Genomic DNA, 144179 nt, shown 5'->3' on the forward strand with positions numbered 1-144179 from the left:
GGATTTTTGAATTTATATTTATCAGGGACATTGGCCTGTAGTTTTCTTGCAGCTTTGATATCAGAACAGTATTGGCTTCATAAAATGAGTTTTGGAAATGTTCCCTTCTTTTTAATGTTTTGGAAGAGTTTGAGAATGTTTGGTGTTAATTCTTTAAATATTTGGTAAGTATAACTTGTGTAGTCATCTGGTCCTGGACTTTTTTTTGTTGGGAGGCTTTTTGATTACTTACTCAATAGTCATTGTAGCTGTAGATCTCTTTTTGAACTTTCTATTTCTTCATGATTTGTTATTCTTAGGTTGTATATTTCTAGGAACCTCATTTCTTCTACACTATCCAGTTTGTTGGCATGGAATTTTTCAGAGTAGACTTTTATCATCTTTTTACTTCTGTGGCATCAGTTCTAACATCTCTTTTTCCATTTATCATTTTATTTGAGTCTCTTTTTTTCCCTTAGTCTAGCTAAATGTTTGCCAATTTCACCTTTTCAAAAAACCAACTTAGTTTTATTGATCTTTTCTATTGTCTTTCTAGTCTCTATTTCATTTATTTATTCTCTGATCTTTGTAATTTCCTCCTATCTACTAATTTTGGGCTTAGATTGTTCTTGTTTTTCTAGTTTTTCAAGGTGTAAAGTTGTTCATTTAAGAGCTTTATTTTTTTAAAGATTTATTTATTTATGATAGACAGAGAGAGAGAGAGAGAGAGAGAGAGAGAGAGAGGCAGAGACACAGGAGGAGGGAGAAGCAGGCTCCATGCCAGGAGCCCAACATGGCACTTGATCCCGGGACTCTAGGATTGCGCCCTGGGCCAAAGGCAGGCACTAAACCGCTGAGCCACCCAGGGATCCCCAAGATCTTTATTTTTTAATTCACGTAAGCATTCATTGCTATAAACTTTCTTCTTAGCATCATTTTTCATGAATCCTATACGTTTTGGAATCCTGTGTTTCCATTTGTCTCAAAATATTTTCTGATTTTCATTTCTTCTTTTACTACTGGTTGTTCAAGAGTGTTTTCCAATCTCCAAGTATTTGTAAATTTTCCAGATTTTTTTCTTGTTATTGATTTCTAGTCATACCCCTGTGGTCAAAAAAGACACTTGATATGATTTCATTCTTCTTAAATTTGTTAAGACTTGTTTTGTGGCCTAACGTGTGATCTATCCTAAAGAATGCTCCATGAGCCCCTGAGAAGGATTTTATTCTCTTCCCATTGCATGGAATGTTCTGTATATGTCTGTTAGGTCCATTTGACCTAATGTGTAGTTCAGGTTCAAAGTTTGGTTAATGATTTTCTATCTGGATTATCTATCAATTGTTGAAAGTGGGGTACTGAAGTCCACTACTACTATTGTATTACTACTTCCCCCTTTAGATATGCTAATAATTATATATTTATTGCTCTGATGTTGAGTGCATATATATTTACTATTGTGATTTCCTCTTGATTTATTAAACCCTTTATTATTATATAACAACGTCTCTTATTACATTTTTTACTTATATAATATTTTGTCTGACATAAATATAGTTATCACTATTATTTTTTGGTTTCCATTTTCATGGAGTACCTTTTTTTCTGTCACTATATTTTTTGCCTACATGTGTCCTTAATTGAAGTGAGTCTCCTATAGGCAGCATATTGTTGGGTCTTTTTCATTTGTTTGTTGTTTTTTATTGATTCAGCCACTCTGTCTTTTAAGAATTTAGTCTATTTACATTTAAAGTAATTATTGATAGGTAAGGACTTACTATTATCATTTTGGCCATTGTTTCTGGTAGTTTTATAGATCCTTTGCTCCTTCCTTTCTTGCATTCTTCCTTTGTGATTTGATGATTTTCTATCGTGATATGCTTTGGCTTATCCACCTCTGCATCTTTTTCTGTATCTACTATAAGTGTTTGCTTTTGGGTTACCATGAGGCTTACACAAAACATAATAGTCTGTTTAAAGCTTATAACAACTTACCTTTGCATACAAAAGCTCAACACTTTTTACTACCTCCCTCTCAATTTATATTTTTGGTGTCACAATTTACATATTTTTATATTTTGTATCCTATAACAAATTATTGTAGCTATAGTTATTTTTAATACTTTTGTCCATTAACCTTTTTTTAAGATTTTATTTATTCATGAGAGACAGAGAGAGAGAAAGGCAGAGACACAGGGAGAGGGAGAAGCAGGCTCCATGCAGGGAGCCTGATGTAGGACTCGATCCTGGACTCCAGGATCACATCCTGAACCGAAGGCAAATACTCAACCACTGAGCCACCCAGGCGTCCCCCTTGTCCATTAACCTTTACACTAAAATTATAAGTGATTCATACACCACTCCTAAAATATTAGTGCATTCTGAATTTGACTATACTACTTTTACCAGTAAGTTTTACACTTTCATATGATTTCATGCTATTGGTTAGCAACCTTTCCTTTCAACTTGAAAGGCTCCCTTTAGCATTTCTTATAAGGTAGGTTTTTTGTTTGTCTAGGAATGTAATGATCTCTCCTTCATGTCTGAAGGATAACTGTGCTGGGTAAAGTATTCTGGTTTTTTTTTTTCCTTTCAGCAATTTGAATGTATCATCCCATTCTCCTGATCTGCAGAGTTGCTGCTGAGAAATCTGCTGATAGCCTTATAAGGAGGCTCCCTTGAACTTGGGGCCAGGGTTTGTATGTGACAAATTTCTTTTGCTGCTCTCAAAATGCTGTCTTTGATTTTTGACAGTTCTATTATAATGTGTCTCAGTGAAGTCTTCATTAGACTAACCCTAATTGGGAACTTTGAGCTTCATCTACTTGTATGTCTGTATTTTAACCCAGGTCTGGGAAGTTTTCAACCTATGATTTCTTTTTGCTCCTTTTTAAATTCTTTCTAGGATTCCTATACTGTGAATATTATTTCACTTAACGTTGCTCTGTAGTCCCACAGGCTTTCTTCATTCTTTTTTCTCCTCTGGTTAATTTCAAATGGCCTATCTTCTGATTCACTGATTTTTTTTCTTTTGCTTAACTGAGTGTGCTATTGAAGCTCTCTTTTGCATCTTTAAAATCCCAGTCATTTTTCATTCCTCAGCTCCAAAATTTGGTCTTTTTAGTGCTTTCTCTCTCTGTTGAACTTCCCATTTTCTTTATTGTTTTCCTGACTTTGTTAAAATTTCTATCTATGTTCTTCTGTAACTCTCTGAGCTTCTTTAGAATAATTATTTAGAATTCTTTTGGTAATTTGTAGATCTCCATTTCTTTGGGGTCAGTTACTGAAAGCTTATTGTGTACTTTGGTGTTATCATGTTTCCCTGACTCATAGTGATCCATATAGCCTTGTGGTAAGTGTCTGCACATTTGAAACAATCACTTCTTCCAGACTTTATGGACTGACTTTAGTTAAGAAAAACCTTCGCCTGTGGGTCAGGACATGTTGAAGCATGCTGTGGCTCTTGGTCTAGTGGTGTGGGGCTCCAAGTGTGGGGCAAGGGGTCTCATAAGCTCAAGCAGCTGTTTTCTACTGACAATTGTATGATTCTTTGCAGTGGTACCTTTAAGGTGTCTGTGGTGGCTGCAATGGATGTTGGGGCTCTTAGTAGAACCTCCAGGTCCAGAGGCAAGGGACCAGAACTGGTGGTGTGCATGTGTTCAGCTGTGAGAAATGGCTACAGGTGTCTGTGTGATGGCAGGGGCTGGCTTCAAGCATATAAGCAGTGGCAAGGACCAAGACCAATTTCAGAGGCCAGGACCCACTATGGACACATATGTATCTGTAGGGTCCGAATGTTTAACCTGCCCTTATAATTGCAGGGGCTAGCCAAACGTATATGTATGGCAGCAGGGTCCAACGAGAGGAATCAGGGCCAATGATGTGCACATATGCATCTATAGGGGCTAGCTGCAAACATGTGTTGATATAGGCCTGTGACAGGGTCAGAGCCAGCTCTAGGCACCCAAGTAGCTGTGAGGCATTTAATGTGCATTCATACTACTATACAGGCTAGTCCCAGACATGCACCCCCCCCACACACACACACAGAGCAGTGAGGATCCACAATGGGAGTTGAAGCAAGTAACATATAGGTGCACAAATACAGGGGCTAGCCACTAGTGCACGGAGTGGTAGGGGCCTGTGACAAGGGTCAAAACCAGCTTCTGGCACACAAGCAGCTGTTGCTGTGCACTCATACAGCTGCAGGGGTTAGCTATGGGCATGTAAACTGTGAGCAATGAGCAGTAAAAAGTGGTGACGAAAGTCAGGCTGGCAGCATGCGGGTGCAGGGCAGTTGTATTGCTAAAGTTGTTGCTGTTGCTGCTGCTGCTTCTTCTTCTTTTGGATTGCTAAAGCTTCTGAAATGGACTCCTGAGCTCCTCCAGAGATATTTTCACTTGTGGATTTCACTGTCTAAATGTTGTTCTTTGTGGAGAGATGGAGACTTGAGTCTCCTGCTCCATCATCTTGGTGATGTCACTCCCCTGTTGTCATGCATTTAAGTTCTACAAATGATTTCAACTCAAGACATGACAATTATTGTTTTATACAATATTTATTCATGTAAATTTACTATGTATCTTTTCATATGTTCTTCATTCCCTCCCACATTTTTGTTTCCATATAGTTTCATTTTGGTCCTGCCTGAAGAAATCCTTTTAATATTTCTTTTAGAGCAGGCCTGCTATCAATAAATTATGTCTTTATCTTCATTTTTGAAGCACATTTTGACACACGTAGAATTCTAGGCTTTTTTTAGAAGCAGCTTAAAAATGAAATTCCATTGCTTTCTGATTTCAGTTGTTTCAGTTGGCTGTCAGCTATACTGTTGTTCTTTTGAAGGTAACATATCTTTCTTCTCTTGACTACTTTTAAGATTTTTCTAATTGACTTTGTCTTTGCTTATCAGCTGGTACTCCACAATTCACCATGTGATTTCCTACTTTTATTTCCTAGCTGGTGTTCTTTGAGTTTCTTGAATCTTTTGGCTGCTATCTTTCATCAGTTTGGAACAAATTCTCAGCTCTTTAAATAATGCTTTTGCCTCAATCTCTCCTTTTCCTCTTGGACTTCAATTACATGAATGTTAAACCATTTGAGTATGTCTCATTTCTCTTATACTCTATTCTTTTTTCTCTGCTTCAGGCTGAGTATTTTCTATTGGCCCATATCCCAGTTCACTTGTTCTACATTCCGCTATGTCCCCTCTATTGCTAAACTACTTCTTAAAATTTCAGATACTACACTTTTCAGTTCTAATCTTTCTATTTGATTACAAAGATTCCAATTATTTTACATTTTCCAGCCTCTCATATATTTTGTCCTTTCCCTCTACTTTGAATATAACATATTTTAGAGTTCTTATCGATTAACTTCAATATCAGCAACACCTGTGGATTCTGCATCTTTTTTTTCTCTTACCATTCAGTCTTGTCTCTTGCTTATGTAAAAATTATTGTGTGCCAGATAGTAGGTACAGAAGAACCACAGAGATTCCATGGAAAAAGGAACCTTTTATTTCATTAGACAATTAGGTTAAGTAGCTAATCAGTTCAATCCAATCAGAAATTGAGCTTGATCAGGGATCTACTGCAAGTTTATTAAGATTCAATCTACTACTGGTCTGTTCCTGTTCCTAGATTCTGGAAGTACAGATCTCAGCCCTAGAAGCTAACAGAGAGAGTTCTGACCTTCAAAAGTTTATAGCTTAGCCCTTCAAGCCTCCTACTTCATTGAGCTTCAAAACTTGGCAAATGTCTTAAAGGGGAAACCAGCCATGTGTTTGAAGCAAACCTCCTCCCTGGCAGCAGTGTACAACTGAGAGATTTCAGTCTTCCTTTTAGAAGTTTTTGTGCTAGCTGCCCCATTTCTTGTGCAGCCACAGAACTATGAAAATATCACATAATAGAAATTATGTGCATCTAAGCCTCCTTAATGTTTCAATTCATCACTACAGCACTATGCAACTCCTAAAAGATGCAGACTTCTCAGTCCCCAAGCAGAAGCCCTTTGCCTAGACCAAGCCTGATCCACAGTCTGCCCTCAGATAAACAAAAGGCTGGAATTATCAATTCACTTTGGAACAATTTTCCTTGTTCTGTATTTTTGATCTATCCAGTCCTTGTTTCCACAGCTTTCTAAATCCTTTAAAATGTGATCTTTGTAATGTATCCAGTTTCACCTATGGGAGAGTGGGCCTGTGGCAACCTATTTCATTACACTGTTGTATGAAAGTCCAGTTTTTTCAATGCGGTTTTGTGTTTTCCTATTGTGTGAAGTTACACGTGTTGTTAAATGTTTATTTGCATTTCCTTTTCCATTAATTTCAAAGTTTCTTTGCCCCCTTTTCTTTATCATTTTCAAGACATTTTCTCTATATTATGGATATTCGTCTTTATTTTGAGAAATGTCCAAATAATGTTTTTCCAGTGTTGTCTTTTTTTTTCAGTGTTGTCTTTTGACTTTTTTTTTTTTTTACAAAAATGTTTTGACTTTATTTTAATGTGAATGGATTTCATGGCTTCTGGATTTTGTGAAATAGATTGGTAAGTCTTCCCCATTCCAAGTTAACATGGAAAGAATCCCTTGTTTTCATCTAATCTGCTTTTTTTCTTTTTTTATGTTTGAAACTTTGATCTATATCAAACTAATCCTGGTAATAAGCACATTCTCCCCTTTCTCCTCCAGGTGGCTACTTGGATTTCCTAAGATAATATTTTCCTAACTGAAGTGGAATGTCATTATTACATCCTTATGTGGCAAAACAAAAAGTTGTCAAATCTATGCTAGTCACTGCAATTTCTAAAATTATACCTGCTTCCATGATTAAAGTCCAAAAACCACTGATTGAAGAATTAAATACAAGCTTCTCAATGTGACACGTGAACATGGAAATCCTCCCCTCTACCACACACATAAACACACCAACGTTGGCTCTTTACTTGAATTTCTTAAAACTACATTTCATTTATTAATGTTTTCTTTTTTAAAAAAAATCACACTAATACTAAATATCAATTATGTGTATTATGCTAGATGGGATATAAAGTTGATCAACACAGAAAACGGACTTTGCCCATAAGGAACTTAAGAATATGAGGTTTTACATTTTCGAGTTTTTAGCCCTGGTTTCAAGTTGGAGTTAACCACAGTACCTGCCTATAATTACTCACCAATTAAATTGTAATTACAGTCACTGGGAAGTAGTATACTACAAAAGCATATACCACAGGGACTTGACCTGGTCTTGGAGGGTCAGAGGTTTCCATAAGGAAGTAAATTAAGAACCGAGATTTGAAGGAGGACTGAGCATGAAATCAGGTGAAGGACAGTAGGATTGGAGAGACTGCAACATAGATAACAGGAATAGCACATGCAGAGTTTGAGTAGAAAGCAAAATGTTGTGCTTGAAGAAATGATGGGATGTCAATGACTAGTGTCCACAGGGACAGAAGTAGAATCCTAGCTAAGTTCATGAGGCAGGCTAGATGACACCATATACCTAACATGCCACATAGAGATTCTGATCTTTATTCTAAAAGTAATATAGGAAGCTAGTGAACAAACACTGAAAGAATGGAAAGATGATGAGTGGCTATTCTGATGATATTTGTGCTTTGACCATTGTCTGTTGTTTGGAGAACAGGACTGGAAGGAAGCAAGAGTAAAAATGGGCAGACAAGTTTGAAAGCTGCTGAAATAGTCCAGGTGAGAAATAATGGTAGCATGATATAGGGAGGCAGCAATGAAAATGGGGGAAAAAACTTGATAAAATTAAGAGATTTAGGAGTATGGACTGACAGAATCTTTAACACTAACAACCATTTGCCTTCAGTCCTATGCAAACATCTTGCTATTTTTTCATGGCCTTCACAATGATCTACCCCTCTTCTCCAAAATACTCTTGATTTTTTTAATTTTTAAAACTAATGTAATGGATAGTAAGTCTTGTCTAGTCTAAGTCTAGTCTCATTTTCTAGAGCTGCCAAAACAAGATGCCACAGAGTGGCTGAGAACAACAGAAATGTATTGTTTCATAATTCTAGAGGTTAGAAGTCTGAAATCAAGAAGCAGGCAGGCTCACACTCCCTTTGAAATCTGTAGGAGTCCCTCCTAGTTTATGGCGGTTTATTGGCAATCTTTGGCATTCTTTGGCTTGTAGCTACGTTACTCCAGTCTCTGCCAACATTGTCACACTGCATTGTTCTGGACGCCAGAACACATCTTCTAAGTTATGGACGCCAGTCATATTGGATTAGGGACCGACCCTACTCCAGTATGATCTCATCTCAATTAATCACATCTGCAATGACTCCATTTCCAAAGAAAGGCACATTCAATGGTACTGGGGAGGGGGGTGGTTAGGACGTCAATGTATCTTTTTGGGGGAACACAATTCAACCTGTAACAGATGCTTACATAAAAACATTTAAGTAGTAGTAAACAGTGAAAAGTCTCCCTCTCACAACCCAGGCCTAAGCCAATCCATATAGGGGATTCAAATGGCCATAGACAATTTCAGGAGTGAATGTGTGACTAAATGTGGGCAGTACGACATGAGGCAAGATTTTCCTTTGGAAAAGAAGGTTCCTCGATCTTCTGTAAGCTCTTTCTGAATGGAGTGATGTGCAGATGTATACTCTGCAAGTGTTGCAGCCTTTTTGCACTGTGTGGGGAGCCAACCTTAGAATGAAGATGAAAACATCCTTGATATCCTGCTGAGCTGCTGAGTCAAACTGACTCAAGCTTGCATACCACCCACCAGTTATAATAACCGGGACACCTCTTTCACCAGTAAATTTGAGTATTCTTTCACTCTAAGTTCTAATGGATAAAGGGTATCATTAGGAAGTGTATAATCATCTTCCATTGTTTCAGTGTTCAGAGTAATTTTTCATTGTTAGGAATTAAAGAAAAGATATCCTTCCACAATGATTATGGATATTAGGCATGGAAGATAACCTAAATTGGAAAATGTCAAAGAAGAAATAAGAGTTTTATGTATCCTTTGGTTTTCCTTTCATCGCCAAAGATGTTGGAACACAGATAATATATGCAATACTTCTGTGCAGAATTTGTATCAACAGAAGCACAATGCCAGCAGAGATGGATTACTTTGTATTTATCCATTCAAAAAACCCCATCAGACTGTGAGAATATATGGGCAATATGTTGTCAATATATATGTCAATATATTAACAACAAAACTATTTGAAAACTTGAATTTTCCCCAACATAAAATCCTTGACTTTGACAATGCTATCGAGTGGCTTATCACCCTTGACTATGAGTTGAGTCCATGAACCAGCAGCATCAACATCATCTGTGAGCTTGTTAGACCTGCTGAATCAGAATGCAGAGTTGAACAAGGTCCCCAGGTGATTTATATGTACATTAAAGCTTGAGAAACAATGGGTTATTAAATTGTCAAGAGAAAGATGCATTGACAAAGAAAAATCTGTGAAGCTCTGCCCCCTGAAACAGTTAAGTTAATTTGCTGCTTCTAGTAAAGTGGTAGCGCTCAACCTTGGATGGTAGAATCACCTGGAGCTTTCACACCTTTGCCAAGGCCCAAGGCAGAACCTAGAACTCGATCAGAATCTTTGGGGTGGGGCGTAGGATCGGCAAATCATTCTATGAAGTCCTCAAGTGATTCCTATGTACAATCAGTGCTGAGTTTTATTAGTGTAGAGCAAGGGCAGAGAAGAGAAGGAAGAATTATGTTTAATGGGTACAGAGTTTCAGTTTTGCAATATTAAAAAGTCCCAGCGGCCTGTTGCACAACAATGTACATCCACTTAACACTACTGAACTGTACAATTAAAAATGAATAGGATGGTAAATTTGATGTTATGTGTTAACTGCAATAATATAGGCAAAATCATTCAGATAGTCAATTTAAGGAAATTATTTGCTTTAACATAGATGGATATGTTATTTTAATTTTCAGAACAAGTTTGTTTTGTTTTTTTTATTCTAAAAGGGTTTTGGAGGGATGCCTGGGTGGCTCAGTCAGTTAAAGGTCCAACTCTTGATTTTGGTTCAAGTCATGATCTCTGGGTTATGGGATCGAACCCTGCATCAGGCTCTGCACATCAGGGAGTCAGCTTGAGATTCCCTCTCCCTCTTCCTCTTCCTCTGCCCTTTCCCGCCCTCCCACCCCACTAGTGCTCTCTCTCTCTCTAAAATTAATAAATAAAATTAATAAATAAACCTTTAAAAAGTAAAAATTAAAAAATTCAAAGGGTTTTGGGTATAATTATGGGTTCACCAATATAATAAAGACAGTTTTTCAATCAATAAGTATTTCAAAATTGCATGATTTAAAGTATTTTAGACTGCTTTTTACTGAGCCAAGTGTTCTGGTTTAATCTTCGTTGTGTATACATTTCTCTCTGCACCTTTCTTTATGTGGCATGAACAGGTCAGATGATCCCTGAATCAGGCAAAATTCTGTTATAACACCACTTTAAACCACTGCTACCTCCAGCATGAATACCCTTAGTTTTCATCAGATTCCCAGAAAGTCCTGTTTCCCTAAATTAAGACCTCTTGTTCTCAGATGGTGCCCCTAATGGGCACAGTGCCCTATAAGGGTATTCCCATGGAATATGAATTATCTCAGTATAGCATGCAACTCTTTGTCACTGTCTTTCCAATTAAGACTTCAAGATTTTTAAAACCTAAAAATGTTTCATATTCATCTTTATATCCCCAGCACCTGCTTATATACCTGAGCATGACAATGTATTCAATGAAACATCAATAAACACATGACTGAATGAAAGATCTCCATAACCCCTTCCACTTTATATACCATTGATATTTTGAAAGAGGTGAAATGTTTTCTATTGGCACATCATCTGGAAGGATTAGAGCATGGCAACAGTTAAAAAAGAAAATAGAATTCCATTCCCTTTCTTCTCAGGTGATGTAGTACTCAAATGGAATAAAGATCTAAGTTTTCTAGGCTAGACAGCTTACAACTTTTCCTGGAATTCCACTCTCCACTACAGTGATTCCCTACCAACAACAAACATTTCAGAGAATTTTAGAGTGGGAAGCTAAGCTAAGGAACAGAGAAAAAAGAATTGTTTAAATTAAAGCTTATCTCAGATATAAACTACTATCAGTTACAAACTAAATTGAGTTTAAACTAAAAAAAATCAAAAACAAAAACCAGGAAAGCCAGGGAGCCACTGCCCAGAAAGGAAAGGTGTATGCAGGATAAGGAGTAGGTACCTCTTCCCCACTCTTCTTTCAGGGCAGGCCGAGTAATAAGTACAAGCGTCCTGTTTCTGTAGTAAAGTGTTCCTGTCCTGGGAACTCACATGTCCAACAGTCACTTTTTTCCTCTGGGATTCTTTTTCCCATGTCTAGCAGTGAGCAATGTTTTCAGGTGCAATTAATGAAAACCTTGATTTCTGTTAGAGGGAATTTTTTTTCCGGATGTAATAAGTAGTGCCAGGAAAGGGTGGGACTTAGGTTTGATATAGCTGCACAATAAAACAATTCTGTAGGCTATAATGTCAGATTCATTCTAAAGCCTAATTTCCCATGATTTTTAAATTAGGGCCACCTACTTCCAGCAGGACAGGAAGAGCCTCTTCCTCACCAAAATCTGAAGTTGTTTTAGGTCCTCAGTCCCATTAGGCCCAACTTAGGTCTGGCGCTCACCCCAGACCAGTAATAGATGCCAGCAAATGTGTTACTGTAACTGGCTCATCCTGTTCAGGACTAAGCTCTGGAACTGAGGATAGGCTCTACTTTCCCAATCATGTGAGCTGTAGAAAGAAGTTTCTTGAACAAAATGAGAGTTCGGGTACAAGAAAAGAAAGAAATCAATGTGGAAAAGGCAATCAACAGAATGCATCACACTTCTTTCCCACTTCTGACTGGCTATGTAGCGCTAAATGTTTTAGCTGATTACTAATGGCACGCTTTTCTGGCCCATAACACTCCTTGTACGTTTGGGGTAAGTGACGGCTGCTGTGAGGACATAGAGAAGCAAAGATAAAGTTTAAGATGCTAAATAACTTTCCTAGCTGAACTCAGGACCATTATGTTGACCTCAGTTGTGCACAGAAGCACTTCTATCCAGTGTAGCTATTCACAAGCATAGCTCAGGAAAAATGGGAACAGCGAGGGCACAGCAGGTCTCTGACTTCCTGTCCTTATGACCCTCACTATCTGACAGTGCCTGCTACCCTACTGAAGAAAAAGGCAAGACAGGATTATTGAAATAAGAACCCAGAAAGTGGCCAGACCAATGGCACAGCAAAGATACTCAACACGGTAAGGGTTTATAGAACAGGGCTATTTTGCTGAGGCAGAAAGCAATTCAAGTAACAGATCCAGGGAACTCAAAAAGGGAAAACAGAACAAACCAAAGGATTCAATTAGGTACACAGTTTATGGATCAGCATTCTTTCCATTACACCATACTAGCTTTGGCAGTAAAAGCCTAACTTTCTCCAGATGGGGTTACCTAAGAAATAGTTTTCATTTTCAAATTCTTAGAATGGATAGTAATGTTTCCACAAGTTTGAATATAAGGAAGAGAAAGGATACCTCTCAGTATCTGGTGCTGTTCAAGTTTTAGGAGAGAGAGAGGGAGAGAGAGGGAGAGAGGGAGAGAGGGAGAGAGGGAGAAAGTTTTACATAGCTTTCTAGCCTGGACAGCTGACTTTTTTTTGCCTTTATTGGGAAGGACAGGCAGAGAAATACGTTAATTAGACCTCTTCTAAGACTGGGAAAAACTGAGTGTTCAGTTTTATATTGTATAAAGAGATGTTACCAGGACAAAAAAAGATTGACTTATATATTATTAGAATTCTAAAAGGATCTGCACATTTTGAAAATATTTGTAACAAGGGTATATAGTATTAACTTGCTTGTGTGCACCCCCTTAAATTGTCTAACATTTTTTTCATACCGGGGACAATACTAATAATTATACTTTATGGGTTGCTGTGAAGGATGTCACCATACATATGTATTGATATGGATATTTGTGTGTATATGTGTTTCAAGCTGTTTGGCAGAGAGCTGGCAATCAGTAAATGGTACATATATACTACACCTAAGCTGACTTGCACACATTCCTTAGTTAAGGGATTAGGAGGACAACAGAAAGTTTTGTGCCTGAAAACTGTGGTATGCTCTGTTCTAAAACAAAACTCATTTTCACTTCAGTGTGGATTTGAGAGAAGCATGTTTTTGAGGGTAAGCTCTGATTTATAACGAGGAAAGTGGTCAGAGGAATGTGCTTATGGGCAAACATTACTGAATCATGAGAGAGTAGCAAGGCCATCATTCCCTCCAACTTTGGCTTTTCTTGTTTGTAGTAAGTAGAAAAAATATACTGGAGTACAAAACTCACTTGCAAAGAGGTTACTTGGTGTATATAGATTAATACTTTTTGGTTGCCTTTATAGGTAAAAAAAATATGCAAGAGTTTGTATTATCCTAACTTTCCTACAGATAAACTATTACAATTAAATTCTATTTACTTTTTGATTGCCCTTGTTTTTCAATTTAGTTCCTGTAGGAACTAAAATGTATTTTACACATGGTTGTTCTTTCAGAACATGTCACAAGCAGTTTCAATGCACCTAGTGAGTGACACATACTGCTTCCAGATCTCTATAATTAATCCTGAAATGATACCATTTCCATTTCCAGAAAGTCTGAAATCTTTTCTATTGACATTTCAAGGAAATAGAGTTCTATCTCCATTTGTAATGGATTACTAAAACAGGAGGTAGCATAGTATATGGACAATCATGAAAAGCAAGATAAGAAAATAATAACCTGTATTTTCTAAACCCCATCTGCATCACCAGATCATTAGGTACGAGCATTTTGAAGGCATGGAAGGAATTAGCACTTCAGAGCTGCAAGCATGAAATGCCACTTTCTATAATCATCTCTTTCTTTCAACTCAGATCAAAACTTCCATCTCACTTAAGGATTTTAAAGCAAAAAGAATCAGAAACATTCCTTTTGGCCTATATCCTTTTGTGTCTTCCCCTCTCCTGACATTCTCCTATTACTCCAGAATTCTTATTTTTCCAAAAAAAGAATAGGTTAAATTTTTACCCCTTTGAAATGTCTCATTGGACCCCTTAAAAATCACTTTTTAACTGTTAAGTGAATTTTCACTTATTTTTAAATTTCTCAGTCCCTAAGGAGCATCATATGCCTTAAGTTATTTTAGTTAGAATTCTATATTTTAGCTTTGCCTAGGGTTAGAATTACAAATAGCTTAAAGGCATTTTCAATTTTTTTCAACTACTGGCCTATGTAGCATGCCTAGCTTTTTGAAAGAAATATGCTTTTCAGAGAAATGCCCTAAAATTTTTCATATTCCTATAGACTTACACAATTTCAGAGAAGTTCTCTAATAAAATTTAAATTAAAATTGGGCTCAAAGACTTTCATTTTAATGGTCTCACCCAGATGCTCTGCAATTAATTTCCACAGGAGCTGCATGTTTACAGAGACTTGTGAATCCTGACAACCTTGTTTATCTGTTTGAAGCTAATTTTTTTATACTAGGTTTTACTAAATACGATACAATAAAAAGACTATTTAAGTTTTTTGAAAATTTAGACCAAAATAATGTTAGATCAATTCTGCCTTCACTCAAGTGGTAACTCTAAGGCAGGATTTCTCAACCTCCGCATTACTGACATCTTGGGCAGGATCATTCTTTGCTGTGGGAACTGTCTTGCACACAGCAGAATGTTTAGCAGCATTCCTGGGCTCCACCCACTAGATACAAATAGCACCCTACCTTACCCTCCTCAACCCCAATTACTTCTCACAACCAAAAAAAAAAAAAAGTCTCCAGATACAGTCAAATGCCCCCAGGTAGGGGTGGAGGCAGAAGGAAAGCAAAATGTCCCCAGCGGAGAACTGCTGCTCTAAGGCATGCTATTTTGGGCATTGCTACCTATAATTCTACAAGCCTCGATCTTTATTTTTGCCAAGGAGGCATATAAAATAAAGTGAAAACAAATGTGGAACCAAAATGTCCTGGCAGAGAAAACATATTTTAAAATATAATCAAATTAAGATTATAATTATAAACCAGCCAGTTTCTGTGCAGCAAGGTCTGATCTCAGCTGAACCTCAGCTAATTTCAAAGTCATTTCTCTATAAAGGGCACCACTCACTTTTAGGTTCGTCCCCAACGTTTGCTTCTTTTCTCTCTGAAGTTCTTTTCTGTAGGGATGGATGTTTTCCTTTCTGTCTGATAAAGCCGCCACACCACTACTCTTTTCTTTGCTTGCTTCACAACTTTGCACCAAGTTGTTTCCAACCTTAACTAAGGCAGAAGAAAGAGAACCAAGGGTAACCAATTCCTTCTCCAAAGTTAATGCCAAACGATCAATTAGGAAATCGACACTTCCTAATTTTAGGTTTTTGAAGAAACAGTTTATAGGGAGAGCTATGATGAGATTATGAAGGCACTGGAACAAAGCTGTTTGATTCCTGAAAAAAAAAAAAAAACAAACACAATATTATAAAACTTAGGACAGCACAAAGCATTTGTATACAACTTACTGCAATAATTAATACTCACTTATAAACCCTCTCATGATGAATAAAAGCAATAATGCATCCATGTGATCTCTGATATTATTCAGACTACAGCAATCAAATGTACATATCCTATACCAAGTCAGTTAACATTCATCACTTGCTTCCTGATTAAATTTTTTCTGAGTAATAAGATTAATATTATATTTTTTAAAAGTGTCATTGTAGGGGAAAGGTGAGTGGAAATCGTAAAATAATTATTAGACCCTAATTAACAACAACAAAAAAGTCAAAAACAAACAACAAGTTAAAACAGCTCTAGTTTCCACATGAGGCCACCTGTTCACTGATGCCATACCAGGCAATGACCTGGACATGTCCCACAGTGACACAGATCTCTACTGTGGAGATGGTTCTTGGACCAAACACATATGCACTAAGTTCTCCGAACATATTCCAATTTGATATGCATTACCTGGAATAGACTATTAAATTCCCTTCAAATGGTGTTCTTTGTTTCCACTTGAAGAGTGTCCCATAGAAACTTCCTGGCCTTTTGCAAAAGCAAATTTCTGGAAATTCTTTGATTACTTCACATTTCATGTGTTCTAGAAGCCACATCTTCATTGAAGTCAGGGAATAGCTGGATGATGTGATTTGAAAACAAGTTCTGTTAAATGCTGTGAGAAGTGCAAAGAGATCTTCCACGTGTTCTATAAAAAAAAAAAATGTCACAAGCTCTGTCATTTAACTGTTCATTATCAAAAAGTGTTCTTAAAATTTTCTAATTCAATTAGGTATATTAAAAAGTACCAACAAAAATTACCTATAGGTTTCTTCTTTGGAAATATCAGCAGGTATTGCCTACTTGAAAGATCTTCTAGACTTAAAAAAAGTCTGCCACACTGAATATAATGATCTTCAGAAGAATTACCATTTTCCCTCTCCCTAATTTGTAGCAGCACGGTGCAACAAAAATTACTGAACGCTATAAGTGGTGAAAGAGATGTGACAGCAGTAATGACCTGTCCACACTCTTTCTTAGATGACTGTTCACAAACAAAGCTTTCCTCTTCCTTTTCCTCTTCCTTTCCCTCTTCCTCACTATCAACAGTCAACTTGATCCTTTTGGATTCTGATCCTATTTCACATGGCACTGAGCATGGTGCTGGGAAAAATTCTCTACTCAACTTGATCACCCTATTTTGACATTTAATAAGCCGACAGCTGGAGCTATGAGCTTGATCCATTAACAGTGATAAAGTCACATGATTCAGGGACCTGTAAAAAATTCAGAGTTGAGTTGAGTCTAAAACCTCATTCTTTAAAATCAAAGGGATGATTAAATGCTACACAAACAACATTTTATTCTCTTTTCCTAATAAACATCGTTTCAAGCAGAGTATAGCAGAGAATCAAGTGTATAAGCCAAACACATTTTTAAAGATCCTGTAATAGCACTTTTCTTGAAATAGGAAAGCAAAAACACTAAATGCACTCAACTTCAGGAAAATAATTTTCTTAAGAGAAAGGAATGGTAAAATAATGCTAGGTTTTATTTTTAAGATAGGTTTTTACCCCTTCTTTTTTAAACAAGAAAAAAAGAGTTAAAGAGTTAAACTTTTTTTAAAAGATTTTATTTATTCATGAGAGACAGAGAGAGAGAGAGAGAGAGAGAGAGAGGCAAAGACACAGGCAGAGGGAGAAGCAGGCTCCATGCAGGAAGCCCAATGTGGGACTCGATCCCGGGACTCCAGGATCAATGCCCAGGGCCAAAGGCAGGTGCTAAACTGCTGAGCCACCCAGAGATCCCCAAGAGTTAAACTTTTAATGAGTTTATTTTGGGTCATAGTTTAGAACGCAAATGACTCTAAAGTAAAAACTGCATTTTATACTCCCCTAAATGATTTGAATAAAATCTGCTTTTTAATACAAAACATTGTTTATCCCTCAGCAATGATAATGTTTGAGATAAAACTGTAAAAATTAATTTCATCTGTTTCTATTTATATTTTTTAACATGGCTAATTAGAACATTTAAAATTATTTATGTAGCTTACATTATATTTTTGTTGGACAGTGCTGTTCTAGACCATCAAGATAATGCTATCATGATACTTACGGCTTCAAAGATGTGGTTTTCACTCCAACAACCAAACTGTCATCTATTACATGATACCATATCTTCTCTACTAGCTGTTCTGAATCTTGAAAACAGTCTGCTATCTTTTCATCAAAGGTACAGACAGGATTTTCTTCTTTACCACAAAGAGTAACAAGATGTGCCTTATAGAAAAAAACATGTTTAATAACTGATTAACAAAAAAACTACCAAATGTGGCAAAATGACAAAAATAATGTAAGTTAGCTTTTAGGTTTCAGAGCTTACAAATCTTAAAATAAATTGTCCTCTATAATATTTTACATTACAGATTATATATAAATCACTAAAACAAAATTTATAGCACTTATATGTAATAACTATCTACTCAGCTTAAGAAGCACGACCTAATTGGAAACAAGATGGGGTATCCAGCACAGAGCCAGCCAGCACATAAGCTTGGAATCCATCTTGAAGAATAATCTGACATGTGTCCCAGGCATGCTGAAAATAATCCAATCATTATTAAAGTGACTTATACTAAGCCTATAACTGTAAAATTTTGTATGAATAAAACTGATTATCTTTGGACTGCTGACCAATTATGGGTAAAACTGTATTTCTTTTAAAGATTTTATTTATTTATTCTTGAGAGACAGAGAGAGAGAGAGGCAGAGGCAGGCAGAGGGAGGAGCAGGCTCCATGCAGAGAGCCTGATGTGGGACTTGATCCTGGGACTCCAGGCCCACGCCCTGGGCCGAAGGTAGGTGCTCAACTGCTGAGCCACCAGGGCTGCCCTAAAACTGTATTCTTAAAAGTCCAGGCCATACTCATTCATTTCTACACACATATGGATTTATAATAACAAACAATAGACATGGTAGAAGGAGGAGGAACAATGATCATAATTCACAACACTTACTGAATGCTTACTATGTATCAGGCACTGTTCTTAATGCTGCTTGTGATTCAATTAGCTTAACCTTCATAAAAAAACCCTAGTACCCTAGGTCAGTAGTATTGTCTACATTTTCCAGATAAGGAAAACGAAATACAAGGAAGCTAAGAACATTATATGGTCTCATTCATTTGGGGAATATAAAAAAATAGTGAAAGGGAATAAAGGGGAAAGGAGAAAAAATGAGTGGGAAATATTAGAAAGGGAGACAGAACATGAGAGACTCCTAACTCTGGGAAACGAACAAGGGGTAGTAGAAAGGGAGGTAGGCGGGGGGTGGGGATGACTGGGTGACGGGCACTGAGGGGGGCACTTGATGGGATGAGCACTGGGTGTTATGCTATGTGTTGGCAAATTGAACTCCAATAAAAAAAATTTAAAAAAAAGATTCTCTCTCTCCCTCTCCCTATGCCCCTCTTTTCCCTCCTTCCTTCTCTCTCCAGGTCTAAAAATAATAATAATAGTAATAATAATAACAATAATAATAATAATACTGGCAAAATAGTTGGGGTGAGTGGAGAAGGGAAACGGGAGACTTTTAACAATGACTTTCATGAGCATTCCCAAGACACTGGAACTGTAATATAGAAATGTAACATGATGTACCTTTGTCATGCTTCTTACATTAACGGAATCATATTTTGGATCCAAGTCCTCATATTGCTAAGACTAAAATATAGACACAAAGACATAGACTGCTATAAGAACAATCAATCTACAAGGAATACAGAGCTAGGCACTAAGATGACTTGAGGGAAAAAAATGTAGTATCAAGTTTCTCTATGCCAGCTTTTCTTGATTTATTTGTGACTTTGCTATGTTGCCTTTCTCTGTATGAAATTAATGTGCCTAAACACTACTTTTTATGAAGTCGAGGGAGGCTTTGCTAACTTTCTACATTACTGTACTGACATAAGCAACTGCAAGGTACTTGCAAGGTACTTGCAGGGTACCTAAAGAGTTCTTATTCTGGTCAACCACAAGGAAAATAAGCATAAAATTATAAAAAGCAGATATAAACACTAAAAAAGCATAGCAATTCAACTAGAGGAATAAATACCCTTAGAAATGAACACTGCAACAGACAAAAAGAACAATTATAATACGGGTGAAATTATGTATTCATTAATAAAAGGCTGAATAACGTTCTGCATATTCTGTTTAAGAAGAAAATACATAATTCACTTAGGGATAATTGCTATGCAAACTATACAAATGAAAAAGTTTAATAGTTAAATCTTTTGAACAAGACGACTTGTTCCCCCAAGGTTCCCGATAACTGAGATTTTAATATCCTATAGCATAATTTGCAAATTGGTAAAACATTGGCTCCTTAATCCAATATTTTCAAGTCATAAAAGTCCAGCATTACAATCCCTGCCACTTTGCTTCTTGGATCCACTGAGTAGCATTTTCTAAAATATCCAAATATTCCAATTTAAGTAAATCTAATAGCTTGTAGATTTCCAATTCATAAAAATGATAAAATGGTCACATGATTAATTTTACCTTCTCTGCACTTGTAGATGATGTACTATCATCTTTCCCTTGAACCAGGTTTATTAAAGTTTTGTAGGATTTTGAAATAATTTTTTCCTTAACCAAGAGATGCTGCTGCAATTCCTGAACAGAAGCCAAACCAACCTGTAAAGTAGAAAGAAAAACCATTGCCAGAGACGTTTTAAATGAAACCTGACAATATTGTTAATTCAGAACATATTTTCACCAAATTTGCTTATTAATTAATTTTTCCATAGAAAAGCAGAAAATACTTCTCAGAGCAAAACTACTTTATTTATAAATTTTAAGTAATTATAAAGGAAAATAATACAGCAAGTAACTACAATAGTTTATGTATCAAACCCGAGAATGCCAATGTATGAGCACGCATTTCACTATTGAATTAAGTAATTAATTGATACAAATATGGATGTCTAATCACTATGAATAAAAATCAAGGCCAACCAACACTCCTACCTCCACAGGAAAACTATTTTTTTGCTGTTGAAATAATTTCTGCTTCCAAAAGCAAAGAAATCACTATGAGTAGAAATGGTCACTTTTAACTTGATACTATTTGAAATCCTGTTCATATAACATCTGTAGCAAATGTTAAAGATAACACATAGCCCCCAAACCCAAACTGTCACAAGTTTATTTTTATGCTAATAAAGTCAGTGCCTGGGTGGACTCTTAACTATAAGAAACAAACAAAATTTTGCTCTAAACTGGGCAGAGAGTAATCCATTCCTTTTATTATACCAGATAAACAGATTTCACTATTAAGGATGAAACATTCATGAAATGTATTTTGCTACTGAAAATATAAAGCCATGTCATTGAACTGACAGAAGCAGTTCATTTCAGATGGATATCTGAGACTGTTTAAGTATTAATCCAGCTCTTAATCTAACATCTTTTCTAGATTGAAAACACAAAATGCATCCTATTTTTCAATCCCTTTCTTTCAAATTACAGTTTAAGTCAGGCAAATTCCTTTGTATTGGTGAACAGAAGTTGGAAAGTGAAGACTAAATTATACCTTACTTCAATTGCACAAAATATGTAAAATGTCTAGCTAATATTTTCAAACTTCATCTGTTGACCTATTTCTGTGGGCTCCACATTATTCCCACTCATTTGCTGAGTAATTTGTGAAAGGGAGCTGTACACATGAGAGGGGGGGAGCCCAATGGGAGAATGCTGGAGGGGTAGGGAGTAGAAGGAGGGATATGTGGGCACACTGTCAATGAAGGCACCCTCAAAAATTATCTGTGTTCTCTCTTTCCTACTCTCCTCAAAACGCTCCTCACCCCACTCCAGGACTAAATGGTGAATCACTAGACTACTTAAATGTTCCATGTTGTGAAGTTTTGTTATACAACGTTAAAAATAACCACATGGCAAAATATTTAAACAGCATGAAAATACTCCTCAACTTCTCTTTCTAGACCTTCAATCCCATTTGCAGAGCCAATAGATTGTTTACCTTTCCAGAAATTTTATATTAAGGAATGCTTTCTTTCTCTACAAATAAAACCTATCCCAAACCAAATACAGGAGCATACTGCACTGCAGGACACCAAATCTTACTTTGTTGGTCTTTTTACTGGGATCTCTCTCATATATACAGAAGAGGGCATAATACAAAAACAGTCTATAAACTAGTAATGAAGTCAACACCCAAGTAACCATACGCAGTCTACTGTCTATGGGTGCTGCTCGGTCACGAACCTCTCTTTTTCTAATGGAGGCAACACTACTCCGGCCTTTTAAGGTAACTTCCTTGTTCGTCTTCATAATATTGCTATCATTGTATGTCCTAAAGAATATTTTTAGTTTTTTGTGTTTTGTTCTTGAACCTTTTATGAATAGAGTCATTCTGTATGTGCTAGGTTTTAGAGTCATCTCATTTGTCGCTAGTAGCTGTCAGCTGTGACTTTCATTGCTCTGTAGTATTCCATCATACGACCATACCAGCTCGCTTCTCCATTTTCCTACTAAGAAGCATCTGGGGTATGTCCAGACGTGCATGGACTATTACAAACATTGCTGCTGTGAATATTCTGTACATATGTACAAGTTTCTCCAAGATCCTGGTTTCCTCTTTTCCCCTCCAACTGGTTCCAACCAGTTGGAAAATAAATTCCGTTGGGGAAAGAATAGTGAAACAGACACTGGTTCTAGCTCTGCCTGTCACTTAACCTTTCTGGCTATTTGTTTCCTCATATGTAAAATGGGGGAGAGAGTGTAGACTTGTTCATCTCTAAACGGCCTTCCAGGGGCACCTGAATGCCTCAGTTGGTTAAGCATCGGCCTTTGGCCCAGGTCATGATCCAGGGCTCCTAGGATCAAGCCCCATGTCAGGCTCCCTGCTCAGTGGAGAGTCTGCTTATACCTCTTCCCCTGCCCCTCCCACCCGGCTCAAGCTCCCTCTCTCTAAAGTAAATAAATAAAATCTTAAAAAATGAAATAAAAATAAAACAAAAGGCCTTCTAACATTTGGAAGTATTTTTATCTAAAATGAGAACTAGTGATAACATGTGGATACGTGAAACAAAATGGACATCCAACTATCCCTTATTCACCACTTCCATATGCTCCTGCCCTCTCTGTGTGTTTATTTTCATTCTATGTCTATGCTAACTTCTGAGTAATTTTTTCTAACACAGTTTGGTTTGCTTCTTTGCTCTGCATCTCTTTGAGTCAACTCTTAAACTCCTCTGATGAGACTTTTTATTTCAATGTATTTTTAGTTCATAGACATGCTATTTGGTTATTTCCTGTGAATAATTGCTTATGATGCCCTATTTCTTTATGTGCTTAATCTGTGAGTGGTTCATTTTCTCTGAAAAATTGCTTGTGAGATTTATAAGAAGCCTAGGATAAAATATGTATTTTGAGAGAGGAATTTATGTTTCTTTCTGTCAGCTGTCTAGAGTACTACTGCTTTAGGTTAAACACAAATGCTCCCAAGGCAAAAGTAGCATCAGTTTCTCTGGGTTCTCTCTCGGTTCCAGCCTTTACAGTTTGGCCTGATAATTTATTTTTATATTTTCAGCTTTTTTAAGCTGTTAGGGAGACTTTCCCTTTAAGATTTTATTTATTTATTTGACAAAGAATGAGACAGAACACAAGCAGCGGGGGAGGCAGGCAGAGAGAGAGGCAGGAGCAGGCTCCCAGTAGAGCAGGGAGCCTGATGCGAGGCTTGATCTCAGTACTCTGAGATCATGATCTGAGCCAAAGAAAGACATTTACCTGGCCGAGCCACCCAGGTGCCCCGAAGCTTTTAGGGAGATTTTAAGAACATATTTCAAATATGATTTTAACTTGTTTTTATCAGACGAGCTGGTCCAAATAAATGAGGTGATATTTCTAAAAATCATGCTCTCATAAATTATTTTGGCATCATTTCTAAATTAGTATAAAGACCTACCTTAAAAAAAAGACCTACCTTATTTTTGACAGCTACATAGTATTCCATAGTTCAAGTATATTATAACTGATCTACCAAACTCCTAATGATATATATTTAGAATGACTGAATTTTATTGTCTATAAATACTATATAAACATTCCCATAAAATCATCTTTGTTTACTCTACAAGTATATCCTTAGAATAGATTCCTAGAAGTAAAACTGTGAGAGTGAAAAGATATGTCCAATTCACATTTTAATAGCAATAATAATTTTCCTTCTGAAGAGGTTGGGAGACTTTACATTCTCAAGAATACTGTTTCAGAATGAATATTCACATTAAGAAAAATCATGTTTTGTCACTTTTTACAATTTCTATCTAAATAATCTGTCTCTATATATTTTACTTTGTTCAGAGCACAAAAATTTTTAATCAATCTTTTCCTTTATGGTTCTATGCCCACTACGATATTTTATTCTCTATTGCCCACATTCATATCCGCATTCAATAAGCATTTAGTAAATTTACTTTAATAATTAATATAGTTGCAAAAAAATTTTAAAGAGCCTACAAAGTACAAATATTTACTATCTGGCTCTTTACAAAAAAAGTTTGCCAGTGGTAGAGGAAAAAGCTAAATGACAACACAAGGAAACAGACAAATCCAAAAGGGAGAAAAACTGGCCTGGCCTCCTCATTAGTATCATTATAAGAAAGTGGGGAGGGGCATTACTCTAGATAAAAAGACCAATAACATATATAATAATCAAGTGCAAATGTAAACTTTGACCATATCCTGAAAAAAAACACCTATAAAAAATATTTTATGGCAATTAAAGAGATCTGAGGGGTGTCTGGGTGGCTCCGTCGGTTAGGCAGATGCCTTTGGCTCAGGTCATGATCCCAGGGTCCTGGGGTTGGGCCCTGCATTGGGCTCCTTGCTCAGTGGGGAGCCTGCTTCTCCCTCTCCCTCCACCTGCCACTCCCCCGGAGTGCGCTCTCTTTCTCTGTCAAATAAATGAATGGAATCTTTTAAAAAAAAGATATCTGAATATGGAATGAATAGTAAATAAGATTAAGAGATTACTATTAATTTTCTAACTGTAATAATAGTATGATATGTTTACATAGGAGAATATCCTTATTTTAGGCAATCCCTGCTGAAAGACATAGAAGTTATAGTATTTGCAAGTTTCAAATGGTCCTACAAAAATGTACATACACATATGCAAACACACTCACAAGTACAGATGAGGGAAATAGAATTTTTTTAAAAGTACAAATAGTTGCATGCACATAAGGACTAGAAATAACTACAGTACTATTCTCTGAACTTTCTGGAATATTTAAAAATTTTATGAACGAAAAAAGGTAGGTTACAAAAGAATATGCATCCTATAATCACATTTCTACATAAATTTGCATATATTCATTTAAAAAAATCTACAAGAATACACATGCCAAAGTATGTACTCAGTATACTGAGTATATCTCAGTAGTGGACTCCTAGGTAATTATTAGTCTCTTTTTAATATTTCTTTGTATAGTCCAAGTATTTTAGAGGGAATATGCATTACCTTTAAACATTTGGAAAAAAAACAAACACTATTTTTCAGAGAGCTTTATAAGGAAAATTTGAGGGCTAATTGTTCATTTTTGGAACATGTTATGAATCATCATATTTGATGCTCCTTTAAAAGAGATATTGTGGTATACTGATCCCTAAGACCAGAAAGAATGTGTTTTCAAAAGTGAACTTCATATATTTTATCTTATGACTCACTAAATTTACAGTCCTATTGTAAAAAGTATCATTTTTAGATAATACATTTATAAGTAATGTCACAATAATTTTTAGAGGTACTAAAAAGGCAAAGATACTTTGAAATATCATTTTCCCAATCACTGAGTTGCTTACACATTAAGATCCTTTCTTTCAATGTTCTTTCCTTCACTTAGAATAGCACTAACACAAAAAAGCAAAAACAAAAAGCAAACATAGACACTAACTTTCAATCTTCTTTCCAGAGGTGGAATCATCAAATAACAATTCTGTTCTTTGTCTTCAAATAAGTCATCTTCATTGCAATCCAATGTTTTACTCTAAGAAAAAAATATACTAAAACTGAGATTTTGAAATAAACGGAAAATTCATAAGATTAACAAAATACAATTAAAGTTTATCCAAAGGGCAGTTTTCCATGTTACACACTATTATATAAGAGACAAAAAATATGTATTTTCCCCATCATTTCTCGTAACTACAAAAAATTACTGAGACTCAGATATCTTATGGAGATCTGAAGCTTCAGGGGTATTATTTCCCTTCTGCCCAAGATCTTAAGATATTATGAACTGTTACTTCTTTTAATAAAGCAGGTTCATTTTATTTTATTCCTTAATTAGCCCAAAGTTATCATGTTTACTAGTATAAAACGTGATTTTCAGAAGCAACAATAAAGTTAAAGTGTTACTATCACTACACTCCAAATTTACATCAAAAAGCATAGTCAATTTGTGTAATATTTATTGAAAGGAGATTCAATGTATAATTTCAAAAATTCAATCTATGTATTTTAAGAGTTTAAAACGTTTACAAATACTGAAACAGTGGGTCAATAGCTTTAAAGTGTTCCAACTTCCTAAGATGGTTCTTAAAGTAATATATAAAAAGTATACAGAACTTACTGAATAGTTTATGTCTCCAAGATCTGTTATTATAAATGAACTCAGGCAACCTGAATTCAAGGAGTCCTGAAAAAGTAGCAGTACTTGTTCACTTCCAAGTCCTAGAAAGTCATCTATCAGTACTGAGCTAATTTTTTCCCACTTAGCAGCAACCTGAAAGAAAGAGGGTGGAAATGGAGGAATAGTATGATAGTATATTTCCATGCAGTTGTAAGATCTGCTATATTTGCTTTCTTTGTCCTAACTACTAAACTAAGTATAATTGTTCAAATGCAATCACTTCCCTTAACCCAGGTTTTCTGACACGGTCATCGCTCCTCCCTCTTTATTTGTATATTCTTAGCCTTTATTCCTGTTTTTAAAGTAATTGCATATTTTACCCTAAGATATATTTTTTTAAAAGCAGGTGAATATAAATATAACACCAAGGTAAAGCAAAGGCAAGAGCTACAAAATTCCCAGAGTGGCATGATTACCAAAGCAATTTATGAGCACTTAATTTGTGGATATCAGGGCATAATTCCAGAGTTTTCAATACAGGGCATTTGAAAACTGCTTAGACATACAGAAATCTTGAAGAAGTAGCTTAAGACGTAAGCCAGTAGGGACTTAGGTAAGCAACTTGTGCAAAGGATTATGGTCCTTTGTAGAGAAAGAACCCTAGAACACAATTTCAAGGCAGGAAGGCCAGCCAACAGTTTACATGCTCACTCAGAGTGGCATAGTCTCCCTCTTTGGGTAATGTGTTATTGGCAGAGTTCTACAGGGTCCAAACAGGGGACCCACTTAAAGTGTATGAGGACTATATTACACTGAATTAATGAGGCACAAGAGAATGGTTTTTCCTTATCCAGGTGAATAAGGGACCTCAGGTAGGTGCAAGTCCGTGATGATAGCCTTAGTCCTCGTATAACATAATAACTACTTACTGAGCTTTCCCTGTGTGCCAAGCACTGTGCAAGACACTTTACAATGTCATTTTCTTTCATTCTCTCGTCTCAGAGGTAGGATGATCCCAATTTCATAAAGACAGAAAATGAGTTCACAAAATTAAACATATTCCTTAAGGTAAGACTAGTAAGTGGCTCAGTTGGGAGTCAAACCCAGGCTTAGTGTGCTCTTTCCATTACCCTGACCCCAATAACAATTATAGGCTATACTAGATGTTTCCCTGCTACCACTTCTGGAAAGGAAAAGAGAGTAGAGAAAGGCAGAAAATGTTACCTTCCAAATAACCTTCAAATAAAAGCACAATATGTTTTTAAAAGATTGCTTTCAAAACAAAATAGGGTACTTTCAAATTACTTTTCTTTGGAAATTTTAAATTTATTTATTTGAGAGAGCGAGCGAGCATGAGTGCACACAGGGAGCGGCAGTGGGAGGAAGAGAGAGAATCTTAAGCGGGCTCTGCACACAGTGCAGAGTTAGACGCAGAACTCAATCTCATGACTCTGAGATAAAACACAATTTCAACCTGACATTTTCACACACACAAACAGAAATACACAAACACAAAGTAACAATCCACCTAAAAAAATGGGTGGCTCACTCAGCTAAGGGCCCAGCTCTTGATTTAGGCTCAGGTCATGATTTCAGGGTCAGAGAGATTGAGCCCAGCATCAGACTCCATGCTCAGTGCAGAGTCGGCTTGAGATTCCCTCTCGCCCTCCCTCTCCTCTTCCCCCTGCTCACACTCTAACTAAATAAAATACTTAAAAAATTAGAAATAGTTATATTAAAAGACAAATATATAATAATTGTAGCTATATATTTATATATTTCCAAACAACCCAAAGGTTTTATGACTCAAAACGGCAAGGCAAAACCTTTATCAGGTAGTATTCAGATAACTTTAAGAAATAAGAATGATGCAATATATGATTTTAAGTGCAGCACTAAAAATTGATTTGGATAATAAGACTCCAGGATAAACTCTCTGAAACATATAAATCCTAAATAGGTCTAAGGCTACATCATTTGAATGATTATAAGTACTATACCTGGAAGTTCTTTTTCCAAATGGCACAAGCATCACTGGACCTAAAGGATACGATGAAAAGGTCTCCTCCTCTGCCTGAATTCATAAGTTGAACTGCACAAGGATCTCCAAATGGAAGCTGACAAATACTTTTAGGAGTCCCATCTTGAAATGAAATCAGCTGATTCTTCCGAGTAAGGGCAATCACAGACATTCTTAACTGGTTGTTGACAATCTTAGTTGCACAGACATGCACATAAGTTACTACACTGCTATAAGCAGGAGGGATAATGTATGTATCACTTATTATTTCTTCATTTTCAAGGGAGTATACACAAAATTTAGTATTCCAAATTTCATAATCTGATTTTGAAAGCTTTTTGGTGCAGTCCTCCTCAGATAAAAAACTTGCCTTTGCTCCTAATAAAACCATACCTAGATTTTCAATCTCCCCTGCCCACTCAACAGAGGCAATATTAACAGACACAGTAATAATTCTGCTGGTTTGGGAAGAGATACAGTAGAATGTCTTCACATGTCTCCATAAAACTAAAGGGCCATCAAGGACTCTTACACCATCCTTCAACTCATGCCTTAGTTTAAAACTCAATCGCTTTTCAAATTTATTGGTTCTGTGAAGAAATAGAATAAAATATTTGAAGACGTTATTCTTCTTATTGCATTGTATCATAATACAAGGGAGATTGATTCCAGTTCTGTAATCTGCCACACAGTTGCAACACATAATTTTTAAATGAGAGTTTTCTTCTTTTAGCATAAGGAATCCAGTAGACTTCTGAACAAATGTTCTTGTTCCTCTGTCAAATACCATTCTCCTGACATGTAATACGGGTATTTTTGCAGGCCCTTTACTTGCAAAATCTCCTTTAGACAATCGAAAAATAAGGACTTCCCCATTATAACACATGAGCATTTCTTGTCTGTCAAATGACATTGCTTGTTTGCTAGTCATTCCACAATATCAAGTTTTTGTGTTGGTCCAATTTTCTTTGTTGTTTTGTTTTGTTTTGTTTTTTTGGTGCAATTTTCAAATGCAAACTGATTGCAGTTGATGCTTTTTTTTAAAGATTTTTTAAAATTTATTCATGAGAGAGAGAGAGAGGCAGAGACATAGGCAGAGGGAGAAGCAGGGTCCAAGCAGGAAGCCCGATGTGGGACTCGATCTTGTGACTCCGGACCATGCCCTGAGCCAAAGGCAGACCCTCAATCACTGAGCCACTAAGGCATCCCACAGTTGATGCTTTTAAACCTAAAAATGTAATGAAGAGAATTACCATCAAGTAGGCAGTTGAAAAGAAAACACATTTCTCTTTGAGAACTATCACATAAATCATAAATTTTATGAACATTTTTAAGTTTTTTATGCTATCTTAACAATGTTACACTCATCAAAAAAAAACCACATCCCAAATATCATTTCTGTACAGTTAAAAGACACAGTTTGCAAACAATGCAAATAACCATATCACATAAGATAACCGAATGTGTTAACAGCATCTATTAAAAGCTGTGGGTGGTCTATTGAAAGTGCCTAAAGACGTTCTTTCTGGTTCAGGGGATTACTTAAGGCTTCTAATTATGTCTCTCTCTCAAACCTACCAACTTAATCTGGTTTTCCCATTTTCTCTTTTCCCCCCAATTTTCTACCCTGTTGACTCAACCCTGGTTTTTTCCTCTCAGCCTTACCCCCTCTATAGTGACAATTCAGTAATCAGTCAGTGACTCAAATTGACTGCTACCACAGCCAGGCACTTGAGATCATGCTTCCCTGAAACAGGAACTCATACAGACTCTATAGCCAAAATAAAAGCCCAGAAAGAAAAATAAGAGATTCTATACCATGGCTTAAAAAAATCTCCATAGGAGTAATAGAAATAAATTTTAAATCTTACTTTGTAAAAACAGTGTAGCGTTAGGACCTTAAGGAAGTCACTATTCCTATTCCAAATACAAAAAACGAGAGAATTAGCATTATAATGAACACAAGTAAATAATAGCTATCAGTTTTTCAGGCTTATAGGCCAGGCACAGGACATAATTTCATTTAATCTTTACAATTGTTCTTTTAAAGTAAGCACTTTTATTATCACATCTTCCAACTGAGAAAACTTTCTTATTTTAACAAAGGCCATATATTTTACAAGGTTATTAACACTAATTGACAGGGGCACTAGATTTGGAAGAGGGGCCCTTTGATTCCTAAGCCTACACTTTTAACTACCACACTGTCCAGGCATATATCCCCTTACACTGAACTCTCAGCAAGGCAAACTGAGAGAAATAGTAAAGTAGAATGAAAAACAAAGGAACACCCATGGCATCAAAAATGGCAAGATCTCATTCTTTTTTGTCTCAGTAATATTCCATTTTAAATATTCACATACATCCATACACACACACACACACCCCTCATCTTCTTTATCCATTCATCTATTGATAGACACCTGGGACCTATAAGACATTATATAAAGTGAAATAAGAAAAAAATAAATGTTATAGGTTTCCACTTACACATGGAATCTAAAAGACAAAATGAACAAACAAAAAAACCCAACTCTTAAATACAGAGCACAATCCGTCAGAGAAGAGGTTAGTGGGGAAACGGGCAAAATAGATGAAGGATATTAAGAAGTACATACTTCCACTTATAAATAAGTCATGGAGATGAAAAGTACAGTGTGAGGAATGTAGTCCATAATATTATAATAAAGGTGTATGGTAACTATACTTACCATGGTGAGCACTGAATAATGTATAGAATTGTTGAATCAATATGCTGCACACCTGAAACATGTAACATGTCAATTATACTTCAATAGTAAAAATAAAGTTTAAAAAAGAATACAGGCCAAATCTAACTGCAAAATAAAATTACAACAACAAAGGAACACCCCTTACAGTGAACACACATATAAGAGAAAGAGGCTGATTTCTACTCAGTGGCTATACATGCAGAGTCACTCTTTTAACAGCTACCGAAATCTCAGCATATGCTATGAACCGCACATGGTTGGAGAGCCTAAGGAACCATGTGAATGGTGAGCCTTCTCTGCCTTTTAATAGAAAAATGATTTCGGGCAAGTTATTTAATCCCTCTGTGCCTCATACCCACATATAATGGGATATAATAACAGTATAACCCCACAAGGCATTGAAATTAACTAACATAAACCACTTAAAATAGAACCTGGCACACAGAAAGTGCCAGATAAAGGTTAGCTACTACCCTTGTCATTATCATCATGATCATCATGGCCAGCTCTGGTTTATGTAGTACCTAACCTTTGAAACCTCAGAATAGTCACATACTTAGCAGTTTGTGAATGCTGAAAGGTCCCTTTCCACTATAAGTAACTAACTCATACTCTTTCTTTTCTCCTACTTGTGGATCATTTACACCAGGAAATTCAACTACTTCAGAAATAAAACTAGGTCATTTGCAATTAGGTAATAATGCTTTCCTCTGTTGAATGAAAAACAAACTGCAAAGGCTTAGGTCTTGTTCTTTTCTTATAAAAATCTACCAAGAGTCCAATTAGAAAAAATTATCACTGAATCATCTACAAATTTAACTTAATGTAGCATTTCGTAGAAATGACTTTAATTTAGAGGCAATTCAATTAAAATGCAGACTCGATTAGTCAGCATCTACTTTCAAATTGGAGATGCTGTGGCTTATTGCCTGATTTCCAAATACATCATTTGTTGTAGTTTTAAATGATGTTAACAAATTCTTTGAAATCCTTCCATCAAGAAGTGGCACTTAATTCTCCTGTCTTTGGGTGAGGGCTGGTCATTATGATTCACTTCTAACCAACAGAATATGGCAGAAGGGACGTGAGACTTCTGAGACTGGGTCACAGAGTATTATGGCTTCCTTGTTGACTTGCTCCTTGGATCACCTGCAATGTGGAAAGCCATCTGCCATATTATTAAGAGATATTCAGGCAGCCCCATAAAATATGCATACAGCAAGGAACTATGGCTTCCTGCCAACAATCACCAAGTGACTGGGGCCTTTTGCCAAGCCATGTGAGTGAGCCTTTTTAGGATCAGATCTTTCAGCACCAGTCAAGCCTTCAGATGATTCAGCCTCTTTGAGAGAGATCCTGAGTATCAAAAGCTCTTCGCTCAGCCTCTTGGAGAGAGATCCTGAGTATCAAAAGCTTCTTAAACTGATCTTCCTTACTCTAGTCTCTCTCCCCTCAGATCTGGTACCTGTCCCCTACCTCAAAAACCTTGCATGTACCCTCTCCCCCTTCTCAATACATCTATGATCCCTGAATTACTTCCTAGAAAGATAGACGCTAAACACTGAATTGAACATATGAATGACACAGAGACAAATGATCGCAAACCACTGCTATAAAGAAGTTTGAATCATGGCATTCAAAGCCCTGATGTAATCCTAACCCAACATGCTTTTAGTGTGAGCTCTAGGCAAAAAACAAACTTATTCTCATGAGTTTAGATTCCAATAGATTTAAATGACTGTTATATGAAAGGTCTTTTTTTTAAATACTACAAAACCAGGCACATTTTAAATGCAAGTTATTTAAAATTGATCACCTTCGGAGTTAAAAATTAGAAGTCATTAATATATTTATGAAGATAAATTTTTCCCTCAAACTTTCTATAATCTTAAGGCTTATTGAATTTAATACCTGTGTACATTTTATTTTATACTGATACAACATCTGTTTTAAGAGAAGAGTTCTTAGCATATGTCATAAAACAAATCTTTAAGCCTACGGAATAAATGGTAATTTTTTTTAGATAGAAATAATATGGAAACAAATGAAACTAAGATCAATTTATGGGTTCTAAAACCAATATAAATAAGCTCTGATTAATCATATCCTGATTATCAGGGCACCAGGCTTACTATTACAGCCTATTGGTCATCTGACTTTTTACTTATCCTTACGACAGTGGCTTACACTGTTGTGGCTTACACCTTTACAACAGAAAAAAAAAAAACATAACTTAAACCAGTTAAGCTTTACTTCCTATTGCAGCTAATGGGGTGGGGAGGGGGTTGGAAGCAGATTATTTATAAAATACTACATAATTAATTTGAGCTTTTCCTGTTCTATATTACCATATATCAAAGTTGACTGTATGTATTTTGTGCATAAAAAGAAAACAGATGAGTATAGTAGGGAAATAATACATGCTAACAAATAATAGTAGGTTAGCAATAAATGATCACCCTCATCCACTCTTCCCTATCATCTTCCTATCAAATAAACAGTGTTCCTTTCAAATGCTAATAAACTCCTCTGGGTGTCATAAATTTCAGAACTCTTCATATAAACTACCTATCTGGTTGAGGAAGATCCTAAAAGAGCACTACATTATCTGCAGATAAAATCTAAAAATATGGCTAAGAAACTATATCAAGTGTGACCAATAGAGAGTATCTTTTGGAAAAAAGGTAGAATTAAGACCCTCAACTAAAAACTTCAAATAATAATATTAAACATAATTTTATAAGCATATTACCGATATAGGTACTTCTCACAACATACAGGACATTATTTACCTAAGTAAGTTAACTTGGCTACAGAATAAGTCTGCTTTTAAAATGTTTTTCTACCTACGTAACTGGAAATCATTTGTTAGGGCCTACCCAGAATCAAGTTCCATTTTCCCTTTTCCAACAACACTTAGTGTATCTGAAATGTAGGTGAATGTTGGGGAATGGTGATCCACTAAGAGAGTGAGGAAAGACTAAGTTAAAGGTTTTTTATGTCATCCTAAGGACTTCTAACTTTCTCTAAGCAAGGATATACCCCTGAAAGATTGCAAAAATAGAAATCACAAGATTGTACTTCTGAATTATAAAAGATCCTAGTGACAGTGTTAAAGATGGGGTGAGGTGAGAATGGTGGCAGAGCCATCAATTAGGAGATAATTATGAGCTCGTAATTAAAGGGAGGGGTAACTTTGGAAGGCAATTTGGCAGGCACCTGAAATACATATATCCAGCAATTTCATTTCTAGATATGAACCCAGAGAAATAATCCTACATAATAATGGACAAAGACATTGGTCTAGAATGGTTACTGTGGTATTTGTGATAGTAAGAGAAGTAAAAACTTCAATGACCATCAGTAGGGGAATGAATAAATACAGATGGAATATCATAGTATAGTTAAAAGAAACAAATTAGATGTATGCATACCAGTATGGCCAAATCTCAAAAATCAAATGGAAAAAAATTAAGTTGCAGAAAAATGTATTCTCCAGTACATTTATCTAAATCAAAACACTTAAAACAACATTACATATTTTCTGTTTACCTACAAAGGCTACGTTCCCTGAGTGCTTCTTCCCGTCAGGTACTATTCTAAGCACTTTGGACTCATTTATTACTCAGTACATTATTATGCTGTAGGCAACAGTATCTCATTCTACAGATGGGGAAATTGAGGCATGGAGTTTAAGGATCTTCTCAAAGGCCTAAAAATAAGAAGTGACAGAGTCAGGATTCAAACCCAGGCATCCTCGTCCAAAATTTCAAAAGCAAAGATTCTGTAAAGATTCAATGCAAATTCCGATCAGTGTTTACTCTGGAGAGAGAGGCAATCAGGATAGGGGAGTGAAGCCAGAGGGAGACTTTAACTATAGCTGTAATGGTATTTTTAACAATGTATTCCATTATTTTCAAACAATGTGTCCATTTTTCCCATAAAAATGTGTAGCATATCAAAAAGTCTTGGACAAACATTCTAAAGTATCAGTTATGGTCGATTATGGATGGAGGAAATATGGGGGCTTTTCTTCCTGCAATTTCTTTGTAGTTTTTTTAAAGGTTTTATTTATTAGAGAGAGAGAGAACACGCGAGCAGGGGGAGGGGGGGGAGAGGCAGAAAGAAGCAGACTCCCTGCTGAGGAAGGAGCCCTATGCGGCTGGACCCCAGGATGCTGAGATCATGACCTGGGCCAAATACAGATGTTTAACCTATTGAGCCACCCAGGCAATCCCAGTATCTCTCAATTAAAAAAACAAAACAAAACCTGTATTCTTGAATTCAAAACGATTTCAATATTTTAGCCGACAACCGTAAAATTGCTCCAGTGCCTTTATAAACCTGAATCTTTCTCCAGTTTAGCACTTCCTGTCATTTTGCTCTGGATAACTGTCATAGGGGCCGCCCTGTGCGTCGCAGGCTATTTAGCAATACGCACTAGAGGCCAGCACGCCCCCCTCCCCTCCCCTCCAGAAGCTGCCAAACGTCCCCAGGGAGACAAAATTGCCCCAGGGTGAGAACTACCGTAATCAATAAACTGTAAGATGCTAATTACATCTTTTAACTTTCTATACAACTGCCTTGGTTTACAGATTTCAAATTTATAATCCTTGCTAAGTTTCTCACACTGCAAGTGGGAGAGATGAGGCGAGGGCGAAGAAAGTTTCAAGAGAAATAATTCCACACGGCAAGCCCTTAAAACCTAGTCACCATTCCAAAGAGTGATGGACACAGGCTCCGGCAGACTCGCTTCCACTCCCCTTATCCCGCAAAGATGGGAGTGAAGCCGGCTCCGCCGCCAGCCACAGGTAAAGGACCACGGGCCAGCCCTACCTCACCGCGCGAGGACCTGCGTCCCACAGCCGCCACGTTCGAGACGCCCGGGGCGGGCGCAGGGTCCCGGGGCTCCAAACCTCCCGCCCGCGCGCTGCATCCTGGGAGATCCGGGCCGGAGGCTGCGTCGCGAGCAGAGGAGGCGGGGCCGGCCCCGCCTGCGGGGAGACGGTTGCCAAGGGAGGCTGAGGGGGCGGGGCCTCCGGGGAATGTTGTGAAGCTAAGGGCGGGCGGAGCTTGCTCGGGCGGAGCTCGGCGCGGGAAGCTCCCGTGATCCGGCGGTAGGCGGAGGCGGGTCCGCAGTGCAGGGGACGTCGAGGGAGCGGAGCGCAAACGAGAAGCTAATGGAAAGCCAGGCTGGGGCCTGGTTCCGCCTCCACACCCAGGCGGCCACATTGGATTGGGCAACGCGGCGACGCTTCCGCCCGCCTCCCGGTGTCACGCGACCGTCTCCACCTCCCGCCCTTCCCTCTCTACCTCCCGGCCCGCGGGGCCCGTGATGAGATTTTCGGACAGGTGGGCAAGTGGCCACGGCGATCGAGATCTCGTCCACGCCCGCGACCATGGCCGAGGTGAGGAGGCGACCACACAGCTGCCGGCAGTCCCCCCAGACCCGGAAGCTTCCTCTGAAGCCGGGGGCCGTGCGCCCAGGTGCAGGTGGGCTGGGCTGAAGGGAAGCGGGATGGTGCGCGTGGTATCTAAGCGTCCCTTCGTGTCTCCCTTTCAGTATCACGCCCAGAATAAAGCCAAGCTCATCTCTGAGACCCGGCGGAGATTCGAAGCCGAATATGTGACAGGTGGGTACCGCGTTCTCGATGTTGAGGCAGGTGTGCAGCGACGGTCCCTAACTTTGCAAAGGTCTTTGCAGGTGTCTCTGGGGAAAGGCTTTAGGGACCATTCCGACCCTCACACGGATAATGCCTTCCACGTTCCACGTTCCCAAGGTTTTCTTCTCCATAACACGCCATCCACGCTGCTCCAATTGGGCAGGTGATACGCCCATTGCTTCCTAAAGGGTTAATGTAAGTTGGAAATTGGTCAGTTTCTAGCATCTCGAGTTTATGGAACTTGCAGGACACTTTGAAGGCCCACGGCACAGGTGACAGTGTCCAGTGCACAGTTTCTCTGCTGACCTTTCACCAGCAACAATAGAGAAAAAGAATCTGGAAACGGCCATAATGCTATTCACGTGTACTTAATTGGGAATACAAATTCCTTAGATATTTTGCCTGATTCCACTTCATACAACCCAGTATGCTACCCACGGAGTAGGCCTTCCAGTGCTGGAACAAGTTCTCTTTCATCCCACACTGCACCTAGCTAAAGCACCTATACCAAAGTCCAGAATTGATTTATTGGTTGAACATTATGTGTTCATATGGTTGGACAAATGTCCCAGATACTTGAAACTGATGGCTTAATCTTTGTATAGTGATTTTTTAAACTTGCAGGATAATTTATTATAAATGTGAAATGTTGAATCTTGACCCTGCCACTTAATAGCTTTGTTGTCTTTTCTAAGCCCCTGTTTCTTATCTGTGAAATATGAATAATTAGGTTAGGACAATTAACTGAAAAAACATATCTGACTGTCTAGCATGCGGTTAACCTATTGTAGGCTCTCAACGAATATTTTGTCTCAAGTCATTTTGGTTGCTGTAGAAGGGGTTAAGCTTCTGCATCTTAACTTTAGGGCTCAGCAGAGGTTCTCTGCAACTTTAGAATGCCCTAGATTAAATGTCAGTGATGACCTAGAACAAATAAGGAAATGTGTTCCAGATAACCTGGTCACTAAATCTTTTCATCCTCCCTGTCAATTTCCTTTACATCCCAAACTTTGCACTAGAGAGTTGCAAAAGCACTCGATTCACTTTTAGCCCAGAGATCTCATTTAAATAATATATCTGGTTCCAGGAAAGAGATAATTCTAAAATGGCTTTCTATAGAAATGTAATTCTAAGAGTTACATGGTGTATAGTATTTTAAGAAGTAACCCAAAACTTGACTTAATGCACTAGCGTCTTCCCAATAGTCATGTACTTATGCCCAACAAAGGAAGCAGGATATATGTATACGTGTGTATGTATGTATATATGTATACATATATATGTGTGTGCATATATATATAATATATATATATAGTTATAGAAGTTTAGCAATAGAGAAGATAGTAAGTTATCTTGGTCCAGCCTTCTCATTTTTAAAATGAAGAAAGTAAGATCTAGAGAGATTAAGTGATTTGCTCCAAATCCTTGGTCTTAGTGGCTTAGGCCTGAGCTAGTTTTCTGAATTTCACTATAGTGAAAATCTTTGGGCAACACCATTGTATTGAATTAGATCATATCACTCCCCAACTTGAAAGTCTTCAATACAATCACATTGTGTTTCAAATAAAAATCTCGATTCCTTATGGTGGCCTACAATGCAAGGCCATGCATGCTGTAGTTCTTGCCCACCCTTCCATCCTAATCTGTAACTACTCTACTTGTTTAGTACAGATTTCACCGCTGCCCACAGTAAGAAACATATCACACATTGCAAACTAGGACACACACACACATATACACATAACTGGAGCAAAAATTCATTAAAGAATACTTATTCTGAAAACCTATGACTCCTTGTTGCAGTGATCCACAGTTTGAAAAACATGACCAGCCACACTGCTTCTTTTATGTTCTTCCAACAGACTGAATCTGTTTTTATCTTGGGACCTTTCCACTCCTCTTTGTTTGGAAGGCTCTTGCCCAGATAGTGTGCACAGCTAGGTCCTTTTTTTTTTCCATCTTGGCATAAATGTTATCTGAGAGGCCTTTACTGATTATCAAATAGCCTCCCTGTCTTGTTTATTTTGTCTCCTTTACAGCTCTTACCATAACCTGTAATTATTGTGTTCATTTGTTTACTTGCTTATTGTTCATTTCCTCCAGTAGAATGTATATGGGTCTGGGGCAACCTGTGGACATTAAGGGTGGGGACTGACTCACCTCTGTATACCTTGCACAGTTTTCAATATATACTCAATATAGCAATGCTTAAATACATATATAGGGAGATTAATCCAAGTCTGCATTATGAGTCGTCCTGACTCTCCACCCCTTTCCCCAAAGTCTGGCAAAGAGCAGCCCTCACAATATGTTTCATAAAGATGAGCATTCTTTCAAAGGAAAGCACTCAATGCATTAAGTATAAGGAGGGTTTTGACCTGAAATATACACATTCAGGTACATGTGAATGCATGTGAGCAGGTTATCTGAACAGCTATTGTAAATACTAATTTAATTAAAGACTTGCTCGGGAAAGAAAAATAAAAACCTGTGAAGACTTTCTCCCTTTAAAGTTTGTTTCTTGAGATACTGCATCTCAAAGTAGGAAAGTAGGAAAAATGGTAAAAAGGTGGTTTTGATCTGCTTGTGTTCACCCTTTCAGGTTTCCTTTTTAGAAATTAACTCAAGTGCTTAGAGAACCTGTACTTTCCTTCTTCCTTTGTCTTTCACTTCACCCTTTCTATTTTCACTACGAATTTTTTTTGTTTCAAAAGAGGCTTAAGCTGACTTGAGCAAACATGTGATGTTTTTCCTGAAGGAAAATAATTATCTGCAAATATGTCACTTTAAGCACTGGCTGTACTCCAGAAACCCTTTTGGAGGTAGGTTCTTGGGAATTCCAAGCACATTTTTGTTTCCTTAAAATTAAGTTACCAATTATGGATAGATTTGTAGCTGGCAAAAGGAATAAAAGTGCATAATTGTTTTATGCATTACAAATGGTCCTTTTTTTCCTCTTTGTTTCTGTGAGAAATTCCATGCTGAGTCTCAAATGAGGAGCATTTCCCGTTCTCTCTTCCTCCTTCTGGTGGCCAAGGCAAGAGACTACTCTCTTGTGACAGTAATTTATTTGGTTCCTCAAATACTCATTCTGTGCTTAATTCTGGGAAGCAGTGTGTTAATAGTGGAGAAAGAAGTGAAGAAGGATAGAGCCTCTTCCTGACCTACTACAATCTAGTAGAGGTGTTAAAACAGAGCTATTAGAATTCAGGCAAATTGTATCAAGAGGAATAAGAGTGCTAAAATCATTTCCGTAGAAGTCAAAGACAAGGAAAAAATCACACGTGGTTGGGGTGATTGGGTTAGCAAGGAGTGAGAAAAAACTTCATAGAAAAGGTGGTGTTTTGGGGGCACCTGAGTGGCTCAGTTGGTGAAGCGTCTGCCTTCAGATCTCATCAGGATCCTAGGGTCCTGGAATCCAGCCCAGAATCTGGCTCCCTTCTCACTGGAGAGCCTGCTTCTCCCTCTCCCTCTCCTGCTCCTCCTGCTTGTGCTCTCTGTCTCTATTTATCTACTAAATAAATAAAATCTTGAAGAACAAAAAAGGTGGTGTTTCTCATGAACTTTGGAAAATGTTTGAATTTGGCCAGGTAGAGAATATGATCCAGATGGATCAGATATTCTGAGCTAAGGCACTGTAGTGAGAAGGTACAGAACATGGTCTGGAAGCCATGGGGGGTCCACCTTGATGAACCTTAAGGAGGGTAAGCACACCCACTAAAGACAGTTGGGAATGTAGTGTAGAGAGCTTTGAACAAAAGCGATGTTTCTACTTTAGTGAGTTTGGAAAGCAGTTGAGGGGTTGGTGGGCTTTCTTATTTTAGGTTTGTTTTTTGACTTTACAAGTATATGAATTAATTTAAATGAATTTGGATGATACCAAAAAAGCCCAAAGAGTCCCCCATAAGCTTACTATCCAGAGATAGCTCTGCTAACAGTGGATGCATTTTTTCCATTTTGTTTTTGTTTTTTTTTTAATAGGCTCCACACCCAGTGTGGAGCCCAGTGCGATGCTTGAGCTCATGATCCTGGGATGGAGACCTGAGCTGAGATTAAGAGTCAGACACTTAACCAACTGAGCCAGCCAGGTGCCCTCAGTCTTTTTTTCCTATGTGTTAAAAATTTAAAAAGTAGTTAAAAGACTATTGTGTATGTAATTTCAGTAATTTCAGGGCTTGCCTTTTTTAATTGACACGATCAATTTTATTTCCCGATATTGATGATGTAAACTGTTTTACATTACTATTTAATACTTAGTTCAATAAATAAGAGATCATTTTCTTTCATCTTAAATACTCCCTATTTGGATATTTAGATTCTTTCCAGTTTTTTGTTAATATGGTTTTTTTGTGCAGTAGTTTAGATTGTTTCCTTAAGATTCATGTCTAGAAGTAGAATCATTGGTTTCAAGAGTATGAATATTTTTAAGATACTTCATATATGTGTTGCCTTTTCCTGCCCAGAAGTTGCACCGAGATTCATTCCCACCAGCATGTGTGGTAGTGTTAGCCTCACCACAGCCTTACCCATTTGTCTTGTCGTCGTCATTCCTTAACTGAGGGTTCTTTGTTTTAGTTTGCATCTAGTTACTAGTGAGAGTAAACGTCTTTTCGTGTATTTACATCGATTTGTAGTTAAAATTTTTTTTCATCACTATGGCTTCTACAGCTGGTTTGAACTTCTCTCGTTTATGTCACTTCCACTTTTTTCATGTTTTTAATATATTGAAAACTACCCAATCCTTTGTGGTTTCTTTCATTGCTGTTAAGTTAAATAATTTTCTCTCGTCAGATAATTTCCTAGTCCTTTAATTTTTGTTTTGTCTTGATTTATTATTTTTTACAATTTGAAATATCTCATTTTAAAGATTTTATTTATTTGAGAGGGGGGCGGAGAGAGAGAGAGAGAGAAAGAGAAGGATCAGGGGGAGGGGCAGAGGGAGAAGCAGACTCCTCACTGAACAGGAAGCCCATAGCACCCAACTGAGCTGAAGGCAGACACTTAAACAACTGAGCCACCCAGGCGCCCCTTGAAATATCTTTTAAGTACAAACTGTATGAAACATGAATACAGTGAATACCCATATACTTCTCACTCAGCCAAAGAAATAGAGCTTCCTGTGTACTCCTAGCCCTGCCATTCAGGGGCAGTGACTTGTCCTGCATTTGGTGTTACTCATTCTCTTGCTTTTTCATTAGCTTTACCACCTATGATGTATCCTTCACCAGTACTTCATTAAGTTTAGCTGTTTTTTAACTTTAAATAAAAGCTGAATGTATTTTTCCATGACTTGCTTCTATTACTCAAGAGTCATTCATATTGTCAAACATAAATGGAATTGATTGCTTTTTATAGCTGTGTAGTAGTGCGGGGAATGAAAATATCAGTTGATGGATTTGGGATTGTTTCTAGATTTTGCTGTCATGTGCAATACTACTACAAACATTTTTAAATATGTCTGGTGCCTAGACTTTCTCTAGGGCAGTGGTCCTCAAAGTTGGTCCAGGAACTGTAGTTCCTTGAGACCATTTCAAGGAGCTTGAGAGGTCAAAACAACTTTTATAATAACATCAAAGTATCATTTTCCTTTTTCACTGTCATTCTCTCACAAGCATACAGTGGCATTTTCCAGAGTTCACATGGCATGTGGTGATGTCATTGCTCTGACAGCTGATAGAATGTGTGCTTGTGTGTTCTCATGTTTAAAACTTTCCTCAATTCTAATACCTAATAGAGTAACTACTGGTAAATATAACCCATATAAATAAAAAAAGCTCTTTGGAGTCCTCAGTTATTTTCAAGAGTGTAAAAGGGGCCCTGGGACCAAGAAGTTTGAGAACTGCTGCTGCTCTAAGGTTTGCGCCCAACGGTGAAATGTGTGGGTTATAGATGAGGCACATGTTCAACTTTGCTAGGTAATACTGAACTATTTCCCAAAGTGATTATACCAGTTTTCATTTTAGCCAGAAATTTTTGAGTGTCCTTGTTTTTCCACACTCTAAAATTTGGTGGTGGTAGTGTTGTTTGTTTGTTTGTTTTTTAATATTTGCCCATCTGATTAGGGTGTAGGGATATCTCATTTTGGTTTTAACTTGCATTTCTTTGGGTACCAATGAGATTGAGCATTTCTTCATATTTTTATGGACCATTTGGTTTCTGCTCCGTGAAAATCACTTCTTCAGGCTCTTGTCCCTTTGTTCTTCCATATAAATTATAGAGTCAGTTTACCATGTTTCTGCAAAAAAACAACTATTGTTGGGATTTCAAATGGAATTGTGTTGAATCAGAAAACCAGTGCTGGGAGGCTTGACATCATCAGGGTGTGTCTTCCTATTTAAGAACCTGGTGTATCTGCTAAACTCTTCCGTATTGAAAGATTTGTAATTTTCTCCATAAAGGTTAACTCGCTTTTGTTAAATTTATTTCCGGGTACTTACATGTTTTATTTCTGCGGTTGCTTAAATGGTATCTCTTAAGAATTTCTCTTCTAAATGATTGTTTGTGGTTAACAGAAAGTACATTTGACTTTTTTACATTAATATCCAATTGGAAAACCTTACCAACTCTTATTAATTTCAATAATTTATCCCTAGATTAGTTTAGAATTTCTGTGTAGACCATGATATCACCTTGAAATAATGACAATTTTCTTTCTGACTTCCCAATTCTTACAACTTTAAATGCTTTTACTTTACACTGGCTGGATCCTTTAGAACACTGTTGAATTGAAGCAGTAATAAAAGCCAACTTTTCTTATTCCTGATCTGAGAAAGATAGCCTCAAACATGTCACCATCAAATATCTCTGTAGATATCCTTTATGAAAAATGAAGAAGTATCCTTCTACTTCTGGTTTGCTAGTTTGGGTTTTTGTTTGTTGTTTTATCCTTTGTTTCAGATCTTGCATCTGGGATCATTATTATTTCATTTCTTTAATGTCTTTGTCTTCTCTTTTTTCCATTAAGCAATTAACCTTGAAGAATGCCTTCATTTTATTAGGCTGAAAGAGAAAAAGTGATTAGAGAAGTAGAAGAACCAGGATGATCTCTGAGAGAATTTCAAGGACAGGATGATTACCAGTGACTGGAAGGAACCTCTGTAGGTAAAGGGTACATAGAACAGGGATTGTCCTTACCAACTGCCTTCTCTGGAGAGGAAGAATGGAAGGAAAATGACATTTAAAGTGTAACTACACTATTGGAAGTTTTACATAAGCTCTCTAGATTATGAACCACCCAAGGGATCCACTCAGGTTTTATTCATCTTTGCATCTTTAATAACCTAGCTCCATTTTGAGCTAGCATGTGGTGGGAGACCATAAATTAGCCCTCAGAGCTAATGAGTTATGTGTTAGCCTCCAATAGTGAAAGCCTTTAAAAGATAGGTAGATAGACACTTGATTTTCCTAAATTTTGTTCCATCTTTAACCTTCTCAAGTTTAACCTTTTAAAGTTGTCATGATCAGGATAAGAGGACAAGATTTTAAGAGTTTATCAATTTTTGTCTTTATTTTACATATCTAAAAATACCAAGCCTCTATCATAGAGAATATAAGATTGTAAGTTTTTACATATATTTTTTAATTCAATTAATTAATGTATAGTGTATTATTAATTTCAGAGGTAGAGTTCAGTGATTCATCAGTCTTAAATAATACACAGTGCTCATTATATCAAGCTATTAAGGCTTAATGTCCATCACCTAGTTACCCCATCCCTCTATCCACCTCCCCTCCAGCAATCCTCAGTTTGTTTCTTATGATTAAGAATCTCTTATGGTTTGTCTCCCTCTCTGATTTCGTCTTATTTTATTTTTCTCTCCCTTCTCCTATGATCCTCTGTTTTGTTTCTTAAATTCCACATGAGTGAGATCATATGATAATTGTCTTTCTCTGATTTACTTATTTCCCTTAGCATAATACCCTCTAGTTCCATCCACACCATTGCAAATGGCAAGGTTTCATTTTTTTTTGATGGCTGAGTGGTATTCCAGTGTGTGTGTGTGTGTGTGTGTGTGTGTGTGTATACACACCACATCTTCTTTATCCATTCATATAAGATTATAACTTTACATGAAGTCTTGAGTGGTAAATTGGTTATGGGGTAAAGAATTGGTAGACCTGCTTATTTTTGAATCTTTATTCTCAGTAATGACTGTTATCAGTGCCTGGCAAATATTTTTTTGACTTGTCTCTTTAAGTTGTTGATACCTATTCTTCCCATATGTTTATCGTGAATGTTAAGTCAGATATGCAACTTTAAAGAGTCTATTACTAGTATACTGTCACTTCTAGGATATCAGTTTGTATTTAGTCAATTGTTATTTGAAAAACTTGCATGAGAAGAGTGGTTTACAAAATCTGTGTCCTCTGGATGGTAGAGTACATGAATGATTTTTCCTTACTGAAAATTTAATCTCTAACAAGAGTTTGGGTTTAATTTGACCTCTAGGAGGTAGAGTAGAGCTCACAGAACTTGAAATATTTCCCCGGTAGCCATTTATCAAGGAATGAAAGGACAAAAAATGGCTACATTCCAATCTAAACTATTTTTAGCTGAATTTGTGTTGACTGTAGAGATTTGGCATATATCTATAGAATTTGTTTTATATTAGTTACTTTATATTTAGTAGTTGGGCCATGATTTACATTTTTACCTTTACCATCATACTACTATATATTCACTGATATAGGACATTCATAAACAATTTTTTAAGTTTTTGTACAGGCATCCAACTCTTAATTTTGACTTGGGTCATGATCTCAGGGTTCTGAGATCAAGGCCCATTCCAGGCTCCATGCTGGGTGTGGAACCTGCTTAGGATTCATTCTCTTTCTCCCTCTCACTCTCTCTCAAAAAAAAAAAGTTAAAAATAGAACTACCCTTCAAACCAGCAATTGCACTACTAGGTACTTATCCAAAGGATAGAAAGTGCTGATTCAGAGGGCTACACATACCCCAATGTTTATAGCAGCACTATCAACAATAGCCAAATTATGGAAAGAGCCCAAATACCCATTGGCTGATGAATGGATAAAGAAAAGTGGTGTGTATGTATATCTATATATGTTTGTGCGCACTGGAATATTACTCAACCATGAAAAAAGAAGGAAATCTTTTTTGCATTTGCAGCAACTTGGATGGAACTAGAGTGTATTATGCTAAGTGAAATAGACAAATAGAAATAAAATGAGATAAAAACAGAGAGGGAGGCAAACCATAAGAGACTCTGAACTCTAGGGAACAAAGTGAGGTTTGCTCAAGGGGAGGTGGTTGGGGACGATGGGCTAAATGGGTGTTGAGCATTAGGAGAGCACTTGTTGGGATGAGCATTGGGTGTTATAAGTAAATGAAGAATCACTAAATTCTACTCCTGAAACTAGAACTACACTATATGTTAACTAGCTTGAATTTAAATTGGAAAAAAAAGAAGCTTAACAAGATCTGAGCATCATGAAGGAAAAAGCAATTAGTCCCTAGGCATATCATAATGAAAATGTGAGAACACCACAAAGAAAAAAATCAAACAATCAAAAAGAAGGGACAGATTATCTATAAAGGAACAGAAATCAGACTGATACTTGATTTCTCCTCAGCAACAGTTAATTCCAGGCAACAGGAAAATAATCTCCTGCAAGTGCCAAGGGAAATAGCTCCTCTTCTAGAATATTTACTCAAAATTGAAGGCAGTGTTTTTTCCAGGTATGCAAAGATGACTGTCCCTAATAATGAAGTACTAGACTACATCATGAATAAGTATACAAAACCCAGAAGAAGGCAGAAAGATCAAGAAACAATAAAAAGCAAAGAAATGGGAAAGCAAATTTGTAAAGAAAAAAATCTAAGTTAATAGTAAAAAAGAATTGTGACAGTATTAGCAGGTAAAGAGATTGGAAGGACTTGTATTATTTAGAAGGAGGGTAGAGATACTAATTCTAGGTTTTGTCAGTAAAATGTGAATATTTCAAATAAGGGTAACCACTGAAATACAGAAACAGAATAATTTCCAAGCCAGTGGAGGAATGAAAAGGCAAATGAAGAAATCATCTCTCCAATAGGATGCAGGAAAGGAGGAAAAAAGCAGCATAGCAACTAGAAAACACAGAGTAAGACAGCTGAAAGAATCCCAACTTTATCAAGTTACCATAAATATAAACAGATTTATACTTAATAACAGAGCAGAATTTTAAAAATCTTAATTGCATTTGTACTTACAAGACACTAACCTAAAATAAATTAACGTAGAAAGGTTGAAAATCAGGAGATGTAAAAAAGTGTACAAAACAGGGTGTACTAACCAAAAGTGATACTGTGTTGGTTGCACTTTTGTTAGACAACATATTTAGGGTGGAAAACATTAGTACATTTAAAAATAAATTATACTGTTATTAAATGGAACCCAGAAAGGGTATAACATTTAGAACTAACAACATAAATATCTCACAGTATAGCCTTCACATATATAAAGCAAAGGTCCTAGAATTATTAAAGAAATTCAAGAAATCCACAAACATGTTGAATGATTTTAACAAACCTCTTTCAGAAATATGCAGAGCAAGCAGGCAAGAGATTCTTAAAATTTTGTTAAGTAAACTCTACCCCCTAACATGGGGCTCAAATTCACGAACGACCCTGAGATCAGGAGTCTCATGCTCTAGCGTTGGAGCCAGCCAGGTGCCCCAAGATTTTAGATTTTAACACAATGAACAAAGATGATCAAAGATATATATGTATGTGTATATATGAATGTATATTCTCTCCTGCCCAACAAATGGAGAATATATATACACACACACACACACACACACACACACACACACACATACTTTGGAAAATATATTTGCTCTTGGAGCTTTTGCAAACATTCACCACACATTAAGTCATAAAGGAAGTCTCAAAAATTCCAAAGCAGCTACATCATAACAGGCCATGTTTTCACATCATTAAGCAACTATATTAGAAGTCAGTCCCAGGTTTTGCCACCAAAAAAGAAAAAGGAAAAAAAAAGTCAAAATAAGCAGGTACTTAAAAACAAATCAAATGTTAGGAAACTGAAATAACACACCTCTAACCCACCGGTTAACAACTTCCCTTCCCTGTCATGTGTGTAATTCTTACCTCTGCTAAATAACCCGTGGGTTAGAGAGGATATCACAATGGAAAGTACTAAATAGTTAAAGCTGAGCAACAGAATATCTATGATCTTATGTTCATTCATTAGAAAACAGGCCTAAATAAAAATCAGCTACAGATTCAATTCTACAAAATGAACATAAGTAAATACAGAGAAAGTAGAAGGAAACAAGTAGCAGCAGATATTCATGGTGCAGGAAAGAAGATAGTCGATACAATAAACATAAGCTGGTGTTTTGAAAGGACAAGTGAAGCAGACAAGCCTAGGATAACTGATTAAGAGCAAAGGGAAAATGCAAAGACATAGGAGGAGCAAAAAGCAAACATAAAATTAAAGATGTGGTATAAATTTTTTAAATGATAAGACAAAGCAATCACCAGCTTTATCACAGTAAGTTATAAAATTTAGGTTAAATAGAAAACTTTGTGGAGAAGAGAAAGATCATCTCACATTGTTTAAATGAGAATTAAAGCCCTAAATAGATCAATTAAAGAGACTGAGTCCAGCAGCCATAGGTCCCTACCACTCTCCTCCTTGCAGAGACGTGTGTGCAAATAGGGCCCAAACAGTTGACTAGTCCCAGGAATGCAAAGATAATAATCAGAAAATGCAGCAGAGGAACTTACCACATTAACAATATGCTTCTCAATGACATTTCTGAATAGGTACGGTTTCAACAATCAAAACCACATAAAAAGGTAAACATTGAAGGGCGCCTGGGTGGCTCAGTTGGTTAAGCATCTGCCTTTGGCTCAGATCATGATCCCAGGGTCCTGGGATTGAGCCCCACATCAGGCTCCCTGCTCAGCGGGATGCCTGCTTCTCCCTCTCCCTACTGCTCCCTCTGCTTGTGTGTTCTCTCTCTCTCTCTCTCTCAAATAAATAAATCTTTTAAAAAATTGTAAACATTGAGAAGCCTTTCATGTGCCTTTTCTGTCCCTTCTCTTTTCTTTTTAGCTAACTATATTTGTTTTCTCTTTCTTTTTTCTATGCTTACTTGAGCAAACAGAAATATATACACATTAACAAAATCAAATGAGGAAAAATGTTTATTTCACCAAAGACAGAAACCACACTGGCTATAATCCAACTTTGTGTAAAGCAAACAAAACTTTGCACAAACAAGAAAAACTTTTTTTGCTCTAAGTATATCTTCTAAAAACCTACAAATGTTAGGTTTAATTGTGAAACTTCAAAATAACTCCCATAAAGTCAAGGGAAAGACCGTGATCTCTGCTATAATTTCTAAAATTCAACACTATATGAAATAACCTAGTTATCAATATGGCAAGGAAAAGAGGCATAGGGTTTGCAACTCTTGTTATTATTTGCTCATATAGCAACACAAAAATCTCTAAAAGTGCCTCATAATCTAATAGAAAAAATTTGCAACATTTTTTCTTTTAACAAGAAAATTGTGTTACTGAAAAAGATTGAAAGAAGACTTGAATAAATAAATGGAGAGATATATCATCTAAGATAGAAAGCACCTCCCCTCTCTACAACAAACCATAGTTCAGCAAAGTTTTGTTTTTGTACAGCCCTCTCTCTAAGAATGTTTTTTGTATTTTTAAAGGGTTACTAAAAGAAAAAGAAAGAAGAAAGAAAGAAAGAAAGAAAGAAAGAAAGAAAGAAAGAAAAATGAATTAGCAATCTGTGGCCTTCAAAGTCTAAGATATTTAGATATTTATCATCTGGCCCTTTACAGAAAGTTTTCCAATACCTGTAATAAACCAGTGGTTCCCAGTGTGATCCCTGGACCAGCAGCAGTCAGCATCCTGTAGGAACTTCTTACAAATGCAGATTCTTGGTTCCTGTCCATGCATTAAGCACTCAGGGGGAAGCCTGGGTGGCTCAGTGGTTGAGCTTCTGTCTTCGACTCAGGGCGTGATCCCAGGTCCTGGGATCAAGTCCTACATTGGGTTCCCTGCAGGGAGCCTGCTTCTCCCTCTGCCTATGTCTCTGCCTCTCTATCTCTGTGTCTCTCATGAAAAAATAAATAAAATCTTAAAAAAAAACACTCTGGGAGTGGGGTCCATTAATCCCTTTTTATTTTATTTTATTTTATTTTATTTTTTAATAAATTTATTTTTTATTGGTGTTCAATTTGTCAACATACAGAACAACACCCAGTGCTCATCCCATCAAGTGCCCACCTCAGTGCCTGCCACCCAGTCACCCCCACCCCCGCCCACCTCCCCTTCCACCACTGCTAGTTCGCTTCCCACAGTTAGGAGTCTTTCATGTTCTGTCTCCCTTTCTGATATTTCCCACTTATTTTTTTCTCCTTTCCCCTTTATTCCCTTTCACTATTTTTTATATTCCCCAAATGAATGAGACCATATAATGTTTGTCCTTCTCCAATTGACTTATTTCACTCAGCATAATATCCTCCAGTCCCTTTTTAAACAAGCCCTCCTGGTGATTCTGACAGGTGCTGCAGTTTGAGAATCACTGCGGTAGGCAGGTGGCTTAATCCCATCTTAAAAGGTCACCTGCCTCTCAGTCTCTCACCAGATGACTTTACAGCAATTGGAGATTTAGGGTAGGTTGTGCCCTACTAACAAAGGATGCCCTTAAAGAAATATTTTGATATTTCAGCCTCATCACTTCCATTGTTGACATTAACACAGTCCGGCCAATAGAAATGGTCCAGCCAATGCAGATGCTCTTCCAGGGCCCTGCCTTGACTTTAAGTGGACTAGTACTCAAAGTCCTGGAGAAATAAGAGGGTCAGGGAGGTTTTAAATTACTATCATGTTTGCCAGTTGCATATTTGCTGCTTTTGAACATCATTATGATGTCTAGTTAATAACTGTTCTCTGGTTTTTCATTATCAGAGTACTTTTGTATTTTTTCCAACCCTTATCTAAATTTTGGGCACATTTATAATAACTACAATATACTTACAAGATTTTCTCAACTGATTATTAGGTCAATTGGAATTTAATCTTAGATTCATGGATAGCATTCTACCTTATGTTAATGAAAATTCATTTATATAGTATTTAAAATTTGCAAAGTGTTCTTGATCTTCATAAGATTGTGGGTAGGCAGACCTTATCTCCATTTTACAGAGAAGAGAATCAGGCCTAGAGTGACTTGCTGAGTCCCCATACATAGTAGTATGGGTCTTCTCATTCCATCACCCTGCCCCCATATCCTGAATCTGGCTAGATGTGTTTTCATATTCGTTAACTTTCAAATACACTTCTGACCTGTTGGTAATTTCACCAGCTGACAAGTACAAGAGAGAAAAAGAAAAGTTAATAATGAAATTCACCGTTTTATAAGTAAAACCTGTATTTATCCTGCAAAACTTAAAAAATGTATAAAAAGTATGTAAGAGACTGTGAAGGAGTGTGAATGAGTGTGTGTGTTTGTGCACACAGAGGAGAAAGAGATGAACAGCTGAGAGAGAGAAGTCATCTTTACCCTGAAGCATTTAGTACCATCTGAGAGCTGAATCTCCATTGCCATTTATCTTCAGTCCTTTCTCTGCCAAATTCTGAACTGTAGTATGTGTTTGGTGGCGATACACTGTATAACTATAGCACCAATCCACAAAGCAAAATTCGTATAAGAAGAAATAAATTGTAGCTAGAGACAGTGAACCACAGGTGGTGTGTTGGTAGTTCATTAAGGTTTCTTACAAAGAAGTAGCCAAAATGAACTTTTTTGCTGTTTGGAAGAACTGCAGATTTGAGGCTTAAAAGCTCATCACTTGAGATTAATGTTGGTTCTCGAAGTTTTCCTGGTTCGCAGCAAGATGAAAGTAGTAAGGTTAAGGTGTTAACCAGAATATAGACATACGTACGTGTCTGTGTATACAACTAATCTCTTCCTTGTATGCTTTAATTATGTATGCTTTTAATTATGGTAAAGCCAAAATGATGTCATGAGTAGGTGTGGGGACAGAGGTGTATGGGCACAAATGTGTGTTTAATGGCTTTAGTTACCTTTTGAGGGTTCCTCTTTAGTTTATTCCTGTAACATCTGGATTTACCAAAGGACTGGTTTTCTGAAAACCACCTCACACTTGAGGATTTGGTTGTCTGGGGGCTGTGCTTGAAAGCAGTAAATTGTGTTGTCATAAGCACCCTTACTGCACTTGACCGTGCTTTCCTTATCTTGAATGTTCAGTTGACTCTCTTTTTCTCTCTGTCTCCTTCTCTCTCTCTCCCCCTCCCCTACCCCGCCCCTTGTAGTCATTGTCCTCCTCCCCTCAGCCCTCCTCTGTGTCCTCTTCTGCCCTTTCTTCCTGCCTCCCTCCCTCCATACAGGACCCCTTGCCCAGTCCTCTCCCTTCTCTGTCTTTTCCCTGCTCTCTCTTTCCCTGTCTGTCCATCTAGGGGTAAATGTTTAACAGGCATTTCATATATAAGTACACGTTCTGACAATAACAGTAATTAGTCATTTTAGTATAAATGGAGATTTCTAATTTCAAAGACCTGCACAAAGCTATATCTACTTTGCATTTAGTAGTAACAGGCACTGTTTCTTTTATGGTATCCCTAGTAGTAATACCAGCAGTGGTATTACTAATGATAGTAATAACAATCATGGTTTATTCTTCTTACTATGGCTAATATTTTATTGGGTTTTTACCATTTTCCATGTATTGTTCTAGGTAAGTGGTTCTGAGTTTAGTCTGGACCCTGGGGGATGCCCAGGACTCTGCAGGAGCCTGTGAGGTCAAAACTATTTTCATAATAATGCTAAGAAGCCATTTGTCTTTTTTTTTAATCATGTTGACATTTGAGCTGATTACATAGAAGGAATGATGGGCAAAACTGGCTTGTCAGCCCAAATCAAGGCCAGTGGTCTTCATTGTGGGCACTCTAAGTTTAAAAAAAGAAGAAGAAACCAATTTTATTTTAGAAAGCTCCTGATAAAGCAGTAAATGATATTAAACCTTCACCCTTCTGTACATGTCCTTTTAATGTTCTGTGTAACAAAATTGTTCTGCAGGACACATTAAACTCTTCTACATGTTTGAGTTGCCAGCTGAATTAGTTGCATTTTTCATGGTGAGTAACCTGTGGTTATTCAGACTTGGGTATTTAACAGAAATTTTCTTGAAAATGAAGAAATCAGCCTGTAATTTCGAGGAAAACGCTGTATTAGTGGAGCAGAGAAGGCTGTGCAGTGTGGCCAGACTGGAGGGTGCTTCTTCAGGGACAGGTACTCTCAGGAGCCCTCTTAATGTGAAACAATGTCAACTCTTTTATATCCAACTCATATTTATAAATTACAGAAGATTTGTACTTTGAATACCAATGAATTTCTAAGGAACATTTTCCAGGGTTTACCTACTATAGAATCAGTCATCATATAGATTAGAAAAATAGAGCCCAGATACCCAAGGTAACACTGTACAAATGCATGATTTGTCTAATCTTAGTGCTTTAAACTTTCAAGTACTTTCATATATACATTTTCATCTGATCTTCACACAACCCTGTGATTATCTAAAGCAGTTTAAAGATAAGGAAATTGAGGGACGCCTGCATGGCTGAATTGGTTAAGCATCTGCCTTTGGCTCACATGATCTCAAGGGTCCTGGGATCGAGCCCCATGTTGGGCTCCCTGGTCAATGGGGAGTCTGCTTCTCCCTGTCTGTCTGTCCTCCACCCCTCACCCTGCTCATGTACTCATGCACGCTCGCTCTCAAATAAATACATCTTTTACAAAAATAAAAAGTAAAGATAAGGAAATTGAGACTCAACAAAAAGCCTTTGAATGCACTTTATATTTTCTTGCTCTTTTGGCTATTATCTCTGATGTCTTGAAATAAGAACAAATAGGAGAAAGAATCTATAAAACTTGGCATCTAACTGGATGCAAAGAAAAAAAAAATGGAGATGAAGGAGCCAGGGAATTTTCTGAAGTTCCCACTTGGGCCCCTGGGAGAGAAAATAAAAATAGAGAAGGAAAAGATTCAGTTATCTTGAAAGCCTTTTCACTGGCACTAGTATAACTGGCTTTGGAGGAGTCCTAAAATGTACAGACTGTGCTATTACATACAGTCTCTATATGGGAAGTTACAGCACTTTGATTAAAGGGAAAACATGCTAAGTGCCTCAAGAAAGGCTTAGTTTAAGTCCTGGGGCTGTTCACAGAGGGACAGAATTCCTTTTGGGCTCAGGGAAATTTTTGTGGAAGAGGAAGCATTTGAAAGCCTTGCAGAATGGTAAAATCTGGATGTGCAGAGGTGGTTGTGAGGAGACCAGGTTCAGTTACAGAAAAATGGAGCAAGATGTGGAAGGAGTATCAAGTACCATAGCCTGTGTGTAAGCAGATAATAAATTATTAGAAACAATTATTCCAATACATTACGGGAACTGTTGACTGCTGCACACATGGTCAGTTTTCCATTTTGTATTTCATTTTTTAAAATGACATTGCCAGGGCACCTAGGTGGCGCAGTCAGTTGAGCATCTGATTCCTGGTTTTGGCTCAGGTCGTGATCTCAGGGTCGTGAGATCGAGCCCCACCTTAGGCTCTGTGCTCAGTGCAGTCTGCTTTAGACTCCCTCTGCCCCTCCCCCCTCTAAAATAAACCAATAAATCTTTTAAAAAGATAAAAATAATATTGCCGAACAAATGTCTTCTTGAGTACAACTTCTTCCTTCACATGTAAAATTTCCTTTTTCATTGACCAGGGTAAGGGTTTCAAATTCAGGCAACATGATCTTCTTAGATGTTGGTTTATAGTTTTAGAGAGGGTCATGTAAAATATTTTACTGTGGTCTTATTTTTTAATTTTACTATGGCTTATTCAAAGTAAACTTGCTATCTTTGGATAACTTTCTTCTCCTCTGAATTAGAAATTCCATCAATCCTTTACATTGCATTTTCATCTGAACTGCATCCTTCAAGTAGCTTTGTTCTGTAGCTTAGCTTACTCTTGTCTATGTTTTTTTTTCTCCTGGCATCAATGTTATTACTCACTGCAGAATTTATCTGACTTGGCTATTTAATACTGCTTTTCCCCTAGATAAGCCAGATAAATATGATCCACGTGATGTTGAAAGGCTACAACAAGATGATAACTGGGTTGAAAGCTACTTACTTTGGAGACATAATGTTGTCGATGAAACTCTGAAGATGCTTGATGAGAGTTTTCAGTGGAGGAAAGAAATGTCTGTTAACGGTAATGCATTCAATTTAACCTTGACAGTATACTGCCTCACGTATAAATGTTAGTTTTACATTTACCAAATAGTGTATTTGCAGATATTCTTGGAAATCATCATAAACACCAAAATATAATGGTTTATAAAAACTCACTAACGCTTTGAAAGGAACATCTTATGAATGTCTTAAGAGTAGTATCATTCATAGGGAAATCGAATCACCAGAGAGCAGAATTAGATTCAGATTCTTTCACTCAGAGCAGAATCTCTTAATCTGTACTGGTTTAGTTCAATACCATTAAACCATACCAAGATAGCATCATTACTACTAGGCCTAGACACAGAGATATTCTTTTCCTGTTTTGTTTTGTTTTTCAGATGTTTCCTTAATGTCTTTCTCTATTCCCAGGGTCCCTTGTGCTAATAGGTACTCCCTGTAGCAGTGCTAAAAGATTGGGGGGATCCCCTAAGAAAGTAGGCTTATCCCCAAGGATGCCAATGGCAGCGTTTTCTTAACTTCTTGATTTCAAGACCCAATTCTAGATTGACGTTCCCCCCCCCCCCACCCGCCAAAGGGGAATTTTAAATCTTAGAAGGTTTTTTTTTTTTTTTAATAGTCTTCAAGTATATGAAGAACTCTTCACAGGAAAGGTTATCCATTATCTCTCTCCTAAAAATTTAACAGGAAGAATACTGGTTTTGATGAGGTACAAAGAAGGATTTCTTGACCTTGAGGGTTACAAACTCTGGAGTGAGTGAGTCTGGAGACTTAAGAAAAAAGTCCACAAATAAATCCAGAGCAGATACTCTCCCCAGTCTTTATACTTGTAGAAAGGATCCCTGAGAAAGAGGAGTATTTAAGAAATAATTTGATTGGAATTATAAAAACCATAGGTCATTTCAACAAACAGTGAAGCATTTATTAATCAAGCAAAGAAATGTAACTCATTTAGGTACAGAATGAACTCTTAAACTCAACAATAGTTTTTTTTTTTTCTTCTTCTGTGGAATTGCTAGTTTCTAGTGGCACACAGCAGAGATATGGTAAAAGGGTGGTGCGGAAAAGTGAAGAATCTATGAAAGTTCTCAGGGAACAACTGGTGAATGATACAAAAGGCTTGGTATTTGCTGCCTTGCTATGTTCTCAGTCGACTGAACAGACCTTGGTTTGTTACTCCTGCTAAAAATTTGGCTTTTTTAAAAAATATTTTCCATTTGCTCCAAGATTATAAAATGTGTTAGACTACCAGATATCAACCCTTGGTAGGAAAATATTTTACTAGGGAAACCCTAAGTGAGTTTTAAGTCAATCCTGAGGCTGTAATGTGGATATTTACTAGCATGTTATCTTGAAATTGTCCAATAGTGATGGTATTTATTGAAAGCTATTATGAGAAATACAACCAAAACATGAAAATGTGTCCATATAATAATGGCTGATGAGTCAAGGGAAATGGATTTTTCTCATCCATGTCTTTATGTAGTTTGTTTCGTTAGTAAGAAACACCACTTTTTATTGCCAGAGGCTCTTTCCAGATACTTAAATGAGCTTATCTTTTTTTACATCAGACCTACTATATAACATTAACCGTTACATCATAAGTTTTCTTTTTCAAAGGCCCCTATGTTACAATTACTTATCAGGTTTATCCTTTTTTAGACCTGACTGAATCCTCCATTCCCAGATGGTTATTGGAAATTGGTGGTATTTATCTCCACGGTTATGACAAAGAAGGCAACAAGTTGTGTAAGTATGTTTAACTGATGTACTGGCTTTTCAAGGTTTTGAGATGCATTTATCTCAACTGAATAATAGGCAGGACCTTCTCCATATGTAGCACACATTAAGTTTCCTACAACTGGGGATCATTAAGGCCATCTTGACGGGGTGTCAGACCCTTAGTTGTATGTACTGTTTGCATTATGATAAAGTAGGCAGTAAAGGCAAATGCCACATCCTGTAACACAGCCAAAATCATGTAATTTAGAGTCGTTCTCTTCTAATTTACTGATCTTAAAATTCAACCCAGTATTTTCATGGAAAATGTTTTCAATAGTCGCTGAGGGGTGTTAAGTGGACTTTTCAAGTCCAAGGTCCCACTGTCCCTGATCCCCCCCACCCCCGGTCTTCTCCCCTCAGCTTCTTGTGAAATCTGTGATAGCAGAAGGAACAGTAACCACCACCATCTCTCTGTCCCAGTGACTTCCTTATCACTCCTCCCTTCCCTTGTCCGGAATCCAGCTCCATTTGTAGCAAGGCTGGGAACTGGGCAGGAGGAGTGTCAGAGCTGCGTCCGAGCGCTTGCTTGCCCGCCACCGCCCCCCTGCAGTGCGTCGTCCACTCCTGTCTCAACAGTATTCTCCCTGCATTTCCCTCCTATTGCCAGCTCTCTTTCCCAGTATTCATTTCTTGTTTCTCTCATTCCGCCCCCCACCCCCCTATCCCCGTCCTTACATGCGCTTCCCTGGCTTTATGCCTTTCTTTGCTGTTTTTTCTTTCCAGCTGATACAGTCACCTTGGGTGATCTCAAGGACCTTGCCTCCCCACCAACAGTGATGACCCCACACTGTCCAGGCTACAGGCACATATATGCCCAGCTACCTACTTGATTGGTGCCACCGGGTTGATGGCCGGCCACCTTCAACACAAAAGTGCCTCTGGGCCACATCCCCCGGCCTGCCCTCCTTCTGCACCACCCAGCCCACACCATGGGCCCTTACCCTCCTCCGTGGCTTCAGTGGAGCCCCTTCTCCATTTCCATCAGCCCTTCCTCAGTTCAGACCCTAGCTGCTTTCCCAGGGCACAGCCAGTTGGGGTTCCTCCTCTGTCCCTTCCATGCTTCACTCGGTGCTGCTGCCTCCAAGGGATGTCTTCAATAGGAAAATCACACCTTAGCATTTGATCTGGAGGCCGTCCAGCCCAGCCCTTGAGCTTCTCCTCACAGCACTGGTCCCATGTTGCCCCAGCTGCCCTGCTCCCAGTGGTTTGCGGCACCCTGTGCCCACGCCCCACACGCACTCCTGCCCCTGGCGCATGCCGTCCTCGTGCCTCCAGCGAGGCTACTGCTGCATGGAGAGTGTTTGTTCTTGTGCTTGACAGAACCACTGGCCTGCCCTCTTGTTGATTTCCGCGAAGAGCACTTTTAGATGATTACCAAATATTGTTTGTTCACCTGCATCTTCTTTTCCCTCTTACTTCCTGGAGAAGTCTGTCTGTTTCCCCAAGGTGGGCATCGTGAGGGCATCATATACAGGAGTCTGCACCTCTCTAAGGTTCTCCCGTGCACACTGTTTCTCATTTATTTATTTATTTATTTATTTACTTACTTACTTACTTATTTCACTGTTTCTCATTTAAAAGAAGGAAGAGCCGTTTTTAATCTGAGAAAGGAAATAAATTGTAAATGAAGAACAATATTAAGGGAAAGGAATGATGTATGTGTAAAATAATATTATAATGACATATTTTTCTCCTTCTTATTCAATGTTCTGTTAAAAGTCTGGATCAGATATTTTTCTCCTTCTTATTCAATGTTCTGTTAAAAGTCTGGATCAGGGTGAAGTATCATGTAAAAGACCATAAAACCATGTTGGACAAAAAGAAGCTTATCGCATTCTGGTTGGAACGTTATGCTAAACGAGAAAATGGGAAACCCGTAACAGTGATGTTCGACCTGTCAGAGACTGGAATAAATAGCATCGTAAGCATTTCTTTAATTCACAGCATTATTTATTGTTATGTCCTCGCCGCCACTCCTCCCAACCAAATATTGTGGGAACTTTGAGCTAACCTAGTTCTGTTTGGGATTGATTCTTTTCCTCCTCCGTTGTGAGTGAAGTCAGACATGAAATAGGATTGGCAAAGAAATACACTTGCTTCAATATTTGGCATTGAAACTGTGTGTTTCCTAGAAATGTTCCTCATGTGATATGTAAGATGTCAAGGTGAGACATCTACTGTCAAAACTAATAACCTGAAGCACTTAACCCTGTACCTGGCACATAATAGTGCACTCAGTAAATAGCGAGACATGGGGGGGAGGTGTTTGCTTGATCTGGTTAGCTTTGGAAACCAGCTTTCTTCAGGTGATTTTGTCAAACTTAAGAAATAAGTAAAACCCACCAGTCTTTAATTTGGGCCCTTGTGACCTTAGTAACTACAAACCCTTCAGCAGCAATGGGGATCCTTTGGCACGTTTATTATAGCTGTTGTCTCTTACATTTGAACCTTAGCTACTTCTGGTAGCAGTGAAGTAGCATTCTCACACCTGCCTGGAGCAGTAGTGAAACCTTTTTGAAAATCCACTTGGCAAAGCATGTTAAGAAGCTTACGGTGTTTGTGTTCGTATTCTTTGCCTAGTAACTAACTTCTAGAAATCTACTTTAAATAAATACTCCCGAGTACAGAAAAAAGCAGTGTGTACCAAGTGCTTTTTCTTTTTTTCAGAGTGTCGCTTAAAAAAGTGAAAACTTAGAAAAAAATGTAAATGCCAGCATGGCCAAATGGTAAAATATGGTGTGTAAATTGAGTATGTGTAGCTATATAAAATGGTGTTTTTAAATAAGTGCTGGTAATATTAGAAAATATCTTTTTTTAAAAAAGAAATGTCCTAGTGATACCAGCCACCAAAAAAGGAACTCTTAGACATTAAAAAAAAAAAAAAAAACCCACAACAGCCTAGAGAGAATAATAATAATAAAAAAAAAAACCACAACAGCCTAGAGAGAATAAGTGTTTTTTGGGTGGTGGGATCACACATTTTTATTTTCATCCTTATCTCTTTTTATATTTTAGGATTCCATTGCCCTCAATTTTTTCAATCTAGTTGCCATTTCAGTGAGTTTTAGATTACAGAGTAAATTGTTTTATACCCAAAGTCTAAATCAAAATACCTAGATAAATAGGTATCCCATAAAAATTAATCATGATTCTGTCATCCTTTGTGTATGATTGTTTCTAATTATTAACCCAGAATCATAAACAAATGCTTTTTATTGCCAAATGTATGGGCAAGGAATTGACTTGAACTGTCTGATTTTTTTTTGCCAACTACTTATATGCTATCTCTTTATCTTTAATATATAAATAAGGTTTATTTGCATTGCTAACTGTTTAAATCATTATTGTTTTAAAATACCAAATCCTAATTGAGTTATTTTTATATATGACTCCCTTATGATTCACAAAGGATTTAAGTTGGTTATAAACATGTATGCAGAATTAATTGCAAGGCAAAAAAAGTTAAAAATTATTTCTTAGAGTTGGGCCACTAATTGGGCTCTAATCTTTCATCTGCCTGCCTGAAAGAAATGGAATCATTTAAAATTACTCAGTGGCCATACTTTAAAACCAGTGTCTTAAAAGAAATCTATTTGTTCCTGATACTTGAACTAGAGAGAAAAGTATTTCATGGGTCCCCAAAGGGAGGACATTTTATAAGATAATAAATAGTCCTTGAAGATTTCCTCACAGAATGCAGAGCAATAGGTTTCACGGAGCTTTAATATAGTACCCACTAATATACTTACACCAGTGGCATCCTATCAAATCCACTTGAATTAGCAGTAACTTGGGATTTAAAAGCAAGGCTATTCAATTAAAAGATGAAAACAAGAATATTGGATGGAGACTTTTTAGGCAAAGTCTCCGGAGGCCACAGATTATAGAACTAGTTATTTTGAGATACTTGACTCTTAAATACAAATTATTAAACTCGGTGCACAGTGGATATAATGATTAGTTATAAAGGTACTATTATATACTAGGATTTATTCCATAAAAAATACGTAAGACACTTAAGGATGCTTACTTCCAGTTTACTAAAATTAAAGATGCTACAACTCACATGCTGGGAGTGACTCTATAGACTCGTCTCTGGGACAACTCACCTTTCAGTAATTGATGAATTTAAGTTTGCCTGATTATCTTTCATCCTACAGGCCTTTTAAAATGGCTGATCAGGATTAGTTAAGTCAATTTGTGGCCATGGAATAACATGGAATGAAGTGATCCATGTGAATAGTGACCCTCATAACTGAATTTCACATTGCTGTGTTCAGTGCAGTAGAACCAAAGGAGAGTTATGTTCATAAAGTTTCCCAGGACTTGGAGTCAATGAAAACACTCGAATATAAACTAAAAAATTCTAGGTTTCTAACTAAGAGGAAAGAAGCTAGAAGCAAAGTAGATCTAGCACACTAATATGTTCAGATTAGCTGTTGTGTAAAAGATTGATAAAACATTTTATTAAAACTATTACAAGGTGCAGAAACTAGGTTTTAAAAGTAAATATAACAGAATTGATATATGTATTATCACTCCAAGTAGTGAGGTTGTAAAATGTATTGATTTACATTAAACTTAATTGTTAAACAGATTTTTAGAATTTCTCTATAGGGATTGCTTTTAGATCCACTTTATAATGCCATGTTACTTTAGCGGCCTCAAATATCTCACTAGTTTGAGGTAACATGAGTCTTGTTTAAGCACCTGATTTCTTTTTTTTTCACCTGATTTCTTTTACTTGATTTTAGGGCTGATTATTATAAGTAGCTTAATGACTTAACACCTTAGAATATAGATATGTATTTATATATGAACTTATTTGTTAACTAATTTCCTAATTTTTTAACTTGTTTTTAATAGTTTATTACCTTTAGGAATGTGCAATTTAAAATTCTCTGATGTAGATAGTCTTAAAGATTTTAATGTATAATCTTTGTTTTAGGACATGGACTTTGTACGCTTTATCATCAACTGCTTTAAGGTTTATTATCCTAAATACCTCTGTAAGTAACTTACTCCTTTATAAAAATACAATATATAGAAACTATAGACAATAGCTGAGGTTGTTTTATATTATTATAGACTTTAATGCTTGAAGTGTTATTTTCTGATGAGGACCTTAAGTGTGTGCATAGAAGTTTAAGTACATATCCTAGTAGATAATAAAGGAAATTTTCATAATCATTGTCCTTTGTAGTTTTAAGAATTTAAGTTCTAAACTGTATAGATGGCATCCTATAGCACACATACATTTATAGGGAAATTAAAATATACCTTTATTTCCAAGATTATCGCATTTTTATTCATCTTTCAATAAAAAATTCATTTAAAAGAATATTTACTATATGTAACCTATTACATGTAAGAAACAGATAAACAATATTGATAAAGTATACTGTGTGATAAGCAGTACTCATACATAAAAAACACTTTCTGTGTTACTAATTGCTATTTAAAAATTGTCATTAAGAAAACATTCGACTAGCATACACTGCATTTGAATCTGGCATTTAGAGTTTATTTTTAATTGTGATTTAGTGGATTTATCTGATGGTTTCCCTTTGGAGAAATCAAGATTTCTATCCCTCATAAACAGTCATATATTTTAACTCCAGTGAAGGAAAAGTGAAAAAAAAAAGAGAAGAGACACAAGGGGGATATCAGAAAATGGAAGCTCACAGTCTGCCTACACACACCCCTGGCAAATACTACAATAAAGGTCTTTTGAGACTCCTGATTTAGGTGACATTAAAGCTTAAAATCCCTAAATCATCTTACTTTGGCATGCTTTCACACTATTATTAATGTGAAATAAGGAACAGAAAACAAGCATGATGGATATCAAGGATCAGTGTCACTGCTATCCCTATGCTCTTATGTCTTCAGAGGGAGTATTCATGAACATTTTTAGGTAAAGAGAATGTCTGGTTGGGAAATCTGGCGGATCTGCTATTCCTTCTGAATTCTTCCTGGATCCACCATGTATGTACCTTGATTCATTAAGTTTTATAGTACCAATCAGTGATCAATAGGGAATCTCTACCTCATATTATTAGCTTGTTCCTCTCACGTACAAAATGAAAATAAAATACCCACTTGTTTATTGAAAGATCTAAAAGTTTGTGAAGAGCCATTTCTAGATAGTAAATATCATTATTACCTTATAAAACATATTTAAGATTCTTTTGAGAGAACTTTTGATAAATTCATGGGTCTGTATAGAGATGAACTGGGACACTATTCATTCCAATCAATTACCTCTAGGTAATGTATATATATTCTACCTACATAATATAGTTTTACAGACGTTAAGTTTTGTAGAATCTTAAATTGATTATGCTTCACAATCTGTCATGAAATCCAACCATTCTTTCATAAAAACTTAAGTTCAAATCTTGTTAGGCTACCATAGATGAAGGCTGACATATTAAGCATCAGGATACCTCTTTCAAGATTCTTTCTTTCTTACATGTACTTTACTCGTCTTATGTTACTTATAATCATCCTAGGTGGTTCTCTGCCTAGAGAAGAATGAAATTACATTTTGATTCATTTGGAATAGAACAATGAATTGGATGTCAAAACTTCCCTTTGTAGAGATGCCTGGGTGGCTAAGTGGTTGAATGTCTGCCTTCAGCTCAGGGCGTGATCCTGGAGTCCCAGGATCTAGTCCTGAATCAGGCTTCCCTCAAGGAGCCTGCTTCTCCCTCTGCCTATTATGTCTCTGCCTCTCTCTGTGTGTCTCTCGTGAATAAATAAAAAATAAAATTATAAAAAAACCCCAAACTTCACTTTGTAGAGGTTTCCCTTTTTGGTTCTTTTTCATAATTGTTACTAGGGCTATTTAAGTCTTCATCTAAACATGCAAATAATACTTCTGTATACTTGGAAATTATTGGCTTCCTGGGACTTATAATATAAAGAAAAGGATAAATTTTGTACCTTAAAACATAATGATGTATTAAAACTGGAGGAGGGGGATGTGTGAGTGGTTTGACAATATAATCTCTAGGAAATTATTAAAACCAATAAATTAGACATCAAAGTCATTTTTCAGTTTTTAAATTTAAATTCAGTTAATCAACATATAGACATTGAAATCATTTTAAAGTTCACTGAACTTCAGCACTAATATGACATGCCACATCCAAAGACTCCACTTAACCACTTAACTGTTTTCTTTTGTACCTTTCTGCAAACAACCAAGCAACAAAAGAACAGGCTATTTGCCAAAGGACAGTGATAATGCATTGGTCATTTCCCAAAAGCTACCCTGGGTGGGTCCCTCATCAGTGTGGGAAGTTAATTTGTTTCGAGCACCACTCACACTTCACTGAATTAGAACGGACTCGACCAGCTCAGTTTTTAGTTTGGTTTAGATCGCCAGCTTTTTCTAGACCAGGTAGGTGGAAGTGATATTACTATAGTGGTACTAAATCACATTGAATGAATTTTTTTTGGTCTTTCAGCAAAAATGGTGATCTTTGACATGCCTTGGATAATGAATGGTGAGTATATTACTTATACTTTGCTAAAGCAAAATGTTTGATTCCCTTTTCCCCAATTTAGCCATATTTCTGTGGTTGTTTAAAAATATATTTATCTAGTGCTTGCTGTGTACTCTCAAGAGGCTGGAGCTAGAACACTCAAAGGCTGTTCCTAAGCAAACCAGGTTAACATTCTGCCCCAAGGCTCTGGGGACATGCATTAGTCTTCTCTAAAAACAGCATCAAGATGTTCAGCCATTCAGGTAAAACTAGAGCCAGATGCCTCAGGTTGTCACCCACAGATGGGGCATGTCACAGAACACGGGCCTTGGCTAGATTTTTTCCTGGGCTTTGAGGAAGAAGGGGGATGAATCTGAAATTTACTCAAAATCTCTGTAGGCACATTACCCTTATATAAGACAGTCATGATACGTTTTTGGTAAAAACTTATTCTAAAAAGCATTGAAAAACACTATCAACTTTAACATGATTATAAATTTAATGTTATTTTCAGAATGTCCATTTTCATTTATGTTTGCAAGAGTCAATTGTTATACAGAAAGCAGTAGAGAAAACCAATGAAACTAAACCTTGGTTCTTTGAAAAGTTAAATAAAATTGACAAAACTTTAGCTAAACTGATGAAGAGAAAAAGAATGAAATAGATATCACTGCTGACCTTATAGAAATTAAAAGAATTATAAGAGATTACTGTGAATGCTTGTATGCCAAGAAATTAGATGAATATAGATGAAATGGACAAATTCCTAGAAAGACAAAATACAGAAACAATTCAAGAAGAATCTGAATAGAAGTATGATGAAAGACATTAAATTAGTAATCAAAAAACTTCCCACAAAGAAAAGTACAGGCCTAAATGACTTCACTGGTAAATTATACCAAACATATAAAGAAGAATCAACACTAAACCTTTGCGTACTCTTCCAAAAATTAGAAGGGGGGACACTTCCCAACTCATCTTATGAGGCAAGTATACTCTAATAGCATTACAGGAAAGGAAAGCTAGAGACCAGTATCCCTGATGAATATAGATGGACCAACCCACAATAAAGTACTAACCAAACCTAGCACCATGACCAAATGGGATTTATCTCAGGAATGCAAAGTTGGTTCAACATATGAAAATCAGTGTTATTCAACACATTAGTAGACTAGAGGGAAAAATGCACATGATCACCTCAGACACAGAAAAAGCATTTGACAACACCTAGTACATTCTCATGATAAAAGCACTCAAGAAACTAGGAATAAAAGGTGCAAAGAATTGTAACACCTTTAGATTTAGGGAGACTACAGTAGTCCACACAAGACTACCCTCACTTCTTGACACTACCTGTAAGTACAAGGGGTTTCCAAAAGCACCCTCAGATCCACAAGAATTACTCATAGACCTCACTGAAAGCTATTAGAGTTCTGGTTAATTACAGGAAAAGGAATATTACAGGAAAAAATGATTTAAATCAACCAAGGGAAGAAAAACAGGGTGGAATCCAGGGTACCAAACAGGGAACACATTAGTTTCCCAGCATTTCTTTCCTGATAATTTGTTCAAATTTCTAGTTCTTCCTGTTCAGGTTTGGTCATTTATAGGTTTCCACAAAAGTTTCTTCTAGGTTGTCCAATCTGTTGGCATATAGTTTTTCATGATATTCTCTTATACTTGTTTGTACTTCTGTGGTGTTTGTTGTTAATTCTCCTCTTTAATTTGTGATGTTATTTATTTGGATCCTTTCTCTTTTTGATAAGTCTAGCTAGAGATTTATCAATCTTTTTGTTTTTTGTTTTTTGTTTTTTGTTTTTTCAAAAAACCAGCTTCTGGTTTCATTGATCTGTTCTGTTGTTTTTTTAGTTCCTATATCATTTGTTTCTACTCTGATTTTTACTATTTCCTTCCTTCTGTTGGTTTTAGGTTTGGTTTGTTGTTCTTTTTCCAGATTCTTTAGGTGTAAGGTCAGGTTGTTTATTTGTGATTTTTCTTGCTTCGTGGGGTGGGCTTTTATTGCTATAAAGCTCCCTTGTTAGACCTGCTTTTGCTGCATCCTGAAGGTTTTGAATCATTGTGTTTTCATTTGTTTCCATGTACTTTATTTCTTTGATTTCCTGGTTGACCCCATTCATTGTATAGTAACATGTTATTTAATCTCCATGTATTTGTGGTCTTTCCAGATTTTTTCTTGTGGTTGACCTCCAGTTTCATAGCATTGTGGGCAGAAAAAATACATAATATGACTGACCTTTTTGAATTTGTTGAGGCTTGTTTTATGGCCTGATAGGTGATCTGTTCTGGAGAATGTTCCATGTGCACTTGAAAAAACTGTGTGTTCTGCTGTTTTAGGATGGGATGTTCTGAAAGTATCTGTTAAATCCATCTGATCGGGGCAGCCCTGGTGGCACAGCAGTTTAGTGCTGCTTTCAGCCCGGGGCATGATCCTGGAGACCCGGGATTGAGTCCCATGTCAGGCTCCCCGCATGGTGCCTGCTTCTCCCTCTGCCTGTGTCTCTGCCTCTCTCTTTCTCTCTCTCTCTCTCTCTGTCTCTATGAATAAATAAATAAAATCTTTAAAAATAAATAAATAAATCCATCTGATCTAGTGTGTCACTCAAAACCATTGTTTCCTTGTTCATTTTCTGTTTAGATGATCTGTCCATCAATGTGTCTTCTATTGTATTATTATTGATTAGTTCCTTTATGTTTCTTATTAACTGTTTTATGTATTTGGTGGCTCCCATGCTGGGTGGATATTTATAATTGTTGTTTCTTCTTGGGTTATCCCCTTTATGATTATTTAGCATCCTTCTTTGTCTCTTGTTAGTCTTTGTTTTAAAGTCTAGTTTATCCAATATAAGTATTGCTACTCTGGCTTTCTTTTGACATCGTTTTGCATGATAAATGTTGTTCCATCCCCTCATAGAGTTCTCTAAGTTTATTCTCATTTTGCATAATTCTTTTCTCTCTCTTTTGTTGTCTTCTAGGTCATTAATTCGTTCCTCTGTTTCTTCCATCCTGCTGGTCATTCCATCAAGTGTGTTTCTCATTTTGTTTATTGAGCTCTTTATCTCTGCTTTTATTCCTTATCTCTGTGTTAATGGTCTCACTAATGCTTTCCACTCTTCTCTCGAGTCCAGTGAATATCCTTATGATTATTGCTTTAAATTCTCCATCAGGGGGTGCCTGGGTGACTCAGTTGAGCATCCAACTCTTGGGATCTGCTTGGGTTGTGGCCTTGGGATCATGGGATCAAGCTCCATATTTGGCTCCACATTCAGCCTGGAGTATACTTGAGACTCTATTTCTCCCTCTTCCTCTGCTCTTACCCCTGCTTGCTCTATCTCTAAAATAGATAAAATTTTTAAAAATAAAAATAAATAAATTCTCCATCAGGCATGTTACTTATATCTGTTTCACTTAGATCTCTTGCTGTGGCTTTGTCCTGTTCTTTAATTTGGGGCAAATTCCTCTGTCTTTTTACTTTGTCTAAGTCTCTGTGCCTGTTTCTTTGTGTTAGTAAAGGCAGCTCCATCTCCTGTTATTCAGGGTAATGGCTTTGTGAAGAAGAGGTCCTGTAGTGGCCTGCTGCATAGCGTCCCCTCTTCCCCAGGGCCTGGCACTTCTGGGAGTGTCTCCAATGTGTGCTCCACATGCTCTGCTGTTGTGTCCTGGCCACTTCATCCTTCAGGCCAGTCATCTGCAGAGGCTGTCTTTGCCTATTCGGGGCAGTATCTGGTGCCTAGCCTTCATGTGGCACATTTTAACTAGATGTGCTCTAGTCTGTGTGAAGTGAGACTTATCAGTGTTGCCCCAGGATCCAAGGCCTCACAAAACTCCTGAGGAAATGCAATGTTGGCAAGGGTTTGGTCCAATCTTCTGGGGGAGAAGGCCTGTAGACCTGGGGACTGAGGCAAGCATGACTGGGAAGGTTGTTTCTATTAGAGCACAGGGGTATAGAAGAACTTAACATAAGCAAGTTAGGTAGCAAGTGTCAGTGCTGCGCTTGTTCCTGCAGATGGCCCTGTGCTTATGCTGAGGGGTGGGGGAGTGAAATGGCACCTGCCAGTTTCTTTGTTCCCCAAGGAGTCTCTCCATGAATGCTGCCTGTCTGGGACATGCTCCAAGATGAGCAAATGACCTCCGCACTCTGTGCCCCAGGCGCTCTTCAGATCGCTGTTCCCATACTGTATGTCTGTGGGCTATTTGTCCTGCCTTCTCTCCAAGAATAGCTTCAATGTCCTCTGAGCTCTCCCAGAGCCAAGCACACACTGACCTTTAAAACTCTAGGCTTGAAGCCCTGCTGATTGCAAAAACTCTCAAAATTCAGGCCCTCCTATTTTCCAAGCCAATTGCTATGGGGATTTGTTTTCCCCATGTGCTCCCCTGTGTGCTAGTCTATCTCTTGCCCTTCTCCATGACCAAGGCTCCCTCCCCACTGCAGCAGCCACAGTCCATTTCTCTCCCAAGCCACGTCTTCCTACCTTCTTCAGTGTAGCCTCTTCTCTACTTTTAGCTGTGGAGATTATTGTGCCAGTCTTCAATTTCTGGGGCATTTAGGATGATCTGATAATTATCTAGTTCTCTTTGTGGGACGAGGCAAGCCTTAGGGTCCTCCTACTCTGCCACTGTCTTCCAAGATCTCTCTTGAGAAAGAAATAGTCTCTTTAATAAATGATACTGGGACAATTGAATATCTATATTCAAAAGAATAAAGTTGGACCTCTACCTCCCTTAATATACCAAAATAAGTTCAAAATAGATCAGAGACCTAAATGTAAGAACTGGAACTCTGAAACTCAGAAGAAACCCATAGGAATAAATCTTGGTGGCCTTGTATTAGGCAGTGGTTTCTTAGATAGGACACCAAAAAGCACAAGCAACAAAAGAAAAGAATAGATACATTGGACTTCATTAAAATTTAAAATTTCCACTTCAAAGGACACCATCCAGAAGGTGAAAAGACAACTCTTAGAATGGAATAAAGTATTTACAAATCATGCATCTGATAAGGGACCTACATCTAGAATATATAAGTAGCTTTTACAGCACAATAATAAGACAAATGGTCCAATTAAAAAGGGCAAAAGATTTGAATAGACATTTTTCTAAAGAAGATATGCAGATGGGCAATAAACACATAAAAATATGTTCAACATCATTAGTCATTAGAGAACTACAAGTCAACACCAAATGAGATACTACTTCACACCAACTAGGATGGCTAAAATAAAAAAGGTAGTAACAAGTGTTGAGGATATGGAGAAATTAGAATCCTCATATATTACTGGGGAGAATATAAAATGGTATGGCCACTCTGGAAAGCAGTTTGGCAGTTCCTCAAAAAGTTAAACATAGATTAGATTAACCGTATAATTCAACAATTCCATTCCTAGGTATGTTCCCAAGAGAATTAAAAGCATATGCTTACACAAAAGCCTGAACACAGATGTTTACAGCAGTACTGGTCATAATGGTAAAAAAGTGGAAAGCACTCAAATGTTTATCAGTTGATGAATGGATAAACATTGTAGATCCATAAAATGGAAAATTATTCAGCCATAAAAAGGAATTAAATGGGACACCTGGATAGCTCAGCGGTTGAACATCTGCCTTTGGCTCAGGGCATGATCCCGGGGTCCTGGGATCAAGTCCTACATCGGGCTCCCTGTGAGGAGTTTGCTTCTCTATGTCTCTGCCTCTGTGTGTGTGTGTCTGTCATGAATAAATAAAAAGTTTTTTTAAAAAAGGAATTAAATGCTGATACACGCTACATGATAGATGACCCTTGAAAACATACTGAGTGAACAGAGCCAATAAAAAAAAGCATGGCTGTATAATGGCATTTATATGTAATATCCAAAATAGAAAAATCCAGAAAGTAGATTAGTGGTTGCCAGGGAATAGGGTAGGGAGGATAAGGAGAGATTGCTTATAGGTAGGGGTTTCTTTTTGCTGCTATGAACATGTTCTAAAATTAGATAGTGGTGATGGTTATACAACTGTCTGAAGACACTAAAAACCTCTGATGTGCATACTTTAAAAGGGCGAATTTTATGGTATGTAAATTATATCTCAATAAAGCTGTTATAAAAAATAAGATTTAGCACTTTAGTTAATTCAAGTAGCATAGCTTCAAACATGTCAACTCACAGACTTTTAAAATTGAAATTAATGAAAATGTAAATCTTATGTAAAATTCAAGCATAATTAGCCAAAGTAAAAATGCAGTTTTCTGAACCACTATTTAATTTTTATCATCCTGTTTTATTTCCTGATTTTTTTCATTGATGCTTTTGCAAATTTAATGTAGGATTCCTCTCTTAATTTCTTTAAAATGTGTTTAGAATGTCAGAATGGAAACAAGGTTTAAAAAATTAAGTATAAATTAGAATAGCATGAAAGAACAAGATTGTAATTACTAAACAGCTGTGTTTGGTAACAGTGTATTCTTGTAGATTCCATAAATAAATTCCTCACAATTATATAAGCTGCAGGGCTTGGGAGAAAGGCAGAGAAGTTTAGGGGTTAGGATGAAGTTTGAGTCCAGCTCAAACCCACAACGAGGAGGGCTACTTTCTTCTCTTCTTGACTTCCTACTTGAGAAGGGTTTTCAGGTTGGAGGTTTATCAGAAGTGTAAGGAAAAATGACTCTTCCTCAAACCACAGTGCTATTTGATTCTGTGTCTGGGAATCTTAGTAGTGGGGATCATTGACAGATATGTACAGAAGCCAAAACCTTGATACGTTTATTGATGCACATCGAGGTGATTTAATCTTCCTGAATCTTGATGGGACATTTGAAACCCATGACAGATAGTCACAGTGTAAATGCCTATAGGAATTAGTGAATGTTAATTATCGTACCACAGAAAGATATATATGAACAGTTTAGCCCAAACTCATTTCAGAAGACGTACATTAGCACATACAATAAATTACTTGCAAAAGAGAATGAATTTAATGAAGTGACTGTTTTTCCCTCAGCTGCTTTCAAAATTGTGAAATCCTGGCTTGGCCCAGAAGCAGTGAGTTTGTTGAAGTTTACAAGTAAAAATGAAGTCCAAGACTATGTCAGCGTAGAATACCTGCCTCCCCACATGGGTGGAACTGTAAGTATAGTCCTTGAAATATGTTTCTAAAATAAGATTGGATCATGGCACATTAGGCTGTATTCTTTACTCAAGGAAAAAAGAAAAAGCAATATCTTAACATCCAAAGAGAGATGATAGATACTCCAAAATAACAACACTATAGACATTTTTATATAAGTTTTCAAGTTGTTAAATTTCATTTTTGAGTAGGTTCTATATTTATATGGTTCTAAGCTGAAAAGTATTCAGTATAAATATTCAGAAACAAATAATCAGTAAAAAGTCTGCTATCCCAATCACTCCCTTCGTCTTCCCAATTCCATTTCTTATATTTATTTCTGTGGATCTGTATTGCCTATGCAAGCACTACAGTACATATGTAAGACACATAAGCAAAAATATATGTAACTCTTCTTCCTCCTATCTCTTTTAAACAAGTAGTGTATTTTCACACCGCTATACACCCTGCTTTTTTCTTTACAGCATGTCTTAGAGATCATTCCTAATCAACAGGACAAACTGTTTTACTCTTATTTGTGGCTACATAGTATTTCTGTATCTAGAGATGAACCATCAATTATCTAATTTGTATCCATCAGTTACTGATTTTTATATGCCTTATTTTGCTTCCATTTGTTTACTGTTGCACATTCTTTTCACTTTAAAGGATAACATATTATCAAGTTTTTTAAAAGTGGTTTCACTACTTACAAATAAGAGACCAGGAAAAAGTAAGTTATGTGTTAAATTTTTAATACCAAAAAAATAAATAAAATAAAATAAAATAATAAAATAAAATTTTTAATACTACATAACAATGAAACATGCTGTGATAATGATTTTTCTAATAAACTGTGAAAACCTATGGATTTGGTATGCTTTGGGTTAACTTGATTGATAATATTTCAGTTGTTTCATTTTTACAACCTACTTCCTGTACTGTCCATCTGGCAAAATTGTATTCAATCAGATTCAAGTGACTAGCAAGATAAAAAGTTTTGGTATATTCTTTTGTTTTCTTTCATTAGAAAAAACTTGAACAGTATTTTTAATTTGAAGTTTGCAACTTTCCTATTTTGAAGTTTTATATTTTAACCTAGAAAAACACAGTATGGTTCATTTCAGGTACTACCTCAAGTTAAGTGAGCTATTTGACTGATTTGCTTTTAATAATTTGCCCATAGTATTGTTATATCTTAAAATTAATGGCATCTAGTAAAAATTAGTTTTATTTTAGGGGTAGAAAATATTATCTCCCTTTGCTGTCATTAATGGTATATTTTTTCAGGACTGTACTCAGAATTGTAGTAGGACTACTATTCTTTAACATAACTTTTCCCCAAAATAATACATACACACCTTTTTTTTTTAAAAGCAAACAGTACCAAAAGACTGAAAAGTACAACAGTTTGATGAAAAGTATGTCTCCCTACCCAGGTTACTGCTCACTGCCATCAGTCACTATTTCCAAGTTTTCGCTCCTGGAGATACTGTATTTTTTTCTACGTAGATCATGTACCACATATGTTGTTATACTGATTTTTCTACATCATTTCTTGTTAGGTTATGCCATACTGATTCTTAGAGGTCTACCTGATTTTTTAAACCATTACATAATATTCCATTATATGGATGTGACATAATGTGTTTAATCCATTCTCTTTTGAAGAACTATTAGTTGTTTTCTAGTCTTGCCATAATTAATAGTGATTCTGTAAATATCCGTGTAAATAAATCTTGGTACATGAGTGCAGCAGTGTAAGTAGAGGATGAACTCCTAAAGTTAAAATCATCAGGTCAACGGGTATTTGTAGTTGAAATTTTAATAGCCGTTGCCAGTTTCCCTCTAAAGAGATTGTGTTCATTTCCCAATAATGTGTGGCAATACTTGAACCACATCCATGCCAGTACCACATACTCTCATTTTTGTAATCTTTGCCAGTCTTGGACGAAAAATACTGTGGTTTTTAATTTGTATCTGTTATTGTAAGTAATGTTGAGCATTTTTTTATGATTTAAAATGTAGTCTATTCTTTTTCTGTGAATTGTACTTTCATTTTTTATTCTGTTGCTATTCTTTTCATGTTGATTTGTATATATAACAAAAGCTGTCTTGTTTCTGATACATGTGGTATGTGATTTTCCCAGTTGTGGCTTTAAAGAAAAAAAACTTTGCTTTTTTTAAGGGCAGGGCATTGTGGTTGGTTGGTTGATGGCTGGGTTTTGTTTTTTACAATTCAGAAATGTTTCATTTTAGTGTGCTCAATTTTTACCAATATTTTTTATGCCTGTGAGGTTTTGTGCTATGATTAGAAACGTCTTCACTACTTAGGTTTTGTGTTTTGTCTTCTATTTTTTAATCCGTCTATGTGTTGTTCTGGGGCTTTTTTTTTTTTTTAAGAAAAAAAAAAGCTTATATGGTTTTTTAAAAATACACACTTTTGGAGCACCCAGCTGGTTCCATCGGAACAGTGTGCTACTCTTGATCTCAAGGTCGTGGGCTTGAGCCCCACAGTGAGGGTAGAGATTACTTTAAAAAAAAAAAAACTTTAAAAAGAAATAATACACACTTCCAAGTTTTTATCTATCTGAAATTCTTTTTGGTGCAAAGTATGAACTAAAGATCCAAGTTGGTTCTTTTACAGATGGCTAGCCAGTTGTCCACACCATTTACTGCTCTTTCCCTTTGTGTTTTAAAATGCTTCCTTTTTTAAAAATTTCACTAATTAAGTCTGGGTTTTGGTTTTGTGTGTGTTTTGGATTTCTTTTTGTTTTGGGTTTTTTTTATTTGTTTGTTATTTGCCAGGAGAGTGGGTTTTAATTTTACTTAGAGAATTATTTCTCTACCCACCTCTTAGCAGGCTGTTATAAAATTCCTTTCTCTTAGGATCCTTTTAAGTATAGCTATCCACCACTAGTAGATGATGACTTCCAGACACCCTTGTGTGAAAATGGGCCTATTGCCAGTGAGGATGAAGCTTCAAGTAAAGAAGATATAGAAAGTGATGGCAAAGAAACCTTGGAAACCGTTTCTAATGAAGAACAAACAACTCTTCTAAAAAAGGTAACTTTCACAATAAAATGAAATTGAGTCACAAGCTGTGGCCTGTGCACAGTTCTATAACTAGCTAGGTAGTTTTGAGCAATTCACTGAACTTGCTGTCCTACCACATCTTTGTCTATAAAAAGAAGAAGAATGGAACTAGCTAACCAGCAGTGTCACTGTGCTATATAAAAAGGCTTATTTCATGCATTTGTGTAAAAATAGGCAAAATGCACTTTGAGGGAATTGTTTGTGAAAGTATTGTTTATCTGAGATAAAATAAATTAGGTTAAAACTTTTTATCTACATCCTCTATTTCAGTTATGAAAGAACAGTTACCTTTTTACAAGTCATTAGGGGCTTGATAGAGGGATTAATATGTAGAACGAATTTAAAGACTGTAAGGGAGAGACCATGTTATATTTTCTATAGTGATTGATTTAAGTATGCACTCAAATCTTTGTTAATGATCATGTTCATATATGTTCAATATATAATTTAGGTGTGATAAACATATGTTAAAGATCATAATTTGGATTGAATTACTATAATGTTGGCTTTCTGACCTAATGAACTGCCCATCTGTCAGCATGAAACTAAATTTCTTTATCTTTTCTTTCTTCTTCTTCTTTTTTTTTGGTTTTTAGATTAATGTGACTGAACATACTTCCAAAGCTGAGGAAAATGAAAAGGTTGATTCCAAAATGAAAGCTTTCAAAAAACCATTGAGTGTGTTTAAAGGGCCCTTATTACACATCAGGTAATAATAGTTGAGGATTTTGTTAGCTATGCTTTTATAATCTCTCAATTATCTTGAAGGAACTGCAAAATTAATAAAACTTCTGTACTGTTTTTCAAACTGTGGAAGTACAAAAATTAAAGGTTATCCAAAGACTCACCTTGGCTTCCAGTCATAATAGATATTGTAGCTACCTTTTTGTTATTTATTCCATTAAATGTGTTTAAAGGGCCCTCATTTCATATCAGGTAATAAAAGTGAATATTCATATATTAACAGTTAATCTGAATGACATAAATTTTTCTCATTTTACTGATACTGTTTGACTTGCTCAGGTTTGAGGATGCCAGAAAAGACATTGAATTAAACATTTATCAATTTGAACTTCTAAAAGCTAAACTAGAAAAAGGGGTTTTTTTTGTTCGTTTTTTTGTTTTTTTTTTTTTACCAAAGCCAGATTTCAGCACATGTTTATTTTTGTTTCTGGGTTACTCAATCTAAGATTTAGGGTTGTTTGTAATTATCATTATGTAAAGATCTCTTTCTCACTAATGATGCTTTTTGTTGGTAAAGGCTATCTGTATGACCTTATGTTAATATTGCTATGCCAACTTCATTTAGTTGTGACCTAATGTATCATTTTCCATCCCATACTTGAAATCTGTGTAATTGTTTTAGGTATGACTCTTAAGAACAATACAGCAGACTTTTTTAAAAATCTGATATTCTAATTGATAAGACTGGTTTGTTTACATATATTTTGATTACTGTTATATTTGGATTTATTTCTACCATCTGTGTATGTGTGTGTTTATGGGAGCTGCTGGAGGCAGGGGACAATACAGACATATTCTGTTGGTTGTGGCTTTTCTTTGCCATTTTCCCCTTTACTGGTTTAGGAGTGATGCACTGTTTTTTCATTGGAAGCCTGTCAAAACCATAGGTCTTGGCTTATAGATGTTGAGGGTTGGCTGGAAGAGCTGGCTAGGGAGAAAGGCAGAGTAGAGTAGGGCGGCTTTTAGGGCTGCAGTTTGGCTCTGCCACTCCCTTCCTCTGTCCCCAGGAAAAAGTCGCAGCACTCCTGCTACACAGGCACAGGGACCCAACCAACGTCTGTTTCCCCAGAATGTTTCATGGTTTTTGTGCTGGGTATTGAGAACAGTACTGAGATTCATTACCACTTTCACTTTTCTGTGGTCTATTTCAGATTGGGTTTGAAAAGGAAGCCAGCAACCATGCTAATTTGTCCAAAGTTGAGCAAAGCCCTCCCTGGAAAGCACATCCTTAAAAATCTGTGTCCTCTAGATGAATGTCTCTGATATGCAGCCATTCCTGATATAAAATAAACCTACATATATATACTCTCAAAGTGAAGGACAATGTGAAGCATTCATCTTTTTATCTAAAACAAAAACACTGTTCTGCCCATTGTTTGGAGGCATCTGATACAATTTGACTAATGTAACCGAACTACGTAAACTTTGCCTCCATCTTGTAGTTTTTATGTCATAAGTACTACAGTGGCCAGTAAAATTTGCATTTTTGGGTTCACTGATTTTACTGTTTGACAGATATTTCCCACCCCAAATTTTGTGTTTTTCGTATTCCATATTACTTAGAAGTCTTTATTATTAAGGAATTACGTAAGGAATTACTCTGACTTAAGTACATCTCTACCTTTCATTTTAAGTTCTACTTTTCTGTTGGTGTATAAATTTATGCACCATTCTAATTGTTTGTAATTAAAGTTGAAGCATCTGTTTCTTCTTTGTTTTGATTATCTATAACCTTCCAAAGAGTTTAAATGCACCTCAAGATGGTGCTGATGATAGGCTAATTCAGAATCTTCCTAATTCTCTCTCCTACCCTTTTCCTGTTTTGCTTTTGATTCTTGGAGAAAACCATAGGACTTTTAAACAGCATGCAATGAATTTGTAAGATTAAAACACAAATTATATAAGATAGTTGTTTTGTAATCTTTTTTTGATGAAATCTCCTTATACAAATGAGCAGAAAATACTAACTGAATACTTTTCTTCCAGCTAATGATTAGATTATCATTTATTCTGAATAATACAAATGCCTTATATTTTTGTCACCACCTAGCCCAGCGGAAGAACTGTATTTTGGAAGTACAGAATCTGGAGAGAAGAAAACTTTGATAGTGTTGACAAATGTAACGAAAAACGTCGTGGCATTTAAGGTAAATATCTGAAAGATATAATAAATCCTACGTGGAAATCTGACAGGGGATGTGATTTTAGACATATCTTAATGAAAAGATTGAGAATTTTTAACTTACACAGTGGTTTTATTTATGATATTTTTAGGCACGTTATACTGCCTTCTACTTTTGACTACATGGCATAGCTTATCGACAGTTTTCCCTGGGATCTGTATTTCAATCTTTAATGAGCCGTAATAGGCAGGCTTTAATGTTGGTTGTAAATAAAAACCCAAGGAAAATCACTCGTCATTATATAAATGATTCATAATAACAGTGAAAAATAAAACAATAAAAACTGTATGATGTAGCTTGGAACATAGTTTATATTGGATACTAACCTAACCACTCAGTTTACCACTGCCCCATATTGTAGGTATTGTTTTCTTAAATCATCTAATTTAGATTTAACCACTAGGATGCTCTGGATATTCTTTGAATATCTAGTGTGTTTTAATTTGTGAATGCTATTATAATTTGTCCTTTGTACATAGTTTTTTGAATTTGTATTATTAAATTTAGGCAATTACCAAACAAGCTATTTCATAATTTTATTTATTTAAAAGGAAGGCTAAGTGACAATTGGACTTACAAGTATTTTTTTTTAAAACAGATTAATGTTCTCCTATTGATGGGGAAAAATACGTTCTCTGCCTAACCACCATGGTTGTTTTGTTGACTTTATTAATCACTGTTAATTTTTAAAAACTCATTTTCAAGCTATTTACCCCCAAGAAGCATTTTTATTATGTTATTAATTATTAGATGACTACTGTATTTATAAAACAGGTGCGAACAACTGCTCCAGAAAAATACAGAGTCAAGCCAAGCAACAGCAGTTGTGACCCTGGAGCCTCAGTTGATATAGTTGTGTCTCCCCACGGGGGTGAGTGCTGGCCTGATGGCCTCAGAGCGGGGTGCTGGGGTACCTGGGGCTGGGTAATGAGTCATTAGAGCTGGACTAGTGTCAACAAGTCACCTCGCTGCACTCTAGGCATCTGTTTTCTCGTGTAAAAATGAGATGGGAAAAATGGTTTAACACATAAAATTGTTTCGATTCATGCCAGTTGAAATTGAATTTTTTAGAAAATCCTTTTTAGAAAAACTTTTTCCTTTTTAAGGTAGTTCCATATTTTTTCCATTGTTTTCTAGAATAATGCCTTAAACCATATGTCCAGCCCTTTGCAAAGGTTCTTGTTTATATAAGTTACCCTTTTGGAATGCAGGTTTAACAGTCTCTGCCCAAGACCGTTTTCTGATAATGGCTGCAGAAATGGAACAGTCATCTGGTACGGGCCCCGCAGAATTGACTCAGTTCTGGAAAGAAGTTCCAAGAAACAAAGTGATGGAGCATAGGTATGCTTTCTACTCACAGACTCAAATGTGATGGGAGGAATGAGAGAGAGAGAAAATCTACCTGCATGGACTAGGGAGGTGCCTGTCTTCCTTCTTATATTTTGGCAGGCATTTAGGCTTCTAGTCTGAGCCTCAAGCTCTGCAGGGCTCCGGGGTGCCCAGATGAACGAGATATGCAGTTTCCTCAAGGAGGTTGATAGTAGCAGCTTTGCTTACAGGCCAGTGCAAAAATCTGGATGTGTCAAAATTACAAACATGGATCTGTCCCAGCAGTTGCCTTTGCAGGAACACTCACCTTGTGTACTAGAAAGTGTATGTTGCAGCATTGTTTGTACTAGTAAAAAATGGGAAAGAACCTAGTGATTACCAGTGAAGCAATAGTCAAATGCACTTGAGTCTGTGCAGGAGTATTTTGCAGCTATTCCAAAGTGTGGGAAATCTACCTATTCTCATGGAAAAATACCTGGGATGCATTAGGGGGAAAATCCTGTAACTATATAGCCATAAACAAATATGTATGTGCATATAAAGATATATAGAAAAGGAGAAAGGAGAAGTCTGTATTGTTTTATTTTGGAGTGTGCTAGTTCTGTCTCCCAGGGTACACTTGTCAATGTCTGGAAACCTTGTTCATTATCAAAATTGGGCCATGGGGTACTCTGGCCTCTATCAGAGACTAGGGACACTGCTAAACATCCCACAGTGGAAAGGACAGCCCCCCAAGACAAAGAATGATCTTGCTTAAAATGACGATAGTGCCTAGATTGAGGATTCTCCATGGTGGGTAGTTAAGGATGGCCACTCTGATGGCATTTTTGTACGTCCTGAAGGGAAAGAGAAAGTAAGCCACTTAGATAACTGGAAAAAATGCTTTCTAGGTAGCAGGAACCACAAATGGAAAAGGAGTGTGCTTGGTCTGTGTAAGGAACAGCAAGGAGGTCAATGTAGCTTGAAACCAGTAAGGAGGGGTGGAGACAACATGAGAGAGAAGGTCAAAGAGGCAGTAGGAAGGCGGGTGATTACCATAGTGAGGACTTCTGATTTTGAGAAGAAAAACTATTAATTGGTGCTAAGCAAAATGAGGAAGTGACTTGGCTTTTTTTTTTTTTTAAGGCTTACTCTGGGGGCTGTAGGGAAAACAGATTGTAAGCAGACACAGGTGAAAGAGTGATAGTACTTAGCACAAATAGTGCTCACTGCAAGCCCCCACTGGTCTAAGTGCTTTATCCTGAGTTATTCACTTTGTCATTAAAATGACCCTGGGAGGTAGGTAGTTCTTTGTCCCCCGTGATAAATGAGATAAATGAGAAGCGGGCAACGGGCAACCTTGTAACAGTCGTGGCTGAGTTAAATCTTCAAAAGGAATTAAAAGAAGGAACACAGAGATGAAAGGATCCAGGGTAAGAAGAAAGCTGGAGAGGCAGGCAGGGCCCAGAGGAGGAGCTTGGTCACCATGGTAATACCGGTGGGAGAGCATCGACCTGACCTGATTCACATTTGACAAGATCACTGTTTGCAAGCTTGTTCACATGGGAGGAGGACAGGTGTGGACCTGGGAAGACGAGCTTTATTTCAGTTGTCCCAGCAAGAGAGGGAAAAAGACCCAGCCTGGAGGAGTATTTAGTGGCCACAGGAGGACGGTCTGGTAGGGACTCAGAAGGGAAACCAGTAGGTGAGCTGTGTCATCCAAGTCTAGGAAAGAGTGTTTCACAAAGAGGAAGAGACCAGTGCTACTAAGTGCTGCCATGCCAGTCATGAAGGGTGAGGTGTGAGCAGCAGCCCTTTGTGACCTCATGGAGGTCATCACTGACCTCATATATTGCATTTTCAGTTGGCAGGAGCCAGGTTCTATTCTAGAAGTTTGGCTTGGAGGAAGGAAGAATGTGGTATTGACAGAGGGATTGTTTGGTGTAGGTTTTTCAATGGGAGAAGCCAACTATACAAGGTAAATCATTGATAGTGAAATTCCTGAGAAAGCTGAAGCAGGGATCAGCTTTACTCGAGAAGAAGGAAGGAACGCAGATACAGGTTAAGGCTTGTCAATCTTAGTTCCTTATAGCTGTCTGGTCATACCTGACTTTATGCACATCATTTTTCAAATATGACATTCCAGTCAAAGCCTTGGTAATATAACCATGCTTCCAATTGTGTCCTATTACAAGGAGAACAGATCCTTATGCCAAAAGAAAAAACCTCTTTCCATGAAAAAATACTAAGGGTTTCTGAATTTTGGAGCAATCAGGTAGGGAGAAAAATTGTTTCAGTTCTGCTTACAAAGGTATAGTTTACCAAATTGCTGTCAGTCATAGATAGCTTATGAGAAGAGAGTAAAAGATTTCCTTAAATCTGGGAAAACCAAACATTAAAGAAAAAGCAATAAAAAGTATAGCCATCAGTTCATTCAATCTCAGGTCATTAATTCTTGGTCTGCTTGAATGCTGCTTTTTTTTTTTTATTAGTTCTGAAAGTTATTAGAAACCTTTTTTCTGGAGTACTTGTCAGAGTCCTTTCCAGGAATCTCTGAAGAGGAAGCACATTTGCAAAAGGATGATAGCTTCTGTAAAACACAAAAAGACTTAAAAATGGCCTTGGTTACAGATCTGATGAGAGTTCATTGTAATGCTTCTCACAAGGAAATTTGGTTATTTCTGTGACGTACAACATTGTAAGATAAGAACTAGAACATTACACCAGGACATAACAGATTTCTAGGAATTTTATCACAATTTCTGGAACACTTATCTATACAAATATAATCCAAAGAAGGTTTAGCATTACTTGACAATGCTTCCCATGTAATTTAACATAGCAGGTAAGGCTAATTAGTTTTATATCTCTTTATAAGAAGAGAGCACAAATCTTTTGATATGTTCCAGAGGCCCTCGGAAAAATTCCAGACATAGTTAAAGATCAAAACAGACTTTATTTAGAATTTGAGTTGGGGTTTGTCAAAAATGTCAAGAGGTTTTAGACACTTGATTAAATGGAATCATAAATCATCATGAAATAATACTTAATGACCCACTTAACTATAGTAACAATAAAATATCAAAGGCACATACAGAAAGTTACATAGTTGTAAGATTTAGGAAAATAGTCTGCTGAAGACTAAAAGAGCTAAGCAAAGACCTGATGATAAAGATAACGTGGAGCATGAGAAATTATTTTGATAAAACGCACCATCTTTGCTTTCGAGGCAGATTACTTAAAAGCTAAAGAAAAACTTTCTCACCATCTCTTATCAGTAGCTGACTGATAGTCCAAGAAAAGGTTGTCCTTTTAGCAGATGAAATGTTTAATATAAGTACACTATTGATATTGAAGCTTCTTTTTATAACCCTTATAACAAATTCATTCAATTTTAGCCCGGTTGACTAATACAAAGTGGAATTTTCTGTTTGGATATAGACAGTTGGAAAGAGACATTTAGTTTGGTCCTTTATTCTCCTCCCTATTCTGAAATAACCAGCTTTACTTTAAGACAAAATTACCTCCATTCCTCTTAATGAAAATATGTGTGCATACTTCATACCTCTCCTTGGCCAAAAACACATCCTTCTTTTCTTGTACACAGAGTTAGTTGTTTCCATTATTATTTCTAGTAATTACATATATGAATTAGAACTCTTAACCCTTAGAAACTATAATTTCTAGTGAAAACCAAGTGATAAGCAAGCAGTTGTGGTCAGTGAAAACCAGCATTCTGTAGATTGGCAAATTTATCAATACGTAATTTCTAGAAGCATAGGCTTTCTCATAGTACAGTTTTTCACTGTGGCACAAAATATGTTTACTAACAGACTAAATATTTTTAGTTGTTCTGTAGTAAGAGGCCAAAAGTAGATAAACCTATGTTCAGTAATGAACATTTCAGTATTTTATCTTATGTGGAAATAAATGGGAAATTCACTGACTAGATTAACTCAGCAAAACTAAAGCTTCAAGTAAGAAGCTTACCAAATCTCTCTTACCAAAGAGGTTTGAAACCCTGTTTTTAACTATATTTGAGTTTACCTGAAAACTCTTATCCAACCTCGATCTATCCAAATCACTTGTTTCCAACAATTATGCTTGAATACTCATGATGGCTTCATGAAACATCCGTCAGCCATCATCCCAAGCTGTTTCTCATGCTGACACATTTTGTACCCAAGATAACATGAACTGCTTGAATAGTAAACTCCAGTAGAAAAAAAAGTTGCATGTCTGCATTATATCTAATATGGATAACTTTGAAGACATGCCTATTTTAATTGAACCAACAAACTTAGCTTTTATTTTACCTAGGATTAATCTATACGCACATGAACTTGAAAGACACTTAGGTCGGTTTTTATATTTCTAAGAGGTTTAAGGGATACTTAATTTGGTAAGTACTTATTTTTCTTTAAGCCAATCAGAGAGAGCTTTTACAAATTAATTTTTGTAATACTATCTGGAGGTAAAGATTACACATCTGTAACATACATATACATAGACACATACAAACATGCAGACACGGAGACCTTTCAGCTATAGCTCTAAAATTTCAGCCATGAATCAAGTACAGTAACACAAACCTCTGGCAGTTGGAATTAGTTTACCTGCTCAGATGGCTAAAGGCTTTTTACTACTTTTGTTTTCCATTTGCCAAATTCCCAAATAACTCCCTTTTTTCCTTCTGATGAGAATCACTTCCCTAAAGTTTGTATTTCAAAGAGCTAGCTATCTAGTCCTAGAGAAGATAGGGTAGAAAATTCATACCTCAAAGGCACAGAGAAAGTCTCAAGGAGTTTTGGGGGTATATTTGCCAATTATCAGATATCTAGAGGAATTACTATTTCTGTATTCCTTCTTCTTTTTCTTAAGCACAGGATGGTTCTGTGTCCAGCATCCTGATCTTCTACAATACCTACATGTATTTTGAGATGACTGGGGGAGGTTTTAGGATTAGTAAGGTTAGGTGGATTTTTGAATTGCTTCCAGTGCTGTTATTCTGGTTTTGTAAAGATTTGCAAGTCAAAGACAGTTGCTTTTAATTACTCAATTCCATCGCAGCCTGAATGGTATCAAGGGATCGATACCACCTATGCAACTACACTTTCTTCAATTTGCTCTATATCAGTAGCAGATTTCCAACTAAGATGGAAATGAAGTGATTTCTGTGTTCTGAAGCTTCAGGGTTTTTAATGTGCTATGCCTTTAAAAAGTTTCTATAAAGTATTCAACAAAGGCCTTTATGGGCAGGGTGGGGAGCTGTACTGTTGCTTCTAGCAGCCCCCAAACATCAGCCATCAGTTGATCTACTTCCTGAATATTTTTAAGAGGGCCTAGGAGAAATTCTGGTCATTTCCAATAAGAAGAGTTTTTCCTCGGTATGTGGGGGGGGGGGGGCATGTGGCTTGTCTGAGAACTACAGTATAATCATGGATGGGAAGAGAGAACAACCCTTATTAACAGCAAGTCACAGTCCCTGTGAGTGGTGAATGAATGGCCACTAATCTTTCTTACCTCTTTTCTCAATTTGCTACGTATCTTCTGAGCAGGGAGGTACAAAGAATTTCATAATTTTATCTTGCTAAGGAAGTCCCTCAGGCTAGCAGCCATACTCCTTCATATTCTCCTTTCAATTTGGCCTTTCCAGAGATACCAGTAAGACTATGGTTTAGGATGAGAGCTCTCCCAAAATTTTTTAAACATAGCAGCTTTTCCATTCAAAAGATCCATTATCTGGCATTGACAAGTAGGGTCTTCTATTAATCTCAATAGCGACTCAAGCCAATAGGCCTTTTTATGGTGTAGCCATGGACACAAGAGGCATCCCCAAAGATGTTGCAAAAGATGCAGTCCTGACAGGATCCTGGGAGATGGCATAAGAAAGCAAAGACCTCCATTGCCACAAGTGGTAAGAATAGGGTGGTGAAAAGGATATCTCTAGTTTCCCACACAGTTGAAGACCCTCTAATCCATGGCATCAGGGAAGTGCTTACTGGATTGGACTTTTCCAGCACTAATGACAACAAAAGCTGAGATGACAAAGACCCCTCACGACTGAGGCCCCTGATGACAAACTGCCCTGAGAACTGGCACAGCTGGACAAAGAGGATGCTCCTATCACCTTGTGCCTCCAATATCCCCAGCCTGGTCAGCCACCTGCTGGATGCCTATGGACACATGCATCCTCCAGCTGACAGAGACCAAAAAGAATATTCTTGCTGGTCACAAAGCCCAGCTCTCAAGACCTAGAACATGATGAAAGGAAGACCTCATTTGACCTATTTCCTTCTGCTAACCTAAATTTGGCAAGGAAGGGACAGGGTGAAATTTTTACCTTTCTCTCTCGACCTGGCACTAGAGTGAGATCCAGGAAAGCGGACTTTGCTACAAATTCTTACCTTTGCCAGCTTCTGCTAGTTTTCCAGGATCCCATCTGTAGGCTCCCAGGCGAGGACAGTATCTCAGCAGGTCCCATCGTAGGTTGCCAAAATGTAGGAGAGGAAAAACCATTTCTCATCTACCCTGCTAGGTTCTTGGCAGGCACCCCCCACCCCCGTAATAAAAGACAGATTAATAGGAACAAAGAAGTTTAATAAAATGTCTAGCTCCTGTATACATGGGAGATACCCAGGAAAACAATGAAACTCCCCAAAGTGGCTCAAGACACCGCCTCCAGCTGAACACCATCTCCAGCTGAAGACAAGATGTTGGGGGGTAAGGGAGGCAGGAAAAATTACAGCCAACAAGGGTAAGATCGGTAAGCAGATCTAGATCAAGAACTCTTAACGGAGAAGGGACCAGAGACTTTTGTCATCCCCTCTTCCTGGTACGGAGAGGAAGGCATCCTTACAGATGGACATTTCCTTCCCTTATAAATATAAAGGTTTTCAGAGCTTTTCTTAGGTCTGCTGTTTCTTAAAAAAATAACCAGCTCATAGAAAATTCTTATGCCAGAGAGGCATATTTTGGGGTGGCAAATTCTGCTCCCCTTCCAAGATAAATACACACTGAGCTGCTACCTTACATGTATCTGAGGAGAAGGAGGAGTGCTCTCATCTCGGTTACATAAACTTCTATGGTTCATTTTATAGTTCACTTCTATAAAAAAGTTCATTAAAAATGTTAAGTTCTGTTTCCTTTGGATTTTCATAGGTTAAGATGCCATATTGTTGAGAGCAGTAAACCAACCACCCTGACATTAAAAGACAGTGCTTTTAACATGTCTGATAAAACCAGTGAGGATCTTTATCTACAGGTAAGTGTTCTTTCTCCCTAACTAAAACAAAGTGGTTCATGCTAACCAATATCAGAAATCCACTTTTCCCCGCTCATGTAAGGAAGTCCTTTGGCATAGACATGACAGAAATGCTGTTTTCTTTGTGAAGGGAAGCCAAATCCGAATCGGTAAGTGGTGAGTGACTTTTGGAGATCTATTAACTTTGTAAAAGCTCTGGCCATTTTAATTTGGGCAAGGTCTGGTGCTTTGCGGGAGTAGCAAAGAATGCGATCTCATGAAAGGGGTACCATTTCAGTGTGAAACAGATGGAGGGGCTCTCTTTCTGAATAGCTGCTTTCGGTACCTCCGGGAGGTGATCGCTTTGCTCCTGCTCAACTAGAAAAGTAGACCTTTCCGAAACAAGAGTAAGTGGGTGCACGTCTGCTCACCAAACAAATAGGATCCCTCATCGCGTTTCCAGCTCCCAGCTGTTCAGGGTAGACGGACCCCATCCTGGAAATGTTTGGATTTCTAATATCCCTATGGGCTGTTCACATGATTCATGTACTGTTTTACTGATATGACTCTTTCATCCTTTTCTCCCTCTTTAGCTCAATCGTTTACTAGAAAGCAATAGGAAGCTTGAAGACCAAGTTCAGCGTTGTATCTGGTTCCAACAGCTGCTGCTTTCGTTAACAATGCTCTTGCTTGCTTTTGTCATCTCTTTCTTCTATTTGTTGTACAGTTAAAGAAGTGGCATTCAGTGGCAAACATGGCTCTTTCATTCATTAGTGGGAAAAAGACCCAGGACTTCATGCTACTATAAAAGTGTCGCACATCTGTACTTCCTGAAAGGAAATGTGCAACACTTAGAGGGGAACAAACCCATGTCTTGAAAATAAAGTCTGTTAGCATAAGGAAACACTGGAGAAATGGATTATAAGAGACTATAGCTGTAGTTAGCCATGTCAAGACATATCTGTGTGTAAATTAATACTTTAGATATAATTTATTTTTTCCTTTTGATTTGACTACTTTTCAAGTTTAAGTATATATATATATACAGTAGCAGAAAAGTGTAAGTAACAAGCTTTCTCGCAGCCAAAAAACGTTATCTGCTTTTTTTTAATGACAAAATCATTATAGCTGAGCCAACTTACTAGCTTTTCTATACTATGTATATAGAACATGTATATTGGAAAAAAAACATACTTATACAGAGTAATTTCTGTAAACATGACTTTGTAATTTTGAGAATTACTTCCAGATGCTAGTCAATATTCTTTGGGTATGTAAAACTATTTAATGCCAAACCACCTTTAGCCTTTGTTTCTTATCTGTCTTCCTTAACAGTCTGCCTTTTATTAATCTTGGACTTTTTAATGAACATTCACATTTAGGTAGAGTTTGGGAAACTATGCTTGGTTGGGTTTTCTTTGAATTCTGTTAGTGACGTGGAGAAGAAAAATCCTTCGGGTCCCACCTTCCAGTCTTTTTTTACATGGTTTCACATTGCTCACTGTGACTGGACACAGATCCATCTGTCTCATTTATCAGAAAGGCCTACTCCTCCATTGTACCATCGTCACCCGAACTCTTTTCTAAATGAAAGGAGTTAAAATTTCTTTGAAGAGTTTGGTTTTGAGATGCATTTACATTTCCATTCCTTGTTAAAATTAGCCACAAGAAGGAAACTCGACAAAAGGCTAGAGTACCTATAAGCGTGAAAAAAAAAATCAAAAATCAAGTGTCAAGTCTCTATTTCAGAGTGAAAAGTAGAACTCATGATCCATGTGTACCACCTTCAGGCCAGGGCTAATTGACTTGCTTGACACTCTGCCCTTGTCCCAGTAATCCCAAGGGTGATCCCTAAAACTCCTAAAATGATAACGACTTGCAGGGGCAGAGATGAATGAAAGGAGTTTGTTTTCTCATTTATGCAGCCAGTTTCAGTCCGTGTTGGTTCACGTGTAAATCTACTGGATATGAAAGAAAAACAAGTCTGCCTGTTAAATAAATGTTGAGTTTTGATTGAGCCATGCTTGGAGAATTTTTTATTCTGAAGTGTAGTGTTGGCGGCTTTCATCTGGAGCAGCTGAGGATTCCAGAATGGAGTTGTGAAGAAGGAGATCAATAGAATCCCTTCAAAATTGGCCTAGCAATAAAACCTTAAAAGGACACTGGTCTGATACTTTGTCTTAATTTGGGTTTTTCTGTTGCAGTTTGCCACCTCCAGACGTGAAAATGACTTCAGTACACCCTAAGTACTACCTGTACTATCTCCCTGTGTGTGTGTGCACAGCGGTCTCCCCTTATATGTTACATTCCCGGCTTTAATATTCTCTAATCCCAAAGTATTTGTGTCTGTTTTTTTGTTCCCTGGCAAACGAATGAAAATCATTGGTCAGAATTGGAAGTGTGCAGTCCTAACAGTGTCCCTTTAATGTTTCCTATGAAAATGACTGACTCGCCAAATTGTTCTTCCCTGATACCTGGCCAGTTTGATTTTAATAACCTATCTTGTTAATGTCTGTGTATCTATTAAATGTGACTATGCAAGATTACTGCAAACTAACTCTAAAATCAAAGGCATCTAAACTTTTTTCTTGCCCTAACTAATCACATATTTACATTTGATTTTACTGTCTTTTGATTTTCTTTCATCACACTTTGTATGATTATTACTTTGAGGACTCTGATAATAATTTTATTTTTTATCTTGTCATTAGCTGTTCATGACCAGATTACCAAGGATCAACATTTAGATTTAGATTGTTTTCACCTGAGGATGGAAATTAATAGACTTTCCATGAAAATATTAATCGAATAGCATTAGGTTGATCTGAAAAGTAGCCTAAAAATGCAATTGCGGTTAAACCTAGCCTCAAATTTCATAACAATACCATAACTGTTTTTATATCTTGCCACTAATTTTGACTGGATTTAATAGCACTTTATTGTACAATTGCAAAAAAAAAAATATATTGCTAGAATTGTTGCCAGTGTAATTTCTCTAATATTCTGGTGCTTTTCATATATTTTCAGTATTTTTATTACTATATTGGTATTTTCTTTGTATAATTGATCAAAAGTACATGTTTTCTATTTTAATATGTTTTAGAAAAATAATTACATTTATGAAATAAATATCATCAGGAAAAACCTCTGGTCTCTAATTGATAAAGCATCTTAAAAAAATCAATGTTCAGGCACACTCTGACCTTTCAAAGATCACATTAATTTCTATTGGACCTGCTTTGCATTTTTATAAGGACAGTGCTGTAAGCTTCCAGAGTTACAATTGTGTTTATCAGGTGAACCTGTCCTTCGTGTGTCCCGTTTCTCCTCAACCCCAGTCAGAGTCTAGCTACTCTTCAGTGGAGCTCTCCGTTTTCCCCAAACTTAACACCAGACTCACTGTCATGACTGGAGGCTCCATCATGGAACCTTCCCGAGAATTGCCCAAAGTCCCCTCAACCCTAGTATACCTTCCAGCCTGCCAGGTACCAGCAGGAAGCAGGCTGTGGAGAGAACATCCTACCTGGCTCCTGGGTACATGGAAGTCCCCATGGAAAGCACCCAAAGGCTGTAGGTGTGGTTGGAAGGGGCCTGAGGATTATTGGTGTAGTCCCCCCTACACCACCACTGGAATGTAGCTCCCACAGGGCAGCTACCACTCCATAAAAATAGAAGGAACAGGACAGGTCCATCTTCTAAACTGATAAAGAAGGAGAAATACAAATTGATAAGAGAAACTCAGAGCTACAAAGACAAAATGATAGTCTACCAAGAAGCACCACGTCTACCTAGGACTGTGAGGCTGGGCCCCCCTTTCCTAAAAGAATTTTCTAGAAAACAAAAGCTCCTGTGGGGAAAGTTCCAGCTAGGGTAGGATTGGTTCCTTGGCACCCATCTTCCTCTTCCTCCCCTAAGTTTGCACCAACTCAAAGTTCGCTGATGTCATGGCACCACCAGCCCCCAGAAGCATAGGGCTCCTCTTCTCTTCCTGCCCTGGAAAGACAGAATGAATGTTGTCCCATCCATTCCATTGGAGGCAAAGGTGGTTAGGAGTGAGGGCTCTGTAGTAAGGCCAGTGGGATGCAGCTGCCCTCCGAACCACCTGCTACCTGTGTGACAGCAGTGTTAGTTGAACTCCTTGGGCCTCAGTTTCTTCATCTCTGAGGCTGATAATCCTAGTGCTGCGCAGGACGAGTGTGAGAGTGAGGAGAAATAATGCACTTTAAGCAGCCATACGGAGGCTGGCCTTGCTTTGCTGCTGTTGCCCCTGCCACCTTCCATCCCAGCTTTTTAGAACTTTCCACACTTGGGTTGATATTACTGAATATCCCACCTCACTCAAAGTCAATCATCAGTTTTCCAAACTTCCCCTACTTTATACTCCTACCCTTGCTTTCTTACTACTCCACTCTTAATTCTAGTGCCCAGGGAAGGGGGCATACTTTAGAAGGCTGCCTTGAATCCTGTGAAGGAGTAGCCCTTCCAAAGAACACTTGGTCAGATGTTTCCTTCTACCATTGCACCCACACTCTTTCAAAACACCACACTTGCATACTCATGCACATGCACACACACACAATTGATCTTGCAATACTCCACCCATAAGTTTCCCTTAAATTTGTAACAATTCAATTAAAATATCACATAGGATCCTTCACATCTTTATAATTTTGCCCTCCCATTCAGTAAAATTACCTCCCTGTAATGTCTAAAGATTCTCTTCTTCCCTGCTGGTGTCCCCTGCCATGCAAAATAAAACTAATCTCCTACATATGTGAAAGTATTTGAGACAACTGGTTCAACTGGCAAGAAGAGGAACTTCTTGACCCATAGGGGCAAAATAGGTGCACATTTTCAAGTCTTTCTGAAGGGAGAATTTGAGTGGCCCTTCAAACTGCCAGTTGCTCCATGTGCCTCTGTCCTGAACAGTCTGGGAATATGGAATAAGGTCTTGTGTTTTACACCTAAGGAAACCGAGGGCCAGAGAAATAATTCTCTGTCCCTAGGTCATGTGGCTGGTTTCTTTCAGAGCCAAGAGTTGAACTCGTCTCCCAAGTCTAATGCTTATCTGTTTTACAACCACCGAGAGTGGCCAATCTGAGTGATAATTTAAAATGTCCAAAGGACAGTCTGAGAACTTTACCTTCACCAAATGGCAGGAGAGGAAAAGAGAAGACAAAGTCCTTAAAGAGAAGCAGAGGTGAAAAGACACAATTGCCCCTCAAGACCCTTGGCTGGGAAAGTAAGTTTCTTGGTATTTTAAGCTACAGACCATACTTTGAGAAAGGTTTGAAACCTATCGGTTGATTGATGTACTCTTTACTTGGATGGAGGGTTTTGGCGGACACCCTCAGCCTTATGAGAGGTGTATCTAGCACTCCAGAGAAGGGCACCCACTAGCTGTGTGGCTCAGAGTTGTCTCAGCCACAGTCCAGTGACCTCAAGGAGTCTTGTGTTCAATAAAATCAGAGCATTTAAGTGTTCTGTTCCCATGTAACAAATGACCACAAATCTACCACCTGAAAAACCACACAAATTATCTCAGTTTGCACATGTTGAACCTACCACAGTGGGGCTGGGTTCTTGGCTCAAGGTCTTACAACACTGCAATGTGCAATGATGCTATCAGCCGCCTGCATCTCCCTGGAGGCTCAAGTGGATCAAGATCCACTTCCAAGTACCTTCAGGTTGCTGGCAAAATCCCTTCTCTTGAGACTGTAGGACTAAGGTCCTGAAGTTCTTGCTGGCTATCAGCTGGGGACCGCTCTCACCCCCTCGAGGCCACTCCCAGGTCTTTGCTAAATGGCCTCCTCTACAGGCAGTTCACAACATGTCTGTTCTCACCTACAATCTCTTTCAGGAAGGGCCCGGTTAAGGGGTGACCTGATTAGGTCAGGCCCACCCAGGACAATCTCCCTTCTGATGAGCTCAGAGGTGACTGATTAGGAACCTTAATTACATCTGCAAAATCCCTTCTGCTCTATAAGCTAACTTGGATGATGAGAGTGCTAGCCCGTCAGACACTAGCTCTGGCCCCCCACTCAAGGGGAGAGGGTTACACAGGGTATGTTGCATGGGATCTGCAAGCTCATCCAATCTGGCCCCTCATTTTGCAGATCGGGGAACAGAAAATCAGAAAACTAAACCAACCTCACCCAGTCTAAATGACTGCTTAGAATTCACAGATGCCCCACACATGAAAGAAAATAGCTCAGAATTGTGTTAAGCTCCGAATGACAGGCATGGAGACAGTAGGTCTCTATCCCAGTTGGCTTTCTCCAGTCTCATAGCTTCAGTGCACACATGTATTCAAACTTTTGTCAATAAACTTAAGGGAAAGTATGTAACCAGTATTTTTCACATTTGTTCATTAACCCCCCAAGGAGTGGATCATTCTAGAGCTGTGAGGTCGTGTGTGTGCATTGAAAAATGTCACTAGTTTTTGGAAGTCATCTAAAACGGTCCTCCATGGACTTGCTATTGCCTCACAAAATCAGACTTGATTTCCCCTTCTGTCTGTGTAGGTCTTCTTGTTTCTGACAGCAAGAAACCTCCAAATTACTAATACTATGCCTGGCCCCTTTTGCTAGATCAGGGATGATAAAAAAAGAAGTGAATCACTTGTCTTTCCCACTCCAATACTCCTCCACCTTTTCTGCACCAAACCGTCACTCTAATACTAGCATACAGATTTGTTCAGTACAATTACTATTTGCAGTTAGATTTGCCCTGGATTACTTTTGCCCGCTCATAGGCAAATACACTTGAACAACTTGAGTCAAATACCAAATCACTGTTCTCAGTCATAAACTAAATGTCAAAAATGTGTTTTGGGTACTTTTCCAATATTCTAACTCCAAGACTCAAGCTACTTCCTTTTAAGGGAGTGAAGAAGGATGAGGTTATTATTAGGAGCAGTAACAATAGTATGACAGTCTCGCAAAATTTAACTTTTTTAATGTGGCTGAACTAATAAGTTGCTAAAAAGGTAAGGTAAAAGGAAATGGATATAAAAAGCAAAGCTTCCTTTCATATTCAGTGTTTACTACGCTGGGATCACTTAAACTACTTAAGAGCTTAGTCATTAAAGGTGGAGGTGTATCTTATAGAGGAGTTATATCTGAAGTCAGTGCTTAGAATAAAACTGACTATACTCAGAATTTCCCCTGAAAATTCATGAGGAAGTTGCCACAATAGAGATGGACATAGTAACTCCTCTCTTGGTGAGTCCAACTCTTCATTTTAATACCAGATAAAATACTAAGTTGCCTTTATCCGGGAAGGGGGTGTAGTAGAATAAATACATATATTGTGTCTACAAAACTAGAATCACCATCAGCGAGATTCTTTTAAGAGGCACGAGAGAAAGGAGAAGGAGCAAAAAGAAAAAACCCCGAAACATTCACGTCTACCATTCTACTTACATTGAGTGGAAAAGACCCTCTTGATTTTACGAATTGAGGGCCAGCTATAAATAAGGTTGCTCACACAGTTGAAGCCAAATTCAAACTGAAATCTGGTCTCCCTCTTAAACATCTTTAGGAAGGGTCCTCACCACATCTCCACTTCCACCTCGCTCCCTGTTATGTGATTCCGATTTGGGGTCTATTCCCATCACTCCAGAAAAACAACACTTGTGAAGGTCCAACAATGACCTCCTTGTCACTTCATTCAATGGGCCTTCTTCAGTTGGAATTTGAAGTGAGTTCTTACGGCAGCATTTAGCTGTACGAACTACCAGGTTTCTGCTTTTCTTCTCCCACTAACACCCGTTAGTGTCCTTTACTAGCTTATCTTCCTCCACCATCTTTAAGATGTTAATATTAGAACTGAGCTCCCTTTCCTTTCTCCCTATAGGTGATCTCCCCAGTATCCAGGGCTGCAATTAGCATTGGTAAGCTATTAAGCCTTGGACATTCTAACTGGACCTCTTGTTCTAAGTCTAGACATACATATCCACTGTCAAATGAGCGGTTCCATATGTCCATCACAAAATGTCAAAAACAACTCTCAATCATCCCCCAGACCTGGTCTTCCAGTCTCATCTCAATGAACAGCACCACCCTCCATTCGTTTTATACCAGCTAGAAACTTGACCTTCACCCTTGACCCCACAGGGGCCCTCCACTCTGCGCTTCTCTTCCTTCTCCACTGCCACTCCCCTTCTTTAACCCACAGCATCTCTCCCTGGACTTCTGCAACAACCTCCCAGGCAATATTTGCACATTCTCTTTGGCTCTCTGCAGTCCTTTCTCCATGTGGCATTCACGGACTTTCAGTACTCATTGAAAATGCACATCGTATCATACCACTCCCCAGATTAAAACCCTCAAGCGGCTTCCATGGCTCTTAGCCCATGATTACACTTCCTAATTTGCCCTACCAACTCCTGGAAGATCTGGCTCTTGCCTAACTTCGCAGCCTCACCTTCCTCCCTCTCTCCCTCTTTATGGTCTGGTCCTGTATGAATCAAACTAACACCATCTTGATGAAATCCTCCATGCTGACCATTCTGACCTAATGCCTTCTAGAACACAGCCCCATTGCCACGTTCTTTCCTTTATTTAAGCACATCCTTAAGTATACCCTTCTGATCTGCCTTGGAGATATGACTAGGACACTCATCTATTCTCAAACATGATCCTCCTACATGGTATCCTAGCATCTGCTCCACAGCCTCTAGGGCTATAAAAGCAGGTCTTATGGGAAGTGAGGTTGTATAGATCTACTTGTCTTGCTGCCACCCAAGATGTGCTTCTATCTATAAATCCCCTTAGTAAGCCATTTCTTGTCAAGCTGGGACTTGTCAGCCTTTTTCTTCAGTCTTATTGTTCTTTCAGCCTTCGGAGGTCATTTTGCATACACCTCCTTTTCATGGAACAGGTCCCACCACTGCCTGGAATTCTCTATCCCAACCTCCCTGCCTCACCTCCTCATGGTGACTCTTAGTTCATCATTTGTTCCAGACAACAACAAAGAAAAATTGACCTCATAGATACAGAGCACAAATTGGTGATTGCCAGAGGTGGATGGTGGGGGGATGGAGGAGGCAAAATGAGTAAAGGGGGTTAAAAGGTACAAATTTCCAGTTATAAAATAAATGCCATGGGGATATAATATAGCTGAGTGGCTTGAAAGTTACTAAGAAAATAAATCTTTTTTTTAAAGATTTTATTTATTTATTTGACAAAGAGAAAGTACAAGTAGGGGGAGCAGCAGGCAGAGAGTAAGTAGCAGGCTCCTCAAGGAGTAGGGAGCCTGATGCAGGGCTCGATCCCAGGACCCTGGGATCATGACCTGAGCCAAAGGCAGACACTTCACCAACTGGGCCACCTAGGAACCCCTAGAGAATAAATCTTAAAAGTTCTCATCACCAGAAAAAAAAAATTGTAAGTGTGTGATGATGAATGTTAACTAGATTTACTATGGTGATCATTTTGCTATATATACACAAATATGAAATCACTATGTTGTACACCTGAAACTAATATTTTATGCCAATTATACCTCAACAAAAAATAAAATATATCTCTCATTCAAAGGACGTGGTTAGGTTCCACTAGATAGTCCCATGATAGGGGATCCCTGGGTGGCTCAGCGGTTTAGCACCTGCCTTTGGCCCAGGGCGCGATCCTGGAGTCCCGGGATCGAGTCCCACGTCGGGCTCCCGGCATGGAGCCTGCTTCTCCCTCCTCCTGTGTCTCTGCCTCTCTCTCTATGTCTATCATAAATAAATAAATCTTCAAAAAAAAAAGATATTCCCATGATACCAGCACGTTTTCTTCATAACACCTACTACAGCTTGTAGTCAGATACTTGTGTGATTCTTATTAACACTGTTCTCTCCATTGGACTATAAACTTCACAAGGGAAGGGATAGTATTCACCACTGATTCTCCAGCACCTAGCACATACCTGCCACACGGCTGGAGCCTACCTGGTGAGAAGCAACTACTTCCTGGGGTTTAAAAAACAGACTCCTCTGGGGGCGCCTGGGTGGTTCAGTCGCTTAAGCATCTGACTCTTGATTTCGGCTCTAGTCATGATCTCAGGGTCCTGAGATTGAGCCCCAAGTTGCTCCACACACAGCATGGAGTCTGCTTGAGATTCCCTCTCTCCCTCTGCCCGGCCCTCACCCACACTTGCACACACTCTTTCTCAAAATAAAATCTTAAAAAAAAATTTTTTTTAGATAGACTATTCTCAAGTTCTAGGCTAGCCTTTCCCTTCCTTGTTTCTAGATTCCACCCCCCCCCCCATATACATCAGTGAATTAAAATTTATCAAACACAGCTTAGGCAAAGTAAATAACTCGATACTGTAGAGAAAATATCAAGTGGAAGAGATGGTGACTGTTTCCAAAGAACCTAGAAGAGCTGGCCTGCAGCCCTGCTGGGAACTGTACATCAGAAGGGTCATTTTCTCTTCAAGCCTTGCAAAGACCTTCCTTCTGTCATTTGTCATGGGCTCACTGGAGCAGGAGAGTGTTTGGGCTCACCCAAATGTTGAATAAGCAGGGAGCTTCTCCCAGTTTTTCTTACCCTCCTTACATCACAGCAGAGAGGACTACAGCTCCACCAATACCACGCCACAGGGGCTCTCAAGTGCCATTCGCTCTGTCTACAGGCGCGTTTCCCAGAGGAGATCCCTCAGACTACTAATTCCATCATTTACTTTGGGCCAAAAGGTTTCTATTGTCTTACCATTTTGAGGAGCACCGTGTTAAAAATAAAATTATCCCCCACAGAATTTCTCAGAATCTTGAGTGTACTGATATGCATAACAAATCTGAGAATATTATGTATTTCCCCAATCATTTAAACCACAGAATCTGGGGCACCTGGGTGACTCAGTGGTTGAGTGTCTGCCTTTGGCTCAGGGTGAGCTCCCAGGGTCCTGGGATCGAGTCCCACATGGGGCCCCCTGCGTGGAGCCTGCTTCTCCCTCTGCCTGTGTCTCTGCCTCTCTCTCTCTCTCTCTGTGTGTCTCTCATGAATAAATAAATAAAATCTCTTAAAAAAAACATGGAATCCTTCTCAAGCAATATATTTTGGGACTAAGTATCCTGAGAACACGCCTTGGAAAACACTGTGTTTGGGAGTTTTAACGCACATTGAAAGGATCCTGTAAGCACAGCCTGCGACAGAAATTTAAGTTGGAGCCAAAGGTGGTCTTTCACAGTTCAAATGCCAGGACACTTGTAAATAAAGGAGGGAGGACTTACTGATAAAGCTCAGTATAGCTCCTCATATTCTCCCTAACTTCCATTTGTAAAGTTAATTAAAGATGGCAGAGTGTGTATTTTCACTAAAAGCTGCCTTCAAGCTCAAAGACCCGTCTGTGGATTCGCATTTCCACATTCCATTTTACTCCTTACAGCTAGTTTGTATTTTACTCAGAGCCAGACTGCCTATGTCTGACTCTCCCTCCCTTCTTATCCCTACCTGCCCCAATGTTTGCCTGTTACCTTTCTGTAGATCAGTTAAATATGTGAAACGTGTTTGCAACTCACTTGGATGGAAGCTCAGGAGAGCCCATCAGCCCTCTGCTCCGTGGGATTTTAGCCAAACTACACATAGCTTTGGGCCTAACTCATGACCCCTAGGCAGCTACCACCTCCAGGAAACACATCCACCTCTGTTGGCTTTCCCTCACTAAGGGTAAATCCAAGAAGACCTCAGGGGGCATTATGAGAATCCTAATTTAGGGGACTCTGTTATAGACATTAAATGTAAGTATGTTTAAAATTAATGGCATTTCCTAAGTGCTGGCAGACTTGGATATAACTGCATATAATCCTTTTCATCTCAGCCTGCTTCTCTGTGTTAATGGCATTGCCTTTTTGAGTCTTCTTTTCCATCGTGGTATTTCTCTGAAGACAGAAATTCTGCTGAGCATCTCACTTCATGCCAGTAGTGTTTTCTTCTTCACTTACATCTTTCAGTTTCAGTGGAGCTGGTACTAGTCTTTGGCCCCTTGTACCTATTAACCCTTCCATTTCATGGCTTAAAAATCAAGACACAGTTTTGTTAGATTCTTAGGGGAGAAAAAGAGGACTCTGTGAGTTATCTATATATAAATGCATTTTATTTACCCCCCCCCCCCCCCCGCACAACTTGCTATACCTACTGAATCTAATATTTCAACTTGATTATGGTGAAATTCTTTTTATTGCCCACAGGTTATAAATTTTGTATTGTATTTTCCTGACCTCCAGTAAACAGCATGCATAATAGTATTAGACTATTTGCCAGGCAGCCCCTAAACAAACATGGCTTGAATCAAATGGACTAAAGGTTCAAAGTTTTATGGCTTCAGATAGGTACAAGGACAGAAATCTGCTTAGTTGCCCCTTAGCAATGAGCTTAGAAAAGCCAATTGATTATGATGGAGACAGAGGCACCAAAAAAAGACCACTTTTGAAGTAGAGCCTGGTAACCTTAAAGAGAAATCAATAAGGAGCCCTTGGACTTTTTCAAAGTGTGTTCAAAGGAAGCAGGGATTCAATGAAAAAGGAGCCAAAATCTGGTTAGGAAAGGCTGGGACAGGGCCGAAGAGTCTGCATTTCAAATGACCTAGGTCATGCTGATGCTGCAATGCCCAGTCCATATGTTGGCTAACAAGGCTTTAGAAACGTTAGAAAAGACCATTTCAAGTCCTACCCCAGATTTGCTGCATCACAAGTTGCATGTAGACAAGATCCTAGGTCCCCAGGTGGTTCATATGCACATTAAAGTTTGAAAAGCACTGATCTGAAGGACTCCTACCTTTTATTCCAAAGTCCTTTTTCCTAAGGGCCTCCCCTCACCCACCCCCACTTTTTTTTTTGACTATTCATCATCCCCTTGGCTCCAACAGTTGTGATTAGGAGCTGTATGATCTTTTTGTGAATTTAGCTAACTAAATGGTTTGTAGCCATTTGTGTTATGTATGCACATTCTTTAAAAGGAATTAAATATTGAGTGTTCTCTAGATGCTATATGCTATCCTGGGCACAGTGTCACAAAGAGGAATAAGATGTGGCCTCCATCCTCAGGGAATCACAGCTTTCAGGTGGGGCAACCCTACCCAGATTTAATATATGAAGCATCACTTACACAAAAGGAGATAATTTTGTAATGAAACTTCTTCATTTTATACTTTGATAATTAAAGGATGATACTGACATTTTCCAACTGGTCATGTCCCAGAAATCCATAAATTCCAGGGTTAGTTACCTTAAGTAATCCTACGTGAACCTAGTACATCCTGGTAAAAACATTCCATAGGTAAGAACTCCCTATTAGCAAATAGCACCAAGAATTCCAACTAGCAAATCTATAAGATTTGCTCAGATCATTTCTCCCTGATGTGTCCCCAGGGTGGGAAAAACTGGATTGCAGATCTTGTCGGTCTTTTCTTCCCACTTGCATAGATGTATTGAGCTGGGAGCTAGCTGATGAAGTGTACTATTTAGAGTGCAGGGTTTGTAGAATTGAGATGATAGGGGAGACACATTTTTAAGAGGCTTATGTGGAAAATAATGGATCTTATTCTAACAAAAACTCATCCTGGAAGTATAGCATCTGAAGCAGGGGAGGCACTCAATAAATATCTGTGAAATAAATGAAGAAGCAAATATGCCTTAGGGCAAACAGCTTAAAACACTAACCATAACACATCCCTAACATGGGTCTTGAGGACATTAATGATTAACCCACTTACATACTGGCAGGAGCATACCCCTGTGCATGGTTCATCTTGCACAGTCAAAAATGCTGGGTGTGCCCTAATCTCTATTTGGCAGAGTTCAGTTGTTAGAACTGCTGGTGTGATCACTAGTAATAAATGGCTCCACGTTTATTCTCATGTCAAAAATCACTTTGATATTTAGCTTTGCAAAACCAATTCAGATGTTTAATGTTCCACTGAGAATTAATGGATTCACTTAATGTTTGAAAACCATTAGCACAAGAGAGTTTATTCTGGGGACCAATTATTCAACATCCTGAAGCTCTCCAGGGCACATATAAAAGACACGTCAACAGGTGCCATTTACAGCTTCCTAACACAACAGGATGGTCCTTGGAAACAGAAAATACTACCCAAACTCTCCCATCAATCATTCCTATTAAGTGAGTAAGTTTCATTTGGGTGCTAATTAAATGGATTTTGCTTTGCTGGATCTGTGAAATCACAGTTTCTTATTTAGCTCCGTTAGCTAAATCATAACTCTACTAACTTGTTTTCCTCTATTTTCTACTTTAAAAAAAAGATTCTTGAAACTAGGGCTAACTACCAAGGATTCCAAGGATGGGAGAAAAGGGCAGGGCTTATAGATTACTATTAGACCCAAAGAAATGCCACTGGAAAGCAGATGGGGAAAGAAGAGTTGTTTTGTGTAGTATAACAACTTTGCCTGCCACTTGTAAAGTGAGAACAAAAGGGCAAGTTTGCTTCTACAAATAATTCCACAAAGAGTCACTGAACAAAAGCAGCCACTCTCAGGCTTTGCTGCCAACACAAAGATTAGATGCCCTCTTCTCAAATGACAAAAGTGCTGGGTTGTACTGGAAAGGGCTCTTGGTTCAAAAAGCCCTTTGAGTAGACAGTAGGATGTTCAGAATATTATGTCAGAAATTCATCTGTTCAGATATGGAAATACGGGACCTTTGAAATTCACATATGCCTGCAAATCCAGCCACCTCCCATAAATACTAAGAATGGTTTTGAACTGTTAAAAACAAGACAACAGAACCCAAATGGAGGTGCTTATGCTAAGCCAACACATGATGAAACCAAGAACTTTCATTACAAATTTGGTTCTCCCAGAAATGGAATCTTAAACCAGACAATCAGGAATTGCCTGCTCAGCACTAGTTAGGTAAACTTCCTGATAGACACCTCTGTCATCCTCTAAAGGAAAGTAAACTTGCAATAACCAACCCGCCTTTCTTCTTTCTTTCTTTCTTTCTTTCTTTCTTTCTTTCTTTCTTTCTTTCTTTCTTTTTCTTTTTTTTTCTTTTTTTTTTTCTGCCTGGTATAACTTCCTTAATCCTACTCCTTTCACTACCTAGACCCCAAGATCTGACCTTTATTGCCCACTGGCTTATACTCATTGACCTTTGTCACGCATTTTTCCTTAAGCTCTTCTTTACAACTTATTTCTTAACTCAGGCAAATGGAAACTAAAACCACTCCTCAAGCAATAGTGACTGCTCTGACAAGACCTCCAGCCAGCCCAGACCACCTAGACCAGTTTGAGCATAACCCCTGACCCATGACTACACAGATGGACCATGGAGTAACCTCTAAAATGACCGACAATTATCTCCACCCCATTATGACACTAAAATTTCCACCCAAGGAGGAGCACAAGCCTCATTTACATAATATACAATGTATGTATAAGCATGTTTCCTTAAGGCACATGTGCAACCTTATGCCTACTTCTACATATGATGACAAAGATCCCTTATTTAAATATTCATCTTAGATACCACCTCGCACCAGTGAGAATGGGGAAAATTAACAAGACAGGAAACAACACATGTTGGAGAGGATGTGGAGAAAGGGGAACCCTCTTGCACTGTTGGTGGGAATGGGAACTGGTGCAGCCACTCTGGAAAACAGTGTGGAGGTTCCTCAAAGAGTTAAAAATAGATCTGCCCTACGACCCAGCAATTGCACTGCTGGGGATTTACCCCAAAGATACAGATGCAGTGAAACGCCGGGACACCTGCACCCCAATGTTCATGGCAGCAATGTCCACAATAGCCAAACTGTGGAAGGAGCCTCGGTGTCCATCGAAAGATGAATGGATAAAGAAGCTGTGGTCTATGTATACAATGGAATATTCCTCAGCCATTAGAAACGACAAATACCCACCATTTGCTTCGACATGGATGGAACTGGAGGGTATTATGCTGAGTGAAGTAAGTCAATCGCAGAAGGACAAACATTATATGGTCTCATTCATTTGGGGAATATAAAAATTAGTGAAAGGGAATAAAGGGGAAAGGAGAGAAAATGAGTGAAAATATCAGCGAGGGAGACATAACATGAGAGACACCTAACTCTGGGAAACAAACAAGGGGTAGTGGAAGGGGAGGTGGGCGGGGGTTGGGGTGACTGGGTGATGCTCACTGAGGGGAGCACTGGACGGGATGAGCACTGGGTAATATGCTATATGTTGACAAATTGAACTCCAATGTAAAAAATATAAATAAATAAATAAATACATATATTTATTTACTTATATATAAAATATAAATATAAATAAATATAAATATATATATATACATACATACATCTTAACCCTAAATAAAAGGAACTCATCCATTGTTGCTCAGGGAGTTGTTGCTTTGGACGTTATTGCCAGTGATCTCCTTATTTCTTGCAAATTAAAGTTTACTTTGTGCCACAACTCTAGTATATCTGTGACTCACCATGGAACCCACTCATGTTGGTTCAGTAGCAAATTCAGTGACGCAGATGAGACAGTCGTCCTGAGGTTCCATCCCCCGGCTCTGGTTTTCACCGGATGGAGCAATGGGCCATGGCAGCTCACCCAGGCTAACCCATTCAAGCTAATGGGGCTAAGGGGCAGATTCTTTGGAGGGAACTCTCCCTTCTTGGTACTTGTGACTGCCAGCCTGGCATTCTGTCCTCACCTGAAATCCCATGGCCACTCTGATTACTTTTACTCAGAAGAATTTCTGTTGCGTAAGTTACAACAGGTCCACGGCACAGCTCTTAGAGGTAAAACTAGAGTTGTCTCATGAAGTCTAGGCAAGCTGCCATAACAGAATACTCTGGAGAATTGACAGGGCCCCTCTGGTAAACACTCTGGGGCGCGGAACACTCCATTAGAGTCAAATCTAGACATCCCCAGGTGACAGAAGATCAAAGGATCCAGGGATTCAGGGGCTTGGATGCTCCAACCTGGTCGAAATGGGAGTGATCTAAGACAGACTAGTCTAGGGCGTGGGAGATTGAAAAGAAATCTCCGTCCTACTTGGTTGTTTGGTCTGTTTGTTGTTGCTCCCTGTTTAAATCTCCAGCCCATCTGCTTGGCCCTTGTGTATCTCCTCCTTCCCTTACAAACCTGGACAGAGGAGGCAGCAGCTGGGAGCATGTACTGAAAGCGGGCAAGAGGTCTATTTAATTGGTTAAAAGACAAGCACTTGTCATTTTAAAACTGAGGAAGATAAAAGCTAACCCAAATGTTCTTCAGCTTCACATGATCTGGGATAATCTTTGGTTAATTAAAATAGACAGGTCTCTTGGAGTTATCAATATCGAATATACTATTAAACTCGTATTCTATCTGAATTCATTAGTTACATCCACGTTGTATCTACTGCAGTTTGTCAGCAAAAATGACTGAAAAGGATGGTTGATTTTGTCGGCCCCATGAAGTTTTCACGGGTAATTGCGAAGAACGAGTACACTGAATAGATAAAAGTGGTTTGTAGGTAAACTTTTAAACAACTTTCAAAAGCTTTGGTAACCTGAAACTTTGAAGTTTTGCTAAATAAAATGATAAATTGGGTTGAATTCACTGGATACTTAAGTCTTTTCCAAATAAGATCGGATACTAAAGCATCGGTTACTGAATGTAGGTTTGTCTGCTTTTGGCTTCTTGTTGCAGAGAAACAGGACACTTGAGTCTGTTAGTGAACATGTTTTATGCTTTATTGAAAGTTGTCCTATGAATAAAGCACGTTTGTAGAAATTGTGAAATATATCCATACATTTGTTGATCTAAAGAACTCTGGTACAACAAGTAATTCGCAATTGATTACTAGTTAATTTTCACTGAGACTAAGGATTCTCAAAGTAAAAATTCTGATAAATGTAATTGAGACCGCTAGCAATAAGGGAAGCAACTCTGTAAGTAAGAAAAGTTAGATGTGTTTTTATAAGATATAAGGAATGGGAATACATTTTTGTTGAGGGAAAGTATGTAACTTTGTCCTAAAATTAAACTGATTACTTAGACAAAGAGGCTTAGGACAATATCTGAATGTAAAGAGTTGTAGGTTTGTGAATGAAAAGCTTTAGAAAAGAACTTTATGTGTGGTCAGGAGTAAGATCGAAACGAATGGATTTTAAAAGCACACTGGTATAAAATTGAAATTCTGCTTTTTGCTCTATTAAAAAGACAAAGTTGGGATGCCCGTGTGGCTCCGCATTTGAGTGTCTGCCTTTGGCTCAGGGCGTGACCCCAGAGTCCCTGGGATCGAGTCCCAACATCGGGCTTCCTGCATGGAGCCTGCTTTTCCCTCTGCCTCTCTCTGTGTCTCTCATGAACAAATAAATAAAATATTTTAAAAAATTAATAAAAAGACAAAATTTTCTTGAATTATTGGTATGCTCTTAATAAGGAATTATAAAGAAAGTTTTATTTTTCCTATTCATTATCTGCCCAGAAAGCCAAAGTTTCTATGTTTTGTCTTTATCACGTCTTTGATTACTTAGGAGCACCAAAACACTTCTTAATATCAAAGGAGCTAAGTTTTGCTCACAACTATAATACGTTCTGTACTATCTCTTATTGCTATCTTGATTAAATATAAAGTTTATAATACACTGTAATCCTATTTAGGCATGCCCTTTAAAACCTTCTGAGGCTTTTAAAAAACTTCTCAAGATTTGAATTCTAAATGAAGTCTTTTGTTAGTTCTAAGAGGGAAGTTTATAGCAATACAGGCCTACCTCAAGAAGAAAAATCTCAAACACACAACCTAACCTTACACCAGAAGAGCTAGAAAAAGAACAACAAAACCCAAAACCAGCAGAAGGAAGAAACAGTAAAGATTAATGTGAAAATAAATGATCTAGAAACTAAAAAAAAACCCAAAAACAATAGAACAGATAAATGCAACCAAGAACTGGTTCTTTGAAAAAAAAAATCAATAAAACTGATAAAGCTTTAGCTAGAGTCATGAGAGAGAGACAGAGACAGAGAGAACACCCGAATAAGCAAAATCACAAATGAGAAAAAATAACAACCTATGCCACAGAAATACAATTATAAGAGTATTATTATGAAAAATTATCTGCCAACAAATTGGACAATCTAGAAGAAATGGATGAATTCCCAGAAACATATAACCTACCAAATCTGAAACAGGAAGAAATAGAAAATTTGAACAGACCAATTATCAGCAATGACATCGATAATCAGTAATCAAAAAACTCCCAACAACAACAACAACAAAAAAAACTCCAGGACAGACAGCTTCACAAGTGAATTCTACCAAACATTTAAAGAACTGTTAACACCTATTCTTTCCAAATTACTCCAAAAAATAGAAAAGAAAGGAAAACTTCCAAATTCATTCTATGAGGCCAGTATCACCCTGATACCAAAACCAAATAAAGACACCACAAATAAAGAGAACTAAGGGTCAATATCTCTGATGAATATACATGCAAAAATCCTCAACAAAATACTAGCAAACCAAATTTTTGGGAAAAAGTCTCTTCAACAAATGGTGTTAGGAATACTGGACAGCTAGCTTCATGCAAGAGAATGAAGCTGGACTACTTTCTCACATCATACACAAAAATAAACTCAAAATAGATTAAAGACCTAAATGTGAGACCTGAAACCATAAAAAACCCTAGAACAGAGCACAGGCATTAATTTTTCTGACATCAGCCATAGCAACATCTTTCTAGATAGATCTCTTGAAGGAAAATAATGTTAAAATAAACTATTGGGACGACACCAAAATAAAAAACTCTGTATAGCAAAGGAAACAATCAACAAAACTAAAAGGCAAGCAACCTACTAAATGGGAGAAGATATTTGCAAATGACATGTGATAAAAGGTTAGTATGCAAAATATATAAAGAACTTATACAAATAAAAAGAGCTGATACAGCTCAACACCCCCAAAAACAAATAATCTGATTAAAAAGTGGGCAGAAGACATAAACAGACATTTGTCCAGAGACAACATTCAGATGGTCAAGAGACACATGAAAAGATGCTCAACATCACTGATCATCAGGGAAATGCAAATCAAAACTACAATGAGTATCACCTCACACCTGTCAGAATGGCTAAAGTCAAAAACACAAGAAATAAGTGTTAACAAGGATGTGGAGAAAAAGGAAGCCTCTTTCACTGCTGGTGGGAATGCAGTGGTGTGGCCATGTGGAAAATGGTTTGGAGTTTCCGCAGAAAGTTAAAAATAGACTTACTCTACAATTCAGTAATCACACTACTGGATATTCATCCAAAAAAATACAAAAATACCAAATCAAAGGGATATATGCATCCCTGGGTTTCTAGTAGTGTTATTTACAATAGCCAAACTATGGAAGCAGCCCAAGTGTCCATCAATAGATGAGTGGGTAAAGATGTGGTGTATATACCATTCTAAGAAAGAATGAAATCTTGCCATGTGCAACAATATGAATGGAGCTAAAGAGTTTAACAGTACATGAAATAAGTCAGAGAAAGACAAACACTATATGATTTTACTCCTATGTAGAACTTAAGAAACAAAACAAATGAGCAAAGGAAAAAAATAGAGATGGGGATGAAGAGCACACTCATCATGATAAGCACTGAGAAATGCAGAGAATTGTTGAATCACTGTATCATACACCTGAGACTAATATAACACTGTATGTTTACTGGAATTAAAATGAAAAATGAAATATGGAAAAAATAAATGAAGTCTTTTGATGAGGCCTGTTTACCTGCTATGTTAAATTACATGGGAAACATTGTCAAACAAATGAGGATATGCCTTAGGTTGTGTTGTATGGGTAAATGCTTTAATTGTTCCAGAAATTATATGAAATCCCTAAGGGTTTAATATGTTCTGGTATAAAGTCATCACTTGACATTCGAACAAGAAAGGCAAAGAATAGGGGATCCCTGGGTGGCTCAGTGGTTTAGCGCCTGCCTTTGGCCAAGGGCGTGATCCTGGAGTCCTGGGATCTAGTCCCACATCGGGCTCCCTGCATGGAGCCTGCTTCTCCCTCTGCCTGTGTCTCTGCCTCTCTCTCTCTCTCTCTCTCTCTCTCTCTCTCTCTCTCTCTCTGTCTCTCATGAATAAATAAATAAAATCTTTAAAAAAGACAGGCAAGGAACAGTTTCAGTGGTATTAACCCAAATGCCATGGCCCTGAAAAAGGAACAGTCGCTTGTTTTTCTAAACAACCGGACTTAGGGTGGCTAGGGTTTGGCTCCCTTGCCTAAGAGCTATAGCAGCCACATGGCTCTTTATAAAAACTATGAGCCAACCTATGACTGGACCCCATATCAGGTCTCTAGTTTTCTGGAAACCTAAGGACATCCGTGGCTGCCCCCAAACAGAATGTCACAACATCAGGCCATGCTAATAGAGCTACCATCCTGCTCCCCGATCATGAAGTACTTGATCAAATTTACTCTAGCTTCAAAGATCTTCAGAGTGAACCTCTGTCCAATGCAGAAATTATCTGGCTTATAGATGGCAGCAGTTTTATGGGAAATGAACTAAAAAAAAAAAAAAAAAAGGCAAGCTATGCAGTAGTATCCCTAAATGCTCTTGTAAAGGATAAAAGACTGGCCCCAAGCATCTCAGCCAAAAAGGCAGAAATAATTGCACTAATCAGAGCGTTAGAACTGGGTAAAGACAAGGTGCTAACCATTTACACTGATTCTAATTCTAATTATGCTTTCTCTGTAATTCATGCCCATGGAAGGAAAGAGGACTGCTATAGCAAGAATAGATAAATTAAATATGGCAAGGGAATCCACAGGCTGCTAGAAGCTGTACATAAGCCTAAGAAAGTGGCAGTGATTCATTGTAGAGGCCATCAGAAAGGACATTCAAAAGTAACAAAGGGAAATAATTTAGCTGATGCAGCCACAAAAAGCACTGCCAGGCCAGGAGAGAGTTTGTAATTACCGCTAATTTACTCTCTACCACTATGTAAGTTTATTCCAACCTACACCCAGGAGGAGATAGAAGAGGATGTAAAATAGGGCTATCACTGGTCTCTGATAGAGAATGGATGCTAGACAGCCATGGGAGAATCTAGGTACCTAAGCAGACTACCAGGGCCTCCTTAAGAATGCACATGACTCGGGGAATCCCTGTGTGGCTCAGCAGTTTGGCACCACCTTTGGCCCAGGGCATGATCCTGGAGACCTGGGATCAAGTCCCACATCAGGCTCCCTACATGGAGCCTGCTTCTCCATCTGCCTGTGTCTCTGCCTCTCTCTCTCTCTCTCTCTCTCTCTCTCTCTCTCTGTGTCTCTCATGAATAAATAAATAAAATCTTAAAAAAAAGGAATGCACATGACTCAACCCATTACAGTAAAGAATTTTTATACCTATGGTTAATGATGATTACAAGCACCCCAGAGATGAAAGAAATCGGGAAAAATAACAAACGCATGTGCCTTTTGCCAGACAAATGTTATATAAACTCAGACCTCCATTACCCCTTCTAGTTAGAGCAATTCAAATCCAAGGGACGATGCCAAGGGAGGATTGGCAAGCAGAGTTTACTGTAATGTCAGCGGCCTCTGGAGGGTTTAAATACCTTTTGGTGTTTGTCGACACATTTACTGGATGGATTGAGGTCTTTTCCTGTAGGACAGAAAGAGCTAATAATGTAATGAAGATCTAAAAAAAAAAAAAAAAAAAGACATACTTCCTCGATTTGGATTGCCAAGGCCAATCCAAAATGGTGACAGGCCAGCCAACCTTCATACCAAAATTACTTTTGAGGTAGCCAAGGCCTGAAAAGTCAAGTTGACATTACAGCCTGCTGGAGGCCTCAGTCTTCTGGGAAGAGAACATGTGCTAACAGAACCCTAAAAAAGATCCTGGCAGAGTTGTGCCAGGAAACATAGGAAAAATTGGTTAAAGTTACTACCAACACCTCTCACTAGAATGAGAGAGTTGCCCCAAAGGGCAAACTAAAAGCTCAGCCCATTTGAAATGACTTCTGTGAGGCCCTTTCCAAATGTCTCTGACTCCTTTTCAACTCCAGAGATTTCTCTAATATTAAGCATATAATTAATCTCCAAAAGGTGGTGGGTACACTCAACAAATACAAAAATTTTTTGCCTCCTAAAATTAAGCTTCATTCATATGGACCTGGGGATTTGGTGTACATTGAAACTTAGAAAAATGGGTCACTCCAAGACAAACTATACCCTGTATGGACAGGGCCCGGCCTAGTACTACTAGCCACACACTCTTCCTTAAAACTAGAGAGAATTGTACCATGGATCTACCATACTAGAGTAAAAAGGCATATACACCAGAGGCCCAGGAAGAAGGGCTATCAGTACCAGATGACAACAAATATCCCTGGGAGCCACTCACTGGCTGACTTAAAACTTCTGTTCCAGAGACACTCACAAGGTTAGAGCCTCATTAAATACAGGTTGTCAAATTTAAACTATAATAATCTCTATCTGTATGATATAGTTCTGCTTTTCTGGTTTCTTCAGCTTTATTGTTGGCTTCCAGGCCCCTTAAATAGATTAAATCATTCTCTCTGTGACTGTTGAGTAATCAGTGCCATGGCTTATTGTTAATACATGGCAAAATAGATCATGTTCTAATCACTTCTACATTGGTCTGATTTTAAAATGAACAACTTCTTGAGGCACCTGGGTGCCTCAGTCAGTTGGGCATCTGATGCTTGTTTTCAGGTCATGGTCTCAGGGTCCTGGGATGGAGCCCCATATCAGGGTCCGTGCTCAGTAGGGAGCCTGCTGGAGATTCTCTCTCTCCCTCTGCCCCTCCTCCCCGCTCACTCAACACACACACACTCTCTCTCAAATAAATTCTTAAATTAAAAAATAAATAAAATGAATACCTTCTTGATGTTAGTCCTAGTCATTATTATCCTAAAAATGTGAGAAAGCATAGACACACTAAAGCATCCCTGAAAGCTGAATTCCCTAGTAAATATCAGTAGGATCATAGCAAAGAAAAACAAACTAAAGAACTGTTGTATATGTCACCAGCACCCACAAACCAAAACTGGGTGGCTTGTATTCCACCTGGCACAAAATGACCATAACATTAACTTCATCATGAGCTCCCCTCAATCCTTTGAAAACTCCCCCTCCACAACTATATAATTAAGCCATTCCCACAGAGAAATTCAGCATATCCATCTTACTCTAGTTATTAATGATACAGAGAGGAAAAGAATAGGATACTTCAATTGTACCTCAAAGCAAAAGCTGTGCTACCCATGCACTTCTGAGATAGGTAAAGACAGCCAAGACCCAACTCCTATATTTCCTCTTACTTTTAAGGTTAATGATAATTGTTCTCCAAAAGAAACCCACTGGTATCCAGTAAAGAAATACCACAGTACTTCCGGGACATGCAAAAAAAATCAATGTGGAACATGAACAGGACTGCCAAGCCTAGGGGATATGGGGAGCTTCTTTATTTACCACCCAAGGCATTTAGAATGATGACCTGGAATCAAGTAAATTTTGTAGTTACCTGTAATGGACCCTTGTCTCCTGCATGCGAAGGCACTCCGAGCTGGAGGCCCACACTGCTTAACTGGCTTAACTCAAAAGAGGCCCGCATAGCCAGTGTATCCCCAGGGTATGTCTTTGTGGATCACCCCATCATAAACTCCCAAGGGACTCATCACCAGCTGGAACTTTTATTTCCCCCCTTCTTGTTGTGGCTCATGTATGCATTGATGATGTCCAATTTGTTTGACAATGTACTTTGGGTCTAATGAGCCCCAGAGGAATTACCATAGATAATCATACTCAGTCTTCGCATAGGGAAATAAGAGCCCTAGGACTGATTCTGGCTGGTGTTGGATTGGCTGTTGGACTAGTTGCCCCTTGAGGAGGTTTTATATGTCATAAAGTTGCTCTAAGGAACCTAACTGATGCCAGAGAAACTTTGGCTAAAAATACAGAAAACGTTCTCAAAAACTTAAAAATTTTCCAAAACCCTTTAGCTGACATAATTCTGCACAACCCATTAGCTCTTGACTACTTATTAGAAGAAGGAGGAGGGGTATGTACAGTGATGAATACTTCATGCTGCACCTGGATTAATACTTGAAGTGAAATGGAAATAGATATTTAAAAAATCTTTGACCAGTCAGCCTGGCTATATATGTTTAATCAAAAATGAAGATCTCCCAATGACATCTGGCAGGCTACTAAAACAGCTTTACCTAGTATGACATGGTCTCTCCCCTTCCTGGGCCCACTAATAATTCCACTGCTCTTATTGCTGTTTAGACCTTGTATACTTAACTGTCTGGTACAATCTGTATCTATCATGTATCCAAATACATGGAGGCTATGAAACTACAAATGGTAGTAACACAGGGATATGAGCCCCTTGGGGTTAAACTTGGTAACTCACAGACATAGCTAAAACTAGCTGAGGTAAAATTCTGCACCTCAATTGATCCCTAGGACTATGCCCATGTCCAGCAGGAAGTAGCTACAGAAGATAGACCTTCACGCTGTGCCCCACAAGAATGAGCCCAATAAAACTAGAGGATGGATTTGTCATCAGCTAGGCCCCAAGACCTGACCTCTATTGCTCAAGTCATTCTGAACACCCAAGAAGTCAATCTAAGGACTGAGAGAACAAACTTTACAACTAGAGGGAGAAAAGAGACCACATCATGGAAGGTAAGAGGTACAGAGACATGATGTGAGGGAGAACAGAATCGTGAGTGCTATGGAGGAGAGGGAGCCCTGATCACACAGAGGGTGGAGAGGGGGAGAGCAAGAGAGCCAGGGAGCCACCCACAGGGGATTACACAAGAAAAACACTCCTCCAAAACCACTGATTGGGAAGAGAGGGGCTGATGATCGTGGGTTTTTGTAAGCAATGGAGCTCAAAGACTGAGGTTTTAGAAGTTTGCACCAAGGCAGGTGCAGAGCTTGCTGGGCATAGCAGTGCTCCTGTGGAGAATGAGGGCAGAGGCTTGGGAGCAGACAGCTTGGTCTGAGGATTCCCTGGGTCCTCATCCTTGGAGTGCATTTGGGAGAGGTGGCATTGCCTCTCAGGAGACAGAAGAGCTGGCAGGCACCACTGTTCTGCCCTGTTCCCTAGCACAGTGGCAGAGACACCTGCTGAGGGCAGCTAACCTGGACACTGACTTTTTGCCATGCTTTACTCTAAACTCCAAGCCCCTGCTCATTCATGCAACTGCCCTTCTCGGATGAATCAGCACTAGCCACAATATGGCAACACCCTCCTCAGAGGATCAGCACAGGTCTGTGCTGCACTGGATCCCTAAAATTTAGAATTTTGAAACTCAGCTGGCATGCCCAAGATGAAACACAGGAGCACCGTGCTCTGGATGGGCATACAGCTCAGATATGGACAGGGTGAAGGCAGGGATCTGAGGAATGCCCAGGACACATGAGGGGAAATGGTTTGCTCTCCTGGGAGGGCTGGGCACAAACTCCTCTCTCCAGGGAAGGAAGAGTGGACTGAAGCCATTTTTATACCCTGCCCATGAAAAAGGACAGACTTCAGGGAGCAGCAGAACATCCATGGTGAAGCCTTGAGCCGCTTACACCAAGCCCCATCCCCTGTGATCTGCAGGTGTCTTCTTTTTTTTTTAAACTAGAGCAAGCATGCCTGAGAACCAGAGCTAGCAGCGGGCCACTCCCCCAGAAGACCAGCACCACCCACCCTGGTCTACACACCACACACACACCAAGTCTACTGACCAAAAAAATGCTGAAAAGCTTCAGCTCTAGTGGAAACAGGATCTAGCCTCTTTAGACAAGCAGACCAAGTCACACCTTGTTAAAACTTGCCACACACTGAACAAGGTCCAAACACTCTCCACTGCAGGCAGGGAGAAACTCTCTGCAGAGGACTGCCCTGAGAACAAGAGTAGCCAAAACACAACAGTAGAGTGCACACTGCATACACCAGAAATGCTACCTGAAGGTCCAGGCCCTGGACAGTTTGACCTCTTCTTAATAAAGCCATTACTCTCAGGAGCAAGAAACATAACAGGCTTTCCTAACACAGAGAAGATGACAGAGGCCTACACAAAAAGCCAAGATGGGGGAATTCATTCCAAAAGAAAGAGCAAGAAAAGATCACGGCCAGGGATCTAATAAAAACAAATATAAATAATATGCCTGATCCAGAATTTAAAACAATAATCGCAAGGATACTAGCTGGGCTAGAGAAAAGCATAGAAGATGCCAGGGAATCCTTTACTGCACAGGTAAAAGACCTAAAAACTAGTCATGCTGAAACAACATATGCTATAACCAAGAAGCAAAACCAATTTGGATGTAATAACCACAAGGATGGAAGAAGAAGACAAACAAGTAAATAATATAGAAAATAAAATTATGGAAAATAATGAAGCTGAAAAGAAGAGGGGAAAAAATACTGGATTATGAAGGCAGACTTAGGGAACTTGGCAACTCCATAAAGCATAAGATTCATATCGTAGGAGTCCCAGAAGAAGAAAGGGAAAGGGGGCAGAAGGTTTGTTTGAGCAAATTATAGCTGAAAACGTCCCTAATTTGAGGAAGGCACCAGTCATCCAAATCCAGGAAGCACAAAAAACTCCCATTAAATTCAACAAAGGTCAGCTAACACCAAGACATATTGTAGTAAAATTTGCAAAATAGGGAGATAAGGAAAAAAATCCTAAAACCAGAAAGGGAAAAGAAATTTCTAACTTGCAAGGAAAGAAAAATAAGGTCAGCAGCAAATCTATCCACAGAAATTTGGCAGGCCAGAAAACATGGCATGATATATTCGATGTACTAAATGGGAAAAATATGCAGCCAAGAATACTTTATCCAGTGAGGCTGTCATTCACAATAGAGGGTGAAAGAAAGAATTTCCCAGACAAAAACTGAAGGGGTTCATGACCATAAAACCAGCCCTGTAAGAAGCACTAAAGGGGACTCTTTGAGTGGGAAAAGAAGACTAAAAGCAACAGAGACTGGAAAGGAAGAAGGAAATCTCCAGAAACAATGCCTTAATAGGTAATACAAAGGCACTGAATTCGTATATATCAATAATCACTCTGAATGTAAATGGACTAAATGCTCCAATTAAAAGACATAGGGTATCAGAATGGATTTTAAAAAAAAGACCTATCTATATTCTGCCTTCAAGAGACTCATTTTAGACCTAAGGACACCTGCAGATTGAAAGTGAGGGGATGGGGGACACCTGGGTGGCTCAACTGGTTAAGCATCTGCCTTTAGCTCAGATCATGATCCCAGGGTCCTGGGAGGGAGTCTCACATCAGGCTCCCTGCTCAGCAGGGAGTCTGCTTCTCCCACTGCCCCTCTCCCTGCTCATGTGTTCTCTAAAAAATAAATAAAATCTTTTAAAAAAAAGTGAGGGTACGGAGAACCATCCATCATGCTAATGGATGTCAAAAGAAAGCTAGAGAAGCCATATTTATACCAGATCAACTATACTTTAAACCAAAGACTAACAAGAGATAAAGAAGGGCACCACATCATAATAAAGGGGTCTATCCATCAAGAAGATCTAACAATTGTGAATACTTATGCCCCAACTTGGGAGCACCCAAATATATATACATCAATTAATAACAAACTCATTGATAAAAATACAATAATAGTAGGGAACTTTAACACCCCACTTAAAGCAATGGACAGATCTTCTAAGCAGGAAATCAACAAGGAAACAATGGCTTTGAATGACACACTGTACCAGATGGACTTAACAAATATGCTCAGAGCATTTCACCCTAGAGTAGCAGAATACACATTTTTTTTTCAAGGGCACACATAACATTCTCCAAAGTAGAGCATATACTGGGTCACAAATCAGGACTCAATGAGTACAAAAAGACTGAGATCATGCCATGCACATTTTCTGACTATGAAGCTTAAGTCAACCACAAGTAAAAATTAGTAAGACCACAAATACATAGAGGTTAAAGAGCATCCTATTAACTAGGAAATTAAAGAAATAAAAAAAATACATGGAAGCAAATGAAAATACAATAATTCAAAACCTCTAGGATGCAGCAAAAGCAGGCCTAAGAGAGAAATATATAGCAATGCAGGCCTACCTAAAGAAGCAAGAAAAATCTCAAATACACAACCTAACCTTACACCTAAAGGAGCTAGGAAATGAACAACAAATGAAACCTAAAGCCAACAAAAGAAGGGAAATAATAAAGATTAGAGGAGAAATAAATTATATATATAGAAACAATAACAAAGGGGCACAGTCAGTTAAGCGATCGACTCTTGATTTTGGCTCACATCATGATCTCAGGGTCCTGGGATTGAGCCCTGCATCAGGCTCTGCACTCAACAGGTTGTCTGCTTCAGGACTCTCTCTCCCTCTTTGCCCCCACCCCCATTTGATCACACTCTCTAAAATAAATAAATGAATAAAAATTTAAAAACAACAACAAAACCAGTAAAACATCAATGAAAACAGAAGCTTGTTCTTTGAAGGAATTAATAAATGGTAAACCTCTAGTCAGACTTATCAAAAAAGAAAAGAGAAAGGACCCAAATAAATAAAATCATGAGAGAGATCACAACCAACACCACAGAAATACAAACAATTGTGAATATTATGAAAAATTATATGCCACCAAATTGAGCTATCTGGAAGAAATGGGTAAATTCCTAGAAACATATAAACTATCAAAAGTGAAGCAGGAAGAAATAGTAAATTTGAACAAACCCATAACCAGCACAGAAATTGAATCAGTAATCAAAAATCTCCCAACAAACAAAAATGCAGGGCCAGATGTCTTCCTCGAGGAATTTTGTCAAACATTTAAAGAGTTAATACCTATTCTTCTCAAACTGCTCCAAAAAATAGAAATGGAAGGAAAACTTCCAAACACATTCTATGAGGCCAACATTACCTTGATTCCAAAATCAAAGACCCCACTACAAAGGAGAATTACAGGCCAGTATCCCTGATAAGCATGGATGCAAACATTCTTAACAAGATACTAGCAGATCAAATGCAACAGTACACCAAATGAATTATTTACCACAATCAAGTGGGATTTATTCCTGGAACAAGACAGGGATGTCCACGCTCACCATTGTTATTTAACATAGTACTAGAAGTCCTAGCCTCAGCAACCAGACAACAAAAAGAAATAAAAGGCATCCAAATTGGCAAGGAAGAAGCCAAACGTAAACTTTTCACAGATGGCATGATACTCTATGTAGAAAGCCCAAAAGACTCCACCAAAATTTTGTTACAACTGATGCATGAATTCAGTAAAGTCTCAGGATACAAAATCAACATACAGAAATCTGTTGCATTTCTATACAACAATAATGAAGCAACAGAAAGAGAAATCAAGGAATCAATCCCATTTACAAATGCAGAAAACCCATAAGATACCTAGGAATAAACCTAACCAAAGAGGAAAAGATCTGTACTCTGAAAGCTATAGAACACTTATGAAAGAAACTGAAGAAGATACAAAGAGATGAAAAGCATTCCATGCTCATGGATTGGAAGAACAAATAGTGTTAAAATGTCTACACTACCCACAGCAATCTACACATTGAATGCAATCCCTATCAAAATACCACCAGTATCCTTCACAGAGCTAGAACAAACAATCCTAAAATTCGTATTGAACCACAAAAGACCCCAAATAGCCAAAGCAATCTTGAAAAAGAAAACCAAAGCCGGAAGTATCACAATTCTGGACTTTAAGCTACATGACAAAGCTGTAGTCATCAAGACTGTATGGTATAGGCACAAAAAACAGACACGTAGATCAATGGAACAGAATAGAAAACCCAGAAAGGAACTCACAACTATATGATCAACTAGTCTTCAAAAAAGTGGGAAAGAATATTCAACAGAAAAAAGTCTCTTCAACAAATGGTGTTGGGAAAACTGGACAAGGACATGCAGAAGAAAAACTGGACCACTTTCTTACACCACACACAAACATAAATTCAAATTGGATGAAAAACCTAAATATGAGACAGGAAACCACTGAAATCCTAGAGGAGAACACAGGCAGCAACCTCTTTGACGTCAGCTGTAGCAGCTTCTTACTAGACATGTTTCCAGAGGCAAGGGAAGCTAAAGCAAAAAATGAACTTTTGGGACTTCATCAAGATAAAAATCCTCTGCACAGCAAAGGAAACAATCAAGAAAGCTAAAAGGCAGCCTACGGAATAGGAGAAGATATTTGCAAATGACATATCTGATAAAGGGTCAGTATCCAAAATCTATAAAGAACTTATCAAACTCAACACCCCCAAACCAAATAATCCAGTTAAAAAATGGGCATAAGGCATGAATAGATATTTTCCCAAAGAAGACATCCAGATGGCTAACAGACACATGAAGAGATGCTCAACATCATTTATCATCAGGGAAATACAAATCAAAACTATAATGAGATATTACCTCACACCTGCCAGAATGGCTCAAATTAGCACCTCAAGAAACAATAGATGTTGGGGAGGATGTGGAGAAAGGGGAACCCTCTTACACTGTTTGTTGGTGGGAATGCAAATTGGTGCAGCTCCTTTGGAGAACAGGATGGAGGTTCCTCAAAAAGTTAAAAATAGAACAACCCTATGAAAACCAGCAATTGCACTACTAGGCGTTTACCCAGAGGATACAAAAATACAGATCCGAAGGGGTGCATGCACCCCGATGTTTATAGCAGCATTATCAATAGTAGCCAAACTATGGAGAGAGCCCGAATGTCCCTCGACTGATGAATGGATAAAGAAGATGTGGTATAATGTATACAATGGAACATTACTCAGCCAACAAAAGGAATGAAATCTTGCCATTTACCACCACGTGGATGGATCTAGAGTGTATTATGCTAAGTGAAATAAGTGCGTCAGAGAAAGATAAATACTATATAATTTCACTCATATGTAGAATTTAAGAAACAGATGAACCTAGGGGAAAGGGAAGAAAAAAGCCAATGAAGAGAGGAAGGCAAACCATAAGATACTTTTATTTTTATTATTTTTTAGAGATTTTATTTATTTATTCATGAGAGACAGAGAGAGAGGCAGAGACACAGGCAGAGGGAGAAGCAGGCTCCATGCAGGAAGCCCGACGTGGGACTCAATCCCGGATCTTCAGGATCATGCCCTGGGCCGAAGGCGGCGCTAAACCGCTGAGCCACCCAGGGATCCCCCATAAGATACTTTTAACTACAGAGAACAAACTGAGGGTTGCTGGCAAGGAGATGGGTGGGGGACGGGCTAAATAGGTGATGAGCACTGGGTGTTACAACTAAATTCTACTTCTGAAACCAGTATTACATATGTTGACTAACTGGAATTTAAATAAAAACTTGAAACATACATACATACCTAAAATCTTGACCCAAGAAGGAGCACAAGCCTCATTTACATAACATACAGTGTATGTATAGGCATGTTTCCTTAATGTGCATGGGCAGACTTATGCCTGCCTCTACATATGATGACAAGGAACCCCTATTTAAATATTCACCCTAACCCTAAATAAAAGGAACCCATCTATCCTTTTTTAAAAAAGATTTTATTTATTTATTCACGAGAGACACAGAGGAAGAGGCAGAGACATAGGTAGAGGGAGAAGCAGGCTCCCCGTGGGGAGCCTGATGCAGGACTTGATCCCAGGGCCCCAGGATCATGACCAGAGCCAAAGGCAGACACTCAACCACTGAGCCACCTAGGTGCCCCAGGAATCCATCTATCCTTGCTAAGGGAGTCTTGGCTTTGGAAGTTACTTCCAGTGATACCCTTATTTGCTGCAAATAAAATTGACTTTGTGCACCACTCCATCTGGCCTATGATTCATCAAGGAGCGAACTCACATTGGTTCACTTATACTTTCTTCTGCTTGTAAAAGTCTTTCATTTTGTGTAGCTTCTTGGAGCTCTTTTCTACTAGACTAGATGCTGCCATTCATTAACCATTGAAAAAAGCCAGTAAGATTTTAAAAATTTAGTCAGTTGAATTTTTTTTAACAAAACCTAAAATGATATAAAGAACATATAGTGACAAAAAATGTGAAATATTTAAGTGAAAAAACTATATATAAGCATATGAAAAATATAATTTAAAACTTAATGTTTAATCTTTTGGGATGAGGGAGGAGGATAAAAAGAAAACTTACTGAATTAATGGCAATTGTATCTAATGGTAAATAAAGTATGGCTTTTTTCCATTTTTTCTCTTTTCCAATTTTTAGAAATGAGTTTACAATATCACTAAAATTTTTTTAAAAAGTTTAACATATAGAAACAAATTATAACTTATGTTATAGAATTTCTTATTTAATACCTTAAAAATATGTTTAACCAAACATCAAAAAACAAAATTACAAAGAATTATCACTGGCTATTACAAGTAGCATAAATACGTTTCTAGCATAATGTCTGACATGTTACAGACACTCCATGTTTCCATGTTCATTCTCTTTCCTTTTCAAATTTATTCATCAATGCTAAGATCTCAAAACCTAAATTATTGTTTCTGGTTCTTTAGTTTATGGACTACAAATAATGATAAACCTGAAGTCTCTAAAGAATCTTCCTATATTAAGTTGTATTTGCTAAAAGTAAACAATTGGGACTACATCCAACTAAAAAGCTTCTGCACAGTGATGAAAACCAAGAGCAAAACAAAAAAGCAACCCACCGAAACAGGAGAAGATATTTGCTAAGGATAAAGTGTTAATATCCAAAATATATAAAGAACTCATATAAGTCCATGCCAAGATAATAGAGCTAATAAATGGACAGAAGATCCAAATACATATTTTTCCGAAGAAGACAGACAGATGGCCTACAAGTCCATAAAAAGATGCTCAACAACACTGATCATCAGGGAAATACAAATCAAAACCACGATGAGAAAGTACCTCATACCTGTCAAAATGGCTTGTATCAAAAATACAAGAGATAACAAGTGGTAGAGAAAAGGGAATCCTTGTTCACTGACGGTGGTAAGGTAAACTGATGTAGCCACTATGAAAAATACTGGGAGGTTCTTCAAAAAATTAAAAATAAAACTACCATATGATCCAACAATTCTATCTCTGGGTATTTACCTGAAGAAAACAAAAACCCCAGTTCAAAAAGATATGTGTACCTCTACATTCATTGCAGCATCATTTACAATAGACAAGACATAGAAGAACCTAAATATTTACCAACAGATGAATTGATAAAGAAGATGTGGTATACATATACATCATGGAATATTATTCAGCCATAAAAAATGAAACCTTGTCATGGATAGACCTTGAGAGCATTATGCTAAGTGAAATACCTCAGGAAGAGAAAGACAAATATCATATGATCTCGCTTACATGTGGAATCTAAAAAAATAAAGCAAAACCAACCCAAACCCACACTACTACCAGGCTGCCAGGGAGGAGAAGGGGATCGAATGTACAAAATTCCAGTTATAAAATAAGAAAGTCACAGAGAAGCATAGGGAATAGTCAATAACACTGTAATTACACTCGGTGGTGACAGCCAGTAACTACACCTCTTGTAGTGAGCATTTCATAATGTATGTAAATGTTGAATCACTATGGTTGTACACCTGAAATTAACATGATATTGTATGTTCAACTACAGTTTAATGTTTGACTACGATTCAATTTAATACAAATAAACTTGTATTTGCTAGACAGTGATCCGGGCACCGCTTAGGACTTCAGGATCATTCTGTCCACTTAAGCCAGAGCCCTACTCTGCCTCTAATCCCTGACATCAAACAATACCTGCCCTTTCTACCTTCTTGAGGTCATCTGAAATTGCTCACTCTCTCAAACCCGGCTTGCTGTTCCTCGAGAGCAGAAGTCGGCAAGTTTTTGCTGTCAAAGCCCAGAGAGTAAACACTTGAGGGTTTGTAAGTCCAGATAGTCTCTGTTGAAACTACTCAACTCTGCTGTCATAGACAGAATGTAGCTGGAGAAGAACAGAATTTGTCACCCTCAAATGTGCCTCTGTGATGGGAGGATTATTTTGAGCTGATTATTTTTTTGAGCAACAGTAGACACAGGACAATCTTGGGAAACACGGATGTTGACCTTTTCCTCAGGGACACTTACATGTATAAAGGAAATCACCATTTATAAGTTCTCACTCTCTGTACTAGGAAGAGATGAGTAACTCTAAATCTCCAGAAACTCTTATCAATGGAGAAGGCACGGACTTAAATCTGCATAACAAAATCTGACCATTGCTTATTGTGCTTTTCCTGGTAACCTTCCATAACTGGCTTCCTTCCCAAATTTCAATCTTTTGTCTTTAGCTGAAGTTGGTATTTAAAGTAGTGGCTTGGCGGTGGGGAGGGGGGCACCTGGTTGGCTCAGTCAGTTAAGCATCTGGCTCTTGGTTTCGGCTCAGGTCATGATCTCAGGGTCATGAGACTGAGCCCTGTGTCAGGCTCCACACTCAGGACAGAGTCTGCTTGAGATTCTCTCTCTCTCTCTCTCTCTCTCTCCCTCTCCCTCTCCCCTGCTCACATGCATGCGTGCTCGCTCTCTCTCAAATAAATAAATAAATAAATAAATAAATAAATAAATAAATAAAATTTTTAAGAAGTAGTAGTTTGGGCTATTTCAGGGAGTTTTACTCAGTTCTCCTGCATCTCTCCTATGTGTACAGAAGGTGTACCTGTTATGAAACTACTGTTTGTTCTTCTCCTCTTAATCTGTGTTTGATCATAGTGTTCTCAGCCAAGAACTCAGGATTAAAGGGAAGATGATTTTCCATCTCTACGCAGACATAAACAATATCTAAGTTTATGGCCTTCCTATGTTGTAATATCATTTTGTTTACAAAAATAATTAGCAGGCCAGATTTGATCAGACCAGCTTATGGTCTATAGTTTGCCAACTCCTACAGTATTCATCTGCCTCCTCACTGGTCTGCCTACTTCCAGTCCTCTTTCCCCACAACCTGCTCTCCCCAATGCTATCAGAAAGATCTTCCTGAAATGCAAACCTGATTATGGTGGCATCTTCCAGAAAGATATGGATATCAAATATCTATTGTCTCACTTACTTTGGCATAGAGTTCTGATTTTTAGGTTAGTCCATGGCAAACCAGAAAACAAAACAAAACTACAGCCCCCTTTGCAGCAATGTGTAAACATGTAACAAGACGTGGCCAATGAGCTGTATGTAGAAGTGAGGTGTGGGACTTCAAGGAAGGTTTCTTAACAATTAGTAAGTGGCCTATGGACCTGGAGTGCAGATGTTCTGGGTAGAATTGCCACAACTATCATGAGGATGGAAGTCCTGCAGGAAGAATGGCAAAGATGGGGAACCTGGTGACTCACGTAAGTGTCCAACTCTTGATTTCGGCTTAGGTCATGATCTCAGGGTCGTGGGATGGAGCCCTGTGTCAGGCTGTACACTCAGCAGAGTCTGTTTGTCCCTCTCCCTCTGTTCCTCACCCTGCTTGCACTCTATTTCTAAAACAAATAAATAAAATCTTAAAAAAAAAAAAAGAATGGCAAAGATAGCAAACAGAGTTCCTGGTGTTTTGTGGTTAACTACCATTCTAGCCTAGGCTGCATATTGCTGAATTTTTTTGTAGGGGAGAAGGCAGTAAAGGTATATCTTGCTTCAGCAAATATTTTGAATTTTACATATGTACAAACATAATACTAACAGCTGTATTAATGATTTGCCATTCTGGGCTAGTCATAGGAGTGCTTTCAGTTGCAAGTAACAAAAAAAAAAAAAAAAAAAAAAAAACAAATGTCATCTGGAGGAATCATCTTCTGGCTTAGGTTCCACAGCCCAACAAGTCAGGGCTAGCACTGGCCTTTCTCCTATAACCAAGACGGCTACCACAGCTCCAGGAATCACATCCCCATTAAAGACAGAAAGAAATGGCAAAAGGATCTGCTGGCCATACCTACTATTTTAATCAGGAAAGCAGTAGCTTTCTCAAAAATCACCCTAGTAGATTGCCAGTGAGGTGCTCCACCCTTTCTACAGCTGCAAGGGAGTCTAGAAAAGCCAATATTGAGCTACAGGCTCATCACCTGGGACCTATTGCAAAGGCAGGCAAGAGTTCCAGGGGATATTGTTTTAGCCAACCTCCAGGGCCTAAAAACCTTATAAAAATTAACCATATCTTTCAAGATAAAGGTGCCAATAAAAAATGTAGCCTTCATATGTCTCCAAACAGTGCTTCTCAGGCTCTACTGAACTTATGGATCCCCTGGGGCTCCTGTAAAAATGAAGACTGATTCAGCAGATCTGGGATAGGGCCTTAGAGTCTGCATGTCCAGAAAGCTCCCAGGTGATGCCATTGTTACTGGTCATTGGCATCATACCTGGCCTGGCAAGAACTGACAAGGGCTTCGTGATTTGATCCCTGTGTTATTTTATAGCATCATCTTTTGCCTCCTTCTCTCCACCCAGCTCTGTGTTTTACTTTCATTTTCCTGAAGGGTCATGACCGACTGCTATCTCCCATGAAGCACCCTCTGTCTGAAACATGCTCTCAGCCTCTCCTGCTTCACCCGGGGGATTGTTATCCATACCTTGGGTCCAGTGGATATCACTTCCTCCGGGAAGATGTTCTGTATGCCACTACCCTCCCTCCTGGGTGGAATTTCTCCCTCATCATCTTTGGATCCCCAGGGCCTGGGCCACAGTAGTTTATTGAACAAATACATGTTAAATGAATCGATGAATGAATCAAAGAAATGATGCACTATCTATAAGCCAAATGCTGTCCCTTAGCTGGAGTCTCCATAGCCAGCTTTTCCATGGATCATAGTTATAAATTATCATGCTTTCCAACAGGCATTTACTTCTTTTAAAAATTAAATAGAAGTCACCAAGAAAACCATGAAAGCTAACCCAAATCATATAATCTAAAGCTAACAAGAGCTGAACATACGAAACATAAAGACTTAAGGACTATTTCTTACTAGGCTGCAAGGATTACTTGATTTAATGCATTTTCTCTTTCTCTAAGTCTAATGTCCTCCAAATTAGTGTTTCTGAGGACTAGGCCAATCTACTCTTCATTACTGGTCCACATGAGAGAAGTACAGAAATCGAGACTAAGCAATTGGAAACCTTTCCACCAACTTTACAGAATAATTGTATTTCATTTCACACCAACCATAAAAACAGTCGTTTGTATTTTATGCCTTTCTGTTACTTTAGTTTTTAAAAATATTTCACTTTTATCATGCTTCAAAATGTATTGGTTCACAACAGATTAGAAATTTTTTCAAAACTGTTCCTCCCTACAGATAACTCAAGAAGCACAGCTCAAAATCTTCTAATTTGGGTCAGACCATCTAAAGCAGTAGTTCTCAACTGGGAGTGATGTTGCCTCCCAGGGGATATTTGTCAACATCTAGAGATAGTTTTGATCCTCACAGCTGCAGAGAATTGGGCCAGGTTCTGCTGGCTTCCAGTAGGTAGAGACCAGGGATGCTACTCAACATTCCACAATGCATAGGACAGCCCCCACCACAAAGAATGATCTGGCCCCAAATGGCAAGAGTGCTGAGGTTGAGAAATGCTGATCTAAACCCAAAATCTGAAACCAGGTTATGGGTAAAGACTATTTTTCTTTTGCCTCTTCTCAGCTGATGAGTTGCTTCTTCCCATCAGAACCACAAACAGAAAAGCCACATGCTCGCTCACATGCTTACATAGTTAGATTTAATAATAACCTTCTGCTCTTCTTAGGGTCAAAGAGTCTTCCCTCTTCCTCCTAACACCCTTGATTCCTTAATGGCTGAATAAAAAGAGAAGCACAATCGGATTATTCTGCCACAAGAGAGTCTCATGCCTGTTTTCCCCTTTCATCAGTTTTTCTCAATCTTGCATTCAGAATGTGTGTTAGGACTAATTTGAAAGCAATGCGGAGATGTTCATATTACAAAAACTTCTCTGCTGACCCTTCTGGCCACCATCTCCTATAGGATTAAATTAAAATTCTTCCTGTTGGACTTGAAGTTGCTGTTCAAGTTGTTTTTTTGGAAAATAACTTTTCAAACACACGTAAATAGGCTCTCACAAGTTTTGCTGAAGAAAAAAATGAAGCAGTGTATCTACTGTTGCTTATGCTTGTTTGCATTGCTACTAGAAATTATTTAATTTCAGTTCTCATTCAATGACTTGATCCTTTTTCTTCATTTCTTCATTCAAACTGGCTATTTGTAGATAAATATGGTCATTGGCAACTGGGCTAATATCTGTATGTGAATAATTAAATTGAACCCAACATATTTCCTGAAGTTCTTTTATATAAATGAGGTCTTTGCAATCTTTATTGAAGCCATCTTAAAAATAATCTTCCTTCTCTTGCTGTTCCCTGGTATTATTTTTTTAAGATTTTTTAAAAATTTGAGAGTGAGAGAGAGAGCGCGCAGGATGAATGAGAGAGGGCGGGGAGAGGCAGAAGGAGAGGGAAAGCAGACTCCCTGCTCAGCAGGGAGCCTGATGACATGGGACTCAATCCCAGGACCCTGGGATCACGACCTGAGCCATCCAGGTGCCCCAATATATCATTTAATGAAGGTGACAAACCTATACATTAAACGTTATCATTGTTGCCTCTTTACACATGAGGAAACTGAGGCACATAGAAGTGATGGAACTTGGTCAAGGTTATAAAAGTAGTTTAAACTCAAGCACACCGGATCCAGAAGCTGTAATCCTACCCAACCTTCCTCTCTTGCAAGTTAAAAGTCATGTAAAGAAGAAATTCAAGTAGAGTAGGAAATCAAAAGCTATCATTTGGGTACTTTCAGGGTTTTCATGAGAAGCACTGCATGGCGACTAAGGTAATGAAGTTCCACGTCTTTCCGACTGCATCTTACCAATGCTTGTTCCTCCCACAGATTAAGTGGTCAGTTGGTATTTGTAGATTTGCCCCGCATTGGAAGCTAGTTGCCTACATTCTTGTTCTTCTCCACTCACCCCCCTATTCACCACCCCCTTTGTGATTCCTCAGTTTGGTCTGAAACCATTAACTGCAAAACCATGCAGTCTCTCCCTGGGAAGCCCCTGAGGACATCCCATGAGCCAGTCACACATCTGTACTGTGCTCTCTCTCATTATCACTAGTTGGCTATTTGTCTTTGGCAGGCATGGTGGGAACTGAAGTTCAAGGTAGACTAAACGACAAAATCTGGATTGGCTTTGCTGTTCAGCCCTGGATGGGAAGTCTTAAGCTGCCTCCCTCACCCTTCCCCCTCCCCTCCTCTTCCTCTTCTTCCTCCTCCTCCTCCTCTCCTTTTTTTCCTCCCCTGCCTTCTCTTCCTCCTCCTTTCCCCCCTTCCTATTCCTCTTCTTCTCTTCATGTCATCAGCACCATTTGAAGCTTAGCAGCCCCCAAATGAAAATGGCAGGTCAGGGACGCCTGGGTGGTTCATCTGTTGAGCGTCTGCCTTCGGCTCAAGGCATGATCCCAGGATCTGGGATCAAGTCCCACATCAGGCTCCTTACGGGGAGCCTGCTTCTCCCTCTGCCTGTGTCTCTGCCTCTCTCTCTCTCTCTCTGTCTCTCATGAATAAATAAATAAAATCTTTAAAAAAAGAATTTTCTAAAACTTCCCAGATAATTCCATTATGTAGCCAAGGTTTCTCCACCAAGGCAAGGCAACATTGACATTTTGGGCTGCATCATTCTTCATTGGGAGAGACTATTCTTTGCATTGTAGCATGTTTAGCAGCATCTGGCCTCTGTTCACTAGAAGCCAATGACACCCCCTTCCCAAGATGTCACAACCCAAACTGTCTCTAGTCATTGCCAAATGTTCCTGGGGGCAAAAATCACCCCCAGTTGAAAACCATTGGGTTAAAGTTCATCATTATCTCTCCAGCAATGATTATAGGCTAGCCCATATCAGAAACATTTACATGGCTCATTCATTCATTCATTCATTCATTCATTCATTCATGTTTCTGTGGGTATTTTCTTGAGGCAAACTAGTTCTTTTTGTGTCTTTTTAAAAAAATTTTTTTTATTGGAGTTTAATTAGCAAATTAGTTCTTGAAGCAAGCAAGGAAGATACAGAAAGGCATGCATGCTAAGGAAGTAATCTTTAAAATAAAGCAGGTTCCTCCAAATTTGAAGCAACAATGCACTTCGGTTTTAGCATTTCCTTTGCAAAGAGCTTGGTGTTTGAAGTGAAGCATCTGCAATTTACTGAGCTATTTATTGCCATAGTATCTATAGGGTTTATTTAAAAAACAAATTATTCAGGCTCACTCAGGCCCCCAGATCCAAATCCTTCAGGAAATCAGGAAGCTTGTTAGTATCTGAAATTCTTAAGTGCCTTAAAGTTGGAGATCCACTGAACTGAGTATTTCTTCTTAAAGGTAAATTGCATTTGTCTTTGGTACTTAGTAAAGCAACATTTGGCTTGTTTGGGAGCCTGTTCTTTATCACAGGTGGAAGTGAATTGATATATGATTCTTCCAAAGATTCCAATTTAGCCAAGCAGACCCACTTGGAGAATTTAGACCTCTCCTGGGTGTGCAGTGAGCTCAAGTAAAACTATAAAATTTCAGTCCAGTGACAGTAGTGTCATGTTTTGTGTAAATGAGTATTTCAGCATCAATACAGTAACTTTTTATTCAAAGATTCTTGATGGTAAAGGACACTCACTTTGAATGTCAATTTATACATCTCACAAATCACCGATCACAGAACTTTACAATATTGATTCCAGTTTACTTAAGGGTATGAGCTGCACTGATGACGGTTTTCATAACTACTTTGGTCTCTGGAGTTCCCTTTATGATGGTGTTGATCCTCCATTAATTTCTAAAAATTTTTTGTAGAGCTTCTTGGCAATGTTCCAAGCAAGCACCTACTTACTAGTTACTTTTGGTCTGTCCATTGTCTGTGTGTACACGACACATGCTTCTTGGTTTAACCAGAGTTGGCTGTGCCTCAACCTGCAGCTTCTACCTGTAATGTCACCTGTAACCATTCATTCATTCACTCACTATGCAGGGATGACTATAATCATGAATAGACGCTTTTAGCAGAACTTTGGCAAAAAGGAAGACCACCACTGATCAAGGTGTCATTTTTGTGCCTTGGGACATTAGTGAAAGGAACAGATTTTGCCACCCTAAAATATGTTTCTTTGGCATAATGAGTGTTTGGAGCTAATGGCATTCAAAACCCAACAGATTCATGAAAATCTCTTTATACTTTCCCCCTTAGCAGCTTAAATTCTTATCAGAAAGGGGACCAGAGGTTCAGTCAGTTAAGTATCTGTCTTGGGCTCAGGTCATGATCCTAGGGTTCTGGGATCCCTCACTGGGGAGCCTGCTTCTCCCTCTCCCTCTGCCATTCCCCATTTGGGCTCTCTGTCAAATAGATGAATAAAAATATGTGCATTTCTTAAAAAGAAAAGAAAGGGTCCCTGTACCATGAAAAGAGGTATTATAAAAGATACCTTTTTTTACCTAAGAAACATATCTGGACAACAGGCCAGCCTTTATTTTCCAAACATCTCTCTGTTCCTGTGATTGGCCCTTCTCCCTCTCTGCATCCTTTTTCCTTAGCTCAGGGTGTTATAGAAGTTTCAATTACCTGACCAACATCGGGTTTCCTATTTTTTTTTAAACAATGTTTTTTTAAAATTTTTTTTATTTATTTATGATAGTCACAGAGAGAGAGAGAGAGAGAGAGAGAGAGAGAGAGAGAGAGGCAGAGACACAGGCGGCAGAGGGAGAAGCAGGCTCCATGCACCGGGAGCCCGACGTGGGATTCGATCCCGGGTCTCCAGGATCGCGCCCTGGGCCAAAGGCAGGCACCAAACCACTGTGCCACCCAGGGATCCCGGGTTTCCTATTTTTAACAGGGCTCTCCTATATATAGAATTTGTTTTTCTATTAATCTGCCTTCTGTCAATTATTGGACCAGCCAAAGAACCTAAAACAGAAATAGAGAAATTTTTTCCTCCTCTACTTTAGCAAAGTCTTCACAAAAGAGGAGGCAGTTGAGTTGGCCTCACAGGTGGAATAGGAATTCATCAAACAGAGAATAGAAGTCTATTTCGATGATAAATCTACTATCAAAGATTAGGTGAGAATCTGTTCTATTTCTGTGTCTTGAGGAGTCCATAGTATCATTACCTGAAACCAAGAGTGCCATTGTCTCAACGATTAAAAGAGAGGTCCTCCCCCAATGTCACATGAACTTTTACAAACCTAATTTCTGCCCACCCCTCCAAGAGGAAAACAAACGAGTCGAATATTTCATAATATTGAAGTGTCGAAGAAACAGGACAACAGGCCCAAAATGGAGTAACTTATGCTAAGTCTTAGATCACCAAATGGAGACTTAATTAAAAAGTTTCAGCTCTCCTAGAAACAATCTTAAACTAGTCAATCTGTCAGCGAGTCTTCTTGCTCAACTATAGACCCCAACAGTTAAAACCAGAAAAAGACAAGACCACTTAATTCGTGCTCTAACTAAAACCAAATGTTCTTATGTGTTATTGAACTTTCTTGAGGCATTGACCAAGATATTTTACAATGACTAGACCATTCTAACCACCAGGCCAGAGAAGCCCTGCAAGCAACAGAACGCCAGAAGACCACATTCCATCCTCTTCCTCACCCATGATCACATGCTCCCTGTCTGCTCTCTTGCATGTACCCCGTGAACCTTTTTCTATAAAACTCTAGGTGCCCATCTTGCCAGGAGAGATCAGTTTTTAAGTATTGAGCCTGCCATCTCCCCCAGATGTCAGGACCTGAAAGAAATCTCTTTTCCCCCAAACCCTTGTCTCTTGAGTTCTGGGCTTCTCTTGCAATGAATTTATCTGAGTTTGTTGGGCAACAGCATTGGCAAACCCGGACAGGAGCTACGCTTTCTATTTGATCAGCCCTCTCAGAATTCCCCATGACAGAGCAGTTGGCCAAGGCAGTGCCAGGCAGGGCTCACCTGTTTGTTTTCTGAGTTAACAGCTATGATAGATCATTCTGTAACAAATCAATCAGGAATCATCTGGTCAGCACTAGTTAGATAATATGCTTGATTGACCCATGCCATCCCCGAAGGGAAGTAACCCTGCAATAACTAACCCTTTTTGCCAGTGTGATTTCCTTGTTGCCACTCCCCTCTGCCTACAAAAGTCTTTGATTTTTGTACTGCTCCGCAGAGCTCCTTTCTATCTGCCAAATTGGATACTGCCTGGTTCAAATCAATTTTTGCTCAGATAAACTCCAAAAAATTTTAATATGCCTCAGTTTATCTTTTAACCACTTGAATGCAATTAGTCTTATAAAACATCAAATTAGGCCCCCCCCAAAAACCCCAAAAAGAAACCATATATAATCTATTTCATTCTAACCCAGTGATTCAACTGGGGATGATTTTGGCCCCCAGGAGACATTTGGCAATGTCTGGGGACGCTTGGGGTTGTCATACTTGTGAAATATGTGGATACTAGAGACCAGAAAGGATGCCGAATATCTCACAGTGTGTAGGACTGCTCCCCACATCGGAGAGTGGTCCAATCCAGAATGTCAACAGTGAGGAGAATGAGAAACTCTGTTCTAGTCTGTGCCATCTGGCGAAGGGTACACTTATTTAAATGGTGTGCTTCCATTTGTGGAATGCAAGTCAGTCTTATGCAAGCTCTTTGCTCCTCAGACAGTTTAAATAATAGCATATAAAATTTACCTTGCCCCCCCCCCCCACTGCTGCACACCTCCATCGATAAACAAAGCCCTCATGAATTTAGAACAGCATGCAAACTCATGCGAATTTAATAACTTTAGTGGTGGGAAAATAAGATTAAGAGTCAAAGCGTAGGGGGAGGACATCATGCTCCGGGGCTTTGGGCCCATCACTGTCAGTCCAACGTAAATATTTATGACAGCACATTGCACATTGAGTGCATTTGTCTAGAAGATATTCGTTTCATCCCTCTGTAAGCAGAAGCCAAGTTTTCTAAATACAGCCTGTATTGTTTGAAATGAGTAGTCCTCCATTTGTACCAGGTAGAAATTGTACAGGAATGTTCAGTCAGCAAACATGGAAAGAACAGGGGTGGGGAACAAGACTGTTCTTGTCTAAAATTGTATTTTTGAATTGGGTATCCACTTATCGCATGTAGCTCTTGGGTACCTGAAATGTGGGGAGCCCAACTGAGGTGTGCTATAAATGTAAAATACACAAAGGATTTGCAAGACCTATTCCAGAAAAAAAAGCAAAAGTTCTCATTAATAATTTATGATAGTATGTTTTGATTACAAGTTGAAATGATAAGTTTTGGCTGTACTGGGATACATTCTTTTTATAAAAAAAAGATTTGGTTTCTTTGAGAGTGAGAGGGAGAAAGAATCTGAAACAGACTCTGCACTGAACAGAGTCCGACACGGGGCTCAATCCCACAGCCATGAGATCATGACCTAAGCCAAAACCAAGAGTTGAATGCTTAAACCAACTGAGCCACCCAGGCACCCAGATTAAATATATTCTTAAAATTAAATTAAAAATAGGTGAAATTAACGTGGCTACTAAAAATTTTTTAATTACATATGTCTATATAATATATACTAACATATATATTATATAACCGCACCGTTGGACAATGATGTTCTAAAAGCACACACTTCTGTCATTCTTTTTAAATCTTATTGTGATTCTCAAGACCTTAGAATTCAGGTTTCTTTTATTATTTTTTTGAGGGAGAGAGCAAGCAGGGAGAGGCAGAGGGAGAGAGAGAGAATATCAACCAGGCTGCATGTCCAGCGTGGAGCCTGACACGGGGCTCGATCTCACAATCCTGAGATCATGACCTGAGCCAAAGTCAAGAGTTGGACGCTCAACCAGCTGAGCCACCCAGGTGCCCCAGGGTTCAGATTTCTAACACGTGTCCTTCAATCAGCAGGCCACTGGTTCTCAACTTAGCTGAACATTGAGATCACCTTGGAGGACTGTTAAAAAAAATACTGATGTTTGGATATCCATAGGCAAAAAACAAAAACAAAACAAAAACCTAGACCTTAAATGCCACATATTATACAAAAGTTAACCCAAAATGGATTGTAGATTTGTTGAAATAAATTTCTAGGCCCAAGATGAAGATGCTCCTGCCCAGGTCGCCACATCAGCAAACCAGAAGTTAGATAATTTTCATATCCTTGTAAATACTCCCTTTGACCAAACATGCAGTATATCCAGTCGGCCAATCCCCACGTGCCAAGCCAACTTGGGGCCCTCTCACCCCAAACAAGGTTGACTATGTGGCCCCAGCCAAACATAATTTGCCTTTTGTTATTTATCCTAGAAAAGCTTTCTGCCTTTTGCACCACTAGGCAGTTCTCCAAAACTCTGTTCCAGCTTAACAAGACAGTCTACTTTCTGAAGTGTTAAAGTTTGTATCACCTATTTTAATTATTTTTTTAACAGTTTTAAATGTAAAACTGTAAAGCTTTAAGAAGAACATAAGGGAAGATCTTCAGGATCTAGAGCTAGGCAGCAAATTTTTAAACTTTATGCCAAAAATAGAAACTCATAAGATTAAATATGGACAAGTGGGACTTCCTCAAAATTAAAAGCTTTAGCTCTGTGGATGCCCATGGGAGGAGGGGAAGATAAGCTACATTAGAGAAAACACTAGCAAACCCCTTAGCTAATGAAGTATCTAGACAACCCGAGAATGCTAAAACTCAACAGCGAAAAATACATGATCTAGTCAGAATATGGGTAAAAGATATGAACAAATATTTCACCAAGAAGGTACATAAACGGCAATTAATTCGAATATATTCAGTATCATTACCCATTAGGGAAATGCAAATTAAAACGAGTGCATGTGGATTTACAACGATCTAGATACAAGTTTCAATTTAACTAAGTACTAACACCATCTCCTCCCATTCCCCTACTTCCTCTAGACTTTGATTTAAAATGGTCTGGAGTGTGGCCTGGGCATTCAGAGTTTAAAATCTCCCCCTCTTCCCTCTCTTTCAGGGTTTTAATGTGCAGCCAAGGTTAAGAACAATTCTTCCAGGACAAAGAATTTAGCTTAATAGGAATTTATAAAACAGAGCCTGAAGGCAGGTGAAGGAAGGTGCTGACTTTGGGCTGACTGAGGGTTATCTTCACACTCAATCCCCAAATAAGAGAACACAGCTTATTCTCAGGAGGTTTTCTATTCCAGCATCTAGCCAGAGATTCAACTATTACTATTCACTGGAAAGAACAGATTTGGGCAAATTAATCGGGTAGATGAAATTGTGTTGCCTTCCTATAACCTCTCTCCTTCCCGCATTAACTTTTCAATCTTTTAGAAGGTGTTAAAAAGAAAACCACAAGTCCAAAATGGCATCACTTAGGCCAAGTCCCTAAACCAGGGCTCAGTACCTAATTTAAGAAATGCAGTCTTAATTGGTCAGTCAGGAATTGTATTATGAGCGCCAGTGAGTCAGCCACATGGGCCCTTCTCCAGCCAATAAAGGAAGAGGTGGTGATCTGTACCATAAGACCTCCTATTTTTTCCCCTCTTGCCTTTCTTGGTAATCTCTCATTACTGGCCCGCTCCCCACTTTTCTTCGTTTTATCCTTAGTTGAAGATGGTATTTAAGGTGGTAGCTGAGGCCATCTTGGGGAGTTACTCATTTTCCTGGACTATCTCCCATATACACATGAGGTATATACATGTTAATAAACTTGTATTTGTGTTTCTTTTATTACAAGGGTTATCTGCTAAGAACACAGAAGGATGGGGGACATTATTTTTCCTCCTGTATAGAGACAAAAATTTGAGGATCGCTGTTTTAGGCCACTGGCTCTCAACCTCACCTGCACGTTGGAATTACCTGGGGGAGATTTATTTTATTTTTAAAAGGTTTTATTTAAAGAGAGAGATGTGGGGGGAGACTATTAGCAGGGGGGAGGGGTAGAGGGAGAAAGAATCTCAAGCAGACTCGGTACTGAGCACAGAGCTCTGCATGGGGGCACCATCTCAGGATCCCAAGATCATGACCTGAGCTGAAATCCAGAATGGATGCTAGAACCCACTGAGCCACTCAGGTGCCCCCCACCCTCCAGGGGAGAGATTTTTTTTTAAATTTTTTTTTAAATTTTTATTTATCTATGATAGTCACACACAGAGAGAGAGAGAGAGAGAGGCAGAGACACAGGCAGAGGGAGAAGCAGGCTCCATGCACCGGGAACCTGATGTGGGATTCGATCCCAGGTCTCCAGGATCGCGCCCTGGGCCAAAGGCAGGTGCCAAACCCCTGCGCCACCCAGGGATCCCCCCAGGGGAGAGATTTTTAATTTGGATATCCTGATGCCTGATATCCAAAGATCCTGACTTAATTGTTCTGGGGGGTGTGCCTAGGTCACAGGGATTTTGAAAGCTTTCCAAGTACTTTAAACATGTAGTCAAGACTGAAAAGCACTAGTTTAGGCATTCATCCTCCCTTCTCTTTAACAGAGACATCAGGTATGTTTTGCCACACAGGTATTTAGGATTCAAGACTGAATGCTTTAATAGGAGAAAACTTGACAGGTCGGAGACTGGGGAGAGTCCCATCTAGTTTCTCAAAAATCGCTGATTACTTCATATGCTATTAGGGCTGGGAAACTTTCCCACCTAGCACCATTACCAGTGCGCAGCACAGTATCTCCTTTCCCCTACAAAAAGGGATTTGTCTACTCTGAGCCCCCAAGACCTTTCCTAACCACCCATCCAATTGCCATGTAAATTGCCTAAGACAGTGGTTCTTAAAATTTGCTGCATATTAGAATCTCTTGGAGGCTTAAAAAAAAAAAAATTACCAAGGCCTGGGCCCCACCCCCCAAACAGTCTGATGTGATTGGTCTGGGGTGCAAACTGGGCATTGGGATTTTTTAAAGTCCTTGCTGATTCGAATGTTCAGCTAAATTTGAAAACCACTGGCTCAAGTGGTACTTTATTTAGTGAGGAGAAACTGAGTTTGTGCCAAAAGATCCTAACAAAAATAGTCCACGAGGTAAGCAGTCGTGCAGAATGTGTCTTATGTTCAGGCTAAGGACTCCTACGACACGGTGAAGTGTTTCCAAGTGCAAAGGAGAATGTTTGTAGATGAATCGTTACTGGGAAAGCTGTATTCCAAACTCAGATCACCCCCTCTCACAGCTAAGGCCCCTACAGTGTACCACAGTCTCCTGCGTGAAGGATGCAGAATTCGCGGCCCTGCCAGTCCTACAGATGTGCAGAATGGAAAGTAGCTCTTATGCAAAACAGTGACTCTCAACTCATCAACTTTCTACCTCCTGGTGGGCAAACTGTTACACCCTCATCAAATGCAAATTAAAGATAAACTAATTTAAGTACTAACTGCCTCTCCCTTAACTCCTGAGGGAGTTGGTGTTTGCGATCACACCTCCAAAGCAGCGTGCCACCTGCGGACTGCCATTTTCATCAGATGTGCATAATTATACAGCCTTGTCTTGAAGATATCTGCTTGCAATCATTTCCAGACTCCACGACAGTGGAAGACGTTTTCCCAAGTTAAAATACCCTCTCCACCCTTTCAGAGGGCACTTTCAGTTTCAAAATGAGCATCTGAAGGAAACGACCACTCCTGGCAGCAATCCTTAGGGAGATTTGGAAAAGGAGGTTAAATAAGTGTCATAAAAGAATCATATGCTTTGCACTATGATTAAAAGTCCATCCTCTTGCTGAAAGGGATGAGTGCCAGAAGATGAGTCACTCTGATGAGGGGGTGTCACTAGCAGGGAATATAACGGGGGCCCTCTGGACCCTGGTAATGGTAGAAGAACAGGCAGGACGAATGCTTGTTGCCCCAGATTTTCTTGGGCCGAGTGACTTACAGAAGCAAACACTGAAAACATCTGGGAGACGCTGTGGTGGTTTTGTCCAGCTGAGCCCACTGGACCCTCTTTCCACAGGCCGATGGTGATAGGTAGTCAATGAAAATGTGCTCCAGAATGAAAATTGGCATCTCTCAACTTCCTGTTGGTTCTGTGTGGTTCGTGTCCTACGCAAGGGACAGTCTGTCCTGGGGTAAAGAGCTCACTAAACCGGGGAGTCCCACAGTTCTGTTATGTTCAGCCTAAAGGCTCAGGAGACTCTGCCTGCAAAGCTGTGTATCCAGATCAGGTCCAGAAACAGACGAGAAGCAACTGCGTTTCATCATGCACACTGGCTTTTCTGGACTGTTTCAAATTCTAGTAAACTTAAAAGAAATCTGTACAAGTGGTTCTCACACTTCAGTGCATATCAGAATCCCCTGGAGGGCCTGTTAAAACGTCCCCCCCAGTGTTTCCGGCTCTGCGGGTCTGAGGTGGGGCCTGAGAATTTGCATCTCTAACAAGTTCCCAGAAGAAGATGTTCCTGATGGTCCAGGGACGACACTCTGAGAGCCACTGTTCTGAGGATAACTCTGGGATTTTTTTTAAACCTTAAAAGAGGACCTACACATGACTGAGGACTTAAACCCAAGTGCCTCTTTCTCTGTAGATACTCAGATCCCTCGTGGGTCAAGTTAGCACAGGATTTGGAGTCACATGGAAGATGCTGACTCTGGAGGCCCGTGATGGGACTTGTGTGACAGGAACTTCTGGTTTCACATGCAAAACAGCAGCTGACAGCAAAACCAGACAAATAATGTAGAAAGCCTGTTGGGAACATAAAGGGAAATACCAAACCCTAAATGCAGAAAGCAGTGGTGTGTGTTGGGGGTGGGAAGAGACAGGGAAGATGAAGGAATATTCTTTTGTGGATGAGATGTTCATCTTTTATATGGAGGACAGATCAGCCTTGCGAGACTGAGCAGGAGAGTTTTGGTTATTTATTCACTAATACATTATTATTAATGACCACCGGGTGCATGGGATTGTGCTGCATTACACATCTGATAGAATTTCCTAGTTGAGAGGTTTGTGATGTTAGGATGTGGTGCCAGTGGAGGGGGAGTTTGTCTTCCCTGAAGATTTACATGTGGGACTTGGCCATTGTTTAGTGGTCAGCCAGGACTGGTTTTACCTAGACTCTCCTAGATGCAGAAAAATGGATTTAATGACATCTTGAGTTCCATTTCTTCTTCATGTAAACATGTAAAGGAATTGATGCCTCAATGGGAAGCTCTGCATTGTCTGTATCTTACCCTTCCCCCGTTATCTCATTCTGAGTCTATGAACACGATTCTCCATCTTTGTATGCTGTAGACAACCAAAGCAAAACAGGGCTTGGCTACAGACATGCAAATTCTGTCTCTCTGGAGTTTCCATCAACTCCACGGGCCCCAGGAAGAGACTGGTTTTGTCTCTACATTTGTGCTAACCACCTGGAGTTAGTGCAGACTCCAGTGGGTTAAGGACACAGTCCACACGTGACTTTCCTCACTTCAGATCCCAGCTACAGGTTCGGTGGTCCCCAAGCCACCTGCACATCTGACCAACTGGCTACAAATTGGATTCCCACTACCCCCTCACGTTCAATAACTCACTGGAATGATTCACAGAACTCAGGCAACTTCTACACTTATGATTACAGTTTTATTGTCAAGGGTACAATGAGGACCAGCGAAGGAACAGACACCTAGGGTGAGGTCTGAGAGGATCTCCCAAACACTGAACGACGGTGACCTCTCCCCATGAAATCAGGGAATGTCACCCTTTTGGCACACATAGGTGTTCCCTGAAGGGGAGATTTTTGCCATCCCAAAGCATGTCACTTTGATATAAGGATTACGTGGAGCTAAATGCAATCAGAACCTAGCAGATTCAGGGAAAAGCTCTTCACCTCCTTCCCAACTGCCTAAATTTATATTGGAAAGGAGAGTTCTTGCCAGAGGTAGTTTCCTAAGTGAAAAGGCATCTGAATGGGGCAGCCTTTGTTTGCCAAATATCTCCTCTCCCTTCCTGTGATTGGCCTTTCTTCCCTTTGTAGCCACGCACCCTGGCCCTTTTCCTGGGCTCAGGGGGTAATTTAAGTCTCAATTACCTGACTGCCCTGTGGGTCTCATACTTTTATAGGCATCTTATACATACAAAATTTGTTTTTCTCCTGTTAATCTGTCTTATGTCAATTTATTAGGCCAAAGAACCTAGCAGGGAAGAGGAGAAAATTGTTCCACCCCCACATCACCGAGCCGGAAGCTCACCGGTTGGCTGCCCAGCCTGGGGCCTCAATACATAGGCTACAGAACTGAACTCAATATGCAGCCCCCGCCCCTGCTGGAAGGCCAGTCCCCATCACCTGTTTTCACAGCCCCAGCCTTCTAATCACATGATTGGCCCCCATACTGAGTCATGGCCTTAGCATAAATCCAGGTGGGGCCCAAGGGCCCACCCTGGGCAACAGACATTTCTACCAGGAAACTCTGAGGGCTTCAAAGTTACCTCCCAGGACCTACGAGAACAAAGTGTAGCCAAATTCCTTATTGCGCAACAGCCCCAGTTGCACATTCGTTTTAATATTGTTGATCTATAAATGTGTCTGTTCTTTGGATTAGTCTTTTGGTTACAGCATCTGCTGATAATGCTTTGAGTATTAAAACTTAGGTATTCCCCCTCCTACCAGGAGTGTGGGGTGCCCCAATTGGACGGGGCGGGGGGGGGGGGGCAGCGGTGCAGGTGGTGAAAGAATTCACCTGAGGCAGAGAAAAGAGATGGAAATTTATTGAAAACAGGGCAAGGGGGCAGTGGGCAGGACAGCAGAGAGACTGCCAGGAGGGGGGCGGTGGGGGGCTATACTTAGAGGGGGAGAGAGGGAGTATGCAGACATATGGGATTTTCCCTTTTATGGAAACTGCCTCGTTATAAGTAGACCATTGGTCAGTTAGGGTTATGGCTATTTTGAGGTAGGTCACCTAATGAGCCTCTCCGCATTCAGCCTGGTGGTTGCTGTGGGCCCTTTTGCCTTGATCAGGTCCCTGTCACTCCAGCCTGCTGCCCCAAAGTGGTTTCTACAAGGAGAACAGTCCGTGCTGTTCTTGGGCCACTCATTTTATACTGAAGAGCTCAATGCCCAGAAGTAAGTGGGGGGGCCCTTGGGGGTGGGGGGCTCACAGTCAAGTGCTGGGGGAAGGGGCTGACCCAGGATTGGAATTTCTGCTTCCAGATTCTGCTTATAGGCCTTGTTAGTAGGGTAGGAACACATTTTCCATCTGTAAACCAACAGAAGTTTAGTAACACGCAGACCTCTCTGTAGGTGGGAGAAACCCAGAAAAAACAAGGAACTCCCTTCAAAGGGCCCAGGACGCCACCTTAAATAGCGTTCCCAGCTAAAGACAAAAGATGTGGGGGAGGAGAGCCGCTTCTGGGAGGTTAGCTGGCAAGGCACAGTAGTAACAAGGGCAGGGCTGTTCGCCTTCTCCATTGATAAGAGTTTCTAAAGGTTTAGTCCCCCTCCCTCCTTGGTACCAAGAGGGGGACACCCTCACAAGGGGAGATTTCCCTTATCCGCGTTAAGTGTCCTTCACCAAGTGGAACTTCTGCTTGGCTTTCAGCACTCCTCCAGTGTCTGCTGGTTCCTGAAATAATCAGCTCAAAGTAATCCTTATGCCCAAGAGGCATATTTTGGGGTGGCATACTCTGCTCCTTTTTATGTTCCTCACCACCCCATATATACACATAACCAAACCCTGTATGCCTCTCCCCACTCTTCTCCACACTCCTTCGGCTCCCCAAAGGGAAGGCCATTCAACCCTTATTTCCTCGCGTTAGGAACTCTGCTTTTCCTGACTCTGTAGGATCAGGAATGTGCTGTGGATGAGTGTAGGGTCTTGTCTTACTTTGCACTGGTCTCACCTAAGACAAGTCCACTGGCACATAGAATGTGCTCAATAGAACATTGTTTATAAAAACCTAGATTACCTACTTACCTAAACGAGAAATAGCAAGTAATGATGATCAACGTCCACAGGACACTGGCTATATGCCTGAAAATTACTTTTCTTGCGTTATCACGTATGAAACTCACAGCAACTCCACGAGAGTTGCTACTTATACTACTATTATTATTGCTACTTATAGATGAAAACACGGAGGCTCACAAAGGTCGAAAAATTTACCCAAAGTCACCTAGACAGAAGGTAGCAGGACTTGGTTTGCTTCCTGAATTAAGCTCTTCACCACTAGGCCAGCATTTCTTAAACTTGAGCGTTCATCACAATCACCTGCAGGGCTAGTCAACCACCACCCCCCACCCCCGTGGAGTGGGATGTGGAATTTGCGTTCCTGGCAATTTCTCAGGGGATAATGATGATGCTGGTTCTGCGTCCATATGTGAGCCACGGTTCTGCTAGTGTTGTGGGATTGCTTTTCTTTTCCTGCCCGCAGTTCTCGGTCACCCGGAAGAATGAAGAGGTAGACCAAAGAGTGGTGGGCAGGAAAGCAAAGTTCATTGGGCCATAGTAGAAAGTTCCAGAAGAGGGAGGGGACCCAGGAGGTTGCCATTGAAGGTTCTAAGTCTCAGGGCTTTAAGTGATTCTTGGCGGGCTGTTTTAATCTGATTAACCCTCCGTGCACCTGTCACCCAATCAGGTTTTGTCCTCGTGCTCATCTACCTAGCAGATACTTCTTTACATGGGAAAGGGTGGGGGGTGCTCCTTTTAGGGTGGCGGATAATAACAGGATGGGTTTTTTTTCCTTTTAAGGGTAGTTTCCTTTTAGGTCAGGGCAGAGGGCCTCTCCTCTGCTCCCTCAAGCTGTGTTCAGTAAACTTTCATCTCTGTTCTGCCTCGTGTGAATCTGTCCACCTCCTGCCACTGGCCTCCCCCCACCCGGTCATTGCCCCACATTCAGGGACCGCCATCTGATCCAAGAGACACCACAATTAGACCCCACAGGATGTCCTTGAGCAGATGGGGGGAAAATGCCAATAAAGTTATCTATTTCTGTGCAGATTTCAAAACTGAAACATGGGGTTGTTTCCTATCAGACCTTCCCACCAACTGCATGTTCTGTGAAAATGATACAGGGGACCAGGAAAAAAACCCACTGGAAACTTTTCTATCCAAACCTGTGCCAAGCAGAGAGAAGTGGGGGGAGGGCTCAGGGTTACCTGTAGTGGCCTTTGGGTGGGGGAGGGGAACCAAAACGTGTGTTTACCTGCACAAGCCTTTTGCAAAAACATAGCCTCCAGCTGTGACACCATAGCTGCCGCTCTGCTGACCCGGGTCCACATAGTACTCCTAATCCTTCTGAGTTTAAGGTGAATGGGTGTAGACTGCTGGATTAGATATCAGACAGATGCTGGGACACTCTTATAAACAAGTGCCCACACTGACCAAGGAGGAATCTTTGGTTTGAAAGAGCTGGCCATCTGAAAGTGGTAGTTCTCACACTTAATTGGAAGATGGCATCACCTGAGCAACTTTTGCACGTCCCAAGGCCCGGGCCACGGCCCAAACCTATTACAACAGAATCTCTGCAGGTGGACCCAAGCATCGGCATTTTTGAAGCTTCCCGGGTGATGCCATAGTGCAGCCAAGTTTAAGAGCTGGTGTTCTAACGCAGCCCTTCTGAAACGTTCAATTGCGTAGACTTTCCCCCGGGGATCATGCTAAACCGCAGATTCTGACGCAGTCTGCGGTGGGGCCCGAGAGTCTGCATTCGGACCAGCTCCTCGATGTGCTGCTGCTGCAGTGGATCTCACGTGTAAGAAAAGTAGCAAAAGGACTGGGAAGGTTGTGCTGCGCTGCGACTCTGCCGCTTGCCTGGACTCCTGGCAAGTACCAGAAAATTCAGGAGAATATTTGCTAATCTGCACCCTTGAGAGTGTTAATATCCTGTCTCTGGTGAGGAGGCAAGGAAGTTCTAGAAACAGCTGAAATCTTCATTTCTCTTGCCTAGCCTCACTACGTGAACGGCTCCAGGATCTTCTAGAATAGCATACTGTGCCCCTCTGGATGGACTGTTGGATCCGGCCAACCCTCAGCAACCCTTTGCTTCAGCATCACTTGGTGAGATCCGTTTTTGGCAGACGGGACACTCTTCCACGTTATGTGCGTGGGGCTAAGCCTTGCAAATGATTTGCCAGGTAATCGAGCATTCCCCTCCTCCCCCCCACCCCCAAATCTGTAAACTGTGTGATTCACATTGGGCAGAGGTTATCCGATGACACACTCCCTTCTTGCTTCCCATGCTAGCTGTTCACCAAATCCCATCATCTTCCTGGCCTACCTCAGCCCCCTTGGCTGTTAACGTGTGGCCGTGTGACTGGATTTCAGCCAGCGGAATGTAAGTTGAAATATGTGTGTCGCATGCACACCTGGCCCGTAAAAGTATCTCCCTATGTGATCTTTCAAGTACTTTCCCTTCCGCTAACTTGGTGCCGATGAACACAGCAACTGGGAAGCCACGTGTCGCAGGTGGCAGAGCCACAAGACAGAAGGGGAACTTCCTGCTGCTGATTAGGAACACCTCTCTCTTTGACTTTATGAAGAAATACCCTTGCTTTGTGTTTGTGCCATTGCATGTTTTTGTGATTCATTGTAGCCACATTTTATTTTATTATTATTTTTTAAACAAATTTATTTTCTATTGGTGTTCAATTTGTCAACATACAGAATAACACCCAGTGCTCATCCCATCAAGTGCCCCCCTCAGTAGCCACATTTTAATCGATATACCTTGCAACCATCCTAACTCCAGCCTTCGTGGAGAAGCAGAAGGTGGGGAGATGTAGAGAGAATCATTAGTCATCAAGGACACACAGTGTGGCTCCCATCCCATCCCGGGGAGCAAGGTGTTTGTGGAGGAGTTGAGGTTCTCTTCCTCGTCATGGATCCCTCTCTCTGTGCCTTTCTGCTGCTAGATTGCTGCACCTGGGCTTGGGAGAGCCCTTCCACTAAGAGAAGAGGTACCGGGAGCCAAAGAAGCAGCAAGGAGAAGTGAAGGGGATTGCATAAGTCTACTTCTTATCTTGGTTTTAGGAATGAGAATGATGAGAAAACAGATTCACACGCTGTCCAAGTAATGTCACCAAGGAGACAAGGCAGGGATAACAGTGCTGCGGCTGCTAACTAATATTCTGAAGCGTTGAACACATGCCACCCGTTATAACGTTTTATACACATTACCTCATTTGTTCTTCACAACAACCCTATTATTAAGTACTATTAATATTTTCACTTCACAATGGCAAAAACAGAGGCCCAGAGAGATTAACTTGACCAGCCCTCAAGTGGCAGAGCCAAGACGCAAACCCGGGCAGTCTGCCTCCAGATCGCACGCTCTTAGCCCTTGGACTCTGTGGGGTTAGGGTCAGGGAGAGAAGATCCAACCACTGAAGGGTATGCTTGTGCCTGCAGTTCCTCCTCTCTCTCAGGTGAAACTACAGCCAGATAAAGCCGGTATCTTGCTGAATCAGGGAACCCCAACAACTGGGGAACCTTCCCCACATGTGGCATAGTTACAAGAAGCCCTCGGGTAGCTCACACCTGGGCAAATAGTCTAAGAAGCTGACCCCTCACAGAAAGACACATAATCCAGTGGAGTCATGGTCACCAGCCATAGTCTATTTTTCACCACTGCTCCTGGCTGAGACCCCAAGTAACACATCTGCACACAACCTCATGTAAACCTTAAAGAAATGCATGTATGCATGTACCAGAACAGGCTAAATTTCCTCTACACTTTATGGCTTAGGTGTATCCTCATAATTTTGGAACGTTGTTATCTTTGAGCAAGTTTAATTATACAGGCAAAAAAGCATATGTAACGTATAAGTATATTCGAAGATAACGAAATGCTCATCCGTGTACCCACCACCAAGCCGAAGATAGACAACATTCCAAGATCTTGGAGGTGCCCTGTGTGCTGCCCCCTAGTCTCCTATTTTTCTACTCCCCCACCCCCCAAAGGTATTCAGAATTATGTTGTTTACCTCTTTGCTTTTGTTGGAGAAGAACTCTTGTCCCCTCAAAAGTCCTTCTGGCTGGACTAAGAATCTAATTGACACGGGACAGATGAACAGGAGAAAATAAAATTTAATAGCGTATGTATGGGGGAATCTGCATAGACTTGGAGACTCCAAAGATAGGCAGGCACAATGAGGTCTACACGTCATCCTGAACTAAGGACAAGGGGGTAGGCATCTGGGATTTCAGAGGGAAGGAATGCAATTCACAGGAAGATGAAAAAGAGTAAATGTCTGATAAACAAAAGTTTGCCCCGTCACACAGATGGGTTATTCAGATAAAATTTATCTCTGGTAAGAACTCTTATTCTGGAAAGACTCTTCAATTTAGATTCTTCTGGGTGGTTAAGGGAGGGGTGGATGTTTCTTCTGAGCCTGCAGGGTCTCAAGTGCCTTTGGCTCAAAATAACCCACATGCCAGAGTGACCCATGTTGGGGCAGCCCACCCTCGGCCCCCACGCTTCCTTTATTGCCCTACTCCAGGGCTTCTCAATAGCAGCACTA

The 144179-nt window shown here is 38.9% G+C and overlaps 2 protein-coding genes across 4 annotated transcripts; one reads left to right on the top strand and one right to left on the bottom strand.

The window, feature by feature from the left end:
* Window positions 1–12282: 12282 nt before the first annotated feature.
* On the bottom strand, window positions 12283–36056 carry FANCB (FA complementation group B). 2 transcript variants are annotated; one of them, XM_072743710.1, is made up of 11 exons: window positions 35780–36056; window positions 30923–30974; window positions 30083–30128; window positions 28192–29439; window positions 26192–26344; window positions 25514–25606; window positions 20094–20228; window positions 17648–17811; window positions 16352–16806; window positions 16001–16238; window positions 12283–15477 (listed from the first exon to the last, which is right to left on the bottom strand). In XM_072743710.1, the coding sequence occupies exons 4-11, from the start codon at window positions 29140–29142 to the stop codon at window positions 15066–15068; spliced, it is 2601 nt and encodes an 866-aa protein (XP_072599811.1). In that variant the 5' UTR covers window positions 29143–29439; window positions 30083–30128; window positions 30923–30974; window positions 35780–36056; the 3' UTR covers window positions 12283–15065. The 2 variants fall into 2 exon arrangements, with proteins under 2 accessions (XP_072599811.1, XP_025842511.1); XM_025986726.2 differs by lacking the exon at window positions 30083–30128 and having other exon boundaries at window positions 35780–35882.
* Window positions 35924–88965, top strand: MOSPD2 (motile sperm domain containing 2). Of its 2 annotated transcripts, none has more exons than XM_025986689.2 (15): window positions 35924–36351; window positions 36507–36576; window positions 54738–54893; window positions 56537–56623; window positions 58423–58577; window positions 61605–61665; window positions 64132–64170; window positions 71143–71267; window positions 74137–74313; window positions 74940–75052; window positions 77138–77234; window positions 78045–78141; window positions 78482–78611; window positions 85740–85842; window positions 86415–88965. In XM_025986689.2, exons 1-15 carry the CDS (start codon window positions 36343–36345, stop codon window positions 86550–86552), a joined length of 1557 nt encoding a protein of 518 aa, XP_025842474.2. In that variant the 5' UTR covers window positions 35924–36342; the 3' UTR covers window positions 86553–88965. The 2 variants fall into 2 exon arrangements, with proteins under 2 accessions (XP_025842474.2, XP_025842475.2); XM_025986690.2 differs by having other exon boundaries at window positions 35932–36351; window positions 88026–88965.
* Window positions 88966–144179: the final 55214 nt, after the last annotated feature.

The sequence above is a fragment of the Vulpes vulpes genome, chromosome X (assembly GCF_048418805.1).
Source record: "Vulpes vulpes isolate BD-2025 chromosome X, VulVul3, whole genome shotgun sequence".
Taxonomy (NCBI): domain Eukaryota; kingdom Metazoa; phylum Chordata; class Mammalia; order Carnivora; family Canidae; genus Vulpes; species Vulpes vulpes.

What these genes read in the sequence shown, in the direction of transcription:
- FANCB (XM_072743710.1), bottom strand. Translation starts at nt 29,142, where the DNA reads ATGACTAGCAAACAAGCAATGTCATTTGACAGACAAGAAATGCTCATG. An exon ending in TTTGGAAAAAGAACTTCCAG is followed by an intron (nt 26,345 to 28,191) that starts GTATAGTACTTA and finishes TCTTTCTTTCAG; the next exon opens with GTTGCTGCTAAGTGGGAAAA. An exon ending in CTCTGGAAAGAAGATTGAAA is followed by an intron (nt 20,229 to 25,513) that starts GTTAGTGTCTAT and finishes TCTACTTTACAG; the next exon opens with GTTGGTTTGGCTTCTGTTCA.
- MOSPD2 (XM_025986689.2), top strand. An exon ending in AAAACGTCGTGGCATTTAAG is followed by an intron (nt 77,235 to 78,044) that starts GTAAATATCTGA and finishes TTTATAAAACAG; the next exon opens with GTGCGAACAACTGCTCCAGA. An exon ending in AACAAAGTGATGGAGCATAG is followed by an intron (nt 78,612 to 85,739) that starts GTATGCTTTCTA and finishes GGATTTTCATAG; the next exon opens with GTTAAGATGCCATATTGTTG.